Source organism: Ciconia boyciana, chromosome 1 (assembly GCF_034638445.1).
Source record: "Ciconia boyciana chromosome 1, ASM3463844v1, whole genome shotgun sequence".
Taxonomy (NCBI): Eukaryota; Metazoa; Chordata; class Aves; order Ciconiiformes; family Ciconiidae; genus Ciconia; species Ciconia boyciana.
Genome location: NC_132934.1, coordinates 137153398 through 137275293, shown reverse-complemented (window position 1 = coordinate 137275293; position 121896 = coordinate 137153398). Strand labels below are relative to the sequence as shown.

Below are 121896 nucleotides of genomic sequence, written 5' to 3'. Positions count from 1 at the left end.
TTAAGCATTTGCCTTCATATTCTACCAGCACAGAGGGTTTAAGTATTTTGTAACGGAACAACTGATTTCCTCTTCCTTTCAAACACCTCATTCCCTGCACTGCCAAATACACGGGAGAAAGTGTATTGTCCCGCAAGAGGCTGTGAGCAAGCTTTAAAATATGGATTAGGGAAGAAAACATGTAAGCAAATATCTGTTGCTTCATCTGCCTTAATTATTGGCATCTGTTAATAAGATCCGTATTCAGATGGTGTACATTTCTGATCGTTCCCTTATCCATATGATCTTTATAATACGAAGTAAACACGTTTCCATGCTGGAGCATTTTGGGCCAACACTTCTCAGCAGCAGCCGCTCCCGTGGTTATTCAGCACCCTGTGTTTGCTGCATGGCGGCAGCAGCCTCCATGCTGCCTCTGCCAGGGGGTTCAGTGCCTCAGCTGCGGAGCAGAGCCACGACAGACACCACAGAGGGCCTTCCCTCGCAAAAAGAGGGCTGAAATTTGGTCCCACCTTCAGACCTCAGTGGTACAATCTCCCTCCTGGTCTTGGTGATCCTGGCCACACGCTGCGATTTGAATCTCCATTCAAACGGAGGGGAGAAGCCAAAGGGAGAATCCCTTGACCTAACTCAGAGAGCTGTACCTAAAACCACAGTCATTGCACCAACCCCAAGACTCGTCCTTTGTCCTTGCTGAAAGACCCGCTGACTTCAGGTGACGGTGTGATGGGACACAAGCCCCTCGCTACGTGAGTGGAGTGAGGAGTGACCGGCGGCTGCGGTGTGGGTGTAGGGTTCGGTGGTGGACCAGGCTCAGCTGTGCTGCTAACCAGCAGGAAAGGCTTTAGTTATTCCAGACCTTAGCAACCGAGCTACAGAAAATGAATGCAAGACCCACTTGACTTCTGTGAGTGCTGTGGGTTTAGGTTCGGTTGGGCTCACAGATGAAATGTAGCAGAAAATTAAAAAAAAAAAAATTAAAAAACAGAACAGAGCTTGCATTAAAAGGCTGCATGGAAAGGCTGCTGTTCCTCACCCTTTTTTTCATGCTAATAGGAGAATTATCAATATAACTCTTCAATAGTAGAATTATCAACATTTGTGGAGCCACTACCCCTCCTAAATGTCTGCAAAGGACCAGGTATAAGGCATAGAGAAGTCTTGCCATTCAGGGATTGTTTCTGTTAAGATACAATTTGTGGCTCTTCATTTCACAAGAAAGACTTCCATTAACACCATTGTGGCCTACATGGGAAGAGGATGTTCAGGGCAGGGGATCAGCATTAGCTCCATTGATTTATTTGTGCAAATTGTACTCCTTTCCACTCAGTAATACAGCACAGACTTTAATCCAGGCTTACACCCTAAGTTTCATACTTCCTTCTGAGTGGCTGATAACTAAAACGATCAGATAATAATGTGATCCTGCCTCCCTACTGTATCCAGAGTCCTTAGTGAGCCCAGTGATTTACCTGGAAAATGCAGGAACAGGCAAGAGCCTTAAGATCCCTGTATAACCTATTTCATGTGGGAGCCTCATCACTCAGTCAACAGATCCAGGTCAAGTTATCAGATCTGCTTCGTGACTACTTCCAAGTATCTCTGAGAATATGGGTAGTTAAGTGGCTACTAAAGATGGGATTCATCTCACCTAATAGTAGCTATTTAAAAGTTAAGTGGCTACTGTAAGGTAGTCCCTTTATACTCTCCTACAGTCGATGGGATAGCAGGGAGAGGAAACTCTGGGGAGTGATTCATTTCCCTTATCCTCAACCTCTGTCCTTGGATGGGATGAATCACCCAAGAGATGACATTGCACTGATTGTGGGAAGAGCCTGGGCTACAGCTGCAGATTGACTTTGGGTAAGATGACTCGCACCCTCTGCAATGCTTTCAACAGCAGTTAGGGCAATCAAGAAGCATCCATTTTTTCTGCAAGTGAGACTAAAGTTTCCAAGCCACTTCTGGTTTTTTGAAAAAGATTGTGTCCTCCAAGCTGCTAATAAAAATCCCCCTCTCAAAACACCTCTCACCTTGGTAGAGAATGGATTGCTGATTCTTCCTCTTAGTGGACACATTTCGTATGGGTTTCCCATCCTGGCCATATTTCCTCAGTTTGCTTACTAGAACACGACACAGTCTCAGGGGCCCTAGTGGAGTCAGGATATTTTACATCTATTGCTTTCTCCTTATCCAAAGAAAGAAATTGGATTGGCTTGAATCCCTGTTGGGAGTTGTTTATCATGACATTATCTTCCAGGTATTTAATTTTTTTCCTGAGGTTTGAAGTTAGCCTGTCAAGTCTGTAATCCGGTGTTTTTCTGTATTCCACCATTTAAAAATGGGTATGGTCTTTGACCTTTACTGCTTTTCACAGACCTCTCTTGTCTTTTCTACATTCTTTGAAGAACTCCCTATGCCTAAGTTATTACTTTGATTTGCTCCATAAATATTTTAAGTCAAATTTCATCAGAATGACGCAGCTTGAACACACTTATCTCAGCCACACTGTCTAACCCAATCTTCCCTTAGCTTGAACTGCACCTCTGTCTTCATCTGTCTGAATTAATGTGATTAACTCCTTGGCACAGTTTACCTTTTGGAAAGGCTAGAACTAAAAGAGACCTCAGCCTTCTCTGCTCTATCTGCTATTCACTCTCTTCACTTGGCAATGGGCTGTGACATCCCTGGGGCATGCCTCTCTTAGCAAATGCTGGGGGAACATGAGGGTGAAGTTATGAGATACAAGACGAAAATATATGAATACTTCTGTAACTTTCTTCCTAATTAGCGGATTTTTACTATGCTTCATAGTTTAAACAGCAAGGTTAGGGGCCAATAGAAAAAGAGTATCTTTCAGATATCAAAGCAAACAGGACAGATGAGTGCAAAATACCCGAAGTATATCCTCAAAATCCAGATCATGTAAATCTCAAATAGTGAGCTATGTCACCTATTTTAATGGATTGCTTTATCCCATAGGCACCCAAAGGCAAAAGTTGTTTTCTCACTTAGCTTAAAATTTCTTACGGGGGTCTTCAGTTTTAGCCACTCATATTTGCTCAGAAGTTTTTGTTGCATGAATTTGAGTACTCATTGCTCTGTCATGGCCCATATCAAGGCAGATGGGCCTCACCAACTAAATGAGGGAGTGGTAGGGAATAAGACCAAAACCTTGTGAGAAAAAATCCTAGGAGGTAGAACAATTATCTGGGAAATGGGAGATCCTGTGGTTTCAAGCCAGGCTTCTTCTTGCCCCTTGTCCTAACCCTTGCACTCATGCTTGTGCAATGTTTCCATCCCACCATGGTCTGGTTTAAGATGCTCTCCTGGGATGTTAGAGTAAGGTTTTAACCTCACAGGGGCTGAGTAGCTCCACCTACCCGGAGATTGCCACATCCTTGGAAACCACGCTGCAAAGAGCAGGCGCTAGCACATGCTGCACCTCTGCTCTGCAGAGGGCCAGGGGACACTGCAAGTGGGGTGAGCACTAGTGGAAGGGGTGGGGGAATGGACCACCTGAGGGAAATGATTCTGGTCCCTCCATAGTCAAAACCAGGAAATACGGTTACAAGCAGACTGCATCCTCCCTTGCAGGCTTCCCGAGCTGCCCATCGCAGGATTTGGAAGCGTGGCAGCGACGTCAAGGCAGACGTGTTTTTTTCCGCTGCTCTCCAGCCTGCATACTTGAATGTTCAGAGAAGCATTGCCTATGTTGGGCATCTGAATTACAGCAGACTGGATTTCATCCATCAAATGCTGATGATGTATTTGTAAAATCTCAGAGGAATATTGATATTAAGCAACCACAAGAGTGCTTTAATACATCATTTGAAAAGTGGCAAGTTTATAAAAACTATTTAAGATGCTGAGACAAAAATTATCCCAAATTCCCATTTATGCCAAGTCATTTTACAGTGTCTCTTGAATTCTTGCTGAACAAAAGGCTTGGGCCAAAAATTTGTGTCAGAAAATAATTAATCCATTCTCTGAGGGAGGCTGATCACTCTCACTTTATACTTCATTCTTTCTCCATTACCAGCACCTCCTTTATCTTTCTTTTCTTTCCTTTGCCATTAATTGAAAACATACAGTAGCTTTCTCTCCTCAAGACAGTTTTGACTAGAAGTATCAGAAGTAGTCTCTGATCCCCCCATCTCAGCTGATATCGAACCCCCCCAGCCCTCCTTATAGTCTGGTGGTAATGGGGGAATGGGCACAAAATTGACCTATTTTGGCACCAAACTACAGGACAAAGGCGACTGCTAATGGAATACTAATTTAGATATTATCCATAGCATATCTTTGCTTGTGCAAAAGAAATAATGGATGCTTTTAAGGTTTTAAATTCAAGGTGAGTTACTATGGAAGCTGGGTGCAGATGGACAACTACCCAGATTAATAAGCACAAATGACTTCTTATGCTGGCTGACTTTTCATGTTATCTTTTCCTGATTTCAAAAGGGGCTTTGGATGTCAGAAAGAAGACTCACAGATTCAATGGCTGAAATAAAAAGAGCAGTCCCATATGTGACTTCTTTGTCTGTGGCTAGTTCCAGATATAAAAGCAAAAGGCTAATCAAACTGCTGAGCTCCAAAAAATTGCCCAAAGCATTTCATAATGGCATAGGATAGCTCATTTTGAGCAATCCGTTCATAAGTGCATTAATACAACTCATGCACAACTCCACTTGGCCTTACCTCAGCAAAATAGTATCCCCTGCAAATACCCACTTCCCCAGTCTATATTTCATGGTGTTATTTCTTTTCTCCTTAATGGTATTTTGTTTGTTAGTCATTACCATTAAAAGCATGATTTTAGGGCAGGCAAAAAGCAAACACAAATGCATGTAAGGAGAGAGGATTGCTTTGAACTGCTCCTCCACTTCAGGAGAGGAGGGGAGAGGAGAGGAGAGGAGAGGAGAGGAGAGGAGAGGAGAGGAGAGGAGAGGAGAGGAGAGGAGAGGAGAGGAGAGGAGAGGAGAGGAGAGGAGAGGAGAGGAGAGGAGAGGAGAGGAGAGGAGAGGAGAGGAGAGGAGAGGAGAGGAGGAGACAGGAGACAGGAAAGGAGACATGGGGGTTTGGATAGTCTGCAGCAAGAAAGACCACTTGCTGCCTTTTCCCATCTCGTTCAGGAGCTCTGCTCTGTTACGCTCAGAAAAGGGAAACAATACACGGGAGTTTATGAGCAATACAATAGCAAGCAATAAATCTGAAAACCTCAGCATGCCATTAAATGAATTACTAGTTTACTCTCATTTGGGACAACTGCCTAAGCATTCAATAGCAATAATATCACTCTGACTAGACAAGTAAGTCCTGGGTAGTACTGGAGCTGTGACTGAACAGTGGTCACCGTGCTTCCCTCCGTTCTCTGCCTAGCAAATACAGGCACCACACAGAAAGAGAGGCAGCCTCGAAAGCCATGACAAACGTCTGTCTGAAGGCAACCTGATAGGGCTGCATGTGGTTACTCTCAAAAGCGGGTAAGAAAAAGCATCCTGGTGAAGATTTAATAACAAAAATGAATGACACATAAGAGGAAAAAGAATAACTGGGAATATCTGTTTATCACTTGCCCTCACGCAACAAAAGCGGATCTCCAGTGAGAGTGGAACGCCGTGCATCTGCAGTTGGTAAAAAGATTTCTCACACAACTAAAAATTAACTTTGGGAGTTCTTGTCACAAGATATCAAGGAGAAGAGCTTGGTAAGACTCGCAAAAAAGGTTATGAAGCAAATGTACAGTTATGTTCTTCTGTTCTCCTAAAGGAAAATAAAGTCTCATGCTTCACTCCAAATGACAGTGGGGTTTCCACATCAATGATGGATGTGGAAGCATCCATAGAGCTGTCTTCGTATGGATTCTTGCAATTCTCCCATGTTGATCACTTACCATGCTCAGACCTGAATATTTACCTCCAACCTGTTTTTCCTGCTGAAAGATGTTTGACCAAACACCAACAAAATCTTTTGTTTCTTGTTGAAGTACTCTATGGATTCATTCAGATGGCCAACCGAATATCCTCTAGCTGCTATTAATAAAGTTGCGTTCTTATTTTTCTGATAACCTTATATTATTCTGGGAGAGGATATATATTTTAGTTTCATCATATTAGGGAATTTTAGAAAAGGAACATACTACCTAATTATTAGCAATATTCCCTTAATGCTCAGAGCCTTCCTCATGGCAGTGTGTTGGAGTTGCAAACACAGAACAAAATGATGGGTTTACACTCACTGCAGGAATTAGAGCCGCTGTTTTGCTCTCCAGCAAGTGATAAATGAAGCTCTTGCTAGGACTCTGCCCAAGCATCAGCGGGAGAGAGTCTCTTTAGACCAATGTAAAGCATTACTCACTCAACAAGAAAACCGTCCCACATTTACAGCATTCTAGTCCCTTATTGCCTTGAAGAATTTGAAGCAAATTTGAGATTTTTTTAACTTCGTAGCAAAGGTGGTGGCAGTAGTAAACTGCATTTGAACGTTAAGTTTGTGTATGAAGCCACTGTGGGGTCTATGTTTCAATTCAGTATCTTCTTTTAATGGGTGAAAATTTGTGGCAGGGTGGATGCTCCTGGGATGCAGATGGGAGAGCTGAGCAGACACTGGGCTGTGCCTCCGTCCTGCAAAGGGCAGCACATACTGCAGCCCTCAGTGCTCAGGAGGAATGGGATGCTACAGGATGATGAATCTTTTGAAGAAATCCATTTTGGCTGAGGACCTGAGTTGGTCCTCTTAAATAATTTTGCCCGTGTCAGTAATCCATCCAAATAGGAATGATTCTTCATTGCCCTGCTGCCTTGTTTTCATTTTAGTGGAGTGTAAACTGGACATGCTACATTAACCATTACTGCCTGGGTAGGATATTTTTCAGCAAGGTAAAAGATGTTAATCTGAATCGCCCTCAAGCTAAGGAATAGAACTAAAACCATGGAGCCAATATAACACAATGTAATAGAATATTATACATACACTATAATATTATAATATTATATTACATGATATAATGTAATGGCATATTACACTGCATGTTATATGTTGTATATCATATATCATATACCATATATCAAATATCGTATTACATGTTACATATTATATACATATGTGTGTGTGGTTTAAGTACATATACATATATGTAAGGATTCTCATCACCATAATCTCTGGCCACATTTTCAGAGAAATGGTGGAAACAATCACATTTTTGAGGAGTCAGGCTTCCTAGTGTGTGTAAGCCATGGTCTAAGAAAGCACTAAGGGATTCTCAGGTGATTTTGTTTCTAGATCTTTGATAAACTTCGTGAAGAATGAGACATTGGGTACTCAAAGGTGCTGTGGCTCTTCTGTCTGTTTCAGGACACGTATGTATCTTTGCTGCTGAAGCTGCCCTTCAATATCTAAATCTTGTGTTTCCTTGAAGACCGATGTCCTCCGATCTGTGCAAAACCATGGTAATCACCAGTAAAAATTTGATCCCTGCAATTTATATATATACAATCGTATTTCTGCCAAGTAAGCCAGTGTTGTGGTTTAGCCCCAGTCGGCAACTGAGCACCACCCAGCCGCTCGCTCACTCCGCCCCCGGTGGGATGGGGGAGAGAATCGGAAGAGCAAAAGTAAGAAAACTTGTGGGTTGAGATAAGAACAGTTTAATAATTGGAACAAAAACAAACAAACTGTAATGAGAAGGAAAACAACAAGAGAGAGAGAGGAACAAAACCCAGGGGGGGAAAAAAACCAAGTGATACAACCGCTCACCACCCACCGACCAACACCCAGCCTGTCTCCGGGCAGCGATTGCTGCCCCCTGGCCAACTGCCCCCAGTTTCTATACTGAGCATGACACCATATGGTATGGAATAGCCCTTTGGCCAGTTAGGATCAACTACCCTGGCTGTGCCCCCTCCCAGCTTCTTGTGTGCCCGGCAGAGCATGGGAAGCTGAAAAGTCCTTGACCAGTGTAAACACCACTTAGCAACAACTAAAACATCAGTGTGTTATCAACATTATTCTCATACTAAAATCCAAGACGCAGCACTATACCAGCTACTAGGAAGAAAATTAACTCTATCCCAGCCGAAACCAGGACAGCCAGTGCGGGAGGACTAACACTAGCAGATGTGGTGTGAAGTTTACAGGGAGAAAATTACCCCTTATGGAATTTGCGAGTGTGTCTAAACCAACAGAGTAACATCTATGCTCGGTGTGTATTGCAGAGACAGACATGACATTTTTGATCTAGGACATGGCTCCCTCCAACTGCCCTGTGCAGGCGTGGCTTCATTTTAAACCTGGAGTCTTGGAATATTTCGGTTATTATTACAAGCATCGCAGATGTGTAGTAGCATTGAAAGTGCGTGTTAATACAAACCGCAGCCCACTGGTGGCAGCAGTTCGTTACTAGTGGACAAAACTCTGCTTGAACAGCACGGGCTCTGCACACACACCTGATTTATGGGGAGAGAACCAACTCTAGCATCTAGTTCGATCTACAGAGCTGCTCCTCTTTCTCATCCCATAATTCTCATTTTATCAAGACTGCAGCTGTGAAATAAAACTGATATTACAAGTGTAGGAGACTAATCAGCAGAAGATAAAGAGGCTACACATATAAGTTGAGACATGTTCCCTTTGGGCAGTTTGATACCATCCCCAGTTTCCCATCCATTCTGTTTAAGGCACATTGAATAACTGCAAGGAATGGAAGCTGGACTCAATCCCATCCTTATTAATATCAGTAGCAAAGCACTCATGGACTGAAAAATTTGAAACTACGTATTTTTGCTCTTTCTGCTCCTGTGTGATAGTTCGCACTCAGGTGCAAAGTAGCTGTACACCTCTCTGCAGAAATGAGCTCTCTCTGCCTGCCTGCCTGCAGTGACATGTTTTGGCAATAATCCCACTATGTCAATACGTATTAGCCTTACTGTTGTTGTTTTTCCTGTGCATGTGTGCAGTAACTTCCTACCAACCTTAAAACATGCCAGGGAATGCTTTTGTTTCTGTTAGACATAAACAAACTCGTACCTAGTGATAATGAGCAACAGAGGTGACACTTGAGCGAACAGATGCCACAGAACCTGCTACGACCAGAAACTGCGAGTACCTCTGAGGGCTCCTCGTCCTGCAAGGAAAAATGGACTCTGCTCCGTCTGGCAAATTTTCCTGCCAGCGACCATGTCCTTGGGTGTATTTCTACAAGCCTGATACTTTTAACACAAAAATCACAAGCTTTATCAGTCTTTAACCTCTAGCACTGGTCCATACCCTTCTGTGTGGAATAACTTGAGCACTCCTATGGGCAAAGTGGTGCTTTCCTGAGCTCCCTGCCCACCTGCCTTAATTGCCCCGGCAGGAATAATAGTCAAGGTTAGATTGTTTGAAAAAGTGAGACAAAGACAAGCCTGGGAAAATCCTGAATGCCTACCAAGCACGGGGTTCTTTTCAACCCACGCGTCCTGCGCGTGTGACTTTGCTTCAACAGATGTGTCTCCCAATCCCCACCTCTGTTTGCACTCAGATATCACAACTTCGCTCCACCTTGAAAGAGAAATGTGAGGGCAAAAGACTTGAAAGTTTCAGGAGCCGTGTGGGTGCCAGGACAACCTTTTCTGTCACACACGTTGGTGGGGTGATGAAGCCTTCATGCTGTGAGAGCTGTGCCTTTCATCCTCAAGAAGGTAACCCCCCCAACACACACACACTCCTAGTCCCTGCCACCTGTGGAGTACACCAGAGGCAACTAAAATCCATGGCTGTGGCAGTCACAAGAGGCCCTTCTTCTCCCTTGCTTTTTACCAACTGGCACTGTGAAGAAAGCATCACGTCAATAAAGTTTAAAGACTGGATGTGCTTTACCCCAGCAGCTCCATCTTTCACTCCTTACCTTGGTGAAAGCTTAAATGTCAAGGAGGTGAGTCAGGTTTTGAGCACACCTCCTAGCCATTTCTATATCTGGTTGGGTGGCAAGCTTAGTTTCTTCTTTTTTTTTTTCCTTTTTTTTCTTTTTTTCCTAAAAATAAATGAAATTAAGAACGGAGTAGTGGAGAAAAATAAATAGATAGATTAGATAGATAAACCCACACATAGACTTTGAAAAATCTTGCCTGCCTACAATCTGACAAGAGACAAAAGACTGTTGCACTTGTATGGGTTTGGGGAGCCGAGAACACAAAGGAGCTTAATAGCTGAATATGCTTAAGCTGGTTTTAAAGCGAATGCATCAGATATGGCTAGCAGCATTCAGCACAAGTGGTAAAATCCACCCAAGAAAATAAACACAAAGCAATAAACCTGGGGTGAGTTCCACGTTGCCACTAGTTTAAAGCCAGCTCAGAGATAGCTATATACGGAGCACGGAGCACAGGTGTGGTCTCAAGGGCAGTGCTATTTTCCAAGCTAAACAAATTAATCCTGCTGTATGCTCATGCATAGTGACTTACGCTACTCTTCTGTATCACATCAAGTTATGTCATGAGAATGTCAGCTTTGGAGGGAGAGAAGCCCACTGTTGGAATGACATAATTAACCTAATTAATGACGTCAGGTACCTTTTGGTGCTCTGCAATTCATCCATGAGTACAGTATGCAGTACGGGCATCCTGGGGATGTTCACTGTCGGGTATTTCCCTGTCTCTGTGCTCTTTCTTATGAGCAAGCGGATTGGCAACCCCCAAAGGGACTGCCAAAGCCCATACAATAGCTTAGGCAGTTTGACGCTATTAGTCATTGTTTCATTCTGCGTGTTTACTTTGGTCATCCTTTTTTCAATGGAATTCTGATAAGAATAGCTGCCTTGTCTTTTGTACATATGGACTTGCTTGCATGTTGAATAGAGGCCACAGTATTTTGAATGTATATCTAGCTTTCTCTTTGCATTGAAAGAAATTCATATTCAATGGTGACATAAAAATCCGGTCTCTCCATTTGCCTTGAGATTTCTGTTTGTAATCTCTGTTGACACCCATGCACATGCCATATAATTAGCAGTTTTACTTAGGAGAAGCCTAACGTTGGAGGATTAAGGGGTTGCTGAGTTGCACTAGGAGAAATGATTCATCATGCTTTTGTGATGCATTATGCTGATGTTGTCACTTACACACTTTCAAAATCATTATTTTTACTCATATAAACGAGAGGGAAGAAAAGTTGCTGCAAACTTCAGAAAATGATGACAAGCACTTGTGAAAATCTGACACAGAGATGCCTTCTTCAGGCAGGAGATACGCTAGGGTATCGGTTTGGGTTGTCTCAGGTGCTTTGCAAATCAACCACTGTCTCTAGAGACAGCTTTTAAGCATAGCGTTTGCACATGCATCTGGCAGCAAGGAACTCCAGCCAAAACAGGTTGTTTGGACACTTTCAGTTCACAGACCTCTGCAAAATATCCCGTGTGAAACTCGTAAGACAAATAGCTAAAAGCTTGGTGATTCCCTGCAAACTTAAAGAAACCTTTCTGAAAGTTGGAAACATACTTCTCTTGCTTCTTCTCTATTTAGTAAAAATTTCAGAACATGATGACAATAAATTCTTAGCATCCCACAAAAGCTAGAAACCACAGCTGAAGGCCTCTTCATCTTGTTTGCTTTGTTATTGACCACATGCAGGCAGCCTTCCACTTGGAGTATCAAATAGCCTAGCTTCCTGTTGCTTTGCCACAGCTTTCTCCGTGCATTAAAAAAAAAAGGCTCAACGCTCTTCTTTTATTGTTTACGGGTATAGGGAAGGCGGGGAAAGCAGAGTCAGGCAGACTGGTGTGGGAGAGGAGCATCTGCTACTCGAGGGTATTTAGCTTCCCGTGCAGCAATCTGAGCTTCCCAACCTGGCTTCTCCTCTCCCACAAGCACTACTTTCTTAACGTCATGACCTCTTGCAAAGTTCCCTTTGTCAAGCACAGTAAAAAAGGAAATGCCGCTACTTGTAAAGCCAATTACTGCCAGTATTTGTCCAGCTAGGACAGGCATTTTGCAACCCTCTTCTGAAATTAAGCTGACGGGGGATGGGAAGGATCTCCTTTTAAACACGTTGCTCCATGAATCAATTTCCCTTTTTTTTAATTGTCAATAGCGTTCGGTGGAATGTGACACACCGCAAATATTGTGCTCTGATGTTTGAGCAACTGAACACCCAAACCCTGATGTCACCGTCAACACCCTTCTGCTGCTGGCAGGGAGGTAGTGCAGCAAGAAACTACCCAAAGGGATTGTCTCTTCACTTGCACTCTCAGGATCATTGCCAGCTCCTGTTTCCTCCAGCGGTATATGGAGTGAGAGAAAGCATTCTTTCTCTGAGAGTCAAGCATGTGAAAAGAAGATTTCACATGTGAAACTGAGACCTGGAAAACAATCACTTGGCTTCTCTTCCTTTAATTTATTTTCCATATGATAGAGAAATTTACATACAGAGTTTATTTTTATCTTACTAGTCATCTGATGTGCCTGGGATCCCATTATGAATAATAAGCTGAGACGGGAATTAATCTTGGGTGCTTTATCACATAGACATTTCATGTTCTCCTAATTACTTTTTTCTTTTTTTTTTTTAATAAACGCATAGACTCTATGGCAGAATTAGCATAAGGTTAGAAGACTTGTGCTCCTGATCATGTTTCAAAACATCCTTCAAATAGAGTTCAAGGAAAAGCCCACTGAAGTCAATTTGAGATACAGACACTTTCACTGGCATCTGTTAATATCTGATTAAGCCCCTGTTGCATGGCCTTGAGCAAGTCTTTTATCATCACATTTTTGCAAATGGGAGCAGTACATACTTACCTGGAAAAGGACTGTTCATGTTTTTTATGAGGCTTCAAACATGGACACACAAATAAGACGCAAGAACCATGGTTTACCACTTACTACCTTTCCTACTATGTGAATTTCCTAGAAGGCAAGAAAGAACTTGCAGCCTTGCTGTAGTTCAACCCCTCAAAGGTGCTAGCTGAAACTACCTTAGCAAGGGTCCAATTTCCTTCTTGCAAATGGGATCAGCAACGTGCTGAAAAGTGCTCTCCTTTAACATGCAAATGACTGAGAGTGTATGTCTAGCAGGGTACTACACCACCAAGTATTTGTTGACTGAAATTTTTTTAAATAATCACGATAAGAAACTGGTGACACAAAACCCAATAAAGCAATAAAAAGATGGAGCAGCTCATCAATATCCAAAATAAGAATTCCTAAGCTAGCTATCCTTTACATTATGCGGCCTAGGACATTTATCGACGATGTCAGCTCTGCCCCATCCAAGTGCGCTTTGGAGTTTGTTATCCCCAGAAGTTATTTGACATGGGGCAGTCTTGTATGAACACGTACCTTCCTCGCATTCTCCAAATAGCAACAAACAGAAGTAAACATAAAAGGACATGGAGATATGCAATTTCTGTAGCTAGACCACTAATACAAAATGCTATAAAGAGGATTTACTTTTACAGAAATTAGCCTATGTCCTGCCACTGAAATGCAACACCCTCATTTTGCTTCAGCAGAACAATACTGTGTTCATATATGTAGTAACGTACCTCTGACATTTCTAAGATACTGTGACTATCTCAGTATTAATCCACCAGAAGCGAGATATAGGAAGGCAGAGAAGTAGCAAAAGTGTAAATCTTTTATTTGTCTCCGTCTCTCAGAACTATAATTGAATCTAAACTCAGAGAGGAGCCTGGTGCGCAGATAGCGGCAAAGCTCCATCTAAGGCTGTGGGTGACACTGATTTAAGGGATCTGTGCCTCTGTCCCAAAACGAGCAGAAACAAAAGAAGGCAATACTGCTACTGGACACACGACTTCTGAAAAATCACACCCCAGTCCCACTGTTCTTCAATTTCAGGAGTGCATCTCCCACAATGAGGTCAGGGGAATACTGATTTGCTCAGACACACGGGTGAGCGACTGCAGCAGCCACAGAAGAGACCAATTCTAAAGAGTATTTATATTAAATTTACTCTCACTTGAGAGGCAAAAAAAAAATCTTCAGCAAAACTGAAAAGTCTGAGGCTGTAGCACCATTGGGGATGCTGATGAACTGATCATCAGAGAAATTTCACAATTCCTAGTCACGAGGTTCAATGCTCAAAACCGTCAAAGCAGTAAAAGGCCATAAACTCATTTTACAGAACTTGCTCAAAAGCTAGCAGAGTTAGCTGGTATCCAACACAGAAGATCCGTCGGGAACGCTTTTAATGCCGCTATTATGAAAATCTGTAAATATTCCCAAATTATATGATATATTCCCTGCCATTTCTTTCCTAAGCAATTCCTTTGGCCTTCAGTCTCGCACAGTCCCTGGCTCATAGGAATACTTTTAGCTTACACCATTGCTCACAGTGATAATACTCTGTTCATCTCAATTTTGGAGGTGCTCATGGCCTAGAGGAGGAAACCAGACTTTATACACCACACCTCCAAATGTGAAGGAGCTCAGCTTTAGGAAGACTCCGGGCTGACTGGAAATCCTGGTTCACTATAGTAAGTATTATTGGGATTGCCGTGGGGACAAGATTTTACCCCTTTGAAATTACAGCTCTGGAAATGCTACAAAAAATGGCCAGCCAAGGGGGAGAGGACAGCCACGAAAAAGAGGAAGCAGCATCCCCAGGGAATTTCTTGAAATGTATTTACAGTTCTCCTTGCATATATTAATCCTGTTTGTGACTCAGGGCTTTTAATTCATCAGCAATCACCCTCGCATCAGGTACCGGGCTGGAAGGCAGGGAGCAAGGAGCAATACGCTACATGGTTTCCATACAGATCTCCCAGAAGCAGCAGAAATTCGTTCCCATGTGTCGGCTCCTGTCCCACCTCACACCTCGAAGGCAAGCGTGCCTCCGCTCCCTTGCAGAGCTGCTGCCAGACAAAGGCGCAGAGATTTCCCCGACTCCTTGTCATTCAGCCACACGCACATGCACAGATACACGCCCTTCGTCTTTCAGTACCTTCACGTGAATAATTCAGCTTATTCCCCAGAAACAAGAGTCACCCGTGCCATGCACCCCTTTCTGCCCCCTCCCCAACAGCAATTGCCCGTCCAGCTAGATTACGCTGGTTTTAGGACCGATTGCTGCATGGGGCTTGTGGTCTGCATTCCCCGAGCGAGCCGTTGGGGACATCTGGAGCCCTGCAGGGCGGGGAGCTGGCAGGCCTGCCCTCGGCCCCGGCCCTCCTTCCTTCCCCCAGCCGCAGGCAGCCAGGGCCGGGCGGGAGATGCCTCGCCGGGGCCGACCCGCTGCTGGGGAGCGGGGCTGGGAGCCAGGGCCGGGCGGCATCGGGCCGGAGCCATTGTCTGCCGGACCGGCAGCAAAGCACGGCCTGGCCTGGCCAGGGGGTGGCGGGGGGCTGTCTCTCCTTTGCAGCAGGGTGGCGAGGACAGCAGGGGCATATTCTTCCCTTGCAGCAGGGTTGCAAGAGCAATAGGGTTTTTCTCCCCCTGCAGCAGGGTTGCAAAGCCAGAGGGGGAAGGGGGGGGGCGGCGGAACAGCTCCCGGAGCTCTGAAGGGACGAAGGTTTCGTCTTTTCCTTCTAAACGCAGGAATTTGAGTAACATAAGCAGCGAGCTGGTATTGCTCAACCGGGAGAAAGGCACACAGAGAGAGATGAAGCAAAACCACCGCACGGCTCAGGCCGAGCACAGCGGTCCGCCGCTGCGGAAGGTCGCCGGCGGCTGCCCCTGCCCTCCTGCCCCTGCCCGCCCCCGCCCTGGACGCGCACCGGGCCCGGGGCGGCAGGACAGGGCGGGGGGGCCGGGGAGCGAGGGGCAGCGGCCGCCCCCCCCCCCCGACCGTCCCGGGGGTGCCTTCCCCCGAGCGGGGCCGCCTTTCCCTGAGCGGGGCCGGACCGGGGACCGGGATCGGGACCGAGACCGGGGCGATTTTCAGCTGTAAGGGCGTGCGTGTGTGCCTCTGTGTGTGTGTAGCTGTAGCTGTAGCTGTAGCTGTGTGTGCGTGTGCGCGGGGGGGAGGAGGGCTGGGCGGCGGAGGGAGGGGAAGGAAGCAAGGGGAGGGGGGGGAAAAAGAGAGAGAGAAAAAGGCGGAAAGCGGCAAAATGGTTAGCGGGTGACATCACCGCCATTTGCATAGGCGCGGGGATAAAACCGCCCCGCCAGCGAGCGCCCTTTATACTGGCGTGCGGAGCGGCGGCAGCAGCGAGCGGCGGGGCTGAGCATCACCGCGCGGCGACACCGGTGGGTCCCGCCGCCCCCCCCACCCCCCCCTCGGGTCCCCCAGCGCGGGCAGCACGAGCCCCTGCCCGGCACCCCTACCGGGGAGGGACCCAGGGCAGGGCAGGGCAGGGCGCGGCGCGGGGGCTATTGTCTGGGGGGGGGGGGGGGGCTATTGTCTGGGGGGGGTATTGTCTGGGGGGGGTATTGTCTGGGGGCCGCGCCGCTGCAGGGCGGTGGCGTGCGCGCCGGGAGCCGGCTTTGTTGCCGTCCCAGGGCTTTATTTTTTAATTAATTCTCCCTTAACGAGTTAAAACCGCGGTCAGCGCCGGGCGCTCCCCCTCTATTGTACTCCGCAGCGCGCAAATACTGGGAGTTGCCCCCGGCGGCGGCTGGCGGCGAGCTGCAGCGCCTTCGATGCTGGATTAAATTAACACTTCTTTAAATTATTATCATCATTATTTTTAAGTACGCCGGGGATTAAGCGTCTTCTTTCCGGCGTGCGTGGAGTTGCCGGCTGCCGCGGCGGCCGGCTCCCCGCGCTGGGTGCGGCGGGCGCGGTGCCGCTGCCGCCGCGGGGTGGGCGCCGGGGGGGCCGGGGAGCCGTGGCCGGGGGTAACGGGCTGGTCCCTTGTGTGCGCAGAGTCACCTGCCAACATGTCCGACAAACCAGACATGGCCGAGATCGAGAAATTTGACAAGTCCAAATTGAAGAAGACAGAGACGCAAGAGAAAAACCCGCTGCCTTCAAAAGAAAGTGAGTGCGGGCAGGCGGCGGGGAGGGGCGGGCGGGCAGGCAGGCAGGCAGGGAGGGAGGGAGGGAGGCGGGAGGAGACAAAGAGGGGCGGCAGGCGGGGAGCCGGGGTGCAGCGGGTGCGGGGCGGAGGGAGGTGCGCGGCGGCGGCTGTGCCAGACAGCGAAAACCCGAACCCACCGCCTAGCAGCGCTTAATTTACAGTTATTTACATTTCTATTCGATACGTACATATTTTGATAGATAACGTTTTTACAAACTGTAGGAATTGTCATGTGAATGCATTTCCGGTTCTCGATCTTTATTTTTTCTTTCTCTCCTTTTCTGTTTTTTCCCCCCGTTTTAGCAATTGAACAGGAGAAGCAAGCGGGTGAATCGTAATGAAATCTGCCCTTCCAAATTATGCACTGTACATTCCACAAGCATTGCCTTCTTATTTTACTTCTTTTAGCTGTTTAACTTTGTAAGATGCAAAGAGGTTGGATAAAGTTTAAAATGACTGTACTGCCCCTTTCACATCAAAAGAATAGAGAGAACTACTGACACTGAATGAAGGCGCTGCCTTTCCCTCTGCCTGTCTGGCTTTGGTCCTGGTGGCATGAAAGAGCTTGCATGTTGATGAAAGAAGAACTTGGGTGGGACTACAGTAAACTAGAGTAACACACGAATAAATGCAAAGCTGTACCAAGGTCCTGCGAGCTGTAAAATGCAGTTAATCGAGTGCCATTTTTTTTTTTTGTTCAAATGATTTTAATTATTGGAATGCACAATTTTTTTAATATGCAAATAAAATGTTTTAAAACCTGGATGGTATTTATGTCCTCTGTTTGGAGAACTGTATCAAAGGATATGAAGCATAAAAGCCAGTACTGAGACACGGGATACTATAAAACCTTTGGAGATGACTCAGACCTCAATCACCATTCTCATTTTTTTTGATACGTGCTCTCACCATTAGATAAATCCGTGTTCCTCGAAGCTAGCTTGTAGACAATCTCAGTAAAAAAATTGCATGTCTTATAATTTGTTACCATGTGAGTATATCACTTTAAATATTTCTTCTTCAGTATTTAATGTAGAGCTTGATAAAGGCAAAAAATTTGGCTACGTTTATTGCTTTGCCCCGCCCATAGCATAGCTCTTTCATAAGAACCGTTCTGTACTGTTGCACAGATTCAGCCGTGGTTGTATAAATCCATAATTGGTTTAATTAATAATTAAGCCTTGTTCTGCTGATACAGTATTTAAAAGAAAATGTAACTTGAATTTTAAGCCCAAGATTGAACGTAAGCTTTTTAATACTCTAAAGCTATTTTAGTGGATTGTGTCCCATGCAAATAAAAATCATTTTGCTAAAATGTTTTGGATACTTCTATAATCTCTTAATGGCTACTTGATCCTAAGAATTGATATCAAAGAATAAAAAGCTCTGGTTTCTTTACTAATTCAAAACTAACCATTTGAGGGCAAAAACCTCATGGTAACTTACAAAATGACATTAAATCCTATATGCAAATAGCAACACTCCACATTGCTGGTTTATGGCAGTTCATTTGGGCCCGGGATACTTTTTTGGTTATTTTTCCTCAAATGACAGCAAGGTAAAATCTGTGATCCAGGGAGGTCAGTAGGAGTTGACTTCAGTAGTCATGGATTTAATCCATTACTCACTTCACTTTGAAGTGAGTAATTAACAGTCTGGAAAAAATATGCTGTCAGATAGCCTGTAGGAGGGTGGTGAGTGTGGATCTTCAGTGCCTTAGTTTTATCTTCAGGGGTTGAGCCTTGTAATTCATTTCAGCCAGTTCCTGTAAAGCAAAACTAGTCCCTCTGGGAAGCCTGGGTTTTGCTGAGGCTGCTGACTTTGGGGGGGGGGGGGGAGTCACGTAGATTTGGGGGATCATCCTACTGCCTCTCCCTAGCAGCATCTGACTGCATCAACAAACTCCTTGAGTTTATGCCAGTGAGGGTAGTGGGGCTCCTCTGCTTGGGGTTTGGTGGATATCTGTGCTGCTGGAGAAGGAGGAGCCCCAAGGTGCTGTGTATTTGTGGGTGCAGTCCCTAGCCCCACAGCAGTGAAAACTTGCAGAATCAAGTGTTTGATGAGAATCTAGGATTCAGGCCTGAGATATTTTGATGCAGTCCATGAGAAGATTTGGGAAGTCCTGGTGGCATAAGGACCTCCAAAGTAACCTAAACTGATGAGTTCAGGAATGAAGTGAACCATTTCTTGCACTTGTAAATGTTGCGAGCTTTCATTTTATTCCTCATATATAATGGGAAAGGGATACAAAACTTTTAGCTGAGTTTCTGAAAAGTCAATTAAACAATCAACTCTCGGCTACTGATCTTAATCAGGTAACACAGGATGTAACATGACTAAATTCAGAAGCGTACAGTCTGAACTGTACGTGTGCAAATGAGTAGAAACGAACGCTTGCTTACTGTGGATTCATCTGTGGGAAGAAAGCCAAAGCAATGTATTTCTGAGAGAGGCAAAGCATGAGATATACATAGCTTGGTGTAAGTCAATGAAAGTGCGTGTTACAAGCCAGCGTAGTTCAGCAAAACCGTAACGAGATACGAGGCCTCTGACTTGAGAATCACAAGTCCAAAGTGATCAGAAGACAGTGCTCGCCAAAGGGTACCACCATCTGCGACGTGCCTGGTGGCCTCAGGCACATGGTAAGAGGTGGTGAGGCTCACGTCTGTTTTCAGGAGATGTGGCAATAAGCTACTACTGTCAGGAGCTCTGTTTCTGGGATCGAGGATGGAATAAAACACAAAATCAACTGGAAAGTAAACCTTCCAGGTCAAACTCAGGAATTGCTGGAGCCTATCATCCCCTGCTTTGCTCCTTGCTTGGCTCTTTGCATATTTTCAGAGAAAATCATTGCAGATATTCACCGTGCTTTGCATAGGCAATATTGAGGTGGTCACATCTGACACCTACTTTACAGCAATGCAATTGATGGTATGAAAAATGAAGGCTCGGATGGACCGACTGTAATACTCGGGGCTGTGTCTGCGGTGGGTGTTGGCTATGGCTAATAAAGGAGACCGGTCTCTTCGGCTGTCAGTCTAGAAACTTTCATCAGCAACAAATTGACTAGAAAAAAAAAATACAGCCCCAAACCTGGATATGAAAAAGGGTCATCAGAAACAGAGAGGCACACATGGTTTTTGATCTCACACGCTGTGCAGTCACATTATCCCAGCCCTCCGAGACGAAGGCTTTACGCTGTCTGGTGTGCTGCTCCCCGCCCCCAGCAGAGAGGCAGCTCCATCGAGGCTACGCGGTGAGTAGCTCTGCCCTCAAGTACTGAACCAAACTCTTCCTTTCTCAATATTTAAGAAAAGATTTTCTCTCTCTTTCATGCACCTCCCCAATTATCATTGGCTATGGATATATCAGACAGAAAGCGTATGTTAACAATATCTAACATAGATCATTGTGGTATTAAAATTAATTACAGAAATGTGGAGACTTTAATGCAAGCATTTTGGTCTTCTAGGCTATTTTTGTGCAATGCTGAATGTGTGATAAAACACCACTTCCCCTAGTAACCCTTTACTTCCCTAGAAACAGTGTAGAAATGAGCAGTTCCTATTGTGTATTGTAATCGTATATGGCTGCCACATACAGCTGCTGCACAACATAGTTTTATTAATAAGGAACCGTGCGCTAATCCAAGCATCATATAAAACACAACAAGCACATAACACAGCATTCAGTGCAATAATTCCACAGGGCTGATACTAAAAAGGGTGTGAAGGAATAAAAAATGCAGCTCATGCTTATTCGTTGATATACACTAGGATGACTATGCAAAGCAACCTATGGCAGTCTTGGCAGAGCTGCCTTCCGTGAGATCATCTGCTGCGCCAGCTTTGTGCATTTTCGATTCAACAGGCAAGGCAACCGAATTGTAAATAAAATGGCCTATTTTGTTAATTTGGAGAAAGGCAATTCCAGACAACATTTATCCATGATTTGTACACTGTCTGACAGATTAATTTGCTATTGTCCCTGTGATATGATGATTTTTTTAAAAAGCTCTGCTCTTTACCATACACCTATTTCAAAATTCTGTGACTTATGACAGGAAAAGCCCATTTTTCTCTCTGTTTTCAGCTGAAGTTAATGACCTGAATTCCAGTATTGCTTTTACCAAGTTTTAAAAATGTCAGACCCCTCTCTGACTTTCTCTCCTTCCTGCTTAGAGGGGAAAAAAAAAATCAAACATAGTGAGTTCTGAGAGATGTTTAATTTTGCCTGTGGGTTAATGAGCCTTCAGCATATTGGGAGCACAGCAAAGATACATTTTTTAATCTTGTTTCTGCAATCGTGAGGACTACAACATTCCTTTTTTCCTTGTAATCAAAAGCTGAGGTTCTCAGGAGATTTTTCAGTCTCTTGGAGCTTGGGTTTTATGAAAACTGTCAGGCACGATGAGGTTCATGCAATGTAATGAGAATTGGCAACTGGGAGATTCTCCAACCACTACTCCCTCACAATAAGAGGATGCTGATGGCAAAGCACAGTCAAATCTATAGCATTAGTTTCAGGCCATGATATGCAAAGAATGGTGGAGTGAGGCTGGAAAGAGTAAATCTCTTTTTTTTTCTTTTAAAATTCAGAATTCCTATGGCCTCAGGTTTTCTGATGGCTCTGGGTTTATTGTTTATCTAACATAGATTTTTCATTCACCAGTATTTTGCAAATGAATTGGTGGATTTAGTCTAATTTAAATATATTTCCAGCATTTGAATAGTCCCCAAATATTCACAACATGTTCAATCAAAACATTGTCTTGGATTAAAAAAAAAAAGTCATAATTCCATTGACCAAAGGCTTCTTGGTGATGAAGAAACTTTTCCCAGTATTGTTATTCTAATAATTTTATCTTTGGCATGTGGTCCAGGGCTTGAAATTTGGGCCTGGAAACAATCTCATGTGATTTTGTGGACATGGCATGTTCCACGAACAGACATTTGCAGTGCCCTTTGTTTGCGTAATATGGATGAATATTGAGTACACTTACAAATTGACTAGAGGTGTCTTGAAAATGAAGAAAAAAACAAAAACCAAGAAGAGGAATGCATTTGCATGTTCTATAATATTTGCCATGAATAATTTAGTTATCCCTAGTGTCTTCTAGCAGCTTGAAGCTACAGCAGCAACATTCAGGTCTCTGTAATAAGACAGATGAACTAGCTGAAATCTACTTCTCTCTAGACCAAAAGGATGAAGTTCAGGCTCTCAGATGGTTCAGATCTCACTTAATGTATTTTACAAATTTTCAGAGATATTAGTTTATGTTTTATTTCCTATAATGGTGCTTCCTTTCCATCTGACACGTAACTATATATGATATGGTTTATAATACTCAGGTATAGCATTTTAAAATGTTTTCAAATGGGGAAATATTTCTTCAAACCATCACTTGCAGCTTTGGAATTTATCTTCAAGGCCCTCTGCACAGCTAGATTTTCATGCAAGATGATGTAGAGAATTTTGGAGCTACATAATAGTCTGAAAAATCACTTGCTGGATTAATTTTTCATGCATCTCAGTTCACCTCACCTGCTCTGTATCATCTGGCCTGTGTAAGAAAATTTAGCGAACAGAGGCTCAACAGAGGCTCAATTTCCTCATCCTTCCCCCCAAACAGAGCACTGCCTCTCAGAAATGACACTGACCCACTGTGCAGTGGGAGAGTAGCAGTCAGTATTAGATATGTGACAAGATCTGACGTGGTATGATTTTTCCTGCTTTTTGGCAAAGGGCTCATAACACTTGCTTACCACTCTGAAGGGTCCTAATTTGGTATTGGACAACACTACGGATGAAAACTAATTTTAGGCCAGCTTTAGAGGCTTTTGTGGTCCTCTCTGAGACGATACAGTAATAATTATCAAAACCAAGGTGTGAACCAGGTAGAAAAATAGAAAGAAACCTTCTCTAACTCATTTCCAGGATGTCCTGAGTGTGATTTCATCACCTACAAAGATGGCGGCCATATCAAACTCAGACAATAAAAAGAACATACTAGTTTACACCCTGGTGTCCAGTAAAGTTGGCCAAAGGAATACCTGTTTGGACTTTATCACTATTATTTTTTCAAGGTATTATGGTAGCACCTTGGTGCCTGTCATAAAACTAGGGATATGAAGACGTGTGTAGTGAAGCAACTGTTCCTGCAGGAACAGAGCTGAGTCATGGGCACAGATTTGGTAAAATCAGAAGTCTGAATGGGGACTGCCAGCAGCAAGCATGGCTGAGCTGTACATGAAGTAGCCCCAAGGCTGCAACAGGCTATAGTCTGCCTTGAAAATGTGACTGTGCGCTTTCCCTTCTTGCCAGATGACTGCTTCTGCCAGACTTTCTATATGCAGCTGTGCCTTTGCATGCATGCAACGCCCCAATGATTCGGCGTATCCTCACCATTTGGTTTATTACTAAAATGTAGCTTTGGTTTCTAGGGTTGGCATAGGCAGCTGATCCTCCACTGAAGAAAAGAAAGCCCAGAGAGGAGGACTGAGAGTGAATTGCCTGAGAAAAGTCCATTCTTTGCATTGCACCTTTTTCTTAATATGCAACGAGAGCAAGAAAGGGTGAGGAAAAGGAAGCCATTTCAGAGTGACATCCCCAAACAGGAAAGTGGACGTGGCCCTGAGCATCTTCATTCCCAAAGTGGAAACTGTCTTCAGCATGCTGAGCACTCTCTAGGCTCACAGCAGGTTTATTCACACCATTTTGGGTTCTCGTGAAGAGGGACTGTGTGGGCAGGTCACCCACAGTGTCACCCAGCAGTGCGCGCTGCTGGCAATATCACCAGGTGGGCTCCTAGGGGCAGCCCCAAGACGCTCCCCAGGGCAGCTGAGCCTTTTTTATTTTAACATTTCTATTCAGCTTTCCTGTCACCTCATTTCATGGCTAGATGGTCTGCAAGCTGCTATTCCAAACCAGGCCAGCTCCAGCCCATCTCAGGGCTGGTGCTGGCTGCGTGCGGTTGTTTTTGGCTGCCACGGGCTCCTGTCATAGCAGCTCCAGCGCCCTTCGCCCTGCTCTGCCTGCCCTTTGGAGATGCCCAGATGTTGAGTGATCCCCAATCCTGCGCTTTTGCTGCCCTGCCTAGGGGTGAGAACAGCGGGTGGCATCGGTATCTCTTGGCCACCCTGGGGTCAGGAGGGACACAGAGAACAAATTTTATTAAAATAAGGACAGCAATGGAAAGAGAACTTTGTAAGAGCAGAGAGGACTGGTTAGTTGAATTGAAAGAAGCTGGCAAAAAAGCCTTTTGTTGTTATTTGTGCTTGCTAGTTTCAATCTTTTCTTGGAACCTCTCCTGAAAAAATTATTTCAAAATATATAGGAACCTCATAGAAAAAATATTTTTCATATTATAAGCACTGGAAACATGGCTTTTTTTGAAGGAAATGGTAGACAGTGAAGCTCCTAGTTATGAAGTTTCAGCCATACAGAGAAGTACTGTAAAATGTTTAAGCCCTACCAGTTCTATGCAGGAATATAGAGACCAGCCATAACCTTACCAATGCAGGCTCAGTGCTGGGTTTAGGGCTGCTTTGCATCTTAGGAATGAGGCAAACCAGCTCATATGTAAATCCACTACTTAAAGCATCTAATTACTAGATTAAGGGTACCACACTGCGTATGAAGGCTTGTCTTGATAGGGAGCCTGATGCCTAGGTCTTCAGAAAATCTTGTCTAATCTAAATTAGGTCAAAGGCTAGAAGGTCCCATGAGAAGTTATCAGAGGGCATATTAAAAAGACTTCCATGAGAAAGCAATACACGATGAGCTTTATACAAACATTCCTATTCCCTAGCAGTAGCAAACAAAGTGTTACAAGAAATGAAGTGAGTTGATGAAGGCATCAATGATTTTAGTCCCATCGTATTGTTTCAGCATGAATTAGGAATAAGAAAACTCCTAGCAGCTGAGCTATACCCCACCACTCTGACATGTTAGGGCAGGATAGATGGATCCCAGACGGCCTCGTCTCCATAGCTCGTGACTACAAAAGCAGCTCACGTTTGCTTGGATCCTGCAGAGAACATCGCTCCCAGGAAGAACCTCACGTTTCTTTAATTTATTTTTTTTTGAGCAACTTTAATTACCACTCTGGGAGATACACAAAAATCTGCTGCCTGCTTTGCTCTCGGTAGTTGGCTTGCCAGCATTAAGTGGAGGGGGGAAGGGGAAGCTCTGAAAATGAGTGAGGCTATTATAGATGACACCACTTCCCAGCATGAGGAGTTAGCGTGATGCCAAGAGGAATACAGGTGAAAAACCTTTCCGGGAGAGATGCAACCTTTTACAGGGGTCCATACATAAGCTGTACATACCCATATATGGCTGCTTCCCTGATGCTTTGCTTGTTAAAGTCATCTCTGCTGTACGTGGGAGGTGTGGGTTACACTGAGAAATGCCAAAGTAGCTCTCAAAGTCCTTGCTGCATTTTAAAGGTTAAAACTAGGAACAGTCTGGCATTCTCCGAAAGGCCTTTAAATGGAACAGAGCTGTTTAATCACATGCATTGCAGCATAAGCACTGTCTCTTCTGTATCGTTTTCAGCTGGACTTTGTGAGCTGATAGGCACAGAGTTTGTTTTCAGGGAAGGCCACACTGTGGCTATCTATCTACAGTTTGTGCTCTCTGAGATCAAAAAAAGGGCAGATAATGTTCTGAGACCAGGAATGGTTTCACACAATTTTCAATTTGATATCCTGAAAGGCTCCTAAATGCATATTTAGGGATAACGCTAAAGAAGCAGGTGGATGCTCACAGCTTCCCGTGAAGTTCCCTCATTGCTGAAGTTAAAGGCCCTATGAAACGTCAAGGTGCTGACCAGGTGTGGTTGCCTTCATTTCAGTGAGTTTTCTAGATGTTTAAGGCACTTGCACGTCAGGCCATCTTTTATTTGAGTGCCTAATTAAGGGTAATAATGTAGTTTTAGTTCCTTGCAACTCTCCCCCGTTTATGATATTAGCTTGTACCGGGCCTCTTAGGCAGGACTGTCGCAACGAGCCCTTCACAGAAGGAATGGGAGTATCCCCTCTTTTTGCATGTCATATGAAGTGCAATTGCATATCTCAGGGTTTTCTCTTCTCGCTATCTCCTTTCACATATTCTTATTTTTCACCGAATCCTGTTTCCTTCCCTAAATTTTTTCCCCTCCCTCTGAATAGGCACCCTAATAATACCACTGTTCTGTGCCCAGGAAGAATGGTCTTCTCAGTCCTCGCTCGTCATACCCAAACTGGGGGTGTACCCCCCTTGCCAGCAACTACTCCCTTCTTCAGAGTATACGTCTGACTCCATTATACAGTCCAATAGTCTGTCAGATTGCTTGGTGTCTCCAATCGCTCACTCTCAGCAGGAGGCTGCCGCCAACTTTTTGACAGAGGGACCCCACCAGATATCTTCTGCCTGAGACGTCTGTGCCTTTAAAATACTCCCAGTAAAAGCTCCACTCTTTCCTTTCCCCTCTTTCTGGAATGGCCAAAGCTGGTCCTGCAGAGCTGACCCAGCAGAGGAAGCAGCAGCGTGTCAGCAAACTGGAAGGGTTAGGTGCTGTGTAGGCTGCCCATCAGGAAGAAAGAGCTCTTATCTAACCTTTATGCAGTCCTTCCCCTTGTTCGTCTCAGCTTCACAACAATAAGTTTCAGGGGTTTTTAATGAGCTTGTTTATTTCTAGTGCTAAGTCTCTAGACTTACCCTCTTCCACGCTGCTAGCCAGCAGTGGGAAGGTTAAAAATGCAGTCAGTTACCAGTGGCAACATACTAGTGTTGTAAATCCTGCCCACACATCTTCAGATCTACTGACATTTGAAACATCTAGGCCTTTTCTGTTAGCTATACCAGTGCAATTATGTTTCGGTATATCTTTTTTTCCTACATGTCATCCTCCAGGAGTGCACAGACAAGTATATATGAGGGATATATATGGAAGGAGAAAGAAAGAAGGAGGCTGAAGTTATAGAGAAAGAAAGGAAGCCATTGCAAATCATTCACTGGGGGCTTGGAAAGAGCAATATCATATATTAATAGTTGCAATCTAATAGCAGATTATTGATCCCTTTAAATTATTTTAGTATGTCGCCTGTGAGCTGCAGGTCAGGCTGTGTCGGTGAAATCAATTACATTTTATATCAGTACCATATGCTTACCTTGCACAGCAGGGATGGGGAGGTGCTGTACATCCTTCTTGTCAGCAGTGCCATAGGCTAACAGACCGTATGTAGCCAGACTGGCATATATGCTAAGGCAAACGTATGAAATCTCCATGTGGAGTCCAGTGAATCGTTGCCCCTTCTCATTAGAGTCAGCAGGGACAGGAGACAGCTTTGCTGTTGGTCAGGATTTGACCCGATGCAAAACTGGCTTGAATTAATATGAGAACCTGTTGTTTATCACACACACACACACACACACACACACAAAAGATGCAATTTCCAAATAGCGCATGCTTCTAAATGCTGAGAGAATAAGGTTTGTACTATTTGGTTGAGGTTTTTCTGCCCTGACCACTGCCTTGCTCAGCGGCTAAGACCACTGTTACTTCTGCACGACTTTGTGGGAGTCCACCCCAGTACAGGCGACAAAACAGAGCCGCAGGTGATGGGAAGGGTGACCATGACTTCAGCTGGATACATCCAGGGAAGCAGCAAGCCCCCAGCTAGAGTCTTGCCTTTGGCAACTCTCTTCTGCACAGCCCCACAGAGGAGGGTGGGGGAAAGGGCCATCCCCTCATGGCCAGCTCTGGCAAGTGATCAAGTAGCTGGTCATTTTTGTTACTTGCTGCTGGCCCCGAGACAGCAAGGAGGGGACTACCTGGAGCACTGGTTCTCCTGGGACAGAGCATCTCGCCCATCATCCTTCACGCAGAGCTGTACCCAAAGATGCATGCGGCATGAAAAGACAGATGGGAAACTGGAGTACCATGCAGTACTTAACATCGGTTTTAAAATTCCCTTTTATTGATTTTTATACAGAAGTAATATAGCTGACATCAGCGCTGTATTATGGGCATCTTAATCACATGTGTCTTCAGATGTGGTATCTTTCTAAAATATTATCAGTGTTAAAAGAAAATGGGGCACTAGAGAGAATAAACTAATAAAAGCTTATGATTATGAAGAAAACGCTAGCAGTTTACACCCTTGTCCACTCCTGTGTGGAGGGCTATTTATGGGACGGGCATGCTCTAGGCTGAGTCCAGGTGGCAGTAACCAGTGGGACTAATCACATGAGTAAACACCACACCGATGAACAAAGAGTTGGCAGCATTAAGTACCCAGTTCTTCTCTGCTCAGATAAATCAATTTATTATGTGATCAAGGCCTGTGCTTTGGTCTTTGCAAATGTGAATTATTTATAACCCCATGCTGAATTTCAGCCATATACACTGAATTCTTTCAAGAGATTTAATGAAGTCTGAGAATTTATCCTTTGTAATATGTCTTCATGTTAGTGGGCCCTTATAGATTGCTTCTTCCATAGATACAGAGTATAGATTTTTAATCTGGTAATGGACTGTCCACTGCCTTCAGCCACTATTCTTGCTTTTGACAGTAACGGGGCCATTGTTACAAATTCAGCACAATTTGTCCACAGTTTATTGCTTACATAGAAGGGGCATATCACAGGCAGCCATTCCTTCCTCATATGCAAAACAGTATTTCCAGTGAGGCAGACAAACGTACTCCAGCCCTTATGAACATACAAACATTATGGTACTTGATAGATGAAGAAATATTTCCAGTGTAATTTTGCAGTATCTGATTTGTTAGAATGTATACTGTGCTGCTTAAGGCAAATGATATACACAGACAATGAAAACTGGCTGTTAATTTGCATATACCATTCTTGGTAATATTTTAAGAATTACTATGTAATTGACCGAGCTGACAAATATTTTTGATGCTAAACCATGCTTCAGTTTTATCTCAACAAGCAAGGAGATGTTCAGCTAGCTACTGCAGACATCTCTATTGACTTTAAAAGGGAACTTGTCTGCTAATTTTGGTCTTTGAAATTGCACAGAAGTTAGATCACCAAACCAGCCTAAAATAGATGGGGCAGATACCCTTATGACAAGAAACTGTTATTGCACTGTTTTGCGGGTTATGTTTCAAATACTCAGCTGGACTAGCAGGAGGTGGACGGATCCATGAACGGAGCTCAGAGGAACTGTGGAAATTTAGATCCTCCCTGAGTCTTGACACATCATTTACTGCCTGATATTACTGGGCTTGGTTAGGAAAAGTGCTGACACGGGTAGCTCTTCTTACAAGCAGAAGGAAAAGGATGCTCCTTCTGTGGGACTAATCGCCATCCCCGCTCCTGATTGCCAGCCCTGTCTCTCACAAGTGGGGCGGCTGGTCCCTGCCGAACAGCAGTCCTTCCTCTCCTCGTCCCTCAGCAACTGGCAACACGCTCACCAAAATAAGAAGGCAGCCTAAGGCTGCACTATCATTGCTTAGAGAAATGTTTCCTTCCTAGCTCAAGGTTTGCCTGGAGCTAGACAAAATTTACGAACTCAACACTTGGACACATAAGGTGCCACCTTTTATTTCCTCTAGGTCCTACTGTGTTCGTTCTTTGCTTTTCAGACATTCAGTCATACCTGCATTATCCCTTAAAGCAATGATGATTTTTGAAAAAACCCACACTTTTAACTCAGTCAGTAGTTTAATTGACAAGAATATACATACTTTACCACCTTCAGAAAGCAGGCATGAATATATGAGGATTAAATGAAGTTTCGAATAGGCAGTGGTTTTATTATTCTCATCTTTTTAATACGTTTCTCAGTTGTGACCAGTGATTTTGTTTCACAGTAGGAAGTCATGTCTCAGCAGCAAAATAATAGGATGGGAAATGAATAACTGCCTTTTTCCCATGATATCTTACGAGCCTCTAATTTCACCTCTCTTTTATCACCTATCTTCTACTGGGTCTTCTGGTTAGTTTACCTTAATGGTAAACATTCAGTCATTTTAGAGCAGCAGTGGAGCTTGTACCATACAAATGTACACCTTCATTATGCAGTGTGCTCCCTTGATTTATATTCTTGATTTAATTTCAACAGGTACCGATATTAGCTAGCATTTCCATCATTGAGAAGATAAAATTTGGGACAGGGCAATGCCTTGTTGTTTTCTCTTATTAAAACTGAAATTTATGGGTGTTATTTGGTTGATTACAACTTTTGACTTCAGAGCCAAAGCATAAAAACTTAGTCCAGTTTAGGCAAAGCCATCTTAGTAAAAACATTATAAAATATGTATCCCATAAATCCCCCATGAAATGAACCAAATATCAAGGGTTGTTACTCTCATTAACTTTTTGCTGTCTTGATTTTCTTCCAGTAACTTAAAAGAACATTAAAACGTGTGCATGGCTGATCTCCCATATAAAAATATCTAACTGACAGTCTTATCTTGTTTTTTCTAGATCCTGTGCAATTGTTTTAGTAGGGGTATTTCATATAGCTCTGTATGTTGGGTGAATGCTGCAGTTAGGAGCACATGTATGTAAGCCCCACAGAGTATTAAATTTAAAAGTTCTAAGTATAGACCTTCATAGTTATGTGAAGCATTTATAGGGCAATGTATACCCTTATATACCCTATTTAGCATTTGCCTAGCCCTACTGCCTTTACAAATATGGTTTTCCTCCTTCTTTGTCTTTCACTTCTTGAGTTTATTCCCACATGTTTCCTGATTTACAGTGTTTCACGCTCTGCTCCTTTGTGTTGGTCTGTAAGGACAGACCTGAGCGGTCCCGTGAAAGCGAAGGATCCCAGAGCATCCATGCAAACCAGCTGAGGGAGGGGACTGTAGTGCATATCTCATAATTAAAAAGTGTGCTCAGAGTGTTAACAATATCAACAACTGGTATTTCTTTCTAAAAAAAAAAAATAAAAGGAAAAATTTGAATTATACTGACACTTCTGTTGTTTAGACTATAAACTGCTCTGAGTGCCTGGACTATCTTTTACATTATGCTTATGTAGGCTCTCAGAAATCAGTTAACTTGCACAGGTAGGGACAGATTTGCAAAAGTATCCAGTTAATTCGGACACACGTATGCATTGAAACCCTGGCTTTCAGTAGGAGTTCTAGTTGTCCTGTACAGTCATCCTTACAGAACTGGGCATTTAAAAATTGGGCTCAGGACAAATTTGAAAAAGATGACCCTATGAAGTTATGAAGTTTACCATGCTGTTCCAGGTGCGGTGGGATCTGTAGGTATTACGGTGGCTTGGGGAATAAGCATCGCCTCACCTCTTCCAGTAGGTAATTCAATACAGGCTTAATTTGGTGTGTACCGGTCAATTTTTGCCTATTCATATCAGAGGCACGGCTCATTTCTGTATTACAGGGCATTCTCAGATCCCTTCGTCCTTGCCCTTTTGTTCACAGTTAGCAAAACTCCCAGTTACTGTATGATAGTATTGTGTTACTTCTGACAAAAACTAGCTCCTGTAGTCCCATTTTGGATGACTTTTTACCTGAAACTTCCCTATCGGTTTTGTTCTCATTAGCTGAACCTAAGGATAGGTATCTCCAAAGTAATTAGAAATTGATTCTGTTTGATTGGGTAGTTGTGTTGGATATTTTGCCCTTTGTTTGATAAGGCACAGGGAGCCTTATCACACATTTTTATCAACCATTAGCCATCAGGCTTTCATAATACTTCAAGTTAGCATACTGGGAACTATTTGTCTGTGCACAAATTTAATGAAGCAAAAGGGGAAATGCAGCCCAAGACCTTGAAGCTGACAGAGCTCTCCTGAACAAGAACTTATTTTTGTGCTTGGCATCTCAGACACACAATTTTCCACCTGGAATCCTGGCTAAAAAGGTACTTTAGAAAACCATGCATTGAAATCTGCTATGTGGGGTTCTGCGGCTCCACTAAAAAGGTTTAGAGGTGTGCAAATTGAAAAGGATTAAAAAGTCCCTGCCTTCTTTCAAAAGTCTCCCCCAGTGGCAAGTATCCCTGGCGGAGCAGCAGCATGTAAGGAGCACACCGATACCAGGACCGGAACACGCAGGAGGGCACACACCAGCAGACGCTGGTGCAATGCCAGAGGAAGACCAGCCACAGCTCTGGTCCCCAGAAGCAGCCTTCCAAGCAGGTTTCACCCGTTTTAGGCCACACTTACACATTTAGTGACAAGCTAAGTTTAAGTAGTCCTGCCTTCTCCTCCTTCTCACTCCCAAACGCTGCTGAATTATGTCCACGCTAGTGCCATTTCCTCCACTGAGCTAGCAGAGCTGTTGGTGTGGGCACATAGTGACCCCAGCTGAGATGAAAAACTGCCACGCAAACCCATTTTCCTTTCTGGCAAGAGCATTTCCCTGCTCCAGCTCTCCACACAGTTGCATGAAGTCTTGTGCCAGCTCAACAGGGAGGTGTGGGAAGGAAGTGGCAGGAGAAGGACTGGGGCCCTCCAGGAGAAACTGAGGCTGGAAACCCCAGCTGATGTGCCGTGAAGCCGATGTGCCTGCAGTGCTGCTGCAGCTTTCCATGCAGTTGAATGGGAGTTTCCACTTTCCTCCTTATTTTGTTCTCTGGAGGTGCTAAACAGTGAGCAAGCACTCTGTCATTTTGGCTATTGTAATGCTGAAGAATCTGGGCACTCTAGTCTTTGATAAATAATGAGTATACTTACGTAAGTATACTTATAATAAGTGACAGAGAAGAGAGAGTTGCTGCTACTTTAGCCCAGATCGTTCCTATATGCTACCTGCTGGGTTCATCATTAGATCTAACGTCCTTCTCTGAAATAGCTGAAAGAGAGGCTAAGTATGACAGATTTATTCTGAGCCTCCCACCAAGACGCTAATTCCAGTTTCAGCAGCTATTTGTTCCCTTGCCTTTAGCCTCTTTCTTCCCGGATTTGCCATTCCCCTCCCTTCCCGCGACATGGGCCTCGGCACCGCGGGGAAGGAGAGGCGGCAGCCTTTGGGAAGGAGTGTAGCTGACTCCAGAACAGCACAGCTGGGTGTGCTTTGCACCTTCTCTGGCCTGCTAAGCATGTAATTTGCACCCTCTGAGAAGTGGATTCTCCTCGACTCCTACTCCCGCGTACTCAGCGAGACTTGCTGACACGTAATGTATGGCTGCTGGAGTGGGGACCACAGGGCTCGGCTGACTCAGAGCTGTCAGCTCCCTGCCAAGGGGCAAAAGGAGAGGTGCGAGTTACAGAAGGTAGAATTCAAAACTATGCCGCTCACGATAAATAGCAAGCTGAGCCTGCCAAAAGGCAAGCAGATGGATGCAGTGCCCTTTGGTTCTCTCCAGCTACAAAAGTAATTCTTTTTCCTTGACTCATGCCTAGCAATGGTACAATTATTTTTGGACCACCACCAGAACATCACTGATATAATGATCGAGTCTGTGGTACAACCGCTGGCAATTACTTGTGGCAGCAGTATGTAGCAGTGTGTTTAGACCCATTACTTCTTATTTTTAGATGTTTTCGCAGCTCAACTTAAAATTTTCTTATTGCCTAGTGAGATAGAGCATGACTCTGTCTGAGTGCCCAACCTGAGATACATTAAAGGACTCTGAATTTTGATAAGCACCAAAAAGCTTCTCTGTCAAAGATAACCACGTGAGAAGTCAGTGGGACACTCCAAACGCACATTTTTTCAGTACTTTTGTCCAGGCACCTGGGTATATTTCATAGACATTGCTGCCCATGGTTGTATACTTTGCAAACATTTACTTTTTTTGGTGCATTATTCAAGGAGTAAACTGGTATGAAGCTCATCAATATTGATGTGATGACGATTGTGCATTATTATTGTTGTGTATTGATTGTATTAATACGTGTTGGCTGAGAGACACTGTTGGAAGGGCTAAGGGCGAGATCCCAGCACTTAATTTAGCTGAGTTCAGGGGTCTAATTCTTAGGCAGAGTGGTATGTGAGTACAGTGCTGAGGCTCTCCGTACAGCCAACAGGGAGAAACATTTCCCTCTAAAAGACAGGGACCAGTCTAAGTTTTTCCATTATTCTAGGCAGGTATATAACTGCTGCCATCTCTCCCATCCTCCTGTACTCACCTCCGTGTGGGCTGCTGCTTACATCCTTACCTCCCCGTGAACTTTGCTGTCTTACAAGTGGCTGGTGCCACTTCTCTGCTTCTGTGGTCTCTCATGAAGGTGCTTTTACTCTAGAACAAGCCATTAGGAGATGCTACGTATTATGGTGAGTTTTATCCTTTGCTGGAACTTATTTACCTGACAGATGACCACAGAAAATTTCCCTGTCCTTTTAAGATCTAGAGCAAATAGGAGACACTGCAAGAGGCTCTGGTGCTGATTTCCAGGACACTTGGGCAGGATTATAAAGCTCTGTTTTCCCCTCTTCCCCTTGACACCAGCAACTGTGACATATGCTCAGCATTTGACATGGCCACAGCTGAGCAGCTCCCCATTTAGATCTGGGCTGCATCTGCCTCCAGAGGCACAGGTGGAATCCGAGCCATCTGTCTAATGCTAAATGCAGAGACAGCCCAGGGATTGTGCCCTTATATGACTTTTTATTTTATTTCCTTTAAATAAATAGATTAACCATTCTTGATCTTCTTACAAGTTTGAAAACAATGGAGGGTTGGAAACTGCAGCTGGGAAAATGTTTTGGGGCCATCCTAAGTACAATAAAGTCATTGACATACTGGAGCAAGTCCAGTGGAGAACAACTAGGGACTGGAGCACATGATATAAGAGGAAAGACTGCGAGAGCAGCTGGGTTTGCTCAGCCTGCAGCAAACCCAGCCTTAATTGGATGTTGAAGAGAAGATGGAGCCAGTCTTTCCACCTACAAGTTGCAACTGGTTAGATATTAGAAAAAAGCTTATGACAATCAGGATAGTCAAACACTGGAAACAGAGAGGTTGGGGAACCTCCATCACTGGACATCTTCAAAACTCCAAGGGCCCCAGGCATCGTGATCTAACTGCAAGCTTGGCCCTGCTTTTAGTGAGGTGTTGGAGCAGATGACCTGCAGAGCTCTTTTGCAAACTAAATTATTCTATGATTCCGTCATAATTTAGCACATGGCATGAAAGCAGGAAACTAGCAGCTGCATGCTAGAGGATAGCATCAGCAGTGGGCAGCAGAAGCGATACACAGTTTATATCATATGATCATCACGGCATGAACTATTTCCCTGCTCTTTCACCAGGTGTGTTACTAGACCAGAGCTATCATACCAGAGCAGTGCTGCAGTGCTTCTTGTAATGCATTGCTTGGCTATGGCTTGCAGTCATTCCTTTTCTCCAAGGAGTGAGATGAATATTGGCAATGTGGTGACTACTCTGGCATTATTTACACCAGGCAGGCAATACCCCGTCACATAACAACTTCAGTTGTGTTCATATCTTGCTATGTGTGACTGTACTCTTCTGCAGTGACTATGGGTACACCAGCCTCAAAGACAACTGGGCAGTTCTTCAACTTTCAGCATTTACAAGCTTGTGAAAGTGTTAAGGCAAACGAATGTGTTACTTGCATTTCAACATTCTTACCCGATGTGTTAGTATTATTTTTTATCTGTGCAGTCCCATGATGACCATCAATTCGCTTCCAGTGGCAGGAACATCCTTCTGACTCTGATGTTTGGAGCAGAGAAGATCCACCACAGACCTCACATACGTGAGGAGCTAATGGCACCGTCTCCAGCCTGAGGCCGCAAACCCAAGCCTGTACCCATATCAGCCAGTGTCCTTGACCTGTATTCCTTCTGCAGATATCCTTGTCCCAGGATGCTGTGAACTTGCAGAGTCACTTAACATTTTATCTTAATTTAAGAGATATTTGGCTGGAGTTGACTCTATCTACCTCACGACCTCTCAAAGCTCATTCTAGCCCTATTTTCCAGAGTTACACAGAATAAAACATAAACCAAAAATACTAGCTCAGCCAAGCTAATGTTTAAGGGTTAGGTTTAAGCGTTCACATACGGGAAGGCCATGAAATGATGGAGTCAGAGGCCATGAAGAGGGAACTTCGGACATGCTAGGAGGACAACGCATGTAATCTGTTCATTATAAACACAGGAAATCTGTACTGACTCTATAAGCGTTCAGACACTTGGAGAACTACCTGTGATGCAGGGAACATTGAAATCCTCACTGAAAACAAAAATTTTGTGCTGTCAAGCTGGCATATGTAATTTTATTGCGCAACAAGACAAGGACAAACAAGTTCAAAACCCTTGACCTGGAAGTCTAATAAAACACAAGAACTGATACAGTATCAGACAGTATAAAAAACGATAAAAAAGATAAACATGAAAGGGGCATGGCTTCATAGAGGGATGAGTCATAAGGCTTCATAAGGGACTCTGGAGTGGTTTCTGCCAGTTTCCTCAGGTACCTCAGTGGGCAACACCGTAAACCCTGCCACTGCTTCTGGCCAGATGGTTCAAGAGCTCTTCTGCTGGACGGGAGACAAGCAACAAGGAAGAAACTCACCCTGTTGGCTGTATTTAGCGACATGAGTCAGGCTGTGCTTCTCGGGAAGCACCTCTCTTTCACCCCGTTCGTTGCAAGGAGGTAGGAAGGTGGCTTTGGCCCGTGGCCATGCCATGAGGGTGGTGACATCTGTTTGGGCAAACGGCTGTGCGAGCATGGTGGGGTCCACCAGTACAGCTTTCAAGATGACTCAGAGGCTAAGGGGTAGGTGCGCAGTAGATGTCGCAGCTTCCACCCAGGAGGGTTTTCCTTCCCACGGTCCCCCCATGTCATTTTGGTCCCTGAGCCCGTGGGTGTAGGCTCGGGCTGTGGAGGTGGGGGAGCTGCCATGGTGCTGTCCCCGGGCAGAGCGCTGCCACCGAGTCACCAACCGCCGCGCAGAGCGACCGTCAATCCACCAGGCAATAAACTGAGTAATATTTGCTATGATAAACTGAAGGCAAAAGCCAACACAAATAACACATGGCTGTACCTGGTGCTGCCGGATCTCCTTACCCTTTAAATCCACCAGAAAACCTCCATGGGTGTGGTAGTCAGGACCAGGCGTTCAGCCACCCCTTAGGTGATGGTGGGACTGGGTGGTGCCACCACTGGCACTGCAAAGCCTTTGCTTTTAACCTTTTGTCCTTGAAAACGCTGCTGCTCGTCTTTTAGGTGCTTATGGGATGCAAACAAAGGTTGATGGTTAACCTCAGCTGTCTTGTGCTCATGGTAGTAACCGCCAGTGACATTTATCAAGGGTTCGGCTCTCAAGCACAGGGAGCACTGAAGTGTGACAGGAAGTGAGGAGAAAATGTGTGCAAAAACAGGAAAAGGAGGGGAAACTGGGCGTGAATTTGAGAGGCAGGGGCTGCACTGGACGAGGCTGAAGGCCAGACTGAGCCTCAGGGTGGAAGAGGTGAGGTGGCACGTGATCTCAGGTGAGATGCAGAGGGTAAATACAGGCAGCAGTCAGGCTGTCCTGTCCCCTCCATCGGCAGTGCACTTCTCCCTGCCATGAGGGTGCCGCACAGGTTTGCGAGGAGATGGGGCTGGGAATCTTTATCTTCATCCTGTGAAAATGTTTGAGGTTTCAGAGGAGGAAAGCAGCCAGCTGGAGATGGAGGAAAGAGCCAGCTCCAAAGTGACTGGAAACTCCTAGCTTGAGTACAGGAGTAACCCTTCTCTGTAGCCTGGTACTTGGAAAAAATGAAGAATTCAACAGTTTCTCAGGAAAAAAGAGTTTGCTGGAAAATGTTGTCCTTGCATAGGATCAGCGGTAGTCAAAGGAAGGCCTTTCCTCTGCTCCTTCTCATTGCTGGGACTTGCAGAGGACAATCCTTACACTCACACCTTCTTCCCAGAGACATCTTTGCTCTCTCGCTACAGCTTGGGCAGGACTCTGGGGCTCTGCACGTCTGCACGTGGCCTCTGAGGAAGGCCACGAGCATCCACAAAGGTAGGGAACTACCAACCTTGCCCCACGCATCAGCTGCAGTCACAGAGCGATGATCTTCCTAAACCCAGCATACAGGGTTGAATCCCAGGGTTGAATGGGATGAATTCCAGGGAAATCAATAAGCTTTAATTTCCCAGAAGCCGTTCATGTAAAAACTAAGGCAGAGGACGCTAAAAGCTTTTCAGTGCAGAGAATGATGAATGCAATCCGTTGTTGTTGCTGCTGCTGCTGTTACTATTATTACTATTAATAAAGAATTGCTCTTTCTTCCCAATAATTGCCTTTGAAATGTTTCCCCGGTGGAAGCTGGATCAACTGCTTTACCAGAGAGGGGATTTTTCTGACCCCCTGCGCTGTGGCGTGTCAGGGCAGTGTAAGACATGGAGCCCCTGCCCTGCCGACCGGCAGCCGGGGGGGAACGGCTCCCCAGGCACCCAGCTCCTAGGGCTGCGCTCACCAGCACTGCTCCCGCGCACGGAGGGAGCACCTCTAGCCTGCGGCAGAGGACAGGAGTGTCACCAGCCCTATAGATGAGGATTTACATAGTCCAGGATTTTGAAATTAGTAACGCAGCAGGCACACCCTCCCGAGCCTCAGTCCTGTGGGAGGAAAAAAACAAAGTGCCCCAACACATGTGGGGCTGTCCTTGGGAAAGGGATGGATTTCCTCTCGCTGCAGACTTCCTGCTGCAGTTGTAGGGTTGTGCAAAGGGAGGCACCGCACGGCCCGGCGTGAGGCAGCAGAACAAAACTGCCCTGTGTCTCGGGCACATTGCTATCGGGTCATTCTCACCACCCACTTGTCCTTCTGCTAGGAAAAGCTGCACCGAAAGCAAAAACACTAATTTCCTGCAAATGCAGTCGTGCTGGCATCGTGCTTTGCCGGAGGCATTGTTTGTGGGGCAGGAGGCATGCGTGGGGGACAGGAGGCCCACGGGCACCCAGCTGGGACGAGAGGGACATCCCCTCCTGAGCAGCCTGCGGGACATGGCGTAGCCGCCCCGCTTGGCACCCTTCGGCCTTACTTAGATCCCTACAATTCGGTCTGAGGCCTGCTCTGGCTTACACCACTTGTTCGTGGTGCCAGCAAAACCCGGAGCACTAGGGTTTCAGCTCTGATTGCACTCGCTGAGCCCTCGCTGAGCCTTTTCGCACTGGGAAGCCCGAAGACAGATGCGGCGGAGGGGCTCGCACCAGCTTCCCATGCCAAACGGGCACTCAGCAGCGAGTGATGGGACTCGGACCCCGGGGTGTTCGTATGCATCCATGGATGCTGCTTACACCAAGAAAGACACTAATAGGTACTCTGTTCCCAAGGTGCAAGATCAATTTGAATTCTTTGAGGCATTGACCTTTTATGAGACAGGAAAAAAAAAGCCATAAGTAACAGCTTTGATAGCATTTAAAGCTGGTGTCCAGCTAGCAGTACACATCCCAGCAGAGCTTACTTGAAGATGGAAAATGACTGCATTTTAATTTCATTTTTATGTGAAAGGTGCTAAAACTACAGTTTTTTAAAGCAATCCTTCACTCAGTGTTTACTGCTTTCATGTTCAATGTTTACGTTCTTTCATATCCCAGTTGGTTTTGTATCAATTGTAGTATAACCTCACTCAGGCAGGGACACATGAGGTGCTTTGGTCCTTCCACCACTTTGCTCAGTGAGTACCCTCAGAGCATTTGCTGAAGCTTGCACTGCATTTTAGCCAGTTTCAGCTCAATCACAGAATCCTACTTTGTCAAATAAAACCGTTGAGAGAAGTCTGAGACAGCTCAGCCTTTTGTTTTCATACAATACAACGTGGAAGTATATGCACCTTCCCTTACCAAAAAAAAAAAAAAAAAAAAAGAGCAGGAAGGCAAAAGAGATGTTTAAAATATTTTCCCGAACTGCACAATGATGAGCGCTTCCGGGTTTAGTGCAATCTCTTTCTCTGGCCAAACATGGTAAGGAAGTGACTCTGTTCCCCACAGCACACACTTGCAAATAGCTCCTTTCAGCAGCTGGAGGAAGCGAGACGGCTGCTCGTCTTTACTGTCACTAGCTTGAGTTCAGAGAAAGCCGGCAATCTGCAGAGACGCCCTATTTGTATCAAATAAAGGAGGAAGTGATTAAAAACGACTTGTTCGAAAGATACGCCCAAATCACTGAATTGTTCTTAATTTACCCTGAATATCAAAATAAAAATGCAGTCAAGTTTAGAATTTCCATAAAAAGGAGCCCAGAGCAAGAAAAGGGGCCTTGCCAGCCCTCCCTAGCCCAGAGCGGGGACCCGAATGCCTGGGGCCAGTGGCAGCCCCTCGCTGTCTCCTAGGCTTTCCCTCCTCTTGCAGCTCCCGATCACAGGAACGGGGCACTTAAAATTTGCCCAGAGCCACATCTGTCCCCATTTCTCACCTGGGGCTCAGCAGCTGCTCTGACCCTGTACGCTAAGGCTGCCCTGTCTACCCTAAAGCAGCATTTCACCAGCCTCATCAGGGCACCCTATTGCTCCGGCGTGCACCAGGGTGTTTCGCACGGAGACCTGGGAGCGGTGTGGGCAGGAGGAGAAGGAGGGTGGCTCATTGCTGTGGCTTTTCCCCCCCTCCTGCCTGCGGCTCCTGCTGCCCCGCCGTGTCCCCAGCAGCGCAGGCAGCAGGGTGCTGCCCACAGCTGCCTTCCTCACGCTCAGCCCCACGCCTCTGAATTTGGCCACCTGAACTGCTAACTTCGACGGTGTTAATCTGTGAACTGGCTTCTTCCCCCTTTGTGAAATAAATGAATGGTGTATATTTTCACTGCACGGTGTGAAAAGGTTCGCATTCACTCATTTTCACCGCACTCGCTCGATTTCTGGTGAAACCTGCCCCGAGTAGAGCGAGGGCTTTGGAGCCGCAGCGGTTCCCAGCCACAGGGGAGAGGATCGGCCCGGCTCTTAGCGTGGCTACAAGCACGCCCAGGGACCCAGCGAGGTGATGCTGAGCTGGCAAAGGCAACCGGGGAGTCCTACACCTCGTAGTGACCTACGTTAAAATCTCGACTCGCTTAAATAAACGCCAGCTGCCTCTGAAGGAGGCAAAGCTTCAGCTCTGGGGCAGAAGATTTCCTTGGCTGTAAGCGTGTTAAGTTAAAGCCCCCTCTGCATCGAGTCACCGAAGGCGCGATCTTTTACCAGTAACAGAGGAGAGGTCTGTAAAGGCGGGGGGGAGAGAAAATGTTAGGAGCAGTAGACTTTGTTTTGCTTGACAAAGCACTGTCTGAGGCAGCACAACGTGCAGATCATAAAGAACTAAAAGAGAAAAAGGGTGGCGGGGGAAACCTGTGACCGCTTGACAGGGGGAAGGCTGAGGTCTGCTGATTCGGACCCTGTGTTTCAGCCGGGCTCCGCTCGGAGCCTCCCCGCCTGTCAGGGAAGAGCACCAAGGAATGTTTCTGAGAGATAGGGAGAGATAGCTTTAGGCACAACGGAAGGAATACCCACAAAAGTCAACTCCCTATTTTTATCCCATATTCAGAGCTGCCAAACTTCATATGCAACTACAATTCTATTGCTTTCTAGCCATAAAACTGCCTTTTTGTGTTTTAATAGGAAATGATCTGAGAATTTCACTGAATGGTATTTTTAGATAATTTAAGAAAAGACTGTTGATTGTAGACCTTCATAAGTGGTTTAGTAAATAAATATAAAACTGAACAAAAGGATGACTTGATGTTTTCAGTGGCAATTTGGCGGCAATTTTCGCAGATACAATAGTGCTGCATGCGAAATGTATTTCTTTTCATATCGTGGCTGGCACGAATCAGATATCCTACTGTCTTTTTTTTGCTGCAAATTCATCTCAGAAAATTTGCATTTTGAGTACTAGTAATGCAATATCAGAAGAACTCATTGACTAATGCTCTTTGCTCCCATTAATAACAGCTTCTGGAGGTAGTTCCTCATAACTGAATAATGTATTGATTCCTATACCAGATTCCTGCCCCAAGTTTTTTAAAGGTAATTTATGACTGTAATATCCTGTGAAGATTAGCAGTTTCAAAATTCTCACACTTACAGTTTACAAAACCAATTTATTTCCAAGTCTTACAAAGAGAGTGAGAAACAGAGGACGATGGAAGAAGTTTCAATAAATACTATACAACAATTTCCAAGGTGTTATTAAAGTACATGACTTTCCTTTTAAGCCATACTCAGTAGTGGCACAACAGCAGAATAATCAATTTACCAAAGTTAAACTTTTTAAAGATATTTATTCAATACTTTGTCTCTAGGTTTTTTTTCTCATTATTTGCATATTATTTACTGTTGTCATTAATGCATATGAGAATGCATTATTCTTATTATTCTTAATATTTTTTATATTGAGTAGAGATAGCTTGGCTTCAGTCGTTTTAGAGTGCACCAGAAAACAAGCAGAAATAATATTTATACCTCAAAAGTTCTCATTTCAGTCTTCTGACTTTTAATTTAGAAGAGTTAAAACAATAAAGCTTCCTACATCAGCCTTGCCCTAGATTACACAAAGAGGTCTTGCCGTCATTATTACTTCTGTCAAAAGCAAAAACCTGTGTTTTTAAACCCTGCAGAATATTTTACTGAACACCTCTTTTCTATGCTTTCTGTGAATAAGTTCATGGGCCTTGAGCATTGCTGAAACTGTAATTGCAAGCATTTATGTAATGAGGTGAGTGGGTTTCGCACAGGAATTAGAGTGGGGAGCAGGTGAGTGTGTCAAGGGGAGCCAGGATGAGCGAGGTTATCAGTGTCATTCTTCAGGGACGTGTTTGAAAACCAACGTGATCTGATTCTTTCATTATTGACCTTGGTACAAGAACTTGGTCTAAGCTTAAGATATTTGTCAGTAATATGAAGTGGCACGGGTCGCTAATGCTGAAGAGGACAGGAGCATCGTTCAGGGAGGACTGGAGGACCCTGTGAATTAGAGCAACAGGAACAGGGTGAATTAGAGAAGCACAAAGTGCAAAGCCATGGGCATGGACTCACAAGAAGCAGGGTCCCTGTGTCAGAGGCAGCGGGGAAGACGGGGGAATGTGGATCTGTGGCTGAAGATCTGGGAACCACCAGTGTGATACTGCTGGGACTCAATCTCTAGGGACTGTGAGGAGCAGGAGTGCATGGCTGGTGTAGTCCCAGGCAGTCCTTTTCCCATCCTGCATTGCTGTACTTCTATGATGCATCAATCCAAGCATGTTCAGCAGAAAAAAGGACGCTTTAGTACGACTATAGAAGGCATACATATGAATACCTGGGGAATATTAGAGTTGCTTTATATTTAAAAAAAAAGAATTTGAACTGAAATGGGAGCAGAGAAAAGCTACCAAGGTGATACGGCAACTGAGAGTAACCAATGCAATGAGATTACTGGATCTTGGCTTATTTAGTTTAGCAAAAAGAAATTTAGGAAAGAATAGGATTACTTCTCCTAAATACATTACTCGGAGAGTGCATACTAAAGAGGAAGAAGCATGACTGAAATTAGAGGATAAGGATAGTGATACAGGCAGTCTGTCCTGGATTTAGAAACTAAACTTGTGAAACATCACCTGCCAGCTTCCTCCTTAAAAAGTAACCAGTTTTGGGAAGATGTGTGAGGGGATTTCTACCCTTGCCTTTAGCCTGAAAGGCTGGCCACAGTTAGAGATGAGACGTTGGGTGGGCGCTGCTGACAGCTACTTTGGCATGCCTTGCTGGTTTGCTCAAGGTTAAACTAATTACCTGAATTAGGGCCATAAACCGATTTTCCCCATCGGATTAGGAGGGACTACTGGGAGAGGGAAAATGCAAACTTTGCACAAATAGAGGGGAGAAGTCTCTATTGGCACTTTATAAACTCACTGCTAACAAACACAGGCACCCAGAATGGTAATGCTTACACTTGATTTCTCATTTCTCTGTAAATCTGTAGGACTGGCCCATGTATTTTAATTAGGATGCTGAAAAGGCTTTTGTGGCTTGTGGGAAAGGAAATGACCCATGGATCGAGCTGGATTACACCTCTCCTGCCCGTTACCTGTGACTATGAGGTGGTGGTGGACTCAGCCTCGGACAACACTGAGCTCCGGGTGCCTGGTCCTTCGGAAGAGTTACCAAACCGCGGCTGGGACACATTATGCTTGGGTTTTGTGGAAGCAGCAGCTGGGGATCCGGCGCGTTGCCCCAGGGTGAGCTGGCTGAGGGTGCGCTAGGCTCGGTGCAGCCTCGGTGATCCAGCCTGCCTGCTTCTCTGTAAGTAATTAAATTATTCAAATAGAGGGCAGTCCCATAACAGACGATGACTTATACTTTCTAGCGCTCTTGGGGTTTTCTCAAAGATATCACACAAGAACTGAACTGGCCCGGTCCTGCATAGCTTATGAGATAAGATGAGCTCACACATGGTGATTGCCAACTTATGTGCAATGAAACGCACTAGAAGGAGAAGCACTCGAGCCGTGAGCCCTTTTCAGGGCATCTACACTTCAGACACCGAATGGAGAGAAAGGTTTGATAATCTGTCTCAATAGACTGGGAAAGCACTACATTTTTTTTGCTGTAAACACAAAGGAATGGTGAGAGTCATTGCCAACTTGAAGAGCTAGTGATTATAGAACTGAACTGCAAACCAGCGTACCTTAGGAGGTGACACCTGAACTATTGCTCTGGATCACCCTCTTAACCAGCTCATTCACCAAGTTACTTGCTCTTTCTTCACCTCCCTCTTCTTTCAGGAGTTCCAAGTCAGTTCAGTGTGTTTCTGGACAGGAGATTTCATAAAGAAAAAAAAGACCTTAAAAGATAGTTCATTCCTCAGTGAGGTGTGTCCTGTCTTACATATGTCTAGCTGAATAGCTAGGTGGCTGAAAGATATTATTAGGAATAATTGCTGGTGATGAGCAATTGCAGACTACCTGTTAAAATGTACCCTTGTATGGAAGCAGTACTGGCTACAAAAAATATGGAAAAAATAATGCTTCATAGATATTTTTAATGAATGTACTCAGCACTACAGTACAATATATACCTATGTAATAAAAATAGTATTTGTCAATAAAAATTTAGTCTTTTTTGAACCTGCAAAATATTATGCTGTTTTGCAACAACCATTTACAATAAGCATCGCACTGACTCCATGAGCATTATTTACATGCTAATATCAATGAGGCTTGGGTTTAATTCATTCTATTTCAGCTTAGATTGAAAAGATTATTTTGTCCTCAGAATAACGAGCAGACAAACACATAAGAATACTAAAGGATATTCACGAGTGCCAAGAGGGAAAAAAAAAGATAAATGTGGAAGAAAGGGTATTTTGGAGTGACTTGCTGAAAGCAGTGTCTGAATTTCTGCGGATAAGTGTATACATCTTCCGGATGTGCAAATTGCGCCTGTTAGTCTTTAAAGTTCTCCTATTTGGGATGCATATATCTGCTAAAAAATTAATTTATCCACAAAGCTTACTGTTCAGTTGAAATTTCACAGGCAAGCACCTATCTCAAGAAAGATCCATTATTTTTTAATCCAGCTGCGTTTTGTAGTGTTACTATTTTGTGTGAAGTTTGCTACCCTTGTTTTACGTAGTGCATTCAAAGAAGCTGCATATTAACAAGGAACACTGTAAGAATCTCAATGACCTGATGTTTTTCAGTGCTGTACTTAAATTTAGCCACTGGACTCCTCATGTCAGGTATTGTTCCTTCAAATTTGCTGGGAGAGAGACGTCTTGCTACCTTTCATAACTGTAGACACAAGCAGTGATAATGTGCAAAACTGGAGTCAAGTCTGAGAGTGGATTTGAAATAAATGTGGGTGTCTGTGCACAGCACCGTTTTACTTCACAGTGAGATTTTAATAAGATGTTCTGAATCATTTAGTGGTAGTATGAAGAACTTCTGATTGATAAATTTGAAGGGGCTGTTTTGTAACAGGGTCTGGAGACTCTGGATGCCTAATTTGCAACATTTTCAAATGTCGCAAATGGCCTAATTTTCACCACGTTACCTGTCCTGTAAATCAGCGTCCTCCTGGGCAGGGTGAACTAACCCAGTGCATTTTTTCTGAAGAGGATGAGCTTGCACGAACCCTCTTTCTACGTATGCTGTGATCTTTACTTTGGGGCAGGGACAGGCAGCCAAGGCAGTGCCATTTTCAAGCAGAACGGCTATTCGCAAAATGAACATCTGTTCTTAGATTTGGGTGGGTGGCTGGGTGAGTGTGTGTCTGCAACATGTAATATAAAGGCTACAAAATCTGAGGCAATGGGCTAACTAAGGGGTATGCAACGTTACGGGTTTGATTTTGTCAATCGAATCCTCAGGCCTTAGGCATTTTTATACTGGGCATTTAAGAAAACACAATTTACAATTTCTATTGCTACCTTCCTTTGCTGAGCATTTCCTAGCAAACCAGCACCACTGCCTATTTGCCCAAGATGGATGGAGGCTGAAGGAGGCTGAAGGAGGCTGACCTGTCCGGTCACAGTTTTCTTGTTGTCCTCTGAAGGATAGCAGTGAGTTTGTCCATCACTGCTCTTGCCTTTGTGAGCTTTTCTGCAGCCTGTACCTGACCTACGGAGACAAAGAAACGGCAGCTCAGGGCTAATAATAGCCACCGGGTAACCTTGAGAGGCTGTGTGCACGCTTACTTTGCGATGGGAGGCCCTGAGGTCTGTTCCAGCTGGAGCAGCTACAGGACCCTGAAACAAAAGCTGAGCACTATGGAAGTACATGGTGGGGACAGGGAGGTTGCCTGCAGCGTGCCGCCTGTCTGTGGCGTGGGCACAAGTACTAATTTCCTCAGAGTGCTAAGGATAAAGTAGAAAGGGCATCTGCTTTGGCCTGGCTCAGACATTATGTTTTCCCCATCTTTTTTCTCCAAATCATCGAGCAGTGGTGTACCTGCCTGCTAAAACAGCGTAACGAGCACATGGTGTGCGAGTGGAGGTAGGCATGCTGCTCTGGCACCGTGCGTGAATGCTGCCTGTGCTGCTGGGCTCCCTCTCCAGCCCACGGCCCCAGCCGGGAGCTGCAGCCATCACTTCTGCTGCCACCAGCAGTGGTACTTGGCTGCGATATACCCAGGAACCTGCTTTTTCATCCATCCTCCTGGGATTTATGCGATAGCCCTTTTACATCTCTGCCCATGCAGACAGTCAGCCTTGAAGGAGAGAAAAGAAATCCAGCTAGTGGGGGTCACTGCTTTTTGTTCTGTTTGTGCAGCCTGAGAAGTTCCCACACACAGTAATCTCCCCAGCTGACAAAAAAATTATGGACTATATTAATCTGTGTGAAAGCTAGAAGCAGCCACACCTTCACAAAGACTTTCCTCAGTGTCTGTAGATGAGAGCAGGGAAGACCAAACCTCAAGAGCTGCTCTGAACTTTAACTCAGCAAGCGTTTAAGCATGTGCCTAACTTTAACTGCTCAGATAATCCCATGCTTAAACTTGCTGCTTGTGTTGTCTGACTGTGGTCAAAAGGTCCTTGGGACTCTCAGTGAATGAGGACTAGGGGTATTCAGGGAGCTGAAAATAATAGGTTGGATCCTGCTTACCTAGCTCAGTTTTGTCGTTCCATTCACGGTTTGACTGCTCATATAAATAAAATGAATAGGACCTGACCCAGGCTTTGCACCTAGTTGGAAATAATCCCTCTTCTGGGTTTTGAGAGCAGTTTCTCAGACAGCTTTTATTTGTTCGGCCTCTGAACAGACAGATTGCCTCCAAACCCTATCAAATTCTGATTAAATTGTTGTGCAGGAGTCAACAGGTACATATTAAATAGGCTGTGACATTACTTTCCATCCTGAATGGCAGCACCATGTCTAATTAGAAAAAGAGAAATGAGGCTGGAGGAACGAGAGACAGAGCTGTGGCAGGAGCTCAGATGGAGCCAGGGGAGTGAGTACCTAATGCAGTCTGCAGACCTTTGATCAGAGGCTTCAAGGTCTCCTCTGAGGATTGATTAAGCTGCATCTTTTATTTTCTTTCTGCCTGTTTTTCATGCAAATTGAGGATGCTGTAGGAGTGAGCAGGTGGTGGGTCCTTAATGTGGCCCGGGCAGAAATAAGAAAAAAGAAAAAAAAAAATTCCCTTAAATAAATGCAACAGCTGTAAGAGGATTTCGAGCTGGAGGATAAGGAAGTTCTGAAATCTTAGAATAGGAAGGAAAGCCTTTATTTTACTTGCTGCTGATGGTTGTACTTCCTGTTGTGACCCCTCTGCAGTGTTTCATAACAGCTTGGGGACTGCTAAGCCTAACGCTGTAATGAGGAACAAAGATTCCTAGTTCCTCCATGCTATCTGCCTGAATTAAAGGTCTCTTTTGTCTGGTGGTGACAGAAATTGTAATAGGAACTGAACAGAAAAAAGATGGGCGGCAAAATTCGCCACTAGCTGAAGAAAATTACCATCTCTATTCCCAGAGTTAGGTCTCATGTACCTCGGTGTATGTCCTGAGTAAAGCTCACGTGGTTCCTGGATGGAAATGGCCATGCTAGTTTTCAAAGGGCTTTGTTAAAAGTTGTCTGCACAGCCAGGCTCTGAGGTGCACTGACTGTAGGAGCAGAAAAGCAAGGGCAGGATGGGAGGCTGCCGATGGGAAGGTAGCTCTGAACTGTCCCCAGGAGTGGTGTCATCTTGTACCAGCTCCTCACGGGCTGCTCTGCCAGAGCAAAACATGTAGACTCCTATATGCTGCAGCCCTGTCTCCAACTCCTCTAATGTGCTATAGGTGACCTTTACTGTACCCTTGAGCTGCAGCCAGTGGAGGTGGGGAAGGGATGGAAAAGAGAAAGAAGGAATTTTTTTGATAAAGAACCTCTTTGCTGATATATACCATGGTTATGCATGCGCACACAAACTCAGAATATTGGTTAAATTCCTTTTGGACCCATTGATTCAGCTTCCCAAACATACATGGATGTCTAATTCTCTGCCTAGGCTTTTGTACTAGCTGAGCAGGAGAAAGGCTCTACAGCCTAAAGCACTGCCAAAGCCTGTGTGCAGACCTGCAGCTCTGCAAGAGGTGTGTGGGTAGGAACCTAGTATTTGCACATTGATAAGGCATAACTTTCAGAACGGTTACTGCAGTTGAAGCTCACAGCATTTGTAAAGTAAATCTAGTTAGGCTTTGTTCACCAGCAATACGCCCGCACAACAAATAGTATGGTAAATGGCAATAAGATAAAATCTGGAAATGCAGCCGTGGAGAAAAATAAAATATCTGTGGGGACAACCAGCATATAAGTCATGCAAGTAGTTTTGAGTCATCATATCGGTGGAGAGACATCTTGGCTGGATGTACTTTATGCTACAACACCAGTGAGACAAACAGTTTACATAGCAGATTGGTTAACTAGTGGCCACTAAAGAGATAATAGGAGATGCCCAAAGAAACTAAGAATTTGGCAGAATAAAATATTCTTAGAGCACAGCTTGTGATGTTTACCAACGTATTTGCTCCATTGAAAAGCTATATTTGAACAGAGCAATGCTGTTTGTCTTATGAACCTAAATTCCTAAGCAAACAGAACAAACTTTTAGTCTCACAGCACAATAATTTCATATGTAATAGGCTATGGTCTCCAACATTTATCAGACCTTTGCCCTTCCCTTCCCTTCCTTTCTCTGCTTTTACTCTTCTCCTCTTTTCTCTTTTTTTTTTTGTATTAGGAAATGTGAATTGCCTTCCATCACTAAAACAAAATCATTCTTAGATGAGATTTCCCCTTCTGTATCTAACAAACCTTTCCTGATCAAAGTTATACTAAAATTGGTCTTCTTCAGTTACTGTTCAATTTGCAAGAAAACCACATTTCTCCACAGACTACCAATCTCATTTCGTCAGAAGAAATCCTGACCTTCTCCAGCTTAAGTGCTGTGAAAAGTCATTATCGAACTGCCTGGAAGATGGAAACCGTCTACTGAGTGGGTTATTAACAACATGTGTTATACAGGCTTCACAGGGCTACTCCACCCATCTACCTTTTCCTGACCTGGATGGACAAGCTGTCATCATCCAGACTTCCAGCAAAATTGCCGGCCCCTGCCAGGGTGTTGGGTGGTTGGGGGTTTTGGCACAATAGGGAATCTTTCCATCCTGTGACTGAAGTAGTATTTTATCCCTTCTTGGAGGCTCTGGACGGATCACAGCTAGACAGAAGGGCAGAGCCCTGTGGCACAAGAACAATGGACAGACACGTCTTGTGACTAAGCTCAGATGCAGAAGACCTTACCTTCTGCTGCTGCGCTGCAGCCAGCTTAATGTCACCACTGAGTTCCCTTGAGTGTTTGGGGCAGCATGAGTAATGCTTATAATGCAGATGTAGATAACATGCTTCAATGGTATCTACTGCCTTTAAAGCCACAGCAAATAAGGAGAAAAAACAATGAGTTATAAAGTCTACTGCTTTGCATGGGCAAAGCAAAACACCCAAAGCAGGCTTTTGATCTCATCTATACCTTCCATGTAAACTTATTAGATGAATTAGAAATTTTAAAAGAGATAGTCTAAACATGGATGAGAAACCAAGATGGAAACTCACTTTAATTTCGGCTGTTTCGGGTGAAGATTTGAAAGCAGACATCTACCAGCACGATCACCTGATGTGTCTTGAGAACAAAGCCAGAAGTAGGGTTTTACCTCACCAGGCCAGAAGAAACTCAGAAATATGCCTTTTTCTAGCAAAATTTTGGGCACATTAACTGCATCTATTTTAAGTCTGAAGGGGAAAGTTTAATGGAAGAATTTTGAGGCTGAGAACCAGGGCCTGACTGGAAGAGCACAACCATGTTGTAGGGTTAAACTCTCATTCACCTCATTTACCCCTTATACCTTTCTAGTAGCGGAAAGAGTCCAGTAGCAGAGCAGAGAAATTTAAACAAGATGAAAATTCAGAGAGCTAAGTTTGGAAATGACATAAGAAGATGAAGAAGAAAATTATTAGAGAACTTTTCTGTGATGAGAAAAAAACAATGTGAAGCCAGAAAGGAAGGACAGAGATGCTGGGATGTGAAAACAGTCCTACTGTACCTACTTGGTCTTGGAGAGTAAAATTCTTCCAATGAGGAAAGCTGATTTCCTGGTTTATCTCAGCCTCTTTTTGAAATTCAGTATGAGTTATTTTACAGCAATTCAGTTCCTGCCACAGACTGAAGAAAGTTAAAAATTAATGACTTATGGGAAGTGTGCTGCTTATGTGAGAGAGTGGAGCCAAGGACAGCACTGCTGCTGTACCAAAGGACCAAGAATTGCCACCTGGTTTTGTCCCAGCACTGGCTCACAGCAGCAGGAGGGTCTGGGAAGCCCTACAAACCTTGCCCCGCACAGACAGATCCGTTCCACCTCCAACAGAAACAGTGCTCTGAGAGAAAGGGACGTTGTCCAGCTGAATTGTGGTGCTTTGATTTAATGCTTCTCTTGCAACTTCTGCCATCAGGGCTTCTTTGATGGCTTAGCTGTGATTGAAGCTGTGTGGGGTGATCTACTCGAGTGAATGAGAGCGCAGGCAACATCTGTGTTTCCCCAGCATAAATGTTACCAGGTAAACAGCATCTTAAATTGGCACGGGCTTGTCGAAAGCTGGCTTAGGTGCTACTATCCTGCACTGCAGTCTGCAGTCAACCCACTGTTTAATGCTGAATCGGTCCATAAAATATTTCCAAATGCTTCCCAGCTGGGCAGTGTGTAGGAGATAATGTCCCCAGAAGAGATATATCAACAGGCCTGTACAGATTCTTGATGGGCTGGGACTGGTCTGTGGTTTTCTGCTAGCTCAGGTGATTTTCTTAAAGGAATTACATTCAATACCTGCAACAAAGGATCAGTCAGCGCCTTTTATGATACATATAGAAAAGTCTCAGTCAAGACTACTGAAGATGAAAACCCATTTGTCAAAGCTTTGAAATGTTACAGGTTCACCATTTTCTTCTCCAGGTACTTAAAATGTGTGTGATATAGTTCTAATTTTTAGAAAACCTGAGAATGGGGGGTTGGACATATATAGTTAAAAAAAAAAAAAAGAGAAACAATGAAGTGAATGTTTCCTGGCAAAGACCAGCAGAAGGATATAGCTGCCAAAAGAAGAAGCTGCCTTTGATTAACCTTTACATTCAGTATACACTCATGGCTCTTTTCATTTGTGTCTTATTGCAGCAAATGCATAAAAAGGCCCTGATTAATGTGATTGCTTTAAAATAGTTTTTATTTGTAACAGCCTCCAAATATAAATCTGCATATTCAGGACATCTGAGTGCCGGTTATCTTCCTGCCCTTCTCGTAAGGGCCTTGTGGAGGCCGTTCTCTCGAGCATGGGGAGCGGCGTGCGCTGGGCTGCGGATGGGGCAGCAATGCCTCTCCTCCCTCCGACAGCTTTGCCTCGGCAGCCCTGTTTCTGACATGCCCAGCCACGGTAAGGAATGAGCATGTACGGGATGGAAGTGTGAGAGCTGTGTGGCGGGGGGTGATTTATGATGCCTGGCTGTCAATGTGATTCATTAAGTAAGCCTCTCGGAGTAGGGCAGAGTGCCGGGAAAGCCGGGCAGCGCCGGGCAGAGGAGAGGAGAGCGCCTGCCCCGCTCTGGGGGATGGCTCTGCCTGGTCATGCACCCATCCGTCTTCCTGCGGGGAGTGCCAAGCTCCAACCTTAAATGATGGCTGCAAATGGCGTTCGGGTTTTTGTTTTGTTTCTCCCAAACGACCTTTTCTTCCTTTCTTTCCCTCTCCCCTTACTGCTGTCTTTCCGGCAGCTGATTTCCATTTCTTGTATTTTTGCTTTCTTCTCATTCTCCATCTCTCTCCTTCTCTTTCCTTCACCCCATCTTCATCATCTTTCCCAAATCATCAATCTCTTGCTATCACTCAGCCTGCGTGCTGCCTCAGCCAGGTGCCGATGGCTCTGGAGCGAGTCTGGCAGCGGGAGCAGGAACGGGCAGGGTGCCCTGCCTGCAACAAGCCCTGGCCCAGCATGGGGCAGCAACAGGCTCACTGGTGCACCCACGCCAGGGTCTAATCGCATGCCCAGGATGGGTCCTGCACAGATTTAGCATTTGAAGGTAGCTGTCTAGTCTGAGCTAGGCATCTCAAATTTTTCTCTGGTCAATGTGGAGAGTCTGAGGGAGGTGTCTAAGGTAGGAGGGGTGACTCCTCCTCTGGAGTTGCCCATATTTCCACTATCAAATGACCTCAGACAATCAACTTTTTGACTAGATATCCAACTTTTAGATGACTAGAGCTGGATAAGAGAAATCTCCCTCTAGGGCATAGAAATTAATGGAGGATAAATAATTCAGGCGGGTGGATCATAAATAATTTACCCTCTGAGAACTCAAGTCCTATCAGCTCTTTCCACTAAGGGTCCTGGGGCATTTTATTACTTTTGCACAATAACCACATGTTATCATACCCTTCTCTTATAGGTGTCTGAATAAAGTACAATCGCTTCCTGATATTATCATCTAATGGAGATATTCCTGTGCTGAATAGGTGTAGGCTTGTATTTGGGAGCTAGAGGCTTTGTAGACAAGTCCCACTGACAGTTCATTGTATGCATCATTGCACAAACCTTGAACGAAATTTCTCAGCATCCGATGAGTCCATAGCATACTTGTCCCACAGCTCAGCAACCCAGGGCGTGGGGAGGTTAAGTGATTTGCCAAGTCACTGCAGAGCAGAGTGCTGGAGCCCAGACTCTGGCTAGAGTGGGGTTTTTTTTGGATCACAAGTGATACTGCTTTCCAGAAGCAGAACTGCAATTCATTATTATCTTACAGAAAGAGCTGTGGCTGCGTCTGGCTCCTGCAATGAAAAGCTGGCCATTTTCAGAAACATTATAACTAGGTGTATTAAGCCAAGGAGGAACTGGAAAATTTGTCTGTCTGGCTGCTAACAGATAGAACGGAGAATTTGTATTCCAATCTGTGAATCCTGATCAGGCTCAGGTGGCAACCTGTTCAACCAGGTTAGCAGCAAGGCACTTCTAGGCATGCTCAGAGACGCATCTCTAGGGGTGGAGGAATTTAAAACGGTAAGTATTAGGAGAAAAATTCTCTAAAAGTGGGGTTTTTTGCGCTGTAATTTCGGATGTAGGTACCTACATCCTCCCTAAATCCTAGATGTATTTCTTCAGAACTGGTCATTGGCCAGGAAAGTATTTTGTCCTGACAGCTGTGTTAAAAATTGTATTAAATACGTATCAGATTTGGGATCTGAAACTCCCTTGCAGGAGTTTCTCCTCTCAGCTCAGAGCAACTGAACTGAGATGCACCATCTCTCTAACCACGGTATTTCCCAGCAAGATGAAATAATCATGGCATCAAGCCAGAACTGAGACAGTATGAGATTGAGGCCTGATGTCCTACTTTTATCTGCCAGGCAGCATCCTTTCCTTTTACAGCCCCTCTTCTGCTGGCAGATAGGAGCCTCTTTTTTCATAGTAGCTGTTGTCACAGACATAGGGCAACTTCTGATTCAGGCCCAAAGCTACAGTGAAGAGCTAATCTTAGTGCTGGTGTGCATCATACAGACAAACTGCGTTATCTGTCAGGAGTGTGTTTCTGGAAAGTGCAGCTCTTAGTGGTATGATGGACACAAAAGCCATTTTTATCATACGATTTAGTGTAATAGAGAGGATTGCATGCAGGGACTAAGAAAAACATGGAATGGAAATGCACGGGGACAGTATATACAGTCTGGAGGATGGAAAGGCAGGAACGGGATCATTAATAACAGGAGATGCTGTCTTTTCAGAACAGATCGCCAATATGAAAGACCTCAGTTGCTTCATCTGTGAGACTGAAGCACCAGTACAAGTTTTTTAGTGTGAGCTCTCTTGAGACCTCTTTTTGAACAGTTACATTTTCGTTGCATCATCATGCCTGAGATGCATTAAGGTATATCGAAGGTGCAGGATGACGGCACGGCGTGATGACAGTGGCCAGCAGAGCAGGGCATTAAGTGACTGGTGATGGAGCTCCAAAACAAGGGATGGAGAAGTGGCAGAGAACTGGGCATTACTGTCCTGGGGTTAAATGAGATACAAGAGAGAGGATGTTCTTCTGATGAGTATGATGACTCAGTGAAATGAAAACCAAAGAAAGGTTTGTCGACTGTAATTTTAACCAAACTAGTTCTTTCTTTCTTGCTTTCAGAGCACAATACCCAGCATATTTAATTGTGTGGTTACATGCAAACAGTAAGTATGCTCTGCAGTTGAATTCAGTAGAGCTCATCAGAAGTCAGATCTCCACAATGCGTATCCGTGTGTGCGCGCGCGCGTGTGTGTGTGCGTGTATCCCACAAGCAAGGAAAGATCCCCATTAATTGCTGCGGGCAGGCTTGTGGGCAGGGATCTGCAGGCAATGGGGAGATTAGCTCACAGGCAGCTCCTCGCTTTGACAATAGAGTTCAGCCTGGAACAACTTCTTGAGCATAATCTGTTTAAAAAGACAAAAGACAGATGCCTCATTTATGTCAAGAAATCTTGGATTTAAACTACGCTTCCAAGTGAAAAGTGCCCTCGAGGAATCTCTCTAGTGATGCCAGACACTCATATGCCTCACTTCTACAGAGGTGGTGAAAATGGAGTAGAGAAAGCCAAAGCAATCAGGAGCCTTCTCCCTCGCACCGCTGTAATTACCTCACAGAAAGCATTACACGTTTGCCTCCTCTCCCTAAAGCGCTGCTTCATGCCACTCTTCACACGAGCAGTGAATTTCCATAAGTGAGCGGTGACCTACATTCAAGGCAGAAGCCTCGCTGCCTGCTTTCGGAGTGTGCCCTGGCTGCCTTCCAGCTCAAGCCTGAGATTCTCAGCATTTCATTTCCTGCCTCATCCCCGTCGGGTTCGTCGGGGACCGGCTTCGCTGTGGAGCATCTGCATGGAAAGGTCACTGCAAAAAGAAGGGTTGGAATGAATTTTTGTGGTAGGCTTAGGCACTAGTCTGACATAAGTTATAAAAATGTAGCCTACAATGCAGACAAATTAATAGGTAGTGAAGAAATTAGCAGCCTGGTTAAAGTCTGTGCTTGTAAGAATCAAGACTACGATTCAGTCATAAAGTGTTTTTTTCACACTTTGGCAAACTCTTGCTATTAAATGAGTTATTGAATTACAAGTTTAATGTTTGCCATTGATGCTTCATCCTGCTGTGTACCTTCACTGACAGATGAAGCTACCAACCTGCGAAGCAGCGTAAGACTATTGAATAGCCAAGCAAAAGTGCCATTGCAAAACCTTTTGCGAGGACAAAATGAGAGTGTGTAAGCTGTCTGCATGATTAATTTATTAATATATTACTTCAGTTCTACAACACCAGCAACCTGGCTATGAATTTCCTATTTCTGGTTTGGGTTTTGTTCTGCAAGTGAAGCAGTTGTTTGGAGGGCTGCAGAGAGTCGTGGTAGGAGCCTATGAATCACCAACATCTTTCAAAAGGAAGCTCTGCTCTAAGTGTGGCTGTCCCAGTGGTGTGGTGGCATGGAGAACAGGCAGACCAAAACCAAAGCAGAAATTAAAGAAATGATCTGTATCTGCTCAGAGAGAACCATTTCTAGAGAAATTCAGACCAGCTGTTCCTCTGGATTCACACAGCACAACTTGACAAGTACTTCAGAATAAGCAGCGCTGGCCTCACTGACAACTTCCACAGCTATGAGAGAAACTGCGTATTAAGACGTGTTGCCTGGGCTCCAGAAGAGAGTTCACCATCCCCTCCCAAGTTACCTCTGCCTAATGTGAAAATGTGCATGGGCCAGGGGAGCGCATTCCTGTCCACTCCGCCCTGCCACGCTACATAACCACACAGAGCGAAAGGGGAACAAAATAAAAAGAGCAAGTCAAACCATCCACAAAAAAATCCCAGCAAACTTACAGCCCAAGGACTGAAAATTCTGACAATTTGGCAAACCAAGGGGGACTTTTCTTGACTAGTGAAGGGAAGATATGGGAATGAGTTGTTAGGGTTTTGGTAGGGCTAGTTCAGACTTCAGATCAGCTGGAGCTTGTTTCAGGCAACCGACTTTTTGCTTTGACACAGACAGCAGAAATGCTGATGTGGCAGAATGAAAATAACAAATGACCATGAGTTCACAAGGATCCTCTTTCCCGGTAAGCTGGCTACTTACTGGGAGGCTACTGACTGTGGGGAAGTGCTAGCCTTTGCTTCATTTTTTTCTTAGCTTCAGCCAACTGGGGCAGCCATATGTGAAGCTACTTCAGCATAAAAATAGATCAGGAGTGATATGAATAACAGCGGTGATGGGAAGCTTTGAGATTTGCATGCTTTGACTCCCGGCTATTTCCCTTAGCCAGGAGGGATTTCCCACCTTATTTTGGGGTAACCTCCCTTTCCAGAGGGCCTCATTTCATACTGCTCTGCCTGACCGAGGAGAGCAGGCCGGGACTGTTTTGGTGGCCGGTCGGTGCAGCGGTGTCCCTAAGCAGCAGTCGGGAGAGAGACCGCTCCTCCGGGCTTGTGCCGCGGAATCACAGAGGGCCCAAGCGCAGTACAGCTGAGCAGCGCTGACCTGCGGCAGCTGGGCTGGTGCTGGGTGTCCCTCCGAAACACCCCCTCTTTCACTTCCATTTCTGCTTTCACGGCTCCAGCTCACCACTGTGTTTTACTTATTTCTCTGTCTTGCTGTGTCTGCTTCTCCTTTTCTTTCCTTTCCTCTCCTTCATCTCTTTCCTCCACTTGTTTTCTCTTCTTCTTCTCGTTCAGTGTGTGCTTCCCCTCTGCTCTTCTTCAAAAATTGCTGCTACCACCCTCCACTACCAGCACTCAGGGATCCTCACCCTTCTTGAACACTGAGCAATGTTATGAGCTCAAGCACTGCAACAGACCTGGTGGATTAACTTAATCCCTGAACTTTTTTTCTGATTGCTGTGCTATAGAAAAAGCTGTTCTGGGCATGAAGATCTAAGGCTTGCCAGCTGTGCTTTACCTGGAGTAACGTAGCAGCCAAACCTACACCATGCTAACGCTAGCTGCTAGGTCCAAAGCTAACACTGCTAAAGCAGGATTTTAATCTGCAAAAACAAACACAACTGCAGAACTGCATTGTCCAGCAAAGAATTCCGTGTACTCATTTTTCATGGAAAAGCATGGGAAACTGAAGAACAACACTCTGCCACCAGGCACAGCATGAAGCAAGATAAAGACAAATGAATAGTACTGGGCTGCTTTCTTTACATAATTGCCTGGGGAAACCACCTAAAGCAAATTTGGATGCTAAAAAATGTTTGGAGGGATAAAAATATCAAGCAATTTATAGTTCAAAAAAAGATGCCAATGCTCTGAAACTTCTTCAGTGCTTAAAAGTGAGTCTGCTGAGGTTCCATCTCTTCTCTTGACAATGTGAGAGTAAAAGCTTTTCTGAAAGAAACAACATGCACTTGTGTCCTTTCTCACCACTCAAAACAAGAAATGCTTCTCCTTCTAAAGCAGAAGGGCATCTTTCACCTATTGCTGTAAATTGAGAGGTCACATGTTGGTATCAGCTACCCATGCCTTGATGTCATTAAACCTATTTCCTTCCCACCCAGCCTGCTGGAAACCTTTCCAGGATAACTGAGATGACTGAAACACAACTCTAACACTAGCATCCCTTCATCACACTTGTATAAATGAAAAAAAAAAAATCACTAAACTGAGAGCAGGCATTAAATATCATTAATAAATATAGACTGCACTGGGACATCAAAAGAAAACTCATCTGGGAAAATTCCTGACATTAACTCTTCCTTTCATCTATTTTGGCTTCTTAAAGGGAAAAAGAGAAAAATCTAGTAGCTATCTTAATTTCTTTTAGGTTGTGGTTATTTTTAATCAAAACCAAAAGCCTAGTCAGAGTGCTGAGGGGATATGAGATAGACCAGTTCTTCTCAAAGAGGGGAGCGCAGAATAAATTTGAGATGGACCAGGGAAAATCCATCTCACCTTTGTTTCCATTCTTTCTCCCCCTGTCTTTGGGATCCCTTTCCTCTTTGGTGGCCATAGGATGAAGGGGCAGAAAGAGAGCATGAGGAAAGCTCAGGCTTTGTGTGGCACCTTCCCTGTGTGATGGCATGGCAAGCTGAGGTTGGGGTCACAAGAGCTGCACCAGCCCCCCACTGTGGAAGCACCCCCACGGGCACTGTGCCTGGGAGAGGAGGGAGCTGGTGGGGTTGGGTGGGAGTGCAGGAGCTCCTGCCAGCAGCAGGGACGCATGGCACAGGGGGCCGGGGCTCCAGGCTGCGCTGGAGTCAAGCTCGCTTTGCCAAAGCTGGTGATAGAAGGAGTTTAAAATGCTTTTCTTTAATACAGGCTTGATTGTTACATGGGTACATTGTGAATTTGTATCCCATTAGTTAATCGGTTTAAATGGATTGTACAATCTGAAGGAAACAAAGAGGCGGGCGTAGGCAAGACTGCAGGGTGCAAATCCATGTTACAGAAAGCCGATGCTGAAAGGAGGATTCACTTTTCCTCCTTTTCTCCCCTCCCTTGTGCCAGCACTGTGACTGCAGGGCGCTAAGCTAACCCCTTCCTTTGGTACGGTGAGTATTTTACTTGTTTTGTTCCGTGGGGAAGCAAGGTACCTGGAGGATGCAGGGAGACCACTGTTCTCAACAGTGGCATGTGTGGACCAGGTCAGCCAGGATGCAAAACTCTACCCGTCTCAAAAACGGCGATCTCATCATGAACAGCCTCTCTTCTTGGGTCCACAGGGGCTGTGTTACAGGCAGAATTGATAAGAGCTATTTAGTTTTGGGTGTCCTCATAAAGTCAGTAACTACTCAATTTGGTTAAAGAGCTTGGAACACAGTTCTAGGCTTGTTCAGAAAATGAAAGGAACAGTATATTTTCTACCTGTTACTTGCCTACTTCCTTTATGCAACTCACTAACATGGCTTAAACACTGTGATAATGATTTAATTGCCTCCACACTACCTGTTAACACTGATTAAAAAAATCACATCCTTCTTGGGTTTCCTGGACTGAAGTCTGTGTAGCCCAAGTCTTGGCCTCAGAAAAAAAAAAGGGAGGGTTCTTTTTTTCTTTTATAGAAGACATATAGGACAATTCCCAGGGACCTGAGCGGCCAAGGATATGTGACGAGAACAGCAGCGCAAGGGATTGCCACTAATGCTGTCTGCTTGGATCCTGCTTCTCAGACAGAATTGCAATTTTGCATGTGCCTGACTGACACATGTACAACACCTGATGTGCAAAGCCAGGATTTGTGCATGCACATCCCTGTTGCATGAGGAAATGGAAAACTTTGCTGAGACATAAGATTCATACCACGTGCAAAGCTCAAATTTCTGCACTAGCTACAATAAAGCTAGCTTTACATATGACTTTCCTGAGTGCTTTGCAGGCTAGAAAGATAGAATAATATTGTCAAGAGTGGTTTGGAAGATTTCAGAGCAAGAAATTCAGTGCCCAAGGATTTAAAAATCACTGTTATACACAAAAAGCCTGACAAGTGTGTGTGGGTGGGAAGGAAAGTCAGCCTGTTCCTTATGTAAAATCATGATCAATAAGAGCAGGGTGATGGCTAGGGTGTGAGAAGGGGGTTACATTGTGAAGAACTGGGATAAGTGAGACAGCAAAGCTTCAGTCAATATAAATCAGTTCAGATCTTAATCATCACTGTATACTGCAAGGGCTGGGGAAGAAAGAGGCTGTTTATCCCTTGTTGCTTCTCCCTCCCAAACTGTCACCAGTTGCCCTACCCTTCTGCTTTAGGGGCACAGCCCTTGCAGCCCCTTCTTCCTCTTCCCTTATCAGATTTTACCATGGGTTGCCTTTTTCCTGGCACACCATTTTCTCTACATCCCACCACTTACACCCTGTGTGACTACATAAGCAAGTGCCGTACATCTTCACTACCAGAGCCCCATCTGGTCTATCCCAGGCCCACCAGCCCCCCAGGCCTCCTCTCTGAGTTGGGGTGCATTCACTACAGAGCCCACTGCTCTCTGGTAACAGGCTACTGTGCAGCTCTTTGAATGTGCCCTTAAAAATGTCCTTTGCTGTGTTGCCTACAAAAATCTGAACTGCAACAAGGAAACGATACCTTCAGCTTGCTGCGCTGATCAGTGTTGCCTCGTTTGTTCTCTTATTTGATCATCCATGTCCACCTTCTGCATGGCTGCTACTTAATGGGACCACAAAAAGCCTTTAGTAAGCTCTCTGGTTGGAGCCACGCGTAGCAGAAACCACAGATGAGGCTGCTGGGCACTACACCCATTAAACTTACAATAAGCAGAAATATAAAAGCCAATATCAAGCAACATTTGCGTTGGTCTGTCTTGATTGATCTGCTGCAACGAGCAGTGTCTCAGCTGTTACAGCTCTTCACAGCTCAGTACAGGGTAGCAGAGTGCTCAGGCCCCATATGCTCCGATAAAAATGTAAAGTATGCAACTACAGCCCATGTGATGGGTTAGCATTTATGCAGGAATCAGTGAGTACACTCTTTAGATTTCTCTTGCGATAATCAAATAATGAGAGGCCACTGATTGGGAAGGCATTCAGGGGAAAGTTCAGACTACTGGCCCAGCTTACTTGTTCTCACGTTTCCTTCCCCGTTTGTACAGTCGTTTTCTTCCCTTTCCCTCTGAAACGCTTTCTGCCCTGTGTCATGGTTACACCTGTCTTCCTGGGGTGTGACATGGACATGTTCAAAACCTCCTGGCGACAGTAAGCAGAAACAAAGCTTGAGGGAGCGCGTTCCTGTCAGCCAGCTGGGCATCATCACGCAGGTACAGTGGGTGTAAAGCCCGGTGCATTTTCTGTGGTGAGCTTCTGCTCCCCTGCTTGCAGAGGATTTGCAAAAATCTCCTCTGCCGGAAGCAGAGTCTTGTGTTTGCAAATGAGAAATCCTCCTCTCCGCTTTTCTCATCTATTATCAGTGATCTCTGGTGCGTCCAAAGCAAAACAAACTCCAGAGAATAAAAAGCACTGAAAATGCTGCTTTAGACCACGGAAGTCTTTTGCAGTTGCTGACTGTCAAGTTCACAGCTGGGACACAACCTTTATTTGCGGCCAGCCCTCGTCACTTCCTCAGCAGCTCCCCAGACACTTCTGGACATGCCGGGGCGCACAGGGGACCTTAGCGAGCCCACGCCGTGCAGGGCTCTGCGGACACGCTCAGGAAGGCACCAGGAGCAGCCTGGCTGGTTGGCACCCACGTACCCCTTGGCTGGAGATGCCGGGGGGACTTCCCGGGGGGGCTAGCGAAGGGCGGGGGCCTGGGAGCCCCAGGCAGCTGGAGGGGAAGAAGGGGCTGAGCGCTGGAGGCAGTGCAGGCAGCTGCCCCCAAGAGACAGCAACAGCAAGGGCAATGAGTGGAGCTTGCTGGAGGATGTCTTGTCAGCTGTTTCAGGAACTGGCTGTGACTTTAACAGGAGTTTTTACCAAGGTAGATCAGTTACTTCCAGCACAGCCCTGGCTTCCGGCTCTGCAGCTAACTCGGCTGATGTCTGTGCAGAGCAGACACGCCACAAAGACACAATGACACAGAGGAGAGGATGCCATAAAGAAGGTGTCACCAGTGCTGGAACGGGAAGCCAGGGCTCCTTGTCTTTAGGTACATTGGCCTCAATGTAGCTCAGTCAATGCATGTCCCCTGCATGGAGTTGGTGCACTTGGACCCTTGTACCCCTGCATGATGCTCCTCTGGACAGCCGCTATGCTGGGGGTGGGAGACACACAGGGGAAAGATCCCAGGAGAAACAAGAGGTTTAGGGTTATCCAAATGGTTACAAGGAAACATGGAAACTAAGTTCCCAGACCACCTCCCATTACCTGTCTCCAGCCTGCTTGAGGAAACACGTAAAATCCCTGCACGAAGTTGTGTCAGATACGCTGTTGTCTACTGGAGATGGGGATGACTGTAAACCTACAATGACCTAGTTTACTAACCTTTCCAAAGTATTTCTTGTTGGCTCTTCTTGTTAGCCATTCAAATGCACGCTCCCTGGGTTGGTTTAGAGAGGTGTTCAGCAAACCCTCCTGGGGATAAAGCAGCCTTAGCTGTGTTTTGCATCCAAGCCAACATCCCTTCCTCTACCATCATCACCCCAGGATTACTTCACAGCCAGCAAAAGCCAAAAGCCTGAGACAAAAGCGATGACAGCGGTCTCCCAGGCTAACATGGCCCAGGGGCTCGGTAGCAGGGCACCAGCTCGCCTGTGGAGCAGGGAGTGGAGGGGTTTTCTCCCATAGAGTGGCCCAGTGCCTGGGCCATCTCAGAGGATGTTTCTGCTGCAGAAACACAGAGTAGGGCTGGGGGTTTCGGTGGCTCTCCCCAGTGAGCTCAGGCCTGCCAGACTGCAGGGTGGTGCTGGGTGGGCAGTGGTCTTGGCCGGCAACTCCTCTCCTGGGGAGCAAACAGCTGGCACCACCAAGTATGTACGTGTCCAACCTTGTATGTGCTGCCAAGGATCCATTTGAGAAGGGATTAAATGTATCTGAAAACATCACTGCAGTGGTGAGTCTGCTACGCTGCCATGTAGAGAGGCCCTTTTGCTAAGTACTGCCAGGACAGACGTTTACTTGTTGCTTATACATCAAAAAACATCATCTGTGCTGTCGTCCCTGCAAATTCATCCTTGGCACTTTCCTGCTGCTTTCCTCTCAGATAATATTTTCGCAGCACAAGAGATCTCACTTCATTGCCTCTATTCCGCAGAAATAAAACATAAACAAAAGCATGATATAAACATGCGGGTCTCCTGTGTAAAGCTCTATCAAGCAGTGCTCCTGCTCAGGGCTGGGTGAATCACCCTGAGCAGGGCTTTTTCTAAGCACATGCCCTATGTGCTTTAAAGCAAAATAGGAAATACCTCTGCTTCAGTCTTACAATAGTCATGCTTGAATCAAAGCAGACAATTCATAGCCAGGGTCGGGTTCACAAGAAAGGGCGAGGTTGCTAGAAAATCATAATGATAAAGCTTCCTGTTCTTAAAGATGGAGTTCAGCAATGATTATTGCTGTCTCAGAGAAGGAAATGGATGCCTGCTAGCTGAAAAGTACCTTACTAGTTCTCCCTGCACTTGTGTGCCAAAAAGTGACACAAACAAGTGATTTGTGCTGGAAATGAGAGGAGGCTTCCTTTTGGAGTTTTCAGCTACAGCAAAATTACTACATACAAAAGTAAGGCTGCTCTGGTTTTTTGCTGTTACGCAAACTTTAGGCTTTCTCCTTGGCAACGCGGAGTGCCCTTAAGAGTTAGAAGTGCTCAATGTCTTATGACTTTATTTTCTTTATATACACAATGATTAAAACAAAAGACAGCTGTTAATTTCAGAAAAAAAGCCACCACATAGTAAATCTTTTGTGACACACCAAAATAACTCTCCTCAGGCAGACACAATCTAGTGTAAGAGTTGTCTGCATTTGGTACTACTTACCATAAGAAGATATTCTTTTATTTCTAAATATATGGGAAAGCAGGCTGCATATTACAGAGCTGCCACTTATGTTACAGACAGAAAGTGAGATCCCACTTATTTTTTGTTCTTAAATGACACTTCACAGAAGGCACAATACGCTTTCTGTGTCCTGAAATAAGTACCCATCAATTGTTTTTCACCAATGTCATCATGCGCTTTTGCGATACAGGTGACAGATTTTGTGTTTGTTCCCATTTTGCTGTGAATTGCCTTGAGTCAGTCAACCAGAAGAGCCTGGAATCACCTCTTTGCCACCAAGGCTCACCGTTGCAGTGCTGGGAGGAGCGAAGCAGGAGGAGGCAAAGCACTGGGTGTTTTCCTGGTTATCCAGCCCAGAAACCATCATACTTTACTCCAGATTGGAAGGGTCGAGAGCAAGCTGGCACATCGTCAGCCCCTCTTCCACCTCACCACGATCTGTCCCCATGGCAAGCATCTGGTTTGCTTCCATGCCCTGAGGAGCACCAGAGATGGGGCCCTTCCCACAGCTGGGCTGTCATGTAAAGCCCGGGCTTGTCCTTCCCAGGGAATTAATCTGCACTACGCGTTTGAATTTGAAGGGTAGCCATAAGACTGGGCGGACATCTGGAATAAAGTTGGCTTTCATTCATTCCGCCCTGGTTCTGTCTGGAGCAGAATAACTATTCGTAATTGATAAGAACAGTTTTAATAAAATCATCTTGTTTCAAAAGAAGGCATCCACCATGGGACATGTTCTTCAGCAGCCGCCATAGAAGTGTTTCTTCAGTCAATGCTTCCCCATATGGAGAGCATCCCGTGTTCATATCCTCGAGGCTCAGGGTGGCTTGAACACCTGAAGCACCGTCAACACCATCAAGTGTCCCCCGAGCTGCATGAGAACGCACACCCTCACAGGGCCGTAGCACCACAGAAACCGATCCATAAGACATGCTGATGTGCCGCCGCTGAATGGCATGGCATTTACTGGGACAAGCACATTGTGGCAGAAGCATGCAGAATTTCATTGCAATGCTTTGACACCAGCTCTAAAATGCTCAGATGCGAAAGGCATCCTGCCTGGATGCGTTAGTCCCTTGGCAAAGCAAGCTTTGCTTTCGTTTTGAACCACTGCTGTGGAGAACAACACAGCAGCACAGAATTCATGTAGCTAGAAAACACTGAGTCAGCCTGCTTGGTTTAATCATTTCTCAGGCTCTGCAGGTAAACTCCATTAAAATCTCTGTGGATTTTCAGGGAGGTAAGACTTTATATGCCAGGTGTTGTAGAGGATTTAGTGATCCTTCCTCTTGATTTCAACAGTGCTATAGAAGGTGATACGTTCTTTGTTGGGTCCCTCCTACATGTCTCTGTTCTTGGAGGCTGAAGATAAATTTGGAGTCACCTTGAATCTCTTTTCACGGTATGTGTTGTACAAGTAAGTAGGTAATTTGATACAAAGAAGGTACAAAGAAGATAATTTACATAGATTTTATGTTTTAGAAATGGGGGTACTTATGAAATGGTGTGTGAATTTGGGGTTTTGGTTTGTCTTTAGAAAAGTCAAGTTTGAAGTTTGGATGGAGCTAGATGTGCTTTTCAGACCACTTGCTGGGCTCAGCAGATGAGAAGTATGGGAATGGATGAACCATTTAAGAAAAAATAAAAACAAATCCCAAGAGGTCTTTTTCAGTTTTGTTTGCTTTTTGAAAAATGCCTTCAAACCGGTAGAACTCAGATCGGCTTCTGAGAAGTTTCTGTGCATTTAGAACCTATTCCAAATACAGGCTTGTGTATTTTCATGCTAAAACTTTGCAAAACCCACCATAGGATGCCTGCACTTTCTTCTGGTTTTATATCTCTGTAGCTCATCTCCTGACTTACCACTGGAGTTACTACTGATTCACATTTTGAGAACTGGATAAGGGTCATTCATTAAGTTCTTGCCCCACTTGTACCACTTTTTAAATACCTCAATTCAGTCAGAAAATGCTCCTTTCCACACTGGGAGCACTTTGGAGTTGTGCTCCTCTTGTCTGCAGCGAAGAACAGGGAAAGGTAAGGAAGAAAAAGCTACAGTTGGAGTATCTGCAGCTATTGGAGCAGCTCAGGGATTATGAAGTAGATTATTTCAAGATGCTGTGTTTTATGCTGGGAATGGGTGTGTGGCCAAATGCCCTAAGGACTGTGGGAACTATCAAGGCAGTTTAAAGCAACCTTTGCCTGTTTATATCCCAATGTACTCCACAAGAATGAAGGAATTCAGCAACTATTTATGAGCATGCCTATACTAAAGGGGAAGCAGGGAAGACACACAAGACTGGACCCTGATCACCTGCCCTGCCCCATTGCTAGCTCACTCCCTAACCCTGGTTTGGGCCACTTCAACAAGAAAAATCTGCTCTGGAGGGGACCATGAGACTTGGCTTGGTGGTGGGAGGTGAATCCCTGGACGTCTTTTATGCAGTAGTAAAGACATGGCATCTCAACCATCTAGCCAAATTCTCCCACTCCCTAAGCATATTTAAAACAAATGAAAAAGAAAAGATTCGTTCAGAACACCTAAAATGAGCAGTAAGACTGTAGTTCAGTCATGCAGGGAGCTGGTACCACATAAAAAATACAGCTGGTCCAGGATGCAGAGAACTGATCTAGTAGAAATGCACTCTGTTGATTTGGACCAGATGACCTCCAGAAGGACTGGATGACTTTGAGATGTTCTCTCCAACCTCGACCATTCTGTAATTCAAATGTCTGTGAAAATTTCTGGAGGGTTAACTTTGTCCCAGAAAACTTTATGCCTCATCTGGTATATGCTTGTCCATGCTGCTCTAATTTTGCCCTGAGAATTTATGTTCTCACAGTTGGCATGGCATGAACATAAAACCAAAAGAATGAGATAAACACCTTGCTGGGAACTATGCCTTGTTCAACAGAAATGCCATTTTTTGCCTAAGCTAAGTCCAAATCACACTTGATTGCTGGTGTATATTTCTGATATTGATCATCACAGGATCATGCTCAAGAGTCAAATGAGAGCTGCAACGTTTCCTACCGAAGTCAGTCAAGACCTCAAAACAAAGTAGCCACCTGCTTATTCTTATAAAACACATTGTTTTTCAGGTATGAGCCAGCACACTGGATTTTCTGCTATGCTCAGCACTGAACTCGACTAAAGCCGACAGTCCTCCCGTTGCTGCCACTTGTCTTTCTAGCCACTGGACTTCAATACCCTATAGCCATGTTCTGGGGGGCTGGACTGAGGGCTAGTACTTTCAAGCCACAAGATTATTCTGAACCTGCTCTGAACTTGTGGCCATGAAAAGACACATGTGCACACACCAGGAGGCCAAGCCTCACTGGAGAGAGAATAACACCAAAAGATATTCACAGAGCAATCAGTCTGTATGAGTTTTTAATAGACCAAGACCATGGTTTAGAAAAAGAAAAGAAGCCTTCCTGCAGGCCAAGTGCATCTCTAAGTACAAACCTGCAACTCAAGAAGTCTGGGGTGGGAACAGAGCAGTTTTGCTTCACAAGGAATCCTGGAAGGCCTTGGGGGAAGGTGGAGTGAGATTATATTTCTTAATAGTCTTATTTAATATAGTTGAAGGGAGATGTTTTGACTCTGTAATATAAACACTTCAGAAAAAAACCAGCATAGGGCTAGAGCGTGCACTGCAAGTTGGGGCTAAAAACCGCTTAAACATTGGGATTCAATTCTCTCCTACCCTAAAGATCCTGAACAGTATAATACCAATGTACTTCTGATCTTGTGTCTCAGCTCACTAAGGCTGGTTAACACTTTGAAACCACCAGCAAAACCTGTAATTACAGCCTAGTTGTGACCTGGATGCTGGTTCACTAGAATTGGGCAGGACCAAATAACTCTGTCCCAGCTGACCTAGCACAAGTGTGGAGAATGTAAGAGCAGCAGGAGAAACTTTTAGGCTGGGATTTTAGAACAGTTACACTGAAGGCAATTGCACACCATTGGTATAAATCCTGTTTAACACAGGTTAGCTGGAATCAGCCTACAGTTTGCCATGCAAGCTCTGAGATGTGAGAAGCATGGCAGCCCATTAACATTCACTGCATCCCCTCTTTTCATATTCTTAGGTATTTTATCATAAGACTTTTATTTACTTTTACACATAAAAGTAGTTTTGTGGTTTTGTTTGTTAGTTTGGTTTATATGTAAATGATCTTTTACAAAAGACACTGGTTTGTTTTTCAAGCATTTATAGCTAGCTATTTAAGCTAACAGTTTGGTTATACTTTTGAGTGATGGTTAGTTCACCATGTTGGTAAGACTCATTGCATATGAAGTAGAGAACAAGCAGAGAGATTTCTCAGTCTTTACAGAGTGTGGTACATGTAAGATGTAGCCCAGACTGAACAACCAAGGGATGGTCAAAACTTTAGCTAGGTGGAAAATAGCTCAGGCTTCTAAGAAATGGGAGTGAAATGACCACTTAGCTAGCCCAAGCTATTTTTGGTGGTCTAAGTAAAAAAAAAAAAAAAGTAAAAGAAAGGAAAAAGGAATCCACCTGGATTCCTGACACTCTTTCTTTTGTGGGCAATATGGAAACCAGGCTTATTTCAAAGCGAGGCCAAAACGACGAGAAGTGGAGCCCTGTGCTAAGGGCAGCCTGAAGTCCCACAAGGGACCTGGCTTCATCTGTCACAGATGACAAGCTTAGTTTAGCAATGGGAAGTTTACTTGAGAGGCCAGTAAGTAAAAGACTCCTCCAAGTCATTTGCTAATTTGGATTAAGGAGGGAAATACTTCAAACTCTTGTCATAGATGCCAGCTAGAAGCCCCCACTAGGAGAAAGTCAGCAAATTTTCTTGGTCCAAGCAGCAGTGCCACTGCATGAATTCTAATCTTTAGACTGTGAATTAAGAAAAGGTTGCTCATTTGACATATGGCAAATGGAACATCATTTATGATCTTAACTTTAAAGTGTCCAGCAATAGATTCTCATCCAAAGTTCATGCAAATCCCAAAGCTGCTAGAGCTGCATAATTATTTATTTCACAAGGAACTAGTGGCAATGGGCACTGATTTTCAAGCAATGAGAATTTGGGGTTTCTCCTTAACTTTGATTTTGTTATGGATAATAATCCTTTAAAAGATATTTAATGTGCAGATTATTTTGCAGCAAAAGCAAAACTCTCAAGCACTAACCAGATTCTGAACTGATGAGCAAGGAGCAGTTTGATTTCTCTTCTGCATTTAGCAGCCTCTGGGATTACTTTTGCTTTCAGAGAGGCAAAGTTGAGCAACTGTTGCAGGGTATTGATTCCCAGCAAGCAACCTGTTTTTAAAATTCAAGCAAACATGATTTCCCCCCAGTGTCTGTGAATTCCAGACATCCAGCTGGGTGCTGCTGATAATGAAAAGGAACTGACAGCTATGTCCCAGCTGTCCTGACGCAGAGTCAACTTCTCTGTTTCATAAAGAGAAAACCAGGCCCAAGTCTTGCCTGTATCCCAAGGGGGAATGGGGTGACGGGGCATCAGAAATGGTATCTGGCATGGGTGAAAGTAGAATAGTAAGTGGTAAAGTAAGAGATCTTGCACTTTCATGGCTGAAAAAAGGCAATCAGCCTTTTAATGTTGAGTAAAGTATGAAGCGATCCATCAACTTCCCATGCAATGTATTTCCTTTCCCTTCACATCCTTGACCGGTAGACTCTTCTGAACCAAAATATTCATGTTGAGGCTGGATGCACCACAGAACATGATGAGAGGATTATTTCTGTGGAGGCAGTGATACCCCTCCAGCAGCGCCAGGCTCCAGCAGTAATGCGTATTCACAGGTGTCACTCTGAGCAGGGACAAATGTGGCTCCTTGTTCCATCAGCTGCTCTGCGTGGGACAGGGGGCTGTTTCGGAAACAGGAGTTCCTTGTTTATGCTGCCCTGAGAATGAATGAATATATACTTACTGAGTAAGATATCCTCGCATTAGAACTCCAGCCTTTCAGCCATGAAGAGTTAAAATTGCCATGGCCTTTTTAAAAGAGCTATCAATTTTGTGATTGCATTCTTGTCCCCTCCCTCCAGTTTTAGTGAGTAGTATGTGCCAGCCCTGATGTCCCTCAGTGCTTTGCATTTACAATTGTATGGAAACAGCAGCAGTTACTTATATATGCTCCTGCCTGCTTTCTTCCCTGTCAACTGATTGCTCGCACACAGTGCAAACCTGCTGATCATAGAATCATAGAATTGTAGAATCATTTAGGTTGGAAAAGACCTTTATCAATCATAACCTTCCCTGGATGCACCGTCCTTACGAGTGAAGGAGGTTACTGTTGGGGCTGCAGCATCCCTTAAAGATATTTGCAGCCTCAGTTTGCTGTGCTGAAGCATTTTTCTATGATGTCAATTAACTCTTTTTTTTTTAAGCTTCTAAAAAGACGATTTTCTGCATCTCCTGTCTCCAGTCTGTGATCCCAGTGGAGGAATTTTTGCAGGGCCTGATTGCCTCTATTTCCTAATAATTACTTGCTAATTACCTTTTGCCAGTGAACATTTGCTAATAATTACCACAGTGGTATCTAAGAGAACACTTCCTCCCTGTAAGAAGTATGTACGATATCTATAGTAACTGTGGAATAACATCTGGTATACAGAAACTTTTTGAATGGAATATCAATGCAGGTTAGCAGTGGATTTAAATGATCTGCACATGACTTTTTAAGAGGCAACTCAGCATACACGCAATCAGAAAAAATACTTTAGATGAAAAAAACAAGTTTTCCATGCCCAGTTTCATAAATGTTGCCTTTCCTTGACAAAGGACATTGTTTCCAGTGTCGTCTCTACTGCTTAAGGTATTTTAATGTTATTCTACTTTGAATCCTGCCATTAGCACATCCAGATGAATTAAAGCAAACCAATCTGATGCCAGAGTGTGCTCTAGAGGGGACAGGTGACACTGTGGGATGTTCCCACAGAACAACCACACTGCTGACAGGCATAGAGAAATCTGGGGAAAACTGGCCAGGAGCCAGGGAATATGGCTATATGGCCAGCTCTCCTTCCTACACAGGTTGTTGGCTGCATCATAACCTGGGATTAGTCGATGTTACTGGAGCTGTGTGAGCTGCTCCTGCAAGGTGTGTAGCGCAGCAGTGTTGCCTCTTGTCTGCTGGAGCATGGAGGGAGAAGGAGGTTCAGCAGGCACTCAGAGCAGGAGAGCCACCATCCCAGCATCAGTTTAACCTACATATGTACTTTCCTCCCCAGAAACGTTCTTCTGCAATTCCTCATCACCACTGCAGATGCCTGGTTCCTGTGGGGCAGAGGGAGGAAGTTGGATTTAGTGACTGTGTCTCAAAAACTTGCTTGGCTTTTGTAGCATTTTGTCTTTACTACCCAGCGGTGCCCACTGAGGTCAGAGCGCTGCATTCACTTTCACTGTACACACACTAACACAGACTGAGGAAAACATCTCTGTGTTGCAGGCCAGTGTTTTTTTTCTCCTCCCCATAATCATTTTAAGCACCATATAATCTGTGGTACAGAAGTACATCTGCTTAGGTGCAGGACGGCAGAGCTCTGAACATGTAGTGCATGGAACACCCAAAAGAAGATGCTGCCATTGCTGAAATAGTCCTTTCAGATCTTTGAGCCTAAATTAAGCTTGCAGCTTTCATGTCATTTGCTGCCGTTTATTAACCATAATCTCCTTTCTCTTCTCTTTCTTTCTGTTGTCACTTTACCTGTGCAGCAGAGCTGATGCATTGATATCAACATGAAGAACACTGAGGAACAGAAATTTATGCCACGGAACATTTCACAGACAGCAATGGCAGGGTAACCGGAGGAGCACAGATGAATGAAAGACAAGCTACGCTAGAATACAAAGATCTGAGCCTACCATCCTGAGGTCAAACTAACACCTTTGTTCATTGAAGTTATCCTGCATCTGTCAACCAGTCATCGTTATCCTACAATGTATCAGGAGCAGTGCAGACACAATGTGAGCGAGGAGAAGAGAAACAAAACAAAAGGTGAGGAGCCCAGGTTTGGCAGCATGAGACTCCATTAAACACCTAAGCTCTCTGGTACAGCCAGGACCAACGTGGAGCCATTTGAACATGGCTCACCGAATTGTTCCCCCAAAAGATGGTGTGGGGCACTGCTAGGGTCTCAGGCTGAGTGTGGTGTGAGGACTAATGTTGAAAGCCTGAAAGCAGTGGGGCTGCCAGGGCTCACCACAAGCCCGCATTAGAGGAGGCTCTCTTTCCCTGCAACCTGCTGTCTCCTGTTCCCCATCTCTAGCATTGTGGCTTTGCACTAAAATACAATACGTGTTGGCATTTCAACATGGGAAGAAGGACAAGGATCCCCTCACCCTTTCTAATAAATCCACCTCCGATTCATCAGGATTGAAAGTAACCCATGGGAGGAAAGGAAAAGTGAGGCTGTGGGTGATGATCGTGGTCTGCCCCAGGATGCTCTACACTAATAGAGTCAAGGTCACACTGTACGTCTGAAAGAAGAATCCAGAGAGACAGTAGTGTCAAACAACTAACAGTGGGGACAAATTATAGTAGGCATTTGCAGTACACAATTATGAATGCATATTTAGTGTCATCTACTGAGACAAAACATTCCTGAGTAGGGAAGGGACAGAATTTTTTCTATATCTGTCCAGAAGAGAAGTCACTTGGACTAAATACATTTTTACACAGAAGAACTGAAAAACAAATTAATAAAATCAGTAATGTGACCTTTGTATCTAAAGCACTAGTGACCTTGTTTTCATTTTTAATTATGATTTTTGTGAATTTATGCATCCTTGAAATTATTGCAAAAAGAATTTGGATACACAAATTTTACCTTACTTGCTTGGAAAAATAGTTCTTACATATAGCCCCTGTTTAAATAGCAAGGCTAATAACCTTAGAAGAGAATATTTAATATATTCCTTGAATAGATGAAATAGCCACAAAACCACATAGTGATCAGACCAATCTTTTGTACAAATATGACCTCCTATTCAGAATGTTATTTTGAATATGATTATTTATTTATGCAAATATTTACAGTGCTGCTGAATTCTGCAAAAATTCTTGTGAACTAAAATCTACTTGTGGAGTTGTTAATGAATAGCAAAATAAAAGTGGTTTTAGACACTGCTTCAATTAATGAGCCATCTTATTTCCAGAATTCCTCAAATGCCATATTGCTACATTCACCAAATGCATTGAGAGGGTAATAACAGTGATTAATGAGCTATAGCAAGTGACTTATTAGAAGGAACTAAATATATCGTTCTTGCTGACACTGAAGGAGCACCTGCAAATATTTATATGGGAGACTGTGAGGTCTTAAACCTGATGTACTGCTGAAAAAAGGTTGTACCCACCAAAAGGCATCACTGAGGTTGACAAGATGTCCTCTGGATCACCACACTGTGGTGAATGATGATAGTGGTGCCAGGCTTGAATAGAGATAAAGGAATTATTAGCCGGGTACCAGTTTGGGGACAAGATGGTAAGGAAGAGAAAAAAAATGCAGAAGTTTAATGACAGAAAAACAATTCTTAAAGGCACAATCTATGAAGAGTCCCCAGGTGAAGAGGAATTCCCATCTTTGGGGTAAATAAAACAACTAGAAGGTCTGTTGGCATGAGCTGGCCTGTGCTGGCAAGCAGATGGTGAATACCACCAAATATTTGGTGATATCCTCTAACTCTAACACTTTCATAATTCCACAACTTTGCTGTGACATCCAAAAACCAAGGTTACCTCCTATAGGCATGCAGTACCTCAGCTTCAACATGAAGCAAAAGTTCCCAGAAGAGACTATACATATTTTTTGTGTCTCCTCTCTGTGGTTTCTCACTCTTCCCTGGACTACCAAAAGCCTGAAAAGTGAAGGCTGAGTCAAGCCTTTGAAAAACATGTAGGTCACCACCCAGAAAATGCACCAGGGAGCTTCTGAAGAGAAGCTTAGTAACCTTTCTGCATCAAGCATCTCAGCTGCAATAACGTGGAGAAAAGTAGACGTGCCAGAGGATGGGAGCGTGGAGAAGAAAGAACTCCTTCACTCTGTCTTACACTCTCCGCCCTGAATTTTATATTTTTCGTGGGTCCAGGTTTTCTAAATGCAAAGGAGCCTCCTCCCCCATTCTCCCAAGTCATGCTATTGCCTATCCCAGAGCTACAGGCTGTGACGTCTTCTTCCCTCCTGTTCGTTTTCAGCTGAAACAGAAGAGCAGGCAGCAGTATGTGGCTGGCACACAGAAGAGCAAAGGAAAAAGCTTTTATTTTGTGCCCATAGCTTTTAATTAAGGCTCCAGCAGGATCTTTCTGCATAGGGACTGAGATTACCTCGTACAAAACTGAGAGGGTGGGACATGGGGAATAATGAATCCTAAAACACACAGGACTGTATTCATCAAATCAATTTGGGCTACTGGGAGGCCAGGGAGCATTATGGAAATGAGGCGACCGAGTAAAGCAACGTCTAAAGACCCAGGAACAATGGGCTCCACTTTCCCAATCTCGTCTGGGAGGCAAAAAAGCGGTGCAGAGCCTTGGTGGCTGTGGCTCCCACATCTCCCTTGTGCTGGGCAGCAGCTGTCCCTGCACAACAGGAGATCTCCCCTCCGAGCAGTTGACCCAGAGAGGGGATTTCTGCGTGACTGAGCGTGTACACGCTGCGGGGGCTCTGGCAGTCTTTTTTTTTTTTGTGGCACCACAACCCCAAATTGCGGTTGACTGCCAGGCTAAATAATTTCTCCCTCTCTCTCTCCCTTGCCTGTTTACACTTTCAGATTGTTGTGGACAATTACCAGGGTTCGCCTTGGTCACTGTTTCACCAGCTGTTATATGAGCACATATTTTGTGCTTTCAAGTTTTCTACACAAGCCATCCACTCCGCTTCTTGGGGTTTTTTTCCGAATTTCCTCTGTTTTGTCTGAGTATTTTTCATACGGAAGCATTTAAAGCTGTGTGCAAGGATATGTTACCTACCATACCATTTGTTATTTGAATTGTGAGAGCAGGGCAACTGTTAAATGCTTCAATTCAACATTACATTTATTGCAGAGTGTCTTAAAATATGCTCTTGACAACTTTTGGGCTACCTTGAAGCAGTAAACCCCAGGCGTGCTTCCCAGTTGCCAGGTAGAGGCGAACATGTCTAGCAGGTCCCGACTGAATTTTAGGTTGGGACCCAGATAAACACGACTGCGGTCCCGCTCATGCCCTGCGTACCTTGCTTCCCACGGAAAGTGGTTGGGCAGGGACACAACGCTTTCCCTCAGACCTCCCAGTGGGACGAGCAAGGGGGCAGGACTGCAGGGCAGAGGGGCTAGCGGGGAGCCCCTCTCACGGAGGGCTCACGGTCTTAGTGCGTACTGAAAGGGGAAGGAAAATAAAGGGAAGAAGACAAGGTTATAGCAACACGTCTGTGGGTGGTACAATGTCTGTGGGTGGTAGAACTTTACAGCCCAAGCTAAATTTTTCTCATTAACATGGTGTGACTGGGTATTGTCAAACAGCTTAACTTTGTAGTGACTGCTGGCAAAATATTTGGGAGTGGGGTGAAGAAGAGGAAAATGCTTAACTTACAACCCAGCACTGCACAGCAGTGTGTGATTTGAAGCATCGTATAACGAATGGACAAAGCACAACATAAGACAACGCCTCAAAAAAAATAAAGTCTTAGAAAAAGAGATGTAAAATACAGCATGGTTACCTGCCTTAGCCCCAGCTTATACAGTCATGAGCAGGCCCAGATATGTTTAAACATCTGAAAGACAAGCCTTATTTAAGGAAAGGCAACAAATGCAATTTCAGCTGTGCAACTGCACAGTTGTACATTGAGGCTATCTTCAGTGTTCTCGCCTGACTTGATGGGAGGGATAAAAGCAGAAACAGGAGCTGAATATAGCAATTTCTAGCTTCCCCTCTCACAAGGAATTCAAACTTTTGACTGGATAAAAGTGTAGATGAGTCCAGAGCAAACATACCTGATGTTATCCCTCGACTCCAAGTACTGCATTTCGTTCACAGATTTTTTCGTCAGCTACGCATGTGCTAAACTTCAATCCTATCCCGTGTCCTTCTCCATCCTGCATGCATTGTATACAGAAAACTGTCTGTTGCTTGAAGGAAGGATGAGAGTGGTGAAGTGATCCTTCAACTCTTCCCCAGCTCCTCAGGTGCTTTCAGCTTCCTGCTAACAATATGGAAATGTAATTTTTACTCTCTTTATTAGAAAATCCAGCAGGGAATATTTCCAAGTTCCTCCAGTGCTGGAAACCAGAATTTTGATTGAAATCCAAAACTGAAAACAGTTTTGTGAGGTCAGCCTAGGTCCCCAGAGAGTTGGTTCCTCCTGCTACAAACACAGAAGAAAAAGGCATGAACAGCTACTGTAACCAAGATCTCATGCACGTTCCTACGTAACCTAAATGAACACAGCATGTCATAGGTGGTGCCAATGCCTAACCTCTTTGTGACCAAACAGCTTGGATAAAATCTTGAACTGAATAAAAACCAAGCTGTAGCCAGTGCCTGGTTACGCAATATATGTCAGCCTTGTATTATTCAGGTAGTTTCATGAAAATCTGTTTCCTATAGACTTGTGTCCTCTGGCTGATTTACGTCTAGTGAGGTTCAAGCTCTGATTAAAGCATTGTCTTTGAGTGGGGTTTTCACAGCTGCCTCTCCTTCGTATTCACTCTGGTGTGGTAGTGCCTGACTTTGTAAGCTCAGACTGCAGCCTTTCCCTCTGTTACACCACTGACGTAGAGCCTTCTCCTCCTAGCCACTGGCTTTCATGAAACATATTTTGCTGATGTCTCTGCCCCTCTCTCAAATTTTGTTGGCACATGTGAATGGGCTCAGACCTTAAACAGATGGGCAGAGAGGCAGACAGAGCCATACACACAGACATTGTAGTTGCATAAGTGTTATTTCCTTTGGAAAGCAGACAAAAGAAGAAATTGTCTCGAAGTGCATTTTACAAGCCTGCCTATTTTTATTCTTTGGATATTTGAATCCTCTGTGTCCAATCTGAATAAAATGCATTTAGCATGATGCTGTTCTAATGGAAAATCAAACAACTCAAGCCCAATGGCTATGATGGAAACAAATATTGTTTCATATGTTCAACTCACCAGAGGCCTACAAACAAAACAGGAGTAGATACATAGATGATATTAATAATTAAAGTCTCTTGGGAGGGCCTTCCAACATTTTGAGCTCTCTTTCCCTCCTGGACTCACATACAATGTCTCTTTCTTTCACTTCCCTTGCCCTTCCATGCAGGGCAAGTCTACCCTCCAGCTACAAGCTGTTGGGACATGACCCTCCCCGAGACCCAGTGATGCCACACGATGAAGGCACTCCACTTCGGAGCCCTCACCTGCCTGGAGGAGAGCCATCACTGCATCTTTTTGGTTTTACTTACAGCTGGCAAGCACGTTCACCCATTTCAGGCTTCCAGAGCTTAGTCAGGCTTTTTGCAGGATTTGGACCAAATGCAATGCACCTCTGCAGCTGTGGATACCTTGGTACCCTGTATTTTCAATGCTCATCATGTGTGGACACCATATATACTTGCATACGTGCTGTATTAGCAATACAACTTATACTGTACCATTTTGCTAGTGGGGACATTGTGCAAAACTACCATTTAGAAAAAAGTACCGTAACTATCTTTATCTGTGGGAACCAAACATCAGTAGGTGATAATCCATGCTTTACTAGCGAAGCTCTTTTCAGTAACAGCAATAAACACAGATTGGAGACAGACTCCATGCTATTTTTATGAGATATATTATTATTTTGATACCTTCTTCACTTAACAGTCACAGAGGGACGATAGGATGAGTGTTGATATATCCACAGTAATATTATGTCACATATTAAATCCCTGCCAACCAAACTGTGAAGTCAGGCATTACTATTTCAGATGTACCCTGACTACTATAAAGTTAGTAGTTCTATCTTGGGGATTAATGCCCTTTCTCCCAAAGAAGTTAAAACTATTTATGCCTACTTTTCCCTAAAAAAACCCCCAATTTTTCCCAATGATACCAAAAACTGTTCCTTTACTTGACTGTCTTGAGTTTTTGCCAGATGAACTTGTCTGACATTAGTGTTCCTGTGAAGCTAATAGAAAACACCGGTTCTCCTTCTCTTAAATATTTCCATCCCTAAACCATGCATACTTTTATCGCATATTTTTGGTAATATCTGAGAATTAGCTAGCCGGGTGTCTGTTAGCAGACCTCCAAGAGCATGCCCTTCAGTTGTGAAAAGAGCTGGGGAACACGCTGTGTCAGCCACCCCGTGTTAACAATCTCAATTATTTTATGCAGCATCTTTTTCTGCTCTGGTAATAACAATCTATGCTTTGTCTGTGACTTTGACAGGATTTTGCTTGTTTGTGGGGTTTTTTTTAAGTCACAGTGCTTCATAACAATCTCCAACTCTGTATTTTACTCCCCAGCACTTTCATCAAAACCTCCAGAGAGTGTGCTGGAAGCACAACATTTTCCCACTAGCCTTCTTTTTGATTAGAAATTCATACTTTCAAACTGAAAATCACCTCTCTGTTCACCAGAGGCAAGAAATGATTTATAGCCAGGTTCATTTAACAGTGCCTTCTCATAAGCAAAGATAAAACATTTAGTGCACATGGGACTAAGGCTGAAGTTGCCCTCTCTGGCATTGCTGGTCAATGCCTAGGCTCTGCTAGAGCTGTGAGGCACAGATTGCCACTACTGCCCTTTCCAAAGATTCTGGGGACCTGGGGACATTCTCTGCTATAGAACATAGTTCCCTCCACACTCTTATTTTCCTGTGAAAAAACCTTTGGTTATGAAAGGAACCCAAAAGGGTTCCCAGGGCAGAGCTGCACGGCCACAACGCTGTGCAATGTTTATCCAAGGGCCCCTGCCAGAGCCCTGCTGATGCCTCAAGCGCTGAGATATATTTAGCACCAGTCATCTCTGCAGAAATGGCTCCTATTTTGACTGGTGCAAAACGTTTGCTTTTTTACTTGCTTTATTCCTTGGGGTCTATTTAGTGAGAGGACCTGTTTTTCTTCCTGGGAGAGCCAGTCCCGGCTCTTCTGCTGCAGATGGCGAGGCAATGAGACTGCCCAGCTTCTCTCTCAGCCCCTGTGTGAGGGGCATACGTTCTGGCACTGCGGTCCTTGAGCTCAAACGCTTCAAACGCTTCCTCTTCTGTTTTGGCCCATGTCTATCAAATGAATGCAAACTCCTAAAAAAGATCAACAGACTGATACATTCCAAATACAGCAACTGTTGCTTCCTTCTCCCCTATGTATTGTTGCTGCTTCAGTAATGCTGAGCTCACATAATGCCTTAGTGAGGACAGAGAGCAACACGGTCTGTCCTGAATTTCACTTGTTTACACCCTGCTGTCTGTGGCTTTTCCTTCGATGTCACTGTCACGGGAATGACATTATCATGGACCAACATCCAGCTCAAAAGGAGGAAGAATTTGAATGGTTTGTACACTGATAACCCAGGCGTCTTCTGCTGCAATGTAATCCACCAGTCCCAGGCAGAACCCCTTAGTAGGGGTGACATCGCCGTCCTTGCCCCCACAACATACATACTCTGTGGGTGTCAGTAAGTGCTTGCAAAACTTTATCAGCAAATTCACTTTCTGCAGCTTTTTCCCAAGTGTTGGGCTTGGCTGGTGTCTCCCACAGCATATTTGGCTTTTCTGGGTGGACTACATCTTGGGTATCCTCAGGCCTTTCTGCTTTACATCCCTTTGCTCGTGGTGTTTCGGGCTCTCCGCCTGCAGGGCAAGCACACTGTCCATCCTCCACGGGGTAACATCCCCTGCTTGGCATGCTCTCACTGCCTGCCTAGGAGCAAACATGAGGTCTTCCAGGGAGCTTGGTGTTTTGATGTGGCCCTTGGTGTCGACTGGGTGTCCGGCCAGGGACTGCGCCAGTCCCTCCAGTTCACCAGCTGAGCTGTCCTGCTTTCAGTCACTCATGAGCATCTCTCCCCGCTCTCTGGCTAAGGACGAACTGCTTGCGGGTGTGCAGCACGCAGCCCGTGTCTGTGGCACAGCCTTGCACAGCCCCGATGGGGCTTTTCACCAACAGATCCCGATGGCTGTCAGAGTCACTGCTACAGGTGAGGAAACAGAGGAAAAGCAAAGAGGCTTGGCTGGTCCAAGTGCAAATCCTCCATTCACCCCACCGTGCTGGCTCCCCTGCAGGCATGTCTAGGATAGGAATGAACCACAAGTTTCTGATTCATTGCAAAATCTCCCGATTAGCTGGTATTGAGAGATTCGCCTTCAGCCCAGGGCTGTGCTAACCTCTGGGCAAAGGATGCTGTGATCCCAATTTCTGTTTGTTCTGCTCACACCACATTTTTTTCTGTTAGCCAAACAGCTAAGTGAGGCAAACAGGCTTATTAGTGATAATGCTGTCTACGTTTTCTGCAGAAGTTGGTATTACCTGCCTCAGCCTGTTGTGTGTGGGAGGGACCTGCTGGTCCTGCTGTGAATAACCACCGCTGGTTTTGTGTAGCTGAGCAGAGGGCTGAAAAACTAACGATAATGAGAAATGTGCCTCCTACCCAAAAGAGAAGGTGCAATCTCTGGCTTCATTTACATAGCTACCTTCAGAGCTGATCTTGACTGAACTGTGTTCAGTTTTTTTAGTAGCAGCACCAGAAAGATATTTACATAAGCAGAGCATCCAGACACAAGAGTAGCCATATCTGACAGACCATTAAATGGAGTTTTTTATGGGAAAGGGTATGTATATGCAGTTCATTAGAGTTTGGGGGACAATTTGCCTCAGAAATCCCATAAAGAAACAAAGCAGAGCTCTCTACCATGAACTTTATGTATGATTATATTATTGAACCATCTTGTTGCATGAAAATTCAATTTATGTTTTCCACATAATTTATTTTCCATTTAAATGGCTTTTTAATTACTCTCTAGGCGGTAAGCAAAATAAAATATAATTTATGGCACTTTTATTAACAAAGCCATTGTTCATTTTCCTATGGAGCTGAACACACTAGCAAGGCAATTTTGAAGTATCTTTTATTCAGATAGCCCTGATGTTTTCCAAAGAAAATGTGGGCCAGCTCCATAGCCTGAGAGTGAGAATGCATCTTTCTTTTAGCAACGATTCAAACACAAACACATGAAATGCCCTCCCAGACAAAAGGAAAGGTGTTTGCAAAGCTTTTGGAGAGACTGCACAGCACAGGAACACAGCAATTGGTAAATTCCTCTTTTTAGGTCATTGGGATTTTCGTATGGCAATGATACATTTTTGCTTCAAAGAGGAACGACCACAGTACACCAGACATGAATAAAAATCAGCATGAATAAATAGCAGACTATTTATTTGGAGGTCATACTTCCCTACCATCATTCAGCACAATGAAGTTACATGTAAGTTAAACAAATTAAATACATTTCTCACTCGTATTTTTATGCCTAACTGCTCCACAGTCCCAGATACCATGCAATCATGTAATGAAAGACAGATGCTGCTATAAAGAACTTGCAGCTGAAACAAACTGTGCACAGAAATGGGAGACTGAGTTATCAGATCTTATTAATTTAATAAGATCTGATATTAAATTTAATAAGATCTGAGTTATCAGTTCTTATTAATTTAATGTTTGGGTCCAGAGTCATCCCAGCAAAATTTTATCTGAAGTGCTGCAATTAGGAGGAGAATCACCAGGGCCCCCCTGTACAGTCGATGGAGAAGGATAGTCCTTGCAGAGGGGAATCTGGAGCTCAGCTTAGTGCCGAACAAGGGAGACGTGAATCCAGCCCTGGGTGCCTGGCCTGTGTGCCGAGCACAGCAGCAGGCTTACCGCCCACCGAGGCTGGCAGGGGAAGGAGCGAGCCCGTGACCCCTGCCTGGCCGCCGCACGGTGTTATGCCCTTCCTACGCTCCCTGAGATGTCTGGATGAGGCAGAGCTCCAGCTGTGTGCTCGGCAAAGCTTGGTGTCACCCCTCTCCTGGGGGTCCTGTGTCCCAGGAGACCTTTCTCCCTTGTTTGGAGGGTGCTGCCCTGGGCATCCTGGCTGGAGCGGGGCTCTGCAGCCTGCCCTTCTCCAGAACAGCTGCACAGGATCGTGGACAAGGCAGCAGCAGGACACCTGCACCACCATCCGCCACCGGCCACGTGTCAACTCCACCGAAGCTCCTGCTGGGCACTGACCACCGTGCACCTGAGTGCGGCAAAGTCCAACACACATCAACTTTCCAAGTGATTTTACTGGTTTTTTCCAGTCAGCACTGAACAGTTGCTGCATGCCCTTGATGCTATATTTGGTTGATATTCCGTATCTTTACATTTTCCTTTTTTGTTGTTGTTTTTGGTTGATGCTATGGAATGTTTTCTGAATCATAAATCCACTACTCAACGCTCTTGCTTTGTGCCCCATGGAACAATTTTTATCTAAAGCTCCATTATTCTGTATTTAGTAACAAGAGAACTGTGTACCCGTCATAACACCATAGCCAGCCCACAAGGCTTTTGTCTTGAATAAAGTCCAGAGTTACCTTTTTTTGGGTGGCCTTTTTGATTAAACCAAGAAGTAACAGCTTTGCAGACCAAAAGCACTAGACATTTGCTGTAAACCAGGTAACATTCAGATGTTTTGGTGAAAGATGTGTTATTCCTCAAAATTCTGGTTTATGGGAAGACAGAAATTATTCCTAGAATTTAACAGATCTAGTGATTTCTTCAGGTAGAAAATATATATTAATAAAAAGTATGTTATACTCAGTGCTTTTCAAAACAACATTTGGAGCAATAGTTAATAATAAAGGGGTTTAAATCCTGAAAACAAAATCTAGCATTTCCTTTTAGGACAAATAAAATATTTGGTTTCTACCAAACACAACTTTAAAAAAAAATCTCACTTTAAAACAAAAAAGTCATGCGACTTGAAAAATGTCTTTTAAGGGTGATGTGACTCAGCCAGCAGACTGAAAAATGCACAGCTCTGGTCTTAGTTTGGGCATCAGTAACCGATCTAGCCTCAAGAGTGACCTCTGGAAACCTTGGCTTCTAAGCCCTGATGTTACAGAGGTGCTATTGGTAATACAATATCAGATTGGTAATACAATATCAGATTGGTAATACAATATCTGTATTTCAGTACAGACTACTCTGTACCTGGCACTGGAGAAATCCTTCACAGAAAACATACGATGGTTGGTAAAACTACAGAAAGCTGCCACTTTGTCTAACCCAAGCCTCAGAAGAAGATTTTGCAGCAGATGTCTCAGACAGGCATGAGCTTACCTGTCTTGCCTTAACTCCCTCTGTTTAACAGATTGGGTATCACTAATTTGCTGTCTCCAGATCTCAGAGGAGCTTGGCTGCAGTTGGAAATGGAACCAAATAGAAAAATCAACAACAAAAAGTGGAGGAGGGGGAAAAAAAAAATTAAAGCTGCTCCACAGACACGATAATGCCAACTATGGAGATTTTAGGCCTTTGTCGGTGCACCTGGTGCTGACTGCAGTGGGAGACTGGGTACCGATGCAGGGGGTGACTGGTGTATTGCACCCCGCTATTCCCTCCAGCCTGTGGAGCTCAGAGTTCTGGCCTGAGGACCGTCCTGTTTGTCAGTCGAGCTTTCCCCTGAAGAACAACTAGTGTTGGTGACATCTGTGACTCTGCAGTGACAAAAGGACAAGTCAAAACCTGGTGTGCCCTGAATTTCACAAATAGTCCTTTTTTTCTGCCCACTTTGGGCAGGCTGCAAAGAATGGGGAAAAAGAGGCTGGTATTGGTTCTGGAGGAAGTCCTACAGACCAGCAGTCTGAGAGCCACCAGCAGACTGGGATCCAGCTGGTGAACTGAACCTCGTGGAAACCAAATCCACAGAGGATCCACAGGGAAATTAATTCCTGAAGCTGAACACAAGCTGATTTTGGGAGTATGTTGCAAACTAGAGTTAATATGACACTGCTGTAGGGTGCAGATGACCAAGGTTCAGATACCTGCACCATCTTCGATTCACACAGGGGGCTGAACCTAAATCTGCTAGACCCCCAAGTGCTCTACCTGAAATGACTGCATGCAGCTTTCTCAGTTTCTCCTTCTGGAGATGTTCTCTTGTGAGTAAATAATTGCATATGAAGAAAGAAGAAACGAGTGTCTGGCCCTCGGAGTTGAAATTTTACTGCAATTAGGAGCAAGCTCTGGATGCATGCTGGGTCTCCAGCATCTCGACTGTGCACTGTTGACCGTCTCAGGTGAGTAGGTCCCAATCCCTCTTGTTTGGCAAGGAATTTCTGGGCCTGACAAGCTACTCAAAGTCTTGTCAGAGTGGATGTAAGTTTCTGAGTGAGCATAGTGGTATTTTCTGACGGAAAGCATTTGCAATTGAAAACAAAAAAAAAAACCTGCCAAACTCCAGGTATGCTACATGTGTGTATTTGATTATGTGAAAATTATGCGTGGTTGTTTTTATTTTAAAAATAACATATCAAAAGTGCGTACCATATCTCATGAAGATTTCACTTCCAATGAATTCAACTGAAATTTCCCAATGAATTTAATTGAAAGCAACACTGAACCGCCAGTGCTTCTTTTTATTTATTCTGCCACTTGTACATTGCTTCTTTCTTACAGTCAAAGCTACTTATTCCTGCTGTATAAAGAGAGGAATGGAGAGCTTAATTGAGACTGAGCTTTGTATTAGTATCTCAAATAACTTCAACTTTATGAACATGCCAATCATTTGTTAATTCTGTTAGCTTGGTTGCTCTGGCTCTTTGCTCTGTTTGGGGTAACCAAAGGGAAGTGGTAATTTTAAAAGCACCTCCATGAGTTAGAGGTAATTTTTAAAAAGGGTTTAGGCTCTCAGGCTTTCCCTCCTTTAAAAACATAAAACAAAACAAAAAACCAGTCTCGCAGATTGCCTTAGTCCTCCAGAACAGTCTTCCAAAGCACCCAAATACTGCAAGTGGGAGCCAGGACACCAAGGGTTTGCTCCCAGATGGACTGGAAGTGCTGAGAGCAAACCCTTGGTGTCCTGGCTCCCACAGGTCCACCTCGACTGGTCACCCCACCTTGCGCCCCACCTGGGGCCGGTGCCTCCTTTGGAATGGTTTTGAACCAAGCTTCAGACCACACGGGGAACTGAGATCGGTCACAAGATTGTTTTTCATTTCTGTTTTTGGGGTTGTTAGAGCTTTTACTACTTTTGAAATCTTTCCTGAGAGGGAAGAAGGCCTAACTAGGGATAAAATAAAAATACACACAGAGAAATGGTAAAATGAGCTTTTTCTGCAGAATTAACTCCGTTTTAAGCAGTGGACACATTTGGTTTTGTTCTTGCAGTTAATTTGCTGTGAATGTGCAGAAACCTGGGATTTGACATGTACAGGGATAATCCTATCCTCACAGTCCTGACATAATAACCCACCACATTCCTGTGGTATTGCAAAATATGTAAATCATTTTTAGAGTCTGTTTTAATTATAATCTTTTCTTTCTGGTGAAATGTCGATGAGTTATTATTCATAATGTAAACTGACTTGGCAGTCCAAACATCTATACATAAAATTCAACAGTCTACACATATTTTAGAGAATGCCGAGGACAAGACTGAGAAAGCATGGGAAAATATTGCCATTGGCACTCATGGGTCCTGTTGCCCCCAGCTTGTCAAGAGACTGCTGACTGAAAAGCCATTTCGCTTTTTTCTCTCCAACCAGAGATGAAAAGCCCAGCAGCATGTTGGAAGGGTCTTGCAACCTGCAGCCTGAGGAAGAGCCCGATACAAGCAAGTAACTTTAAGCTCAGCGCTGTGCCTTGCAGTCCCGACTTCCCAAGCAGCCAGACGGGGGGTCCTGTTGAAGAGCCCTGCCGTTCCCGGCTGCCCAGGCTTCCCCTGGACACTGGCAGAAACAGACGGAAGGCCATGCATTCCAACGGGCAGTTGGGATGCAACAGCGTCACTGGGAAGTGCAGCCAGGCACCGCAATTTCCATGTAGCCCCACAGGGAAGACATCAGCCATTTTCCATACCAGCCGATGCTCTGGTCTCTCCACCTCATCCCGGCTTTGAAGAACATCTTACAGCTTTCCATTCCAATGGTTACTTTCAGTTTGTTTATGCTGACAACCATTTATTGGGTCCTCAGCTTTTCCATACTTTTTCCCTTCTTTCTGTCTTTTTTTTGCCTCCAGTTGCTATTAATTATGCTTTTAAAGCTACTGCTTACCTCCTGCGAATGTATTTGAAATTGTGTTACGTATTTGACAAAAAGCTGCCTGATTGCCTCTATGGTGTGGGCTCTGTGGCTTGGCTTTACTGTGGCGAAAACTAAAGAAAGGAAAAAAAAGCAAAGACTACAGAAGGAGCTTCGGTGTCCAAATCATCCTTGCAACCGGGCAGGAAGTCTCTCTCAGCGGCATGCCACAGGCTGTTACGCAGAGAGCTTGCACAAGGCGTTTAGAAATTAGAAAAGAAAGAGCATCGTGTGCTTCCTGTGCAGATCTGAAACTGGAGAGGCACTTAGCCACCCTTAGGTCCTGCCCCGAGCTGTGGCGGGGCCTCAGCTAGCACAGCCTCCGAGAGGGGTCAGCTACCCCTCTGCAAATTCCCCCCTCTCCCACCTGCCTTTCTTCAGTACATAAATACATTTGGGGCACCTGCTGGCCCTTCTGCCTGTACAGATTTTTACACTGTTTGAACAATTAAACATTTAGACAGGCAAACTTTTCCTTCTGGAAAAGTGGACCTGGTATGTTGAGTCTTAGCATCATTTACAGACCTGGAGATCTTGCACTAGGCCTTTTTTTGCCTCCAGTAGTTCTAAGGCAAAATAAAAGCAGTGCAATAAAAAGACTTCTCTTTTGTTATGCCTGCTTTGGGTTCATCATTTTTCAACTTCAGTTCCAGTATCTGTCACGGTGGAAGCAAAGATGTCTTTGCGATATCTGAAGACTGATGAATCGCTAGGTTTGGTTGGGAAGCACGCAATTAGTGATTCTACAGAAAATACAACCAAGTGGCAGACAAGTGAGCCCATGCATACAGCTTACTGCCTATTTAGCTTCCAGGTTTGCAATTCAGAAGCTAAAGGAGCTGAATCTTAGATGTAAAACTACTTTCCAAAAGCCACTAGCCTTTGAGAGAAGAAGCCAAATTTTCAGGTGTTCTGCACTTTCAGGTGGAGCGACTGTAGCCAGATGCCAAAAAGTGCCAAATCCTCAGTGCCCTCAGCTACGTTACATTCATGGGCACTTGATTCTGGTGTGGCAATGGAAGACGAACCTATTTGAAAATCTGTCCCCAGTGATGGGACTGGGCACTGTAAGAAAAAACCTCTAACAGAGAAAGAGTTTCAAATACTAAATTGGAAAACATTTGAAAGTCCCTTTTTGACAAAATATATCACTTTTTCATCAAAATGGTGTTTTCCAGGAGGAACCCCAGCTTTTCATATTTTTCTTATATTTGTCAGAAAACCCCAAAGCCCAAATTGTTTTTCAACAAGAACCCCAATTGCTTTTCAAGTAAAAATTTGGTAACACTAAATACATGCCTTTGCTGAAAGCATACATAGCAACATGTAAAAAATGTCGTATGCTGTTCCAATCTGCTTCATTACTTTTCTTCCCCTGATAAATACTGTTCCCACATCTTTTACAAAAAGAAAGAAGAAGGCAAAACCGTAAACTCCCCAAACCATCTCCTCATGGCCACTGTAATCTCTGCTATCAAGACTCATTTTTAACCCTCAGCAAGCAGCCGAGCATGACAATTAGAATGTAATGCATTAAGAAAGGCCCTTTTGAAAGCGCCCGTCCCCAGCCAGAGCTTCCCCAGCTTAGAGGGATTACGGCAATTATGATACGGACTACTGGTTGGCAGCGGAGGGTGAGAGGCAAGAGGGGACTATTCATAATCCTTAGTCCTTTCTTTGGCCTACATGGAGTGGGAGGAAAGGTGGATTTTGTTTCTCTGGGATCCCACTGGATAACAGTGAGGAAGGAACTGGCAAATCATGAATGTGTGGACTGGGAAACGCAGGTTCCTGGCACACCTAAAGAGGTTTCCCGCTGCTCCCTGGAGCAGACTCCAAATTTCAAGACTACAGGGTTGATCCCGGCTTGCCTAGCACCCCGGTGGAGATGAAAACAGACAAACCACTGGGAAGAAAAGCAGGTAAACAAAGGACCGTTTGCAAATTGAAGTGGCTCCCTTTCAAATGCATACCAAAGCTGGACAGAAGCCTCTCTGATAAATTTTCCCCTTTGAGAGCTGTGGAGCATGGCTACATAATCTCACTAGCTGTTGCTCTGAAAGCAACTATAAATGTTGGGTTGTTGCAAGAAAACCCACATAGGTTTCCTGTTTCTTATGGTTCAAGATAAAGGTTGCACACAGCATGAGCTCAGTTCTTTATAGCCGTTGTTTTCTAGCACGACTAGAGTGAAGGATCTACAATTAACTCAATTTCAAGCAGCTTATAACTTCTTAGAGGAATTAAAGTAATTTGGCACAAATGGCCATGCCACCAGAAGCTGAAATGCACGCATCTGTGGGAGGTTTAGATACAAAGCATCGTCCTGCCTCCTAAAAAAAAAAAGCACAAGACACGGGTATCTGTTAGTGGGGCTCATAAACCAACACAGGTTGGTTTGCAGCCTCAGTAGGATTATGAACATGGCCACGCTTCAGATCAGAGCAAAGGCTGGTAGCTAGCTGTCGGAATCAGGGGAAAAATATTGCTCACACTGTCAACCCAGTGTGCATTTTTTTAAAAAAAAGGGGATCTGGAGGAAAAGAGAATGACATTGCAGCATAGTAATCTCTCCACTGCCGTGGCTTGCATCCCCTGCACTATCCTCTTCTAATGGCTTCTCTTTAGCTTGTTCCCCCTGGAAACAAGAGGCACCTCAGGGATGCGAGGGAGAAGCAGGCGTGAGTCAGTGTGTGTCAGCCCCGCAGCGGCCGCGCTGCCTGCCGTGTGCGTGGATGTATCGGAGCAGCCGCTAAGCACGCTGCCCACGGAGGAGCGGCTGTGGCAGCGCAGGGACGGTGTGGGCTGGGGCGAGCTGAGACACGGCGTGCACAGGGGGGGACCTGCACACAGACGCTCACCTGCACGGGGACCTGCGCTGCAGCTAGCTCTGATGTTCAGCTACATAACCTCGTACCCCCAGCTGAAGTCAAGGAAGTTGCACCGATGTAAATCGACCGATGTAAATCGAGATAAGAATCACCTCGTCTCCCCTCTATGAAGTCTCACTAGGGATGCTGCTACCATGGCTTTGAGGTTTGTGCTTGTCGGTGCTTCAGGCACAGCACAGAGAAATGCAAGGAACCTGTACTGGCACGTACCATTTCAGTATCTCCCTTCAGCTGACAGACCAGGCACCCTTCAAAAAAGGCAGGCAGGAGCTGGCACTGCTTCCAAGAAGTGCTGTTCTGAGGAGCTGAAGGAGACGGCTGTCGCTTGATGAGGCTACAGCACCCCCGGCACCTTTCCCAAGCAGAAAGCAACAAGCAAGGCTGGGACTGCATCACTCAAAACTTGTGTCACTGCAAGCTTCTCTGCTATTTTCCACCATGAGACAGAAAGGCAGTACCGCACCCAGCAAAAAAATACCAGTTTCCAGAGGCTGATAGTTGAACATACCCTGAACTGCTGGTGTAAGGGAAGTTAGAGTGTGTGAAGCACCCTGCGTGAAGCATTACCTACCTCAGCTAACAGGAGAACAGCACTTAGTCATCCAATTTTTCTAGCCCTGATCCCGAAGCCCCCGAACCTGAGAGAAGAAGCGTCGCTTGGACCTGTTACCAAACGAAGCCAGCATTACTCATAGAAGCACAAAATGTTCACCTCTGCTCGGGTGGGGGGCAACCACATTCACTAAGATACCACTGTGCAGTAGTGGTGTGTAGTAGGTCTGCTGGTTGTTTTAACCTCTATGGCATGAAGTCCTCAAGTAAGACCTGGAGTTTGCTTTGGGCTTTTGCCACTAAATTTCACCTACAGCATCCTTCATGGGATAGTGAAAGCATGCATACACTTCACTGTGTCTTTCTTTTAAATGTTTACATCTTTAAAACAAAGTCCAGAAACTCTTGCTCAGCTGCCCTCTAGCTTAGAGGCTGTTAAATTTAATAGATACCTTGCTTTATCACTATGAAATTCTCCAAGTGCTTCAAGTCGTAGTTCCTTCTCTGTCCAGAAGTATCCTAGTCCTGAGCAGACTGAGCAACAGGGCACCTACCTGATCCCTAAGCCCGTTTTAAAGTCAAACCCGAAGTGTTCCTCCTCTTTCCTCCCCTGAGAAAGCCACGCCAGGCAGGTTTGCCTTGGACATGCCTAATGCTCACCAGCAGGATCTTCATAGAATTCAAATGCTTCATTCATTTAAAACACTCATGCAGCAGCTACAGCTTCCTTTCCTAATAACTTCATCTGCTCTCCCTGTGCTCAGGACTAACTTCTGCCTGCTTTTCCCAGACACTTCCCTTTCTCCTCACCCTGGCAGATTTTGAGAGATTTCTGTTTTTATTTTGAATTGCGTGGTGAAAGTTTGGCTACATCTGCCCCAAATACCTGTGCACCTGCAAGATAAGTCCAGCCTTTCATTAAAGACTGCCAGAGGACTGTAATGGATGTCCACGATCTGATGCACGTAAGCTGCGGACTCACTCTGCTCTGCACCTGAGACATTCATGCCAGCCTTTCTCATATCCAGTTTGCTCCTTAGCCTGAGGAAATTCCCACTCAACATTTTCCAGGCTCCAGGTTATTCAGGATGGGACTACCCCTCTTCACTCCTGCTGGTAAAGCAAGATGACTACAGAGACTGAAATGCACAGGACATGGCCACAGAGAGAAAGTGGAGGAACTGAACTGAGTCTACCTTATACAACACACAAATAGCCAAACCTTTAGTTATTTAAAATACATGGGGGATGGGGCATCACCACACTCTAATTTGCTGGTGAGGCTTAATGTCTGGTGTGCAAGTAGCAGCTTCTTGGGCAACTCATGCAGTCTGGTGCTTTTGGCTCACTGTACATCTCTCCTGTAGCCAGCACACAGATCACTCCTGTCCCAGGAGGTGGGTGGCTGTGCTAGCATGGCAGGTGACCTCTGCTAAACCTGTGAGCAAGGCACAGGGGCACTCCTACCATGTGCAAGGATGTGCCACCATCAAGTAAGATGGAGGATACCTGCATACCGCTCGTGGGGTGGGTTCCTATCACATCCTGCTCTTGTGACAAGCCTGCAGCCCAGGGAGCGACCACAGAGAGCCGACAGCAGGACTGACCCCACTTCACCTGACCCATATCCTGCTCCATGGTCACTTTTGAGAAACCCTGGCAAAGAGGGCAGATGTCAGCAGGACAGGCCAAAGGGGGATCTTGGCAGATCAAGCTTGACATAAGGTGAGCTGGGTGTTAATTTTTTTAAAAAAAAAACAGTTCACCTCCGGATGTAGTAGTTTAGATGGTTGATAAAAGTGGCTTTGAAGTAAGTTTTTGGTTTCAGGTTACACCTAGTGTGATAGGAGAGAGAGCTACTGTGGAAAGCAGCTATCCTGCTCCTCCCTCGTCCCTCCTGCCAGTTCTGGCGTGGGCTCCGACAGTCGCAGGGTGAGTCAGTTCAGCTGGCTGAGCTGGCAAAAACCAGCCCTGCAAAACAGGGGGCGGGGGGGAGAAAAGAATAATTTTCATTAGCTCAGCTGCTACATCCTCTCATCCTCTAGCCAGACAGTTACCAGGTCCAGTTCAAGCGGCGGGAAAGGCCAAGAAGCCGGACCATTTGGAAAGGTCCCCTATTAGCTGAGGTGTAACGCAAAACCACGTCCTCGGGGGACCAGGTAAGGGAATGCAGCAGCTGAGGCTCAGGTACACCGGTCCTTCTGCCAACCCTGCTGCGGGAAAGTCATCTTTGCCAGCAGGGCAGGCACATTTTAAATGTCCACGGCTGTTTGCTCAGTGATCTCCGATCGTAATCTTCAGCTTCCCATGTAAGCTCCTTTCAAGAGATCTTGGTTCAGCTGAAGTCTCAGGATGCTCAAGTCACTGCAGCAGGAGATGTTTCTCCATAGGCAGAGGGTGGATTTTTGGGGAGACGGAGTGGTTGATGTACACCTCCATGTTGATCAATAGTTGATGCTCTGCAGAGGAGAGTGATCAGCTTGGGCTTTTTTAAACAGACACAAAGGTATGCCTGGCACATCTCCTACAGGGTAGGGGCCAAACCCATCACTAGGTTACACGAGAGCTGGAGGTACAGCCAGGGCTGGGGTACCTGTCCCCACGCAGTGCTGCACAGAGGTGCAGGAGACATAGGCCTAAATCCTAGGGCTGCAACTTAAGTGGAGAAGACAGAAAAATAATGCGTCCAGAAGGAAATGTGGGGCAAAATAGAGGTTCTATCAACAGACTTTAGCTGCGGTGGCTTGCCTTCTGGGATGTCCCTGCTAAACCCAGCCAGATACAGAGATACAGAAGAAAGCAGATGTACGCTGTCAATATACCCTGTTTCCTGGCTGCACTGTTCTGCTCTCTGCAGACAAGTCCATTTTTTTTTTTTCCAAATGACATTTTAGTAGTTGGAATTTATTTTGTACCACAGCAGAATTTTCTTTGCTAAGAGTGGATTCAGCTCTATAGTGCATATAAATTGGCTTCTTAACACTGATAGGCACACTTTGTGCATGTGTGTTTTATTTACATATATTTCAAACTTAACTGTGCCTGACATAAGCCCTGACACAAAGACATTTCCCAAATGCTAAAGGTAATCCAAAGTCACTAATCACTTTGGCAAATCCTGGCTAGAATGGTGCTTGATTTAAAGCCCATTAAAGTCAATGGAAAGAATTCCCTCTGACATCAGTGTCCTTCAGTCACACCCATAAAACTCCCATTCACGTCTGTACAAGTTACAAAAGCATGGGGATGATGGGACAGGGCGCGGATGGATGTCAGACTACTCCTGTAAAAAGTTGCTGAGTAACTGCTGCTTTTGCTTTCAAATCACAAGCCCATCAGGATCTCTGAGTTTGTTTGCCTCTGCATTCATCTTTACTCTCAAGGATGGAGACCTGCTATTTGTTTGGCGCAGCTTCCCCCCATACACAATGCTCTGCACATCTTCATAAAGCCATATAAATACAGGTAATGAAAGCCTCCGGCTGCATGAGGTTGCCTGGCTTCTGAGGAAAACTATGGGAAGGCAGGAACAAAATGACAAAAGCCTGAGGAGCCCCTTCTTCCCCAGCCCTGCCCTATTCTCACATGTCCTAATCACTAATTTGGTTTAAAATGGAATCGCAGAATTTGGTTTAAAATGGAATTTTTTGTTTGGTAGGAAAACCCACTTTGTCTCTACACCCAAGCAGAAAGCGGTCCTCTGCCTGGTAGTGTTCCCCTAGGCAGGTGTCTCCTCCCTCGCCCCTGGGGAATTGCTTCCCCACTTCTGCAAGACCTAATTCCACCAGGGTGAATCTCCAGTAGCGGGAAGGTAGAGGAACAAACTTTCAAATGCGAAAATATTGCCAAAGCCTGCTTTTAAATGCATGCAAGAACATTATGTCAATTGACATCTTTGACACGTTCATTCATATTGCACCAGCACATTCAAGCCTTACTCATCTTCTCTGAGTTCTGTTTTCAAGCAATACTTCTCCACCAGTACCATTGAACCCTTCTGTTATTTTCCTCAGATGCACTTTTTCATTTTTATAATTACCAGGAAGCTGGTCCCGAGAGAAAAATGGAAAAATATAACCCACATAATCACGCAGAGTGAGTGAACATGTCCCGTGTGTCACCGACGCTGCTCCATATATCAGAATCAGCAAGGGAATCTATGCATCAGTCAGTTCATAGCCAGTGCTACACATCTTCCTTCTTGGGCTACCAGACTTCAGCTCGAAGACAGCAAAAGGTCAAACCTCCCTGCCTAGAGCTGACAGAGCTCAGCCTTCATAATTAAGATGCTCTGAAGTTAACACCTAACCCTTTTATTCTAACTGCAAATAACCTCTCCGAGCAACTATGATGCAATTTAGGAAGGAACTCCCCATATTTGGCATCAAACTTGCTTCATTCCAGAAACCTTAAATCACATCGACTAATCACAGGCATACTTTTCATCTGAACATTAACTCTCGTTTTTCACTAAAGGATATAGCATCATCTTTGCCGATTCCCATGCTTGAAAAGAGAAAGGGAGAACCGGCTGGGAATTTCAGCTTTTTGTCTGATTCATTTCTTCACCTAACTCCTCATCTTCCTAAACAAACACGTTTCATCCTAGATGTGAAAAGCAATGCATGCATTTCTGCTCTAAGGAAATTGTATTCATTGCATTAAAATAAGTCCCAGCTATGAAAACTGGCAAGGTAACTGGCAAGTAAGTGCCTGTATATATATAGTTAAAGAAAATTGATAGAAAAATCATAAAACCATGGCTCTGGTTTTACTGTTTCTCTTTATCAGCATTGTTAAGCCATTGTCCTGCAACCTATCTGTCTATATTTGCATAGACAGATACATCTATGTTTTAATGTAAATTATTCTGAAGAAAGGAAGAAGCTGCCAGAAAGAAAGAAAGAAAGACAAATGTTTGTTCACTTCTGATATCTAGTAAGTAAACAAAGACAGGAATAAATCTTTTCTTGCTCATTTTCTTCTTTCTAGATACAGAACTTCAAAGAATCACCCAATTTGCAGAGATAAGTCTGTCTTTAAAAGCAAGTGAGAGCCTGTAATCAAGAATATGCAAGTTGATTAGTCAGGTTGCTTCTAAGCTTGGGGAGTGAATTAAGTCTGCTGCCAAATATGGGCAGACTTTTTTCCCCAGTCTGATTTAACTGGTTGGAAATGTTATATTAAATACACCCTTGCTCTTTCAAAGCAAGCTTGAAATTCGTAACGTGCCCTGAGTCTGGTCACAGGAGCAAAGAAAGATCTTGTCCACAATATATTAGTGCCTATTACCCATCTCGAAGATTTGTTGTGATACTGAATTCTCCTGGGCAGCTTTCCAAACAGATCTGCTACAAAAGGTGACCCTAGTCTTTCCAGGAGGAACTGATGATATGGGTCAAGAAACCATAGGACTTGGGCAGCTCTTTCCTTCAGCCACTTCCTGATGTCGACCCGTGTAGCACGCCACTGTAGCACACCATAGAGTTTTGGGTGTTCTTCTGCACCCAAATGGTGGGGTCTGACCCACTCCACTCCTCTGGTCTCACACAAGTCATTTGCCCCTCAACAACTGGGGCCCTACCTGCCAGGAGACTGGCACATGCCTGCCTCTGATGTTTTCAGGGAAGCCACTGCTGTGAACCTTTCCCTTTTCCCCTTTCCCCATTCCCCTTTCTATGTCCTCCTGATTTCCAGAACTTTCAAGAAAATACTCTCCATTTCCCATAACCTCCATTTGTTTTCAGCCAGCAAATAACGAACAGGAAACTAATGAGCAATAGCCATTTATTGTTTCGGCTACCTCAGTGCTTTATTACTTGGCTTGCCAAACAGGGAGCCTGCTTTTCTTCAGTCTTCATTTCCTTTCCAAAATGGTTCTTACAGTTTCTCCCCCCCTGCTCGAGTCCCCCCCTCCCTCCACACCCGGGGCGGCAGCATGTCCAGCAGCCCTGCACCAGCACCCGTCCTCTCCCGCAAACCCATTCCGAAAACGCATCCTGCCAGCTCGGGCCCTGGTTTCACTGCTGCCTCCACCACCGTTCCCTATCATTCCTGCATGTCCCACCTTTTGCTTTGGCATTAGGTCTGCCCGGGGAGAGCGCCTGCCTGCTAATAGCAATTTGCTCTCTCTGTTGTTTGCAGTTCAATAAATGCTGGCTGGATGTGTTCCTGATGTTTCTCCTAACATGTTGTCTGCAGGCACATGGGCTAGAAACATGCCCCCGCAGACACGCTGGCTGCACAAGCAGAGGAGGGCTGCAGCCAGCTCCTTCCTGCCATTGTGGAGGAGCTCCGCCAGGCCACGGCGGTGGGAGGTGCAGGGACAGATTTTTGGGTTCCAGGCCAAGGATGTTGAGCTTGCAAACTGCCCTCCTTTCCAGGAAGAGAGCACGAGTGACATTGAAATGCCTCAGCATCGCCAAGCCTTGCTGTGGAGAGCAGTGCTGTTCCTGGAGGCAAGCTGCCGTGCTTCCACGCACATGCAAGCACCAGGTCGGCAGCCAGCAGTGAGGGATGGGGTGGGTGACAGGATAACATATGACAGGAAAGCAAGGTTAAAAACAAAAGGAAGGGGAAGTGTTGGAGCAAAATGTCCGATTTCCATAAGAATTTAACTGTTTAATCCCTCTAATGCTGTATCACAGTTTCAAAACAGTGACGTACATTTTCTTGGTGGGCGATGGCATGACAGGAGCCGACATCTATATTTAACAGTGTGTAACTATTTGTATAGCACGGACAGGCCTTGTTCCACTATGTGCTGAACAAACGCAGTGGGGAATAGTGCATGCTCCAAAGAGGTTACGCAACAGCTATAGGAGGGAAGGGAAGCTATAGTAAGGGAAAAACACACATGCACAAGGGCAGGTTACTGACAGAGCACAGATTCCTCACCGAAAATCTCAGTGCCCAGTCTTCTCAATGGCATTACCTGTGCTTCAAACAGCCAGAAGGATTGTAGCCTTATGCATGGTCTTGTGCTCTGCCACAAGGTCAGCAGTGCAATGAAATAAGCTCGAGTCCTCCATAAGCTGTGATAGCTGTGATCCCTATCACCATAGAGCTGTTCTACCCAGTGAACCAGCCAGACTGGGAGAAGCAGCAGGACAGACTGTTTCTTTCCCCTCTGTAGCGATGACAAGCGATCCTGCCTGGCTGAACACGGGCTTTCCCACCAGGAAGCCTATGCAGTAACATGTGGCTATGTGGGACTTATTTTTACGAGACAGATGGAGCCTTCAGTTCTCATATATGTTTTAATATCTCATCATTGTTTATATGAGAAACGAAGTGATTCTTTAAATTGAGGTCCTTTTATTTCAGGGACAGACACTGCCAGAAGCAATAATACTTGGTAAATTGTGGGCAATAACATGATCTTGGAACGGGGACAGTTCACTCACTCTTGAATTTTACTTAGGTCAGATTTAACTGTCTCCAACTAACGCCTTTTCTATTTTTTAAGCCAAGGGCTATTCTGCTGTAGGAAACACGTTTTTTAGTAGTGAAGGAGATCAGCCAGTGGAACAAATGAAAAAGGAGAATGGTGGATTCTCCCTCTGGTCTTCAAACTACAAAAGATTCACCCTGGCCAAAAGTGCTCTGAGGCTCAAAGCAGTGGAAACTGGGAACCTTACAGTGGTCTGTTATACAGGGGAAGCCAAAGAGGATTCAGCTTCTGTGACTTTCTCCTCTGTAGCTCCTCCGTACCTGCTCTGTATATATTATATTTTCTCTTTATCTTGGTGTAGGAACCCATCTCAGAGCTGCAGGATGGCAGAAGCCAAGTGATGAAACTGTGCAGCCCTGTCACAAGTGACCGTGAATTGCCACAGTGCCTGGGGCTATGGGGAAGGGGCTCCAGCATCCTTTTAGCTTCCCAGTACATCTGCCTGTCTGATACAACTCCTACAGCTGTAATATCTGAGGTCCTCACAGGGTGCAATAGTCCCATTTCCTTGGTCATTCTGGGAGCAGGAAACTACTGTGAGCGGGCTATGAAGCAAGGGGCAGACGCTTCTGCCTATGCAAGCAGCTGCAGACACAAGCTCACTCTTCCCAGCCTTCGTGCTCCTCAGGTACCAGACATCCACCAGCTCCAAAACCATGTCCAACTTAAGCACAAGCAAAGGAGCATGCTGTGAAGCAGGGTCTATTAGTTCAGACATAGCAGTGCACTAGCGTAGCTGCATGGCTTCCAGCCCAGAGCTGGCTCTCAGCTGGCCAGCTCAGGGACTGAGTCAGCTACCCCACTTCACGTCCTGCCTGGAGCAGCACAGAAAGATATGCAAGGCCCGTGAATCAAACCCAGCTTTATTTCAAACCCAAGGGGTATGCCGTGCTCCTTTCCCTGTGGGACAAGGACTGCAGCCCTGCAGGTAGCTGGGAGGCACTCCCAAAAACTGCCCGTAGCTCTCTGCATCTCTCTTTTTCCGGAGACATCCCAGCTCCCCAGGAACTGAAAAGCAAACCTCTGTCACCCCTAGGAGCACAGAGGCATGCCGGTCCCTCTCTCTGCAACAACACCTGTATACAGCAACAACAGCATGATACAATTATGCCATAGCAACCCACTGATAAAATAACTGGAATGGCGAAGACAAATTGTTCATGAAAAGCTGATAAAGATGTGTCCTAGTGTCCTAGGAAATTGAACTAGATTGGAAAACAATCCCAGTCTTCAGGACCCGAGATCAGAGTTTTCAAACACACTTATTAGCCCATATAATCAATAAAGGGTAGGTGCACTGTGTGGTTTGCTCAAGGTTGTTTGGGATCTCTTTGTCGAGGCATGGGCAGTAACTTCACCCAAGGCAAAGTGACTGTAAGCTGTTCCAGCCCTAGCCCCTGCCCAGGAAAGTCACTTGATGCTCATTAAGGGGAAGTCTCCAAAAATCCTAAACTCATCAGTCAGGTGTGGATGATTCCAGTTGTCTGCCAGGCACTAACCCCTCCTCATCCTCCAGAAAGAGCAGGGCCTGCTCTCCACACCAGGACAGGGGGAACAGAGCAGGGAAGCCTCTGCCTGGGGAGGCAGGAATGCCAGAGGTGCATTCGGTAGAAAAGGAAAATCAAATTCAAGTTGAAATGGATGTTTCTGGGAGCAGCATTCACTTGCCACAGCAATAGCCCAACCCAGTAAAATGACTTGGACAATCTGGACGCATGCCTTATGGCATCTTCCTCCTCCCCTCCTTCAGGGATTTTTGTAGGGGGAGATGATACAGTCCTATATGAGCTGCCATTAGGCTGCTCTGGGATTTTCAGAAGAGTTGCCTGTCAAACAGGAAACCTATACGTATAAATTTTCAGCACATTTTCATGTAACATATGTGCAGTTATCTCAGAAGACTCATGTTTAAATCTGCATTCCTCTGTGTGCAAGGTACTGTTTGTCAGGCTAATGCTGTGCTTTCAGTAGATAAAATGTCCACTGTACTAAGTGCCATGGCCACTTTGGTTGGCAAACTTGTTGGAGAATATAAAGAGGGGAGAGCAGAAGAGGAAAGGAGAATTCTCTCTTTCTACCAGCACCAAGGACATTTTTCCTGTGGATATTTGTCCTCTGTGGAGCCAATCTGCCCTGGACAGAGGTCCACAAGACTCCTGAGGAATCAATGAGGCATCCAGCACTGAGATGCCATGCCTTCACATCAACTCCAAAAAACACCACAAACCTGCTGGCATCGTAATGCCAAGGACCTGTGGAGTCCCTGAGCCAAAAGAACAGAGTTTGCTGCTAGAGAGAATGATGCTAAATAATAGTAGTATCATGTCTTTTCCCTGCTCATTGACAAATTAGTGTCTATGTAGCTGTGTCTATATAGCTTTCATGCCCAAATCACTATGCTAGTTAGGAGGATAATTTTTAGATTTAATTTCATTTAGTACAAATGAGAATTTGGAAGCACAAAACATGCACTACAGAAGCAAAGCTTATTCCCTTCTCATATGGGAATAACTTAGCCTACCATATACACTTCTGTGCCACTTTGACTAGACTGAGCAGCTTTCTAAGATCAAGAGAAAGTCTAGAATAAAATGCCAGTCTAGTCAGTAAAATGTCAGATTAAAAAAAAAAATGCTAACCTCCTTTTTTTTTTTTTGTTTAACCTTTCTTTGGCAATAAGCTCTTCAAAGGTTTCCTGAAACCCACCTTTATTTCTAGCCATTGCCCCCATTGTATGGCATCTTCAAGAGCTTAGAGTTAGAAGACCCACTAATACCTGGAGGTGGAAAATCAAAAGATCTGATATACTTTCTGAAGATGTATTTATAAGATGTATCCACAGAGAAAAAGCCTGAAGAAGAGCTATTTACCGACAGGCGTCTAGGAAAGACTATCTAATAAATAACATTATCTGTAACATGATTCTGTAATTATGCCATCCTTTAAAAGAGACAGCCATGAGTGACAACTTACAAAGTGATAATTACCATGAATGGGTCTACTCAGGGCTTGGGGAGAGCTAAATTGGATGCTAGTTGCTCAGGGGAAACACTGTGGGTGGCAAATGTGGGTGCCATTGTGTCTGGGCAGGCAGTAATATTTCCTTATGCACTCATATTAATCAGTTATCTGACATTTTCAATACTTCAGAAACTTTATGCTTCTGAACTGCTTCATCTGGTCACCTAATGAAAGTATTGTCCCACTATTAATTATGTGAATATTAAGAAATATTCACATAAGAAAAAGCAGGATAAAATTAATCTAAAATCAGTTTGGTAAGCTTTAATAGATGATTTCAAGTCTACAAGTATCTTGCTACATATTGTACTGCCATCAAGGATATATTTATGTTTTTATTAAAATTTAGCTTGACTTTGCTTGCTAGTGCATATGAACAGCTGACATGACATTTATAAAGGGTTGGAAATCAGTCTCTATTTCCTCAACATTAAATTCGGCTTTATGCTTGGTGCATGACTTACATCTTCTAGACTCACCTGTTGTGCTACAGCTGACAATAGTTACTTACACCAGTAAGTAATAAGAGATGGTCAGTAGGAAGCTTTATTTAATTTTTTCAGTTTTCAGGGGTTTTTTTTGAAAATTTCAGCTTAATTCAAAAGACTGTGCTCAATATGTTTAATTTCAAGTATGATCAATTTTAACCTTTCTTATCATGTCACTTAGATACACGGGAACGAGCACTTATATTTCTCTTTGGACTGGCGGTCCTGAAGGCCAACACTTTCCCAATAACATCTACAAGAAGGTCTTATCATTAGGGGAAGCATAGTGTGGTCAAACTGTTTTCCAGGGAAAAATAAGAGCATCAGGCTCCAAAACCACAACATCACCAGGCAATGGACCCCAACAGAGAAATCCAGTTCAACCCTCCGGTGACCTGAAATGGAGCTCATGTCAATTAAACAGACCAAAATGAAATACATGGATATTTTGGAATCAAAATGTTGCAGAATATTTATTCTTGTGGGCATTTTTTTGTTCTTCTTAAAGACGGAAAATAGCAAATTCAACACTTGTATTCAATGGGGAAAGAATTTAGGAATGAAAGTCCTATTGCTCTCAAGAGGCTTAGTTGCTTAGGGGGGCATTAGGTGGCAAATATTTTTTGGTTGTCAGCCTGAGTTCTTCAAGGAGTCTTCTGATGCAGTTGGAAAATCAAGAAGACAGTATATAGCCAGGGACAGTTTTAAGAGATAACACTGCAGATCAAATAAGGCTCCAAAGTGTCAAACCTCGCAGACAGAAAGAATGTACTGGAAAAACAAATGATGGTAATGAACGCCGTTCTACAAACTGCTGTGAAAGAGATGGAACCCGTCATAATCCCTGAACACTAAGGAAAATAAATGGTTCGTATTTACATTTGATTACATGGAAAACTCAACTTATTTAAATAATAATAATCTGGTCAAACTTCTAAAAGGGAAAGAGGGAGAAGATACCTAATTCCTGGGGTATGTCTGCTTGGCATTTGCAAGCAGTCCTGAGCCGGTTCTGCAGCACAGCCAGAAGCCCTGTGGCTATGGTTATGGTAGTGTCGAGCCTAAATTAACACACCCTGCAGGGAGTCGGTGTGTGTATTGCTGTGGGCTGAGCATCTCACTCACCTGCCTACCCAGCTGTAGCCAGCTAAGCTTGTGAGCAGTGCACACATGAGCACAGACCTACTCTTAGATGGCTTGGGAGAGGCTCAGGTGCCTACATGCATGCTACATGCCCATGCTCCTGCTATAGTCTTGGAGGTCCAGCCTCAACGGTCCAAGGGGTCTAGAGACCCCTTTGACTTCACCCTCAGGTGAGCACCTATGCTTGTGCCCTGAATCCCTCTTTAGGCTCCACTGGCTGAACTGACCAGGGCTCAAGACTGTTCCTTGAATTTAAGTGTTCAGTGCCATTAGGCAATCAAGGGTGATCAAAGATGTCTTTGGCCCTGCCAGATGCTGATACAAAGGCAACTAATCAAGCCCCAGCTCTCCACTGCCTACAGCAGGAGCTTGTACACCAGGCTCACAGCACCTACGCTGTAGTCAAGTGAATGCAGGTGTCTGAACCTGGTGCTGAGGCTGCCAGCCTAGAAGAAAAATCTGAAGCTATTCATGCAAAAAACATGTTCTACATGTTTCATGTGAATAAAAATTGCCTGGTCAAGTTAATAAAGCAGCATTGGGAGCTTCAGTAGAACTACTGTAGGGTTGCACCCAAATGCATGGGAGCAGGATCCTGTTTAATAAGTGGATTAGGCTTAGTAACACCTTTGTGGGGCTCAAGTGGTAATAAACTAATGAGAGAAAAATCTGAGCTGAGTTACCAAAAGAGTCATTTCTTTCATCCCTCCTCTACCTGTAGCTGCGGAAGGCCCAAGTTCTTTCTCACTTGTCCTTGCTGAGGCATACCTTCACCCACAGTTAGTCCCACTGAAATGGAGGGGGATACTAACTAACATGATTGATGGTGCCCAAAGTCTGGCAGCAGGAAATCAAGAGGCAGAATTGTCTCAGTCAAAATGCTGCTTTTGCTCAGGGAGTGGGTGGAACATCAGGGTTTTCTTTCTGGGTTTGTGGTTTTTCTGATCACAAGGTCAAAATTTAATTATCTATCTCTAAAATCTATCAGATTAAACAGTTAAGTGCCTGAATTAAGGACTGCAACCGCTAATCATAGTGAAACATAAATAGATTTGAGACATGAAGATAAAACCTAACAAATAGCTCCAAAACAAAGGAAATTCCTCATAGCAATTATTTGCTTTTTGAGGCAAGAACGTTGCTTTTCTTGAGTTATTGTTGAGACACTGGGGCACCAGTCAGACAAGAGGTGCATTCGATACTTCAAGCAAATTGTGTGTGACCTCCTTGTACAGTTTTGCAACTGTCCCTTCTCACACAGCTTACTTTTCAACTCTTCCCCAGTCCTTGTTCCCTCCTAGCCGCTTCAGTGTGGCGAGACCGTGTGCATGACTCACTTCACTTTATCAAGGTCATATTACTATGGGGAACAACCTTGAGGTAAAGAGGGGAGACAGAGGTCACCAGGCAGAAGAAAGGGTGGGCAGACTACCTCAAAGTGCACTTGCTTCTCAGGGTTAATGCTTCCTGCAAAAACTGTGTGAAATCAAATGGTTTCCCTTTCCTCTTCTCTATTCCTTCCCCAGCCCCCAGCCATGACCTTGACAAATAACATGGTGTTAATCTCAACTTGCATCTTCTCAAAATTTTGCATTTAGTCTATATCATGTATGATGCTTAGACTCCCATCCTAAAACTGTACTATGAACCACTTATGAGAATTGATCCGGCCAAAAGTTAACCTGGAAGAGAAGAGAAGAGAAGAGAAGAGAAGAGAAGAGAAGAGAAGAGAAGAGAAGAGAAGAGAAGAGAAGAGAAGAGAAGAGAAGAGAAGAGAAGAGAAGAGAAGAGAAGAGAAGAGAAGAGAAGAGAAGAGAAGAGAAGAGAAGAGAAGAGAAGAGAAGAGAAGAGAAGAGAAGAGAAGAGAAGAGAAGAGAAGAGAAGAGAAGAGAAGGGAAGGGAAGGGAAGGGAAGGGAAGGGAAGGGAAGGAAGGGAAGGGAAGGGAAGGGAAGGGAAGAGAAGAGAAGAGAAGAGAAGAAGTGAAGAGAAGAGAAGAGAAGAGAAGAGAAGAGAAGAGAAGAGAAGAGAAGAGAAGAGAAGGGAAGGGAAAGAGAAGAGAAGAGAAGAGAAAGAGAAGAGAAGAGAAGAGAAGAGAAGAGAAGAGAAGAGAAGAGAAGAGAAGAGAAGAGAAGAGAAGAGAAGAGAAGAGAAGGGAAGGGAAGAGAAGAGAAGAGAAGAGAAGAGAAGAGAAGAGAAGAGAAGAGAAGAGAAGAGAAGAGAAGAGAAGAGAAGAGAAGAGAAGAGAAGAGAAGAGAAGAGAAGAGAAGAGAAGAGAAGAGAAGAGAAGAGAAGAGAAGAGAAGAGAAGAGAAGAGAAGAGAAGAGAAGGAAACACATTTTTGGTGAACCAGCTCCCTTGACCATGCATTTAGTCAAGGACCAAAGAGAGAGCGCAAGGGTTTGGATGTGCAGCCAAGTATGGGAAGAACGCTGCAGAAATCCTACATCAGATTGGCTGCCATCTGATATCAGTGGGACAAATTGCTCATGGAAATGCCTATATATCTCCACTAACTAGAGAAAGAACCTGCACAACTATCTTAGGCTGGGTACCTACCTGCCAAACAATTCGAATTAGGTAAAATCAATCCTTCCCTTGAAGCTACATGTGTTATTGTGGTTAGTGCTGAGGTGTGGATCCTGCTCAGATTCCTTACAGGCGCACAAGTGGGAGTGGAGGGAGCTCTGTGTCCTACTGGGGCTCTGTCTCTCTTCACTGTGCTAGTTAAAAATCCTGTGCACAAACTAGTCACGGAGTAACACCTGGCCCGCTGCACAGTTAATTAGCTTAGAAGGTACTGGGACTATTTACAGTTCTTGAGAGAGTCAGATCCTTCTTGGCAGAGAACTGTACAGACCCAGGAAAATAATTCCTGCTCTGCTTTATTTGCAAGCATTGGCACGAGGGTTTTTTGCTAGCAGAAGCAAGTCCATGTTTGAACATCACTGTGCAGTTCTACTATTAGAGCTCCAGCTAATTACTAGTAGGCCCCAGCTCATGTTCCTCAATAAGGAAAACCATTAATGCACTGGGCTATAAAGATCTGCAACTGAAATCACAACTCAGCTGGTGGCAGGTGTTCCTAATACCCACAGAGTCCCATAAAACGATGAGGACATCTACTGTCCCTAGTCTTGCACCTGCTTCTGGTGCACTGAACTACTCTGTCCTTGGTTTGTCTCTGGAAAAGATTGCTTTGTGCTGGCTTGTGCACAGACACTCTTAAAAACGAAACATTTTCGACATCCAAGAAAACCAATTTAGATGTAATGATCTTCTGTTAATACAAGGTTTAGCCATGTCTAAATAGCCCATACCTGTTTGGCTATCAGGTATTGCCGTGAGGCTCTGGTTTTAATCAACAGGAAGGCTTCCTGTTATAGTTTCATGTTTAGCTTTGAACAAAGGGATTAGGATTCCTTGCACATATGGTCACTTCCCACTGTGTTCTTGAAACACAGATGTTTTGTCCAGCTGCATGCTCATATGGCTGCTGGCATTCATTTTCTGGAATGAGTTTTGTTCTAGTATAACAATAATACATCAAAGTGGGCCCACCTTTCCTTATCCATTTCATAGAACCATCCACTTTTGAAGGCTGCATTTCCCACCAGTCAGGGGAAATGCGAGTGCCTAAGGAAAAGTTTGCTTGTGCTCTACCACCAGGATGGGATGAGGGTATATGGATTTCACCTTTTAGACTTCCAAGCTTCACAGAAGTCCTCCTCATGACCAGGACCTATTTCTATTGCAAAAACTGTTGGGAAGATTTACTATTAGGGGTTATATACTCTGTCATTCTGCCATTTTTTTGTTCACCAAAATAACATTAATAACAGTAAACAAAAAATCAGTGGAGGGCTGTGTTCTTGCATTGGACCCAGATAGGGGTGGAAAGGAAATGTGACCAGTTGGTAATGGTATAGACATCGTTAAGGCTTCCTTGCAATGGTGAAGTAAATCCGGCAGCTGAATTCTGCACTTGCGCTCATCTGGAGGCCTTGGACATGAGCAGCCCATAGCAGAGGGAGTTAGAATAGCTGAGGAATGAAAAATACAGTGCTACTTCTTGTAGAGTCTCTTGCCTCTTAGCTTTGCTAGGTAGAGTCCTGCATCCAAGTGATCTGTGGAAGAGGCATGTGTGGAAGGGCAGCTAAATCCTAAATAATTTGCTTTCTATTGCAATGACATCTTCTATGCATAATGCAAAGGGGCTATATTAACTAGGACAAGCAAGGAGAGAGTGTATCTAAATGCTTTGTGGCTTCCTGATGTTTTAGCAGAACTGCAGGGCCAGAATCTGCTGGAATATCCAGGGCAAATATTTCCTGCCCTGATCAGATGGTGGCTGATGCACTGTGGGGTGTTTTGTTATACAAGATGTAAAAGTAGTCAGCAGCAATGGTTGCTGAGATCATTTGAATCAGTCTTAGAACAAGATGATGGAGCAAAAGTCATCCCCAAAAGTTTATATGACAAGTAATATTTTACCAGGGGCATTTCTACAGTTTGACTGCACTCCTGTATTGCTCCCCACTTATTCGCCAGATCCAGCTGCAGTCTGTAGCCTTTTGTTATGGGGATAAGTTGACTGCTGCATGCCAGCAGCAACTGATGGCTGTCCCTTACACAAGCTGCTGAAAGAGGTGTCAAATGGGCTAACAGCTCCTCCAGCACCTGTATGGCAGAGGCGGTGTGACAAGGCAAGCCCCAAGTCTTGTTTCTTTTACATCCAGACATTGCTGAGGGAAATGCCAAAGTGAAGTCTGTTTTGCCCTGTATTCACAGATACGTTTTGTCATAAAAAGACTCAAGGTTTCCACGTCCTGGTCTTTGGCCACGTGACATCCCAAAGCTAGCACGTACTTTGCCAGTGCAATGTCTCCTTCATCTGTTTACAAGGCAGGAGACATGAGTTTTTTGCTTACAAAGGTACTTTGCTTACAATGAAAATGTACTTTCTGCTATGTTTTCCATTCCTTGTGTTGAAAAACCCTTACAGCTATAATGGGCACTCTGTTTAGTATGAGGCGGCCTTTAAATAAACCTGCAGTAAATGATGTTCATTTCAGTTCCTCTCACTATGTAGATAAAGTATATATTATTCAAAAAGCAAGTCAGCTTTCATTATGGTGACATGAATAAAAACACAAGGGAACATATTACTCTACCAAACCCCAGAAACTAGGCAGCCAGCTCTGCGGAAGGTTTTTGTTTCAGATTTTAAAGGACCAAATATTTCAACTAAACCTCCGGCTGGAGTTTGTGTATTTACATAAATTCCTTTTCTTTCCCCTGGAGCCTGACCCTGTTTCCTGAGGCTGGGGTGAGGGACAGGCTTGCTTTTTCTAGCCTTTGCAAGGCTTGTCTTTGCACTCCTGCTTTCTTATTAAATATAAATCAGAGACCCTTAAAGGCAGTCTACACCACTTCCACTTGATAGAAGATTCCTACTTAAAGACCCTTTTCTCCATCCTTAGAAATGAGTGTTCCTTAAATTACATGTTTTCATTAACAAATCACGTGCTTAATACTAATGCTCCCCACTCAAATCCCCGTATATCATGTGGCTTTGAGACTGCAGCACGCTGGGGTCTTCTGGCTTTATTATTTATGTCTCTCACATATGAATAATAACTCCGCTGATACAAATTCATCTAATGGAGGCAACCTTATGCTCAATAAATATTGTGAATGCTTGCTGAGTATCACACGCAGTAAGAATCTCCCCATGTACTTCCCACCGAAAGAGAGGAGCTCTCTTGTGCGTGGAAATCACTTTAAGCCCAGCTCGGGTTTCAACCTGTCACTCTTTGCACTCAAGTGAGTGCAAGCCCTGTCCTGATACAAATTGGAAATGAAAGATGTTGGCAAAAATTTCAGCTATGTGAGTAATGATTTATGACTGGTTTTGCCCAGGCACCTCAACAATGTTCATGAATAAAGCATTGGGGTTTGTGCAGTATTGGCAAATAACTCATTAGAAAGACAATTTAAACTTGATTAGAGATTACTAAGAAAAGAAAAAAGAAAGGCCAGTACATTTTATGAATCAACATGCACTTCAGTTTCCCTTCTTTAAATATCTGTGGCAGCATGTAAAATTTGGGTCATGACTTTAACCATAGGCACCTGCTGGTGGCATGCTGCCAATGCACCGTGCTGTTGTCAGCAGATTGTTTCTGCAGGGTTTTGGAGCACATCTTATACAATTAAATAGTTTGCTATGTGTGACCGGCAGATGTAGTTTCACTATGTAGCTATTACAGAAGAGCAAAATTTTCTTGTTTATTGTCTAGCTGTCTACCTGAAGCTCCTTTTGTCATTAATAATAAGCATAATAATTTGTACTGTGACCACATCTGAGACTCCCATTTTTGGGTTGGAACCCATTGTGATGTCCGAATATGAAACAAATCTACATGATCCTGTAAGCTTCGTGAATTTTCCCTGTTCTGGACTGTCTTTATTATATAAAGAATCTTTTATTAAATGATAACATGATAGAGAAAAGAGGGCCTGTTGTAGGCAGATACTGCATGATACTGAAAAGGTCTTGTGCAGAGCTCCTAAAATATCACTCTACCTCTGGAAAGAAAACCAAAATTTCCCTTGCCTTCAGAAAATAAAATGAAAATCCTTGAAATTATTGATGTATCCATGCACACCCTTGAAAATATGGCCTGTCCCAGACTTAAAGCCAAGTGTGTGCTCTTAAATCCTAGCATTTCTGTAGCTAGCATCTGCAAAGCCAAACACCAAAAGCCCCACCCTGCAGGAAAATGGTCCCCCCAGACACCGTTTCGTTCCAGACATACCCATTCAGACACAGCCTTTTAATCAAATCAGCCCTTACAATCTTCCTTTCACATCACCATCCAGTCTGTCGCGCACATGCAAGCCAATTTTACACTACAATTGTCCTCTCATTTCTGAGCATCGCATCAGCCTCATTTTCACTCTAAAAAGCTAAATCCCTTTTGCAGACTGCCATGAAGCTGAGAGAACTTTATATAACCTGCATGTCGAGGAAGGAGCAAAAGAGGCAATTACAGCAAAGCGCAGAAGCTCCTGGAAGGAAGATTTCCTTCTGCTTTGACCTCTGTTTCCACCTTTCTTCAGTCCCAGTTTGCAGGTGCAAGAAGGCGTAAGTAGCTCTAAAGAGCAGTGGCAGATGTAAGGAAACCTAAATACTCTGCATGTGATCCTGCTCCCCACCTTTAGGAGATGCAGACCAGAATTTGAAGGGAGACCTTAAAGTTTTTGGTGCCTAGAGCCATTTTTGCTCACTTTGAGTCCTGTTTGCAAGAATAGTGCTCAGAAGTTTTTGATGTTTCTGCTTTCTACTATTAAAATCAGTGAGTACTAGGATCCCTTTACAACCTTCTGACCCTTTTATGTGGTGAATGGGGTCCAAACTGGGACAGTGACCCTCGTCCCCAGCTTTGCCATTTTTTCCTTTGGGAAACAACCCTGAATGCCTTCTTTGTCTAATGTGAGCATAAAATATGGCGTGGCGTTATTGTAGGTTTGCACAGTGATGTGGCTAGTGACTTAATCAGAAACTGGGAACACTGATACTGCCCTGTGGTATATTCCTGCCAAGATGTGGTCTGAAAAACACAGATAAGGGAAATCATATGTGATGGATATGCAAAGAAGTTTTCTTAGCAATAACAAGCACATAAAAGCTCTCCAACTGATGCTCTAACAAGGAAATAGCTGATGAGAAGTGCTAATAGCACTGAAGGAGTGAAATCAGAGAGAGCCTTGTAGGCAAAATAAATTACATGAGCAGAATAAGTGCCTGTTTTAAGCAGTTTCCAGATTATCTGGGAGTTTGAAAACCTTGACATAAATGGCTCTCCTGACATAGGCAGCGTACCTTCTGCTTAACAACACCAACGCTAGTCCTTTGTATTTTAGCAACATTTCAGTGCAGTTCATAACATAAAAGAGCAGTCACTATGTGCAATTCTGCATCGCGGTCCCTCTGAAGCTCTAGTCACACCTGAAAACGCAAGCAGTCCTCTTGACCCTGGAGGGAAATGAAGGTCTCGAGCGCCTGCAGTCTGCATAGTTGTGACAGCGACGGCAACGGCAATGTGGTAGCTTCAGACAGCTGGTGTATGAGATCAGCTGTGGGGTGCAGTGGGGCTATGCAACTGTAGGGAGTTGGAGCAGGGCATATGTGAAGGACACAGCTGTACCCTCCTGTCTCGGGATGCTCCCTGGCCAACTGTGCCCCTTGGCTGCCCAGTAACCTCAGCAGGAGTGTGCACAGTCGTAAATAAGTATGAATCTTATACTCCAAGCCTACTGCGAAACATTGGTTTGTGAGCTGTACCGCTCCAGAAATATTTGCAAAAAATTACTGAGGCATACCTCTTGGTTTAGTGAGCAGCTGAAGCTGTCTGACCATGTATGGGATCCCAGGCTCTCCATCTTCTCAATGCTTTTCCAGTGACCACAGCCCAGACTTCACCATACTTGGCTACTGCGGGTTAATACAGCTATGTCATGTTCAACTAAATCAGCTGTCACATCAGCTCCCCATTTTCATGCAAACAGCCAACAATAGTTATTTCCACTTGCAGCACTCACCAGCTAAATCAAATTTTCCACTAATATTTTAACACCAAGGTCATTTCGTTGACAGTAGCTAAAGGAAGCAAATTCTGAATTCTAAATAAACGCTTTCTATCACATGAATGTGATCCTTTTGTTTATGCAGTTCACATTTAAAGCATCTCTAACAAATCTTCAAATCTGTGATTTCTTTTCTGGTATGGATGACCTATCTCACATTGTAAGCTGCCTCTTTCACTGCATTCCACATGAGACAACATTAATTTAAAATCTCACCTTTCTGCAACAGCACTCAATCATTTCTGTGTGTCTGTATAATTTTTACTAATTCAGTGGCTATGACTGGAAAGTCAGATGATAGAGAAATACTAATGCTGTGTTATAACAATGCTGATTGCATTACTGATGTTGGAGCTGTGCACAAGGCAAGCATTGTGCATTTTTTGTCAACTTAAGAATGGTAAACAAAAGAGCAGATTCTGTTTAAGCAGCTATATACTAGTAGTCGTTTCAATGTTCTGCCTGACTGTTGCTAAACTTAATGATAAGCAGACTATTAAATTAAGTGGGTGTCTCTTAATCTCTTCTGGCAAAAATGTTCCGCTCAGTATAAATAATGAAATGTCCAAACAGGGATTTCAGTCTAACTATTCTGTCTCCCAAGCGAGTGCCTTCCCAAGCTGATCTCACTTTCTTCTTGTGTGACCCAATAGCATTTAATTATTTATGCCAAGCAGAACAGTTTAGCTAGGAGCAATTGCAATAGCGTGCCTGTCTACCAACGCTCTACAGCTCACGAGTTCCCATGCACCCCTCGGGGTGGAAAGTCTATACATCCCGTCCCTGCTTCTGTGTGGGGAAGGTATGGGAAGAGTGGTCACACTGCATGTGTGGGCTTCCCCACCACTGCTGGGTTTAAGGCAGCACTGCATTCCTTTTATCTTACCATAAGTTTCTGCACTGGGTCCCAGAGGCAAAGCAGCCAAGGTTTGTGATTCCCACTTGTGCTCAAGCGCAAACTGTTGGCAAGGATGGGTATATGCACGCGTAGAGGCAACAGCGTAGGTACCTCGGTGATTTCACAGACGGAAACACGGACCCTGAGAGAACCGACTTCTTCTGTGGTTATATGCAGCTGAGCAGCGTGGGGATGTAAGACATCTGTCAGACATCTGAAGCCCCCTGAGGATCTGGCCCATGACTTGTAACACTGCTCAGATACTGACTCCAGTGTATGTTTTCAGCACGGGCCCTATACCACGAGTAGACACCCAAGCTCATTAAGGGTGTTGAATGAATTAGGTTTTGCTTGACAAGTGAAGAAAGAGGAATGTGGCCTCTTCTCAAATATCACTAATCTCATTTATCTAACCTGTCATATACAAATATTATCAATAATATTATACTACATCAGTCTTGGTGCAATAGAACAAAAGTGAATAGAGCTGAACCAGAGGACAGCAGCTGGCTATGTAGAGCTGTGCAGTAGCAGCATTTTCTGCTTCCATTTAGGTTACATGAACAGTTAGGTTGTTTTCTAATTTTCTTTGTTCCCTTGTAGAGGAAGAGATCAAAAGACGGCAGATAAAATGACCCCAGTGCTTTAATAAATTGGCATCTTTTTTAACATGAACATTTTAGTGGCAGTTTACAAAAGGTCTCAGCACTGGGCTCTTTGGCACTTTGGTGTTAAAAGAGAGAGAAAAAGAAAAGGGATTTTGTTGTGGGTTTTTTTTCTCCTTTCTTTTTCTCTTTATATTTTCTTCTCCTTCGCCTGGTTCTTGCTATCTAACCACCACTTAAGGTCTGTTGAATGCATCTAATGAAAATGTTACTAATACTTAATGTCTCAACACGCCTCTCGTAAAAATACCGAAGTTACCAAACAGAAATCTATAGGACCAGATTGCAATCCACCTTGTAAGCTCATTATACGGCGAGGGAGGGAGGGAGGGAGCTTTCTCAGACGATGCCTCCTTCTCTTCCCGCGGAGGGGGAAGGGGAAGGAGCGGCTGCTCCGCATGGACCTGGCACAGCCGCAGGGATGCAGCCCATGCCAGGGGATGGCTGGCACGGCTCTCTGCCTCATGAGCGTGATAAGGGTCAGGGCAGCCATCATGCCACTGAGCTTTACCGGCTGTTTTTCATAAACAGACCTCAAAAATCTGCCAAATGCAGGCAGTGCCTTTTGGTGCCGGGCCAGGGGCTGAGGCTCGCTGTGCTCCTTGCACCATGGCCATGCTGATCACCAGAGGAGGCCACAAGCCCTATGTAGTGCATCCCCCATGTTGCATGGGCGGGATGTGCTACAGCTGCCTAAAAATCCGCATTGTGGCCTGGCACCCTGCCTTGGACATCCCTCCTACCAGTGGTTGGTGGTGTGACAGAAACACGCGTGATACGTGAGGGTGGACCAGGTAGGGAACAGCACGGTTCTCTGGCCCCATGCTGCAAGCAAGGGGCCTGTGCTAAAGACAGTCTGAGCTCAGCCAGCACAATCCAAACCTTGCTCAAAGGCTGCACCCAACCTTGGCTGTGTCGTGTAGATGAGGGGCAAGTTCAAATCTGTGCACCTACTCACCATAAAATATAGATGCAGTCAAGGTAGCTCTATATAAATAACATTTAAATAAAACAAAGCCAAAGACCCTGAGCTTGCAGTTTTTTGCATATCCTCCCTTCACGCAGCAAAGCAAAGAGGCGACAGCTTCTGCACATCATTGTGAATAATGCTCTGTAGAAGCAGACCCCACTTTCTCCATACCGGAAACAAGAACGAGCCTAACACTGGAGTTATTTTCTTCCCCACCTCTCTTTACTGACTTTCGGTTATGGGCAAATACCTGAAAATCAGTGACAAGTCTGTTTTCTTGCTTGCGCTGCCTTTCTACAGTGCACATGAGAAGGCCTGTCGCTATTTACTTGCGAGGCAATACACCCATTGCAAGCCTGCTCCCCTGCTCCCTGGAATACCTATAAGGCGGGAAATGCAATTAATTCTGGAAGGAATCCTTTCTGCTGGCAGGCAGCCAGAGATAGCAGAGCCGTAATAGCTTTTGGGCAGCCACAGCACAGAAATTACAGCCATTCACCAAGGACGCTCCCTCTGAGCTTCTGCTTTCTTGAAGTAATTGCAAATAATATCACTTGGATTCAGATAGCTGGAGGGGAAACTCAGGCACCGACGAAGCATGAAACAGCCTGGCCCGAGACCTAAAATAATCCTGCGTAAAAATTCACAGCTGCCCGTTGTTAAAAATAAAAACAAGACCATAACCCCCCTCTGCTTTCCATCAATGAATTTCCTTTTGTTCCCCTGCCCCCACAGCCTGCCCTCCTCTTCCTGTGCGGTGCCTGCGCCCCGCCAGACGCCCTCCCTCTGCCCCACAGCACCCTGGGGACAGGGTGACGCCGGCAGGGTGACGGCAAAGGGTAGCTGCCTCCCTGCTGAGCCGCTGCCGCTGATGCCTCCTCGGCGGGGGGACTGCGGTGCCTCGCTGACAGCAGCGATGGTGGCCCCCGGTACGGGCAGCACCCACAGCTGCTTCCTCACCTGCGTTTGCGGCTCCTCTGAGCACAGGCCGTTTCGGTGCAGGTGCAGGTGCAGGGCAGCCCTCCCTGGGAGATGCCACCTGCTCAGACGTGAGGTGTCTGGCTGCGGAGAGGTGGTGCAGAAACAGCTTGCGCCTCCGGCCAGGCACTGCGTTGTCTCTTCTCAACCAGTTGGCCGGTGCGCGGTTTCACAAACACGGGGTCTGGCAGGAGAAAAATTCCAAATTTTTGTTGACCTCCTATCTCCCTTTGCCTGAAAGGTCTCAGCAGAAGAAAGAGGTTCAAGACGTTCATACATTTGTTTCAGTATTCTGAACTGAACGTTGTGGCTAAAATACATGATGGGAAACAACCAGGAAGGAGGAGATGCAACAAAATCCAGCAAGAATTAAGGTTAATAACGCCAATTCATTGATGGACTAGATTCTGATCCTTTTCTCACATTAAGTAAAGTAATGGCTCCCTCCATGAACTGGCCCATTAAACTAGCCATGGAGTAGGATGCGATGCCTCTTGAAAAGGAAAACACTGTAAGAAATCCATGTTATGAGATATAAAAGCAAAGGTCATACGATTGCACCCTGGCGGAAGGGCCTTGCTGAGAGCAAGAGGCTGCTCCGAAGGAGGAAGGCTGTTAGAGTCTTATCTGTCCAGAATATCTGCCTATCTAATATATGATGTATATGTATATATGATGTATATGTATGTATATGTAATATATGATGTCCATGTAATATGAATGGCCATTCATATTACAGTAACCTTAACGGCGGCCAGACCAAAACTAGAGCTTCGCTGCCTTTGCTCTTGCAGATGTGCACAGTAACCTTGCCTCAGAGCCTCTGTGATCCAAACTGATAAGAGACATCAGGAAGCACGTGTGTGATGATACTCTCCTCTGTATAAGGAATCTCAAAACCAGCTGGGATGTCCTCATTCTTGTGACTGAGTCCTGCCTCCTAGCTCAGCAACTTCCTCGTCAGATCATTTTTTCTATAGAAATACATCACTACATCTAATAACACCTTGGAATTCTGTAGCCACCTCTATGCAAAGATCATAAAATAACTCCTAAAGGAAGGGAATAATGTTACTGAACGTGACCATCTGCAGTGCAGACATTTAAGCCTGAGCTAGGTCACAGCCAGCAGAAAACCAGTTAATACCATCACTGGGACACTGGCTACCAGCTATACAATGGGATTCACCTCATGCCCCGATGACTCACAAGGCACTGGAAAGAAATCCTTATGGCATTACATCTGCCAAATGCTCCCAGCAGCCACAGGCAGCCCTGCTCACAGCAGCACTGGTGCAGCCCTGCTGGGCAAGGTCAGGAGAAGGTAAGGTGCCTGCAGGGAAAGACTTTGCCCCCTGCTTCCCTGGGACTGCCCTGGAGCAGAAAACAGGGGGAGAAGCTTATTTCAGAATGACAGGTTTGGTCAAACTCCCCCTTTGGCTGCTCAGGAGACCACTGTGTTGCACCTCCTGTCCCCAGGTCCTTGTGACTTCTGGAAGCCACCAGGGACTGCATGTGTTCCCTGCCTCTGCCTCTGCTCCTGGGGTGCAATGATGGTACAAAGGTAAAGAAAAGTGGCTGAAAGAGCCTATTTGGCGTAAGCAAGAAGTCACAGAGACTGTGTATTACCCAAATTAGAGTGGGTAATCTTTTCATGAATTCACTGCTCAAGCGTGTGATCAGCCACCAGTGACCTGTTTTTGGAACAGCTCAGTCCCAAGCCAAATAAAAGCTTTTGGGTAACCTCTTCATGATTTTTTATCTATACTGTTGTGGTGCAAATTCCTTATCTAGCAGGCTGTCTGAGAGACGGTGGTCTGCCTCCCTACCCACAAGACTCAGTGCTGGTCTTCTGCTCCCCCATGCTTTGAGCACCTCCCTTACCGCAGAAAGCAAAGCCTTCCTTTTCACTGCTTAACTCTTCGGTGGCACAAGACGTGCATGAGATGATGTACCCACACACAATGCACACGCGACACATACATCATCGCATACACGCGCCCCACACAGAAAACCAAGACCCAAGGTTTACATAGTGGCATGAAAAGTAAATAGCTCCTGACACAAATAATATATGCTGTGTGCATTTCTCTGCCTCAGTTTCTTCACTATACTGAGACATCACTGATTCAGGGCAAAGTGACTTACAGAGAGCTCAAATTTGCCTTTACAACTCGTGTTTTGTATCCACTGAGTTCAGGGACCCTGCCATAACTCCCCTTTCTAAATGCAAGCTTGTCCCTCCCATCCTCCTGGCTAAAGCTTCCCAGTTGTTTCTGCAATCCTTCCTTCTGATTATCCACTAACACCTGGCTTTGTGCTTCTTCTGGTAACTTTCCACTCTTTTAAACCACAGTCCTCACACACAACCTGGAAAAACTGGTTTGTGTAAGCTTTAGGTAACCCTTTGTGCCAAGCCTATTTCTAACTCAATAGCTGAACGTTATGGTTTAATGGCCAGGGATTGTTCCCAGCAGAGGAGTTAAAGAACGTTTGGGGAGGAGAGGAGAGAGGGGAATTCAGACTCGCAGTTACATTTAGCTGAAAACATCCTATAAAGTTTATGTTAAGATTCATATCATACGTTTAGGGAGGAGCTATTTGCAAGGAAGTGCACCAGGTGTACTAGCCTGTCATTACTAGTTAGAAAGCTTTTATTTGGCTTGGGAATGAGCTGCTCAAAAAACAGGTGACTGGTGGCCGATCACATGCTTGAGCAGTGAATCGCTATTAATATTGTTACGAGAGACAAATGGTGCGCTCGCAGTATAGAGGCCGGAATAAGTCTGCATAAACTATGTGTGGAATGGTGCCAGCGGAGATTTGCTGTGGTTTTACACTCCTGAGCCACTTGCCTTCATTATCTCTATTTAAACACAAAGTCTGAGTCAACGCTAAAAATCAAACAGAAATGTTACCGTATTTACAGGAGATTTATTTGCCTTGGTCAAACAGAGGCCGTTCATTTACCACAGTTTGCATCATTGTACAGGCGAGCAGAGCACCCTGCGCACTTGGCTATGGCAAAGCAGCCTCACACAAACCCGTCCTTCTGCTGTAGGAAGCTGAGCGCTCACAAGGAAACACAGCTAGAGGTTCACAGGATGTTGGTAAAGGGATGTCTGCGTGGGATGCAAGTAACCTACAAAAGGCTACAAACACATTGGAATCCAGGCAGGAAGCATCTGTGGGGGTCACTGAGAAGCCATGGAGAACTCAACCCATTTGACGTTCTCTGAGTCATGAAATTTTTAAGTGAAGTATAAGGCCAGCTTTTCACTAAAAATATTTCTACCTCTCTTTCATTTTATTCTTCTGTTATTGGTACTGCAACTGGTCAAATTAGATCCTATGTCAAGCAAACTGTCTTCAAAACTATGGAAAAAACCAAAAAGCAGTTTGGATCTGAAACACAGGGGAGATCTAGATCTGTACACTACTAGATGCTTGAAGTTTGAGTGCTTTCAGTCTCATGAGAAGCAAATGGCTGGGCATGCAGAAAGCAGACTTCAGATTCATGGAGGGAGTATGATTTGGAGGAAGTCTAATAGCTATGCAATTAAACCTCTGTGAAGTTCTCTAAAATGTTTCAAATAGGACACAAAAATAAATGAAACCATCCATTCCTTTAGCTATTCAGTTTTTTACCTTTAGACCCTTGACCTTTCTAATTTAGACCTTTTCAAAAAGTGACACCTTTATGGGCTTGCTTTTCCTCCCCATTCTGTCCCGTTTTAATCAAGCTATGAGAACAGTCATGGGTAAGCACCAGCACAGCCCACCATCCACTCCTGATTCTTCTGTGCAAGTTGTCGCATCAATGACCAGGCTGTAACCATCAGTATTTGACTCTCTTATTTTTAATTCCAGAAACATGCCTTGGCATTTTTATTTCTTGATAGTGGTGATTTCTGTATTAAGTAGTACTGTTGTTGCTCAGGGATAAGCTGTCCATCCTTCCAGTGCAATTAATGCCAGGAGCCAAGCAGTCTTTATCTGGGAAAAATGGGAGATATGACCTGAAATTAAGACAAAGAAAATTCAGGTTCTCCACTCAGCTCTGAGTGAAAACCATTCTCTAGAAATGAACAAAGACTGCAACATACAGTAAATCCCTAGTCACCTTTAAAAGAAATCTGGAGAAGGCAGCAGAAAATGTATTCTTGCCCTATGCTGAGGGCAAGATGATCAAGTAGATTCTTTCTATTTCTCACTTTCGTGATTCTGTAGCACATGAGATCACCTTCCTTTTTATAAATGATATAAACTTCTGCATTGACTACTGTTTCGCCAAGGCCCAAAGACTACACGTTTCTCAGTATACAACTTTCTCTTAAGTTAACCCTATGCTGAGAATGTGTCCTAGATTTGTTCAAGTTCTTCCATTTTTGATTTCCTGATTAGAACTATGTCAGAAATTGATTTTTCTCCTTGGATATAGTGCAATCTTCATTATATAATGAAGGCATTGTTAAACCAGCAAGACTGTGCATATGGGAAAAATAAATTAAGAGGTCAGTGAATAATCATGGATCCTGTCAGAAGGCCTTTTAAGAGAAGAAAAGCTATCAAGTAAGCCTGAGAAAGCATAAGCTTTCCCTCTAAAAGAAAAGGCTTCTTTAAACAAGACCATTAGAAATCAGAAGCAATGGCACAGAAACAACAACAGCATCTATGAGGGATGTAGTATTGCTCTATGTCTGCTAAAAGCTTCATCCAAACTACGGTCTCTTTTTATTAAGACTTGCAGAACAAAAAGTACGAATCAGGGAGCCTGAAGTGATTTTGCTTTGAGTATATAGCAAAAGGGACAGTATCTATGACTTGGCTTGTTTCTGAAGGATTGAAAGTTTTATATCTCAACCAAGTAAGTGGGAGGAAGGTAATTGACTACATGCATTAGCTGTTATTTAGACAGGACTCCTGTGCCCAGGAAGTATTCGGCAGCATAGACACAGAGATCAGACACTGAGATCAGGGCATAGCAGAAGAGCAACAACTCAGATCTGGCTAAAGCTCAGCATGATCAAAATCGGTTTGGAAATAAAGGTGGTCATGTTCAAAATCTGGAAACTAGATTGAAATCGGTTAAATAAAACTGGTGCTGAGTAACACACTGTTTCTGTAAGCTAATAATTTTGGGTTTGTTGTTGTTTTGGCTTCACAGGGGTCTGCTTTGACAATAGGACTCACCCTGATGTTGGTAAATGCAGTTTCAGTATCTGACCTATGTCAGCTGCTAAGCCGAGGTGGTGACACACAGGGATGGGCTGCACTGCAAGAAGCATCTTGCAACACAGCACTCGGGACGCTTTGGGATCAAGATCAAAGGTAAAGCTTTAGCTTCAAATCACAGGCTTCCCATTCACATAAAAGATGTCTTGCAGAGAAGTCTTTACTTATTCAGTACTTCATTCATTATATAGCCTGTTATCGTCCTTAGAAGTACAAGTTCCCATGATAAGCTTTTACAAATATATCTGACTATTAAGATACAATCATTACTGTATTTAAAATACTTCTTCAAACAGGAGACTAGGAATAATTTACAAATCAGTATTCCTTGGTCTATTTCACAGTCCAGCCTTCGCAAAGCATGGTCCTTGGACCTGAAATAACACCTAGCAGACTTTCACGTCAGCTGTCAAGCATCATCACTGCCGCTAAGGGCTATATTAACACAAGAATGAAGCGCCCACCTATTCTTTTCCACTGACTGCACACTAGTTGCTAGCCAGGCAGCCCCAGACAGTGGACAGGCTGGATACAGTTTGGGAACCATAGATGCTAGTCTGATGTCAGCCACAAGTGTCCTTAGTGCCCCATCACAGCATACTTGCCTTGTGCCAGAGGAACATACTTTGCTCACAGTCTTTTTGCTCACAGTCTGTTCAGTGCCACTGCAGGTGGGTAGTGGAAGAACATTTACAAACAGCAGGATATACATGGAATATCTGAAAATAAGAGCTTGGACCAGAATAAAAACAAGAGCCACATCCTTTCCATGCACGACATCAAATCCAAAATGGAATGTACGTTTCAGAAATGATTGTTTGCCTTTATAGAAGTACATTTGAGTCTCTCAAAATGCCACAGCCAGACTAAAATTCTAGAAATAAGATGCAATATCTGCTGTCTCAGTTCTCTACCCCATTCATGGATATACTTAAACATCTTAAAGACGTGTTTATCAAACCTAGTATTTGTGATACAGGGCTCTAGCTTAAAATGAAAGGCTTGCCATTCACATAGCTGCAACTTGCAGAGAGCTCTTTTTTCAGTGTTTCATTCATTGTGTTGCACGGGGTAGTCATTACAGGCAGTTGTCTGCTAGTGCTACCCACACCTCGGCTGTTTGTGCAATATGAGTCACTCGCTGCGAGCTGCAGTTCCAAGCAGAATGTCTTCATCCTGCAGTAACCACATACTTTGTTCCAGATTACCTCCTTTCCTTTTGAGTAGGCAGAATTAGTAAAGTGCAATTAGTGATAATGCCATTTGTCCCCAGGCTGATAATTTTTCTTAAAGCGTTTGTTGTTTCCAGTACCTTGCATATTACATCAATAAAGCTACCGGAGTACTGAATGTAGCATGTAATAAGCACAGATCCCAGAAGAAAGATGCATCTCTCCTGCTGAAAGGAAGAATATTGGCCCACCAGAGTTTGATTCAACATGTAAAAATATTTCTATGCAGTTATCATGCAATTTAGTCTAATTCCACTTCTCTCTTGTGACAATAACTTCCTACTCTATATTGGGAGGGAACAGATTATTCTGCACCTTTCTCTCTCTCTCCCAGTGCTGGAGCAAAACAGACAATGCCTTGTCCTTTTCCTAAAACTATCTATTTGCAAGCATTCATTCTAAAAATCTGGGTGTTGGAGACAGCAGACTATCAGGCAGTTCATATTCAGTGTCTGCTGTTTTCTTTTCTACCTTTTTCCCTGCTGTTTTCTTTTCTACCTTTTTCCCTGCTCCAGTTTCTGGTTAGATGCCATCTCTCTCCCTTTCCATTTACTCCAAATATAAACAAAGTGGATGGGTGGTTTTACTGAGCAAATCATTCCTAACACCTCAAATAACTGGGAGGGTGCCTTTTCCTACTTTCTTCATGAGTAGAGCAGGGCAAAATACCTTTACATCCTTCTTGTGAAGCCACATTTCAGCTCTTTTATGATACTCTGACTCAGACTCAAACAGTATATAGATTTCTGTGGAGTTAATATGCATTGTGCCTCTTAATCCTGGCATCTGTCCTCACACGGATGCTTTTGGATAGCGTTCTTTTAACCCTGTGGAGAAATCACAGAAAATTAGCAATGGCTTTATATGACAAGCCAGATACAAATAACTCACAGTGCTCAGTTGATCTACGTGTTTCCTTGGGCTTCCCCCCCCATTCTCTTTGCCTCAAAAGTGATATTTGAAAGACACATTTGCTCATGTGAAAAACTGAACCTGAAGAACAGCAATGTGTTCCCAGGCGGCAAAACGCACCAGCCCCTCTGAGACAGTTGGGACTGGCCCATGAATGAAACTGCACCTACCAACAGATAAGGCTGAAACCCAACCTGGAGATTTGCTCAAAACAAGGCAAACTGAGTGTACAGCTCTCATAATCTCTATCAAAGTGACGTCATGATGGGAGGGGC

The 121896-nt window shown here is 44.6% G+C and overlaps 1 protein-coding gene and 4 long non-coding RNA genes across 12 annotated transcripts in view; 2 read left to right on the top strand and 3 right to left on the bottom strand.

The window, feature by feature from the left end:
- The first annotated feature begins 16059 nt into the window (after positions 1–16059).
- On the top strand, positions 16060–17717 carry TMSB4X (thymosin beta 4 X-linked). The gene is made up of 3 exons (XM_072849483.1): positions 16060–16181; positions 16801–16914; positions 17258–17717. The coding sequence occupies exons 2-3, from the start codon at positions 16815–16817 to the stop codon at positions 17290–17292; spliced, it is 135 nt and encodes a 44-aa protein (XP_072705584.1). The 5' UTR covers positions 16060–16181; positions 16801–16814; the 3' UTR covers positions 17293–17717.
- A 1895-nt stretch (positions 17718–19612) lies between these two features.
- LOC140646094 (uncharacterized) lies at positions 19613–44862 on the top strand. 2 transcript variants are annotated; one of them, XR_012040328.1, is made up of 3 exons: positions 19613–20210; positions 23398–23753; positions 43781–44862. It is a non-coding gene; the product is annotated as an uncharacterized lncRNA (long non-coding RNA). The 2 variants fall into 2 exon arrangements; XR_012040327.1 differs by lacking the exon at positions 43781–44862 and adding an exon at positions 35522–38471.
- A 6351-nt stretch (positions 44863–51213) lies between these two features.
- Positions 51214–61187, bottom strand: LOC140646095 (uncharacterized). Of its 3 annotated transcripts, none has more exons than XR_012040331.1 (4): positions 60911–61187; positions 59427–59558; positions 55485–55737; positions 51214–51658 (listed from the first exon to the last, which is right to left on the bottom strand). It is a non-coding gene; the product is annotated as an uncharacterized lncRNA (long non-coding RNA). The 3 variants fall into 3 exon arrangements; XR_012040330.1 differs by lacking the exon at positions 51214–51658 and adding an exon at positions 54436–55281; XR_012040329.1 differs by lacking the exon at positions 51214–51658 and having other exon boundaries at positions 54436–55737.
- An 8579-nt stretch (positions 61188–69766) lies between these two features.
- Positions 69767–94240, bottom strand: LOC140646096 (uncharacterized). Its single transcript, XR_012040332.1, has 4 exons — positions 94059–94240; positions 76248–76453; positions 71330–71552; positions 69767–70177 (listed from the first exon to the last, which is right to left on the bottom strand). It is a non-coding gene; the product is annotated as an uncharacterized lncRNA (long non-coding RNA).
- A 23754-nt stretch (positions 94241–117994) lies between these two features.
- Positions 117995–121896, bottom strand: part of LOC140646081 (uncharacterized) — an 18868-nt gene continuing 14966 nt past the window's right edge. For 3 of the 5 annotated variants that reach the window (XR_012040324.1, XR_012040315.1, XR_012040325.1), the window contains 4 exons: positions 121379–121536; positions 120083–120196; positions 119436–119553; positions 117995–118261 (listed from right to left, as the gene is read on the bottom strand). This is a non-coding gene — a long non-coding RNA (uncharacterized lncRNA). The remainder of the gene's footprint in view (positions 118262–119435; positions 119554–120082; positions 120197–121378; positions 121537–121896) is intronic. The other 2 variants (XR_012040326.1, XR_012040319.1) reach the window with 2 other exon arrangements.

Coding starts and splice junctions, on each gene's coding strand:
- TMSB4X (XM_072849483.1), top strand. CDS start 16,815: ATGTCCGACAAACCAGACATGGCCGAGATCGAGAAATTTGACAAGTCC. Junction 16,915..17,257: donor CCCGCTGCCTTCAAAAGAAA/GTGAGTGCGGGC, acceptor CCCCCGTTTTAG/CAATTGAACAGGAGAAGCAA.